This window comes from Pan paniscus, chromosome 17 (genome assembly GCF_029289425.2).
Source record: "Pan paniscus chromosome 17, NHGRI_mPanPan1-v2.0_pri, whole genome shotgun sequence".
In the NCBI taxonomy this organism is placed as follows: domain Eukaryota; kingdom Metazoa; phylum Chordata; class Mammalia; order Primates; family Hominidae; genus Pan; species Pan paniscus.
In genome coordinates, this window is record NC_073266.2 from 71,642,026 (window position 1) to 71,786,204 (window position 144,179).

The 144,179-nt window shown below is 40.0% G+C and overlaps 1 protein-coding gene and 1 non-coding gene across 3 annotated transcripts; both read right to left on the minus strand.

Moving 5' to 3' along the window:
• Nucleotides 1-40,945: 40,945 nt before the first annotated feature.
• On the minus strand, nt 40,946-113,788 carry MBD2 (methyl-CpG binding domain protein 2). 2 transcript variants are annotated; one of them, XM_014342362.4, is made up of 7 exons: nt 113,039-113,768; nt 94,317-94,476; nt 78,164-78,301; nt 52,212-52,302; nt 50,659-50,836; nt 45,900-46,038; nt 40,946-41,417 (listed from the first exon to the last, which is right to left on the minus strand). In XM_014342362.4, the coding sequence occupies exons 1-6, from the start codon at nt 113,578-113,580 to the stop codon at nt 45,912-45,914; spliced, it is 1,236 nt and encodes a 411-aa protein (XP_014197848.2). In that variant the 5' UTR covers nt 113,581-113,768; the 3' UTR covers nt 40,946-41,417; nt 45,900-45,911. The 2 variants fall into 2 exon arrangements, with proteins under 2 accessions (XP_014197848.2, XP_034799629.1); XM_034943738.3 differs by lacking the exons at nt 40,946-41,417; nt 45,900-46,038; nt 50,659-50,836; nt 52,212-52,302; nt 78,164-78,301 and adding an exon at nt 78,326-92,423 and having other exon boundaries at nt 113,039-113,788.
• LOC112437805 (small nucleolar RNA SNORA30/SNORA37 family) lies at nt 111,295-111,423 on the minus strand. Its single transcript, XR_003026318.1, has one exon. It is a non-coding gene; the product is annotated as a small nucleolar RNA SNORA30/SNORA37 family (small nucleolar RNA).
• Nucleotides 113,789-144,179: the final 30,391 nt, after the last annotated feature.

The following is a 144,179-nucleotide window of genomic DNA, read 5'->3' on the forward strand; positions in this document are numbered from 1 at the left end:
CTTTGTAGGGACATGGATGAAATTGGAAATCATCATTCTCAGTAAACTATTGCAAGAACAAAAAACCAGACACCGCATATTCTCACTCATAGGTAGGAATTGAACAATGAGATCACATGGACACAGGAAGGGGAATATCACACTCTGGGGACTGTTGTGGGGTGGGGGGATGGGGGAGGGATGGCATCGGGAGATATACCTAATGCTAGATGACGAGTTAGTGGGTGCAGCGCACCAGCATGGCACATGTATACATATGTAACTAACCTGCACAATGTGCACATGTACCCTAAAACTTAAAGTATAATAAAAATATATATATATACCTATAAGAAAAAAAAAAAAAAAAACAACTATGCATTCCTGCCTCAGCTGGGGAGTATGGAAAAGGGAAATTTAACATCCAGTGGGAATACTTGAGTTGCTGAAGTTGAAATTTGTCTCCCCCTCTGCTTTTTCTTGGGTCAAATCTGGCTGTATACTTCCTTCAATATGCTACAGTTTGATTTTTCCTCTTATAAATGTGTCTGAGAAGTACATCATGCACTCCAAACAGATTCTGGGCTGAAAACAATCTGAACATTTAGACCAACAATTATATGCTAATCCAATAATTTTAGATTGGCTGGTAGATGTCAAGGAGCATTATTAGACAGCTTTCTCCTATTACTCTAGCCTATGGAAAGAGGTTCCAATCTTTTTATAATTGGGATTGATGACTCTAAGTTACTGAATAATCCCAAAGACTCTAAATCCTTTAATGTAAAACAAATCATAACAACCAGCATTCTCAGTTAACTGGTGGTAATCCTTTGTAGTATAAAACACAAGCCTGAGAAATCCTTCCGTGCTCACTTTTAGTTGGAACCCTCTGGAGAAAATGCCTGTCTGACCCAGGGAAGAGATGTATTTTTTCCTCCCAACAAACTCCCTGGCGACATGCATCTGTCAATACAACTAAAGCCTACCCCACCCCAAATGGAGCAAAAAGCAATAGCTTTGCTTCCTATCTCCTTCAGGAGAGTGCTTAGAGCATTAAAACAGCACATAAAAGATAAGAGATCAACTGCTTTTATTACTTGTCAACTGCTTGAGCTACATTTCATAACAATTTTGGACACACTTCCAACAGCCACAAAAGAAGGTCCCTAGACGTCCTACATTATGCATGTGTCCAAGAAAACAGGCAGCTTGTAAAGCCCCAGAGAGAAAATGCCAAGGACTGAGGCAACTGTCTCAAAAGCTCCTCCTTCCCTTCCAGGTGTTAAACTAAAGCACACACATTTTCATATACTATCCATGTGTCACCCAGGCACAAAGGAGATTGACATTGCAAGGAATCAGTAAAGTGTATATTTAGTTTCACTTCTGAAATGCTCAATTAAATGTGGCTATAAGTTCATAAATTTTTTTTAAAAGTTGGGCACACATCTGTAACCCCAGCTGCTTGGGAGGCTGAGGCAGGAGGACTACGTAAGCCCAAGAGTTTGAGACCAGCATGAGCAATGTAGCAAAATCCCATCTCTAAAAAAAAAAAAATTTAATTAAAAAAAATTTTTAAAAACTTGAGTAAAGTTAATGTTCCATACAAGTTTCACATCTCCAAGTGTAAGCTATTTCCCAAGGTGGAAGAAGAAGGATTGCTTGTCATGTAATTCCAAGAATCACTAATGAGACAGCCTTAACTTTCTATTCTATCCCCTTCATGAGAAATCGATGCCCCTGGACCATTGCCTATGCCGGCTCAATTATCCTCAAAGATTTAACCTCATGATATTTTATCTTATTCTGAATCTGCCCTTCGAAATTATTCTTGCCACCAACTGTATTTTTGAAACCCCATGAGATATAGGGTGTGGAATTTTTTAAAGAGAAGCACTACTTGACTGTTGCAATGGGGGAGAGATGTATTTACTAGTGGTGCATGTAAAGCACCTGGTGCCCATATGTCTATCTAACAGAGGATCCATTTTTAGTTCTAACACTGATCAGAAAGTGACTTTTGCTGTCAATAGTAATGACAGTTAAGGGTAGATCATGGAAAATACAAGGGAAGATGGCCAAAGCCCTGAAAGCAATTGGATTGAGGATCAAAGAGCTATCAGAACAAACAGCTGGCATCCCATTCTTGGGATAATAATAACAACAGTTTTCAGAGCCTTCTGGAGATAATAAGCTTCATTAGGCAAACAGTATAAGTGAAAGAATATCTTGCTTCTTCTTAAAAACAAAATTTTTTGTTTTTCTACCACTGGGTTTCATGATGGAAGCAAATGAAATCTCTGGATACACGAGTATGGGGGAAAAAAGCATAAGAAATTCTTCAGAGAATAATCACATTTTATATAATGGAAAAAGAGACGCCCAGAGTAGACAAGAACAGGGCCTCTTCTCTTTACATTCTCTCATCATTTTCTTACTGAGAAACTTTCTACCAGAACAGTACTTTTGATTTGTTGTGTATATTTAAGTGTGTAGAAAACTTGTGTGACTTTCATTCCGAAGTATGAGTTCAATCATTACGAACTAATATATCCTCACAAATTTCTGAAGTAACAGCTACCTCCAGATAGCATTGGGGACAGATATCTGAACACAGGGGACCCAAATGACTACAGCATTTAGGATTCTAGCACCAGGAGGGAACTGTTCCAACTGCAAAAAGAATGTTACTCCAGAAAATCACCCACCTCCTAGTACATTACCTTGGCAGGATTTTTAATCTGTCTGGGAGGACTCATTGCATTTAGTTCAGTACTTAGATGACAAAGATGTGATTCTTTCTAAGCAAAGCCTAGAAAAGAAGGCCTATTTTTAAGAACCTTATCTGCCTATGTGAACAAGCAAGGTTTCCAGCAGAGCTGAGTTCTTTGTATTGACTTGAGAAGTGACTCCATGTATAAGCATAGCCAGCCTCTGAGATAAACAAGTCTGAGATGTAACTGGTTAGTAAAGCTTTTCAGTGAAGCAGCCATCGTTTTCTTCTCCCTCTTTAGTGTTTCATAGTTATTAACATTCAAATATAGTCACAATTTCTAAGCCAAATACTAATTTTTATGATCTGATATTTTAGATGAACTGCATTACTCCTGCCTCTGTGGGAAAACATAACAGATCAGTGTTTCACCAGGTTTTTGTAGCTGTTTTGCTCAGAGGTCAAATTCTTGCTCCTCTCTAAAACTATCAGTAATTGTGCAATAGATTGCAAAGACTTTCATCCAACAAGCTTGTGTGAAATACTATTACATGCTAGACACTGGATGCATAACAATGAGAAAAACAAAGTCCTTGACCTCCAAATACCCTAGAAGAAATGGTCAAAAACACAGATTGCACTATAGAAATATACATACCATATTAGAGATATGAACAAGACCCATGCGAATCTACGGGAGCTGGTGATCAGAGTGGCTATTTCAATGTGGTTTACCAGTTATAGATAATATTTTGGGGCCCAAGAAATATTTTTGTGCTGTTGCTCAGTGTTCTGCTGGAATCTATCTGCTTTCCCTAGGCAGGGCTTTACTGCCAGAGAGGACTTTACAAGCTCAAATCAAGTGTTAATACCACTATTACTATTCATCAGGCTGAAGGGTTATTTTTCTTGAATTCATCTTTAGGCGTCTCCTCTGCTAATTCAATCTCAGTGAGGTCTTTGGCTTCATAAGGATGTGAAGCAATAGAGTTACATAGGTTGGTAGATGAATAAAAAGAAGTGATACCAGAATGTAGACTTAGAGAAATTAGGATGAAATGGGAAAAAGAAATGAGAAGACTGGTTAAGAGCTCTTTCAGAAATTTATTAATAATGAATGTGCACAAAACTACTATCTGTACAATCATGTCTCAATTTATGTGTTATGTGCCATCTTAAAAACTGGACTGTGAAGTAATATTTGAGTCAAATTCTATTTCAAATGTACCTCAAGGCAATTTAAAAAAAAATTGGAAAATGTCTCTGTAAAGCAGAGACTCTCTTATAATGTGAATAATCATTTCCCTATTGTATGTCTTGTAAGTTGGAGTTTTGTCAGGTTTGCTTAATGAACGACAAACTGCACCTTCTATTTATGTTAAATAAATAAGTAATATTGAAGAGTATGCTGGAAGACTTCATCTTTCTGTGCAGTCTAGTCATTAGGTGCATGAGATCAGTTGCTCTAGTTCTGAATCACTTGCACCAAATAGACCAGTATCCCAGAAAATAGTCAGAATAGGAGGGGCAGTCTCTGCTCCAGGAAACCTTAGGTAAAAAACAAAACAGAAAGTGTTATCTAAGCCAGCACTTTTCAAAATTTAACTCATACATAAAGCACCTGGATTTTGTTAAAATGCAGATTCTAATTCAGGCGGTCTGGGGTGAAGCACAAGGTTCTGCATTTCTAACAAGTTCCTGGGTGCTGATGCCAATGCAGCTGGTCCATTTACCACACTTTAAGCAGTAAGGATCTAAGCTAAGCTGACGAAATAAATGGCAAGAAGCATGTGTTTTACTCTGCAGTTTATCAGCAACTTGAATATCCAGGCAAAATATATTTGAGGCTTCCAAACCATATCAGTGATGAAACAGGCAGAAAAAAAGGGGGACTCATTAAGACAGTGTTTTCTGTTTCCTCCTGTTTTCTCATGTCGCATTCCCATCCCCATCCTCACTTCTGTAGGAGGGGGCGCTCTGTTTAGTGCAGGGAGTCGGCTACCATAACATTTCCAGCAGAGTCTTCCTATTTCACAACAACAGTGAAAAAGCAGGGTAACTGGGGAACGGTCAAAGGTTTAGCTTTGATCTCGCACAATATCATTCCTCTGAGCCTCCTATGCTCACTCTTTCAAAAAAAAATTAATGCAATGCCTTTTACTCTGGCTTCTTCCTCTCTTGAGATGTCTCTGGAACAATAGAGAGGTGCTGGATATGCTAAGTTTTTCCTTTGAACTAAGGCAAAAGGAGTACCTAAGCCCCAGAATACCTCTGGGCTCTAAGCACTGTATCAACTTTGAAACTAACTATGAGATTATAGTTCTATATTTTTAGAAACACATCTTTAACTGAAAAATTGTGGATAAGCCATTGCACCAACTTTTTAAAAGCCATGGCCCCAAAACAGGCACATAAAGAACGTCACCCTCTCTGGGCCTCAGAATAATTTCTGTACCTTGGTTTTCTCAACAGTCAAAGAGTAATCCATAAGAAGACACACCTCATATTGCCATTGTAAGGCTTCCATTTCTACATGGTTTAGAGAACTCCTTAAAACCACAGATCAATCATGACACTCAAAAGGATTTAACTTCCAATCAGTAGAAGTAAATTGCAGAAAAAATATTCAAAATCAAAATATTGCCACTTAGAAATTGCAGATCGCTATTCTACAAGCTGAAAAAAAATCAGCATATCAGAATTGTTTTTTCAAAGATATATCAGGCAAAAGTAGGATATAAGAGCAAAAATTCTTGCAAATGGCATGCCATGCCAAGTAATTCTACATTTATTTCTTCTTAAAATCTCTTTTTTGTATGATGACTATTTTATGCTTCAAAGGAAAACCAGGGTATACAAAACAATTTCGATTGCTAAATACCCTGTCTGTGTGCACAAAACCACTATAAGAATACACATTCACTTAGGATAGATATCAATATTATATGTACTAATATACTGTAGATGCTCATAAATATTAAAGACATGCAGAGAAGGATACAGGAACATAATTTTTAGGTGACATTTTTTAACTAATGTGGTTTTTACTGTAAAACATAACCTGTGTGTGTTTCAATAGATATGCCATATCTGCCCTCTAGTGGAAAGATGGGATTAGCACTTCAAGCTTGCTGTTCTGGTTTCCACAACAGAAATTTGCCTGCAACTAGAGGAACATCGTTACTGAACTACCAGAGGAGTATGGATTCCGTCTTGACTGTCATGTTATGCTAGGAAAAAGACACATCTGGGTATGTCTTTCGGTTAGTTGGGTAGGCTCTGCAGAAGTATGAGATATGAGAGACCAGAGAAATGGAGAGCCCTTGGGTAAGATCTCAAGCGGAAGCCATTATGCCCATCCACTTGGTCACATGACAATGTTCTAGACGCCAAGGGATCATTTTGGGCACAGCACGTATCCTTCACTCAGACTGTCCTCTGGCCCAAGAAGCTCTGGTCTTCTGCTAGAATTTTAGAAAGCTGAGAGCTGCTCGTAAAAAACGATTTATTTTCAGGGTTATCATGGAAGCAGAAGGTAGCACTGCCCTGGAAACAAGAGGGTGTGACACAAAGCTAGGGGAATGATGTCCCCTCACTTCCTCTGTCAGCACAGCATGGCACCATCACATCAAGGGCACTGGACATGAAATAGCCTCAGCAGTGTCAGTGTTTGAGCACAGGGCAATAACTACAGGACCCTTTAAGGATGGCACAGCACAACTTCAGGGGCCAAGAGCAAATACTGGTAACCAAGAGCTGCTTAGCAAGTAGCAGCACCAGAACCAAAAACAAGGCACCATTCATTGCAGGGATCCACATCACCAATGACCTTGGCAGAACAGGTCAGGATATGTTGTCGAAGAGAAGGAAAATGGAAACGTCTTGTGGTGGCTGACAGGATTATATTCATAAGCAGCATGAGATACTCTCTGAAGATCGCTAGAAATAACTGGCTTTTGGAAGATCCTAAAATTGCAGGACAGGAAAGAGCCAGACAAGTAGTATTTAGACTACTATTGTGAGCAAGCTAATGTGGCTTGATAAAGAAAGTCCCATCAGTCCTGTGCACCATCTGGAACATTGTCATGACTTACCAATATGCAACATAAATTTTCTTGCTGATAAGGCAGCAACAATTCTGATGAATGAACACACATCAAGAACAAAGGAAACAGAAGAAGGCTGGAAGAAACTAAATAGTTTGGTTAAGACTGGAAAAACCCAGGCTCCATAGAGAATAAACCCCAGAGAATCTTCAATCGTCTAAACCTCAAACATACAAGGAACCTGTCAGCATCTTCACTGTGTTAATTATTCCCACCATGGGAGTTCATGTTTTCTATGTTTCAATTGGGCTTTTCATTTGAGTATCGGAACTCCTTATCATCATTCATACCAAACTTGTCCCACAGGTTTTCACCTCTGGATTTTTCCATGCCACTTTAAAAATCTTTTTCCTCCGCAATGTCTGGTACAAAGTAAGGGACCAATACATTTTAAATAAACATATTTTATAAGTTAAATATCTTCCCCAACACAGAAGGCAACCCATTCTTAAAACTTACATGGAAATCAGGCCTCACTTCACTCCACCTGCTTTTTACATCTATTCCTTCAGAATTAGTTAGACATTAGGAATATCCCAGGAATAAGACATATCAAAATCACCAGATGCTAAAATTCTCATCCATAATTTCTGCACTAAGTTTCCTAAAATCAGTGTGTATTACTTTTAACATCAAAGTCAAAAAACAAAATTTAAAAAATCTTTTCAGCTTAAGTATCTTCTCATAAAACATTTTTACCTACATTTTTACTCTCTGTTAATGGTAGGGCCACACCTCCCAATCACACAGTATCAAACCTCAGGTGTTTCTGGATTCTTCCTTTCCCTGTTGCTCACCTCCCAGATGCAAACAGTCTCCAGATTACATTTGGGCTTTTTTCCCACCTTCATAAATTATCTTGCAAACATCTTTTTTTTTTTTTCCATTTCCTCTGCCGCTACCCCGCTGAAGATTCTATGACCTTATGGCTAGATAGCTACAATCTCCTGTTGCACTTCTAGCTTTTCCCTGCTACATCCTGAAAATATTGCAAGGTTAACCTTAACTTAAAAATATATAGGCTGGTTGTTCATGCCTGTAATCCCAGCACTTCAGGAAACTGAAGTGGGAGGATCCCTTGAGCCCGGGAGTTAGAGACCAGCCTGGGCAAAATAGCAAGACCCCATGTATATAAATTTAAAAAAATAGCCTGACTTGCTGGCATGCACCTGTAGTCCCAGCTGCTTGGGAGGCTGAGGTGAGAGGATTGCTGAAGGCGAGGAGGTAGAGGCTGCAGTGAGCCATGATTGCAACACTGCACCTTATCCTGGGCAAGAGAGACCCTGTCTCAAAAAATAAATAAAAGATAAATAAATAAATATACACACACACACGTATAATTTCTTTGGTTTTGAGCAAATCACTACAGTCAAAACTGTCATTGGTCCCTGTATTAGTCTGTTGTCACACTGCTAATAAAGACATACCTGAGACTGGGTAATTTATAGAGAAGAAGAGGTTTGATAGACTCACAGTTCCACGTGGCTGAGGAGGTCTCACAATCATGGTGAAAGGTGAAGAAGGAGCAAAGGCACGTCTTACTCTTACATGGCAGCAGGCAAGAGAGTATGTGCAGGGGAACTGCCCTTTATAAAACCATCAGATCTCATGAGACTTATTCACTGTCATGAGAACAGGATGAGGGAAACCACCGCCACGATTCAATTATCTCCACCTGGTCCCTCCCATGACACACGGGAATTATGGGAACTACAATTCAAGATGAGATTTGGGTGGGGACCAAAAGCCTAACCATGTCAGTCCCTCATTGCCTTGAATAAAAAATCCAAATGTTCTAGTTTGACAAAGTTCTCTCCAGCTCCCGCTTGGCATTCAGCTACCCTCCTAACTTCTACAGTCCCTCTTCTACCCACCTCATCACAACCTTCTATGAATTCTCTGCTCCAAATAAATGGGCCTGCTCTCTGTTATTCATACAGACCATCTTATTTCCCCCAGTGAATTTATGTCACTCACTTTTCCATATTTTAACATTTTCTCCCACCTCCTCTCACTAAAATAACTTCCTCTTTCTGGCCGGGTGCGGTGGCTCTCACCTGTAATCCTAGCACTTTCAGAGGCTGAGGCAGGCAAATCACCTGAGGTCAGGAGTTCGAGACCAGTTCGACCAACATGGAGAAACCCCATCTCTACTAAAAATATAAAATTAGCCGGGCATGGTGGCACATGCCTGTAATCCCAGCTACTCGGGAGGCTGAGACAGGAGAATCACTTGAACCAGGGAGTTGGAGGTTGCGGTGAGCCAAGATCGTGCCGAGCCGAGATTGCGCCATTGCACTCCAGCCTGGGCAACGAGAGCAAAACTCCATCTCAAAAAAAAAAGAAAGAAAGAAAAAGAAAGAAACTCTTCCTCTTTCTTCAAGGCCTAGGTCAAGGCATCCCTCTTCAGAGATTCTGTGAACTCCCAGTCTTGTAGTGATTGCCTTTTCCTCTGAACCTAGAACATTTATGGTCCACATTACACATCTGATAGTCTTCCTTAATGGGACCAGTTGTCCCCAGTTTGTGTGGAACAATCCTGGTTTGCACCTGTATTGCTGGTGAAGTACTTAATAGCATTTACAAATGCTCAAAAATGTCCCAGTCTGGATGATAAAATGCAACCATCCACCTTATCAAACCTATCTTTGCAAAAATCTAATCTCCCTGGCTGAGCTTCAAAGGACTCAATGATGGAACTGTGTCCCATTCCTCTGTACCCCATCTGCACACACTACTCTGTGCTTTGCCCAAAGGAACGGCTCAAACAGTGCTTGAAAATCAAGTCTTATTATCCTTGACAGTGGAGAATGCTTATTTTGCTTATAAACAGATAATTCCATGGGTAATTACCTACCCCATCATCCTCCCCTACACATACACAGAGAGAGAGAGAGAGAGAGAGAGAGAGAGAGAGAGAGAGAGACCCACCAGAGTACAATGAGTCTAAACTTCCACAGACACCATATTATTCTCTTTCTCATCCCAGCTGAGGGTGGGGAAGGGGTTCCTTTGTGCCTTGCAGAGCACAGAACTACACTTTTAGATTTTAAATGTCCTTACTAGGGATTGGCCTGAAGCAAAATTCTAACATTTTGCCATCAATAACACTCATTTTCTCTTTTAGCACATCCACTGCCTCCTTCATTCACAAAACAATGAAAGAATATCTGCCTTGTGCTAGACATGAAGCAAGATCCCGTGGACTCAAAAACTCAGCAGCAGTCTTTCCCTCTAGGAGCTTAGAATCTGTCGTCTGACAAACAATCAGGACTCTACAGGATACACTCTAGGAGCTTAGAATCTGTCGTCAGAAAAACAATCAGGACTCTACAGGATACACACTATTGAGAAATGGATCCTGTGCTGGGGGAGCATAGTGGAGAAAGCACCTAATTCTTATTGGTCTGCTTGGATGAGTTGAGGAAGATTTCCCAGAAATGACATTAGAGCTCAGTGACCAAATAGAGAATTAGTAGGAAAAGGCACGCCAAACAGAATTGCAAGGAAATTGTCCTGAAAAATGTCAATTAAGTGTGTAAGAAACATGCCAGGCATAGGGGCTGGATGTGGGGAAAGGAATGGGCAGAAAACATGGTTGAACAGGGAGCGTGGAGCCAGATAGAGCCTTGCTAAGAGGTTTAGGATTTATGTTATAAGCAAAGATACACACACACAGAGAGAGAGAGAGAGAAGATTTGTTAATTTGGGAAGTGGTATGACTAGATTTATGCTTTAGATAGCTCTCCCATGGAGAAAGCTCCAAAACTCATACACAAAAGTTTAAGGACAGCTTTCCTCAAATGAGAGGTTGCATGGAGAAGCTGTGTTTGCAGAGAAACAACATCATTATACTTACAATGTATGTTTACATAGGATGGCTGGATGGGAAGGGTGGTTTAATAGAGATTGTGAAAAAGCGTCTGGGTTCGTTGGCTCAGGCCTGTAATCCCAACACTTTGGGAAGCCAAGGCAGGCAGGCCACTTGATGTCAGGAGTTTGAGACTAGCCTGACCAACATGGTGAAACCCCATCTCTACTAAAAATACAAAAATTAGCGAGGTGTGGTGGCACATGCTTATAATCCCAGCTACTTGGGAGACTGAGACAGGAGAATCGCTTGAACCTGGGAGGTGGACGTTGCAGTGAGCAGAGATTGGGCCACTGAACTCTAGCCTGGGTGACAAAGTGAGACTCTGTCTCAAAAAAAAAAAAAAAAAAAAAAGCTAGAGCCCTCTCCACCAAATAATTACCTATTTTACTCATTTGGCACTTCATATATGCCCTTTGTTATGGTTGGATTTTGAGGGAAAGGAAGCAGCCATGGTGGATCAGGAATGTGAGGAATTGAAAGAGAGGAAGAGAGGCACCTGGCTTGGGCCACTGGATAGATAATGATGCCATTAATAAAGGTGGAGAATATAGGCCCCTGAGATTTGGGGGTGTATGATGAGCTTCGTTTTGGACATGCTAAATTGGAAATGTTTGTAGGAGTTCCAGATGAAGTAATTCAATTGGTTATAGAACTATGTTAGAAGAAAAACTTAAGACAAATTAAATTTAACAGAGTTTAATTGAACAAAGAACAATTTGTGAATCAGGCAGCCACACACACCAGAATAGGTTCAGAGTGATTCTGGGCCTGCCATACGGCAGGATAAGATTTATGAACAGAAAAAGGGAGTGAGGTCCAGAAAACGGAAGTGAGGTGCAGAAACAGCTGGAATGATTACGGCTCAGCATTTCCCTTATTTGAACACTTGAATAGTCAGCCTCCTGTAATTGGCAGATGCGCCATGATTGGCACAAGAGTAGATTACAGTCTGTTTACACATCCAGTTGGGTTACAGTTCACTATATAGGAAGAAACCTTTAGGCTGAACTTAAAATATGTAAGGAGGTGACTTTGACTTAACAATTGTCAGTGTTAGAGATCAGGGGAAAGATTTGTTCTCAAGCTAGAGATTGGCATATTTTTTGCACCTGAGTACTAATTGAAATGGCAAGAAGAGATGATGTCATCCACGGAAAGGATGGATATCAAAATGAAATGGAATCAAGGATTGTAGGAGAAGCACAATTAAGGGAGGCTGGAAAGGAGGTTTCATTTACCATGTTGACATTGATCAATTGGTAGTGTCTGCAGGGAGTCCCCAAGGAGGACTCTAGGGCCACATTCAGGGTGCCAGGATGGATTCACAGAGTTGTTAGTCAGCAGGAGAGGTGGAAGTGGTGGCACCTCAGATATAGGAGGCTGACAGAGGAAAAAGGACGCAGCAAGAGGTGACAGTGCAAAAGAATGACAAGAAAACACATCAGAAAGACATGTTTAATGGAGGCAGGTGCATCAGGAGATGATACAGAATTACAGGCTGAAGCAGGGAGGCTGGAAATTAGACATTTGCGATTTCATGGAGAGCTGTCTCATTGATTTTGAGGGGGCAGAACTGAGGAGAGTTGAAGAGCAAAGGGGAGGAGTTTAAATGACCTTAGTGAGGGAAGTCAATGCCCTCAAGAAACTCCCAGTGTCTTACCCACACTGTGAAGCGGCCCAGTTCTACCTAAAGGAGACTTGCCCTTCCAAGACACTATCTTTGGTTTTAAAACTGGCTTTGTTTGCACCTGGCCTAGCTAGATCAGGACTCAGAGCCACCTGATCGCCACTGAGTGGACGATGCTCCCCAGCTGCCCTGGAGAGTTCGCTGGGGTCAATGGGAGAAGCTACATGGTGTCTGGGATCCTCATTGCCAGACTCTCTTTGTCTGGGCATGCAAGAGTTCCAGTGAGAGTCCTAATCAATTTTCCTCTGAGTAATTGCACTCCAGCCTGGGCGACATAGTCTCCAATGTCTGCCCAGGAATCTCAGCAGAATTCTTCATCCCAGCCTACCACTTTGGTATGTCCTGTGTTTTGGGGGGTTTTGTTTTTGTTTTTGTTTTGAGACAGAGTCTCACTCTGTCACCCAGGCTGGAGTGCAGTGGTGTGGTCCTAGCTCACTGCAGCCTCTGCCTCCCAGACTCAAGCAATCTCCCGCCTCAGCCTCCTGAGTAGCTGGGACCACAGGCAACCACCACCACACCCAGCAAATTTTTAGTTATTTGTAGAGACGGAGTCTCACTATGTTGCCCATGTCCTGTGGGTTTTTTTTATCATCTCTCCCACAAAACCCCACACTACCCACAACATGCCCTAAACTTAACTATTCTTTGATAATATAACGAAAGAAGTTAGGAAGTTTCCAATTTAAAAGACAGGCTGGGTATGGTGGCTAACGCCTGTAATCCCAGCACTTTGGGAGGCTGAGGCAGGCAGATCATCTGAGGTCGGGAGGTTGAGACCAGCCTGGCCAACATGGTGAAACCCTGTCTCTACTAAAAACACAAAAATTAGCCAGGTGTGGTGGCACATGCCTGTAATCCCAACTACTCAGGAAGCTGAGGCAGGAGAATCACTTGAACTCAGGAGGTGGAGGTTGCAGTGAGCAGAGACTGCGCCACTGCACTCCAGCCTGGGCGACAGACTGAGACTCTGTCTCAAAAAAAAAAAAAAAAAAGGCAAAGGCCAAAGGGACATATACATACCAAAGGAAAAGGAAACACACACACACACACACACACACACACACACACACACACACAACAAACCAAGGCTCTTTCACTAAAAGAAATGAAGTTGGGGGCAGCTAAAGGGAAGTAAAAGAACAGCAGGCCCTGCCCACCCTGGCAAGAACCCATGAAAGGACAGCGGGAGGGGAGAATCTTCTAGGTTCAAACAGAAAATGTGAAAAGCATCATTTTTGAAAATAGCATTCCCAATCCTAAATTTCAAATTAGAGCTGCCTTTGATTGCAAATGTTTAAACTTATATTAAAGGAAAATGACCATCAAGGGGATTGTTTCTGGAGTCAGGCTCAGCATGAAGTAATGGGACTGTTACCTCATTAGAATGAAATAGGAACAAAGCTATGCTTGAAACCTTAAAGACCCGGCTCCAGGGCCTGAGCTTTGGCCATTTTTTACGCTGCACTGACCCCTAGAGGTTCTTCCTTTTCATTCACAATGTGCTATACACTTGGCCCAGGGGAAAAAAATAAAATAAGAGAAAATGTTGCTTTTCTTTCTTACAATCAAAAGGGGTATGAAAAGCAGGAAAAAGAAGGAAAGCGTGATCTCACTGCCAAGTGCTATCAATTAAAACCGCCTTAATTAGAGGAGCAAATCTCGTCAGTGAATTTCTCGTGCCCCGAGCACCAGCAGTTAAGCTTGCTGCAATATTAGTAAAACAGATTGGGGACAAGCACTTGCATTTTAAATGTGCATCTTTGATTCCCTGCCCCATGTGGCAGCTGAGACCCTAGACCAGCTGCCAACCCCATCCAGTCCCTTCCCAATACAAGGACGGTGGGAAATTGTGGCCCTGTCTGAAGACCCAGTTGCTTGGATTGCCTTATCACTGCCACGTAGCTTAATATCTCACCCAGAGGAGAAGGTTGAGTCCCCAGAGTGCCCACATGCACATTAGGTTGAAACACACCTCCGCTGGGGGAAGCAAGCTGCATCACTGTTATAGGGTAGGGGGAAAAAGAGCGTGGCATGTCAAGTCCTCACAAGAATCTTAATGACACTCTTATGGCAATAGAAAATGTGGTTTTTAACCCACAGGCCATCCAGAGATCTGTCCTCTTATGGAGAAGAAAGGGAGGAAGTCAGAAATATTGAGGGAGCTGGAATTTCCAGTCTGCAAGTGTGACTTGGGGGCAATTTTAAGAGTGCATGTCCCTCAAATTAAGGAATTAATCCCTCTTCAGGGCAGACAGTCCAGAGGAATAAGGGATCCAAGAGGGGCTGGGACATGTGCTCTAAAATTCAAATAATCCACAACTGTGCATCCATCATTATAGTTATATAGATTATATGACATAGTTATATATAATCTACATCATCCATAGTCTCACTAAAAGGGAAGAAGGAAAAATGTAAGGCCCTTTGGAAACAACAGTTTGAAAACAATAGCTTGGTTACTCTCTAAACATCACGTACAGATTTTCTCACATGTGAAGCTGCCCAGTCCTACCTAAAGGAGCCTTGCCCTTCCAAGACAGCATCTCTGGTTTTAAAGTGGCTTCATTTGCAACCAGCCTAGGATCAGGACTCAGGGCCACCTGATCGCCACTGAGTGGACGATGCTCCCCAACTGCCCTGGAGAGTTCACTGGGGTCAGTGGGAGAAGCTGCATGGTGTCTGGGATCCTCATTGCCAGACTGTCTTTGTCTGAGCGTGCAAGAGTTCCTGTGAGAGTCCTAATCGATTTCTCTCTGGGTAATAATGGTCTTACCTGCACGGCAGCTACCCGAAAGCTCCTTTCCTCGGCGGTGGCGATCGTTACCACCTCAAACAAAGCTGGCCTCTCCAGAGCATGCACCTGGGAAGAGGCTGAATGTATTGAAAACTGGTGAGCCTGAAAGAGGTAATCTTAGGTAAATCTCTTTATCTGTACGAACTGTGGAGGAAGCATTTTTAAACCTGTATATATATGGGTGAATCTTATTCTTATAAAAAATGAATATGAGAAAATAACTTTTATCTGAGGAATGCAAGTCTTTTTAACTGATCAGGCCTACAGAGACACAACAATGAGACAGCAATCACGCACAACTCCCCACTTTGATCTATGTATTCATCTCTTGAAACTGCTTGCTAGTGCCACAAATAGCCATAGATTCACCTAAGAATGCTGCACCGGACACGATTACCCACATCCTGTAGCTTAACAATGTATAGCCAATCACTAATCAGTGTCATTTCTATAAACCCATGAGAATTCCTGGATTTATACAAAGCAATTTTGTATCAACCCACTCCCTTTCCCTCTTTTTTGCCTTTAAGAACGTGCTTGTAATAAAGGCCAAAAGAAGCTCATATCCAAGATTACTAGGGGTTGAGTCTTCCAGGCAGCTGTCTTCACTTTGACTCAATTAAACTCTTTACGTTGTATGTTGTGTCTCAGCCTCTTCCTTTTAGGTCTACAAAACTTACAAGAGGAGGGAGTTATTTCTAGTCTAGACATTTGATTTGACACCAAAAATAAAAACATGGAAAGTAATTAAACCTCTTATGTCCTGTGGTTTAACCACTTGCCTTTTTCATGAAATTACACTTGTGCCTTAGACACTGGCCCAAGCATTATGCATCTGGAATTTCAGGCTGTCTTTACTACTGATCACCTAGTAATTGATTGGGCAGTGATCTGATTTAATGGGTGAGCTAGCTGAAATAATTGGATTGACAATTTCCATAGATGAGGTGTTCACTCACCACACCATCTTTCACCCATTAGGATGTTATGCATTTACTCCAATAGATTCAGAGAATCATAATTATTCACAAAATTTTCCAATTTCCCACTGCAGTTGTCACTCAGAAAGTATGCCAAGAAGCTCAGCAGAAAAAATGCCTAAATATGTAAGCCCTTATTAAATGATTCACCTCACTGTTGCCAACCTTCAGTCTAGGAGCTCCCATTTTCATTTACTTAAGGAACCTTGACACAGTCCTAAGGCATATAGGACTACGAATGCCTTAAAAATGTATCCCATTTCCTTACACATATATTGAGTTTCCAGATAGTATCAGAACAAACACCAGTTGCAAAATTACAAGGCTTCACGGTTACAGCTATAATTCTGGAAAACTGGGAGCATACTCACATTTCCCAATTACAGAAAGATGTCACTAATATTTACTTTCCCTGCCAGTTGTGTTTTGTTAATTAAACATCTTTTGCCTGAGGGAATGAGGAACTTCTTGTTCTCCCTGGGTTTGGAAGGTAAAAGTAAGTAGAGATTAGGCAGCCACTGGAATCACAAAAGCAAGTGCTGCCTGGCTAACTCCAGTCCCCACCCCAGCCTGAGGCAAATGATAGAATGTTCTATTTAAAGAAGCCCATTGACAATACTACTGTTCTTTCAAAGCCTAGGAGAATGTAAAAATTGTATTGAGAGTGTCTTTTTTTCCCTGCCTTCAAAATGTTGGGTATACATAAAGTGATTGAGAAAAGAAAAATAACTAAGGGAAGTCTGAGCTATGTGAGCTATGCAAAATGCATCAGCCCCAGAAAGGCAAGAGTATGGGACTTCAGTCATTTATCAGGCCCAGAAAGATATGAGTATGGGACTTCCACTCCTACCAACACCTGCCTGGGGACAATTGTTTAAAGGCATTTTGTTCCTGACTTGCTGTTTCACTCGTAGTCTTTATGTTTCTGGAATTTGTGACACAAAGAACAATGTATAGCCAATCATAGCTTATTATTTTAATGTAGATTTTTGGTTAACAATTTAGGAACTCTCTCTTTTCCTTTAAAAACCTACTTGCGGCTGGGCGCAGTGGCTGACACCTGTAATCCCAGCACTTTGGGAGGCCAAGGCGGGCAGATCACCTGAGGTCAGGAGCTCGAGATCAGCCTGACCAACACAGAGAAACCCCATCTCTACTAAAAATACAAAATTAGCCAGGTGTGGTGGCGCATGCCTGTAATCCCAGCTACTTGGGAGGCCGAGGCAGGAGAATCGCTTGAACCCAGGAGGCCAAGGTTGCAGTGAGCTGAGATCACGCCATTGCACTCCAGCCTAGGCAAAAAGAGTGAAACTCTGTCTCAAAAAAAGAAAAAAAAAAAAAAAAAAACCTGCTTGTAGCACCTGCTAATAGGAGTACATATTCAGGGCAACTTGAATCTATGCTTGCAATCCTCAAGCATGACCCAAATAAACTCTCTACTTTTATTAATTTTGCTTCTGCTTCTTCCTTTTAGGTCAATATACTATGACATTCTAGAAAGCTTGATAAAGTTTTAAAGATTGTTATTTGTATTATTAAAGCGATTTCTGATTATTATAGAGTTTACATGCAATTATCATTGTCCATATATCCCAGGCAAATATAAGAGTTTAATTTAGGAGGTTTGGATGTTGCTTGAATGCATGATTGTAGAAACACAAAATTATTGACTAAGTGGAGGTAGAGAGCTCTAATACTAGCAGTTACCAAAGTGAGATGCATACACAGCAAGGGCTTTCACAGAACTTTCAAATTCCTTCTCATTGTAAGTTTTGGGTAAAAAAATGTAAGTTATGCCAATAGTTATTGATATAGTTTGGATATTTTTCCCCACCCAAATCTCATGTTGAAATGTAATCCCCAGTGTTGGAGGTGGGGCCTGGTGTGAGATGATTGGATCATGGAGGAAGATTTCTCATGAATGGTTTAGCACCATCCTCTTGATGCTGTTCTCAGGATAGTGAATGAGTTCTTGCAAGATCTAGTCGTTTAAAACTGTGGGACACCTCCCCACTCTCTTGCTCCTGCTCTGGCCACATGATCTGCCTACTCCCCCTTCACCTTCCACCATGATTATAAGTTTCCAAAGGCCTCCCCAGAAGCCAAGCAGATGCCAACACCATGCTTCCTGTGCAGCCTGCAGACCTGTGAGCCAATTAAACCTATTTTCTTTATAAATTACCCAATCTCAGGTATTTCTTTATATTAATAGCAATGCAAGAACAGACTAACACAGTAATGAAGATCATTGATTCTGTGGGTGCAAATAACATGGCTTGGAATTCTCATGTGTATTATGATGAGAAAGGACAAGTAGTCCAAGGTCGTGGTTAACACTCTTAACCCAGGCACCTAGTTTTGAATCCTGGCTCTGCCATTTGCTAATTCTGTGACCTGAGTTTCTTAACCTTTGTGTACCTCAGTTCCCCATCTGTAAATATTACCTTCCTCAAGTGTCCCTGTGAGGATTAAATGAGATCCTATTTGGGAAGCACTTAAAACAGAGTCTGGCACATTGTCAGGGTTATACAATGCTATATATGTGTTTGTTGAATACAATAACAAAACATGGAGTGTTTGTTATTAATTGGAAAGATGTTGCGAGATAAACAAGACAAAATCCCTTTACATCAGTCATTAGATCATTTTTTTTTTTTGCATGACAAACATTTTAAGAGTCTGATAGAAAAATGTTCATATTGTATAACATAATAAATTTTGGCATATGATTTCAGCATGTTTATGGACCCCTACCCCAAGTAGCCCATGGGCTCTAGATAAGAAGCCTTGCATTAAACCAAAATCATGTTTATAGTGAAAATATGCTGGCACAATGAACATTCACATACATTTAACAAATATAAATGGCCAGGCACGGTGGCTCAAGCCTGTAATCTCAGCACTTTGGGAGGCCGAGGCGGGCGGATCACGAGGTCAGGAGATCAAGACCATCCTGGCTAACACGGTGAAACCCCGTCTCTACTAAAAATACAAAAAAAAAAAAAAAAAAAAATTAGCCGGGCATGGTGGCGGGTGCCTGTAGTCCCAGCTACTCGGGAGGCTGAGGCAGGAGAATGGCATGAACCCAGGGGGCAGAGCTTGCAGTGAGCCAAGATCGCGCCACTGCACTCCAGCCTGGGGGAAAGAGCAAGACTCTGTCTCAAAAAAAAAAAAAAAAAAAAAATATATATATATATATATATATATATAAACATCTGAGGTGTTGTATGAGGTATTTAGGGTGTTAAGTGCAGAGCTGTGTTCCCACACCCCCAACCCCTGCCAAATTCATATGTTGAATTTCTAACCCCTAGTAGCTTAGAATGTGACCATATTTGGACCAAACTTAATCCTTTAAAGAGGTGATTAAGGTCAAATGAGGCCATTAGGTTGGGCCCTAACCTAATGTAACTGGTGTCCTTATAAGAAGCAGAAATTTGGATATAGACAGGCACAGAGTGAAAACTCAGGGAAGGGAAGATGGTCACCCACCAGCCAAGGAGAGAGACCTCAGAAGAAACCAATCCTGCTGACATCTTTATCTTGAACTTCTAGCCTTCAAAACTATAGGAAAGTACATTTCTGTTGCTTAAAACAACTCCGTCTGTCATACTTTCTTATGGAAGCCCTAGCAAACCAATAGCCAGGGTAATAGAAAGAGTGGGAGCAATGAAGTACCCTACACCAGAAAGTGGAAAGGTGGCAAAAAAGAGGAAGAACATTTATTCCTTTATACTTTGATGTGTTGATATTGAAAAAAGATGAAGAAAAACAGTGAATTCTATTGGAATTGCTACTATGAATTTTATTGGGACCTTGTTTTGAAATACTACTACATGCTTTGAAATTCCTAAAATATTATAATATGATACTATGTAAGATACAATTTATTACTCCCAATGAGTCAGCAATAAATACAAAGCTTTTCATATCCACATAAATTCAATTACATGGTAAGAGGAAAAGAATTCATAGGCAAGTACTCACAAGCATGAAAGATGTAGATGTAGGTATTTATGTTTGGGGGAAAACTGTGGCTGTCCCTTGTTAAAAACACTCATTGGGTTTGGCCAGAAGGCAAAGATTGCATCTCCCTGTATAGTACCTAGACTATCAGCATACATAATTGAGGGTAATGGTAGGGCTCTATTTCAGGTAGATGGGATGTGAATGTTAACACCAAATGTAGGTTCAAGGGAAATAATTGCTCAATTCTGTCAGCCAACCCTGATTGCTTTTCCTCCCCTGAAGCAGATTCTGAAATGAAGCTATGCACACTGTGGTGCTAATGAGAGAAAAGAAAGAAGAGGAGAGGAGGATGAGTGGGGTGGCTCGTGCCTGTAATCCCAGCACTTTTGGAGGCCAAGATAGGAGGGTCACTTGAGGCCAAGAATTTGAGATCGGCGTGGGCAACATAGCAAGACTCTTTCTCTACAAACAACAAAAAAAAATTAGCTAAGGGATGGTGGCATATTTAAGCCTGTAGTCCCAGCTACTCAGGAGGCTAAGGCAGGAGGATTCCTTGAGCCGAGAATTCAAGGCTGCAGTGAGCTATGATCAGGCCACTGCACTCCAGCCTGGGAGACAGAGTCAGACTGTTTCGAAAAGAAAAAAAAGAAAGAAAGAAAGAAAGAAAGAAAGGAAGAAAGAAGAAAGAAGGAAGGAAGGAAGGAAGGAAAGAAAGAAAGAAGGAAAGAAAGAAAGAAAGAAAGAAGAAAGAAAGAAAGAAAGAAAGAAAGAAAGAAAGAAAGAAAGAAAGAAAGAAAGAAAGAAAGAAAGAAAGAAAGGAAAGAAGAGGAAAGAAATGGTTCCCCATCCTAGAAATGGTTCTCTTTCATGTAGCCTGGGCAATCGTTACATACCGGCTCTGTAAAGAAATCACGACAAAATGTCTGAGTATGGTAAACTTGAATAGGACCTCAGAAGAGTTATTTTAGAAATTTAGCAGTAACTTTTTAACGCCTGCTTCACGGAACACATTTCATTTTAAGTATTTCACTGACATTGATGAATGAGCTTGCAATGCTCATCTTAAATTTTCTTGAATAAAAACAATTCAGAAACTGGTTTGCACATATTTTTTATATTATTTTTAGAAAGAATGTAGCATTCAGGAAAGACATTAAATTGATGACTTATTCCCAAGAGTACAGAAAGTTTCCCATTTACCCTGCCTGGGTCATTAACTCTGCTTGGCCCATCTGAACCTGAGCTATCTGGACAGCTAGGGAAAAAATGAAGGTAATGAGGCTGCCTCCCCAACCAAAGGCTAGAAAAAGTGAAGCATTAAAGAAACACAGCAAAGATGCAAAATGCTAAAGAAGCAATATTTTCTAACATATCTAAATGTGGCTGCTTTCACCATGGGACTAGCAAAGATGCAAAATGCTAAAGAAGCAATATTTTCTAACATCTAAATGTGGCTTCTCTCACCGTGAGACTATTCCTTTATTTTCTTTCAATCTTTGACGCAAGGTTTTGTTTTTGCTTTTTTTTTAATCATCATTTTTCCTTATCATTTCCTGTATATATGAGTATGGTCCCATCTATACATTTTAAAATAGGGCATAAGGAATATATATGTATGTATTTCTATCATAAGCCACATTTTCTCACCATTCTCATTCTTTCCTCATTCCCAATTCCCCTACTGCTCTCAAACTCTCCATTCACCACTTAATAGAGGTTATTTTACTTCTCTCAATTCTGGAGATTTTACAATAATTGTTGCCAAAAAGGTTGTTCTCTCCCTTTAACACAATCCGTCTTGCTCTAGGATCGTGGTGGTTCCCCAGTGCCATTATTTCTGCAAATATACTAACCTGACCCACACAGAGAGAATTGAGAGGTGAAGATGGTGTCCTGTGTGGACCCTGGCACCACACTGCTGGGGTTCAAGCTCTGTCTGCGGCCCACCAGCTGAGTGGCCCTGCTGAAGGTCCTCTAGGACTCAGTTCTCTCATCTGCAAAATTGGGATAGTAATCTCTCTCTTGTAGGGTTACTGTGAGTTTAAATTGAGATCATGTATATCTGGTGTTATTGTTATTACAGTTGACCCTTGAACAACATGGGTTTGAACTTACATGCAGGTTTTCTTCTGCCTCTACCACCCCTGAGATGGCAAGAGCAACCCTTCCTTTTCCCCCTCCTCCTCAGCTTACCCAATGTGAAAACAATGAGGAAGAAGGACTTTATAATGATGCACTTCCACTTACTGAATAGTAAATGTTTTCTCTTCTTTATGATTTTAATAACATTTTCTTTTCTCTAGCTTACTTTATCACAAGAATGCAGTATATAATACATATAACATACATCATATGCATTAATTGACTGTTTATGTTATTGACAAGGGTTCCAGTCAACAGCAGGCTATTAGTAGTTGAGTTTTGGGGAAGCTGAAAGTTATGTGCAGATTTTTGGCTGTGCACATTATTCCAGGGCCAACTATATTTCATGAGCTAGGCTCTGGAAGTTCACCAATTCAGTAAGGACTGATTAACATTTTCTATGGAAGCAAAAATGGATTGTGGTAAGAAACAAGAAAGTAGTATTTATCCTGGATGTATCTTACCTATGTAATTTCCCAGGCAGGAAGGGCAGTCATTGCAGGACATTCTCTCCCTTTTCCAATGTGGCCCCCTAATTGATCACAAGAGTGACTCTGGGTTCTTGCCTCCTGTATCTCTTCCCCTTCTCATCTGTTTCTTCACACAGGGTTCTAAAAGTAGTTGCATCTTTTGATAGCACATCACTGAATCAAACTGAGAGTTATTTCCTATGCTCACTAGTTCAGCCTGCCAATTTTTCATTATTTAGGATTACTACAGATGATGAAATCAGATTTCACCTTTTCTTCTTCAGGAATTAACCAAAAATTGTCCCACAACTATCCAAAAAAACACAGAAATTAGTCTGCCATCAAGAAAGGAAAGAAATTAAAACTGAAATGTATGTAGTAAGGAAGATGCTATTATGACTTATAAGTTCCACATTTGGACTACCATGGCCAAGATCTACCTGGAAAGTCTGCCTTTTCTCAGAGCTTGAGGAGGGTCATATTACCATATTATTTTTATAATATGGTAAAATATACATAATATAGAATTAAGTAGATTCACATTGTTATACAACCATCACCACCATTCATCTCAAGAATGTTTTCATCTTCCCCAACTGAAACTTAGTACTCATTAAACATTAACTTTCTTAATATCCCTTTCCCTAAGCCCCTGGCAATCACCATTCTGTTTTCTCTGATAAACGATAAATGAGAAAGGCAACATACCCTTTTCCGGCCAGATCTGCTGAATCTATCCTGCAGATTTGTGGTATGGTAGATGTTGCAGCCAGATGTGTAGCCTCCTATCCACATTTGTTTAATAGTATGATAGCCAAAGAAATTCTGATCTCTAAGGATGAAAGTCACTAAGATAAGAAAAAGGTCACTCAAAAATACTACAGAAATGTGGAAATAAATATCAGAATTAAGTTATAGTTCCATAAGAATATCATTAGCATTATACTATATTGTTTCCTTTTTCTCTTTAGCCCCACAAAGATTGTGATTACCAGGCAAATCACATCCCCGTATTATCTTGGGTTAGGCCAGAGGATAAAAATGATGTCCAACTCATTATCTAACATAACTATCTTATTTTTATTTTTATAATATGGTAAAATACACATAATATAGAATTCACAGTTTTAACAATTTTTAAGTGTACAGTTCAGTGGCATTAAGTACATTCACATTGTGGTACAACCATCACCACCATTCATCTCGAGAATGTTTTCATCTTCCCCAACTGAAACTTAGTACTCATTAAGTACTAACTTTCTTAATATCCCTTTCCCTAAGCCCCTGGCAATCACCATCCTATTTTCTCTCTCTATGAATGTAACTATTCCAGATACCTCAAGCAAGTAGAATTATACATTATTTGTCTTATTGTGACTGGTAGATATGGTTTGGTTCTGTGTCCCCACTCAAATCTCATGTTGAATTGTAATCCCCAATGTTGGGGGAGGGACCTGGTGGAAGGTGATTGGATCACAAGGGTGGATTTCCCCCTTGCTGTTCTCATGATAGTGAGTTCTCATGAGATCTGGTTGTTTAAAAGTGTGTACCACATCCCTGTTTGCTCACTCTCTTTCCTGCTGCCATGTGAAAATGTGCTTGCTTCCCCTTTGCCCTTCTGAGCCATGATTGTAAGTTTCCTGAGACTTCCCAGCCATGCTTTCTGTACAGCCTGCAGAACAGTGAGTCTATTAAACCTCTTTTCTTTATAAATTACCCAGTCTCAGATAGTTCTTTACAGAAGTGTGAGAATGGACTAATACAAAAAAATGGTACCAGAAAAGTAGGGTGTTGCTATAAAGATACCTGAAAATGTGGAAGCAACTTTGGAACTGGGTAATGGGCAGAGATTGGAACAGTTTGGAGGGCTTATAAGAAGACAGAAAGATAAGGGAAAGTTTGGAACTGTCTAGAGACTTGTTGAATGGTTGTGACCAAAATGCTCATAGTGATAGGGACAGTGAAGTTCAGGTTGAGGTCTCAGATGAAGATGAGAAACTTATTGAGAACTGAAGTAAAAGTCACTCTTGGTATGCTTTAGCAAAGAGACTGGTGACATTGTGCCCCTGCTCTACAGATCTGTGGAACTTTGAACTTGAGAGAGATGATTTAGGATTTCTGGCAGAAGAATATTCTAAGCAGCAAAGCATTCAAGGTGTTACCTGGCTGCTTCTGATAGTCTATGCTTATATGTGTGAACAAAGAGATTATCTGGAACTGGAACTTATGTTTAAAAGGGAAGCAGAGCATAAAGTTTCAGAAAATTTGCTGCCTGACCATATGCAAGAAAAGTAAAACCCATTTTCCAGGGAAAAATTCAAGCCAGCTGGAGAAATTTGCATAAGTAAAGAGAAGCCGAATGTTAATAGCCAAGATAATGAGGAAAATGACTCCAAGGAATTTCAGAGACCTTTGTGGCAGCCCCACCTATCACAGGCCCAGAGGCCTAGGAGCGAATAGTTGTTTCATGGGCCATGCCCAGGGCCCCGCTGATCTGTGGCCTGGACATGGCACCCTGCGTCCCAGCTGCTCCAGCTCCAGCCATGGCTAAAAGAGGCCAAGGTACAGCTTGGGCTGTTGTTTCAGAGGGTGCAAGCCTCAAGCCTCAGTAGCTTCCACGTGGTGTTGGGCATGCAGGTACATAGAAGGCAAGAGTTCAGGTTTGAAAACTTCTGCCTAGATTTCAGAGTATGTATGGAAATGCCTGGATGTCCAGGCAGAAGTCTGCTGTGGGGGCAGAACCCTCATGGAGAACCTCTACTAGAGCAGTGCAGAGGGGAAATATGGTATATGAACCCCCACAAAGAGTCTCCACTGGGACACTGCCTAATGGAGCTGTGAGAAGAGGGCCACTGTCCTCCATACCCTAAAATGGTAGATCCACCAACAACCTGCACCCTGTGCCTGGAAAAGCCACAGGCATTCAATGCCAGCCCATGAAAGCAGCCACAGGGGCTGTACCCTGCAGAGTCACAAGGGCAGAGCTTCCCAGACCTTGGGAGCCCACCCATTGCATCAGTGTGCCCTGGATGTGACACATTGAGTCAAAGGAGATTATTTTAAAGCTTTAAGATTTAGTGACTCCCCTGCTGGGTTTCAGACTTGCACTGGGCCTGTAGCTCCTTTGTTTTGGCCAATTTCTCCATTTTGGAATGGGAGCATTTACCAAATGCCTGTATCCCCATTGTATCTTGGAAGTATCTAACTTGTTTCTTATTTTACAGGCTCATAAGCAAAAGAAATTTGTCTCAAATGAGACTTTGGACCTGAACTTTTGGGTTAGTGCTGGAATGAGTTAAGACTTTGGGATACTATTGGGAAGACATGATTGTGTTTTGAAATGTGAGAAGGACATGAGATTTGGGAAGGGCCAGAGGCAGAATAATAGAATTTGGCTCTGTGTCCCCACACAAACCTCATGTTGAATTGTAATTCCCAATGTTGGGGAAGGGACCTGGCAGGAGGTAATTGGATCATAGGGGTGAATTTTCCCTGGGCTGTTCTCATGATAGTGAGTGATTTCTCATGAGATATTGTTGTTTAAAAGAGTTTACCACTTCCCTCTTCATGCTCTCTCTCTCCTGCCACCAGATGAAGATATGCTTGCTTCCTCTTTGCCCTTCCACCATAATTGTAAGTTTCCTGAGGTCTCGCACCCATGCTTCCTGTAGGGCCTGCAGAACCATGAATCAATTAAACCTCTTTTCTCTTACCAGTGTCAGGTGGTTCTTTATAGCAGTGTGAGAACAAATATGCCAGCTTTGTTCCATCTAACAGTTATTAAAGTAAGCAATAAGTGCTTTCTGGTGATGTAGACTGGCCATTCATTCAAAAAATATCTGGTCTCCTCTATGCCAAGAACTGTGGGGAATAAAAAACATTGCTTAGTCACTACAATCTGGTTATGAAGATGAGGCAAAGCAATAGGATTGGTTAGGAATAAGACTGCATAGAATAACAACCCCAGATGACCGTAACCAACTGCCAGAATGTGGGATACAGACAACTGATGTCATGAACAGCAGAGGTGAGAAAAGATCAAAGTTGACTGGAGTAAGGGTGAAGCGATTTATAAAGAAAGGGCCTTAAAGAATTGATTATATTTCTGTAGAACTAAAGGGGAAAGAACTGGGGACAAGAACAAGAGCAAAACCAACAATAGTGGAAAGACAAGGACAGAAGATGAGCCTAACAGGGTGTGCAGGTTACTCAGTGTGGCCCCTTGTCCCAACCCATCTTTCTCTGACTTGCCCTGTGTTCCAGAAAGCTGGGCTCTACACACATGCCCTCTGGCTTCCTGTTCGGTTCTTGGTGTGGCTGGTCTCTGAATGTTTAACAAGCATTTGATTCAAACACTGCCAACACCTATGAAAATAATCCCTTCATTGAGTTCCTTCCTTGAGTAACATTTAGTTAATCTGTTCGAGGGTGGCATCAATTTCCTGCCAGGCTTTGACTATTATGCTGGGATATGTGTTGCATTTGTAGAGTATTTTACATTTTCATGATTGCATCCAGCACAATCTTGAGCATATATTGAGGTGAATGAATGCAGTTCTCTGAAGCAAAAAACACAATGGTTAAAAACAGAGCAATTGCATCATTTGTGCCTTTGACCTACATTGAATTTGGAACTTCATTATGTACAGAATATAAGGCTTCTCTTGTATTTGATTCTCCCAACAACAAAAAAATTTCAAAATGTGTCAAGGTTATCAGTCTTTGCTATTAGAACAGAATGAAGTATTATCCTTCAACAGGTGAAAGGATAACAATGGATTTTAAAAATCTATGGCAATAAAATAATAAACTCTTGATATGTGAATTATTCTCAATGTATTATGTTAAGTGAAAGAAGCCAGACCCATAAGTCTACATACTGCATAATTCCATTTATACAACATTCTGGAAAAGGCAAAACTATAGAAACAGAGAACAAATCAGTGGCTGACAACAGATCAGGGTAAAGAAGGTGTTGACTATAAAGGAGTATCACTAAGGAATTTGGGGAGGTGAAAAAATAGCTCTGTGTAATTACGGCAGTGGATTCTATTCATTTGTCAACACTCAGAACTGCACATCAAAAAGGCTAAATTTTAATGTATATATATTTTTAAATAAACTCAAGTTTCGTTTTAAACCAGAATGGGGTGGGGCTATTGTCTCTCACTCCAGACAGAGTTCCAGTTCCTGTCTTCACTGCTCTATGTTCTCTGCTCATATATGGCCCTGTGACCTGAAGGTATTGGGAGATCCCTAAGTCAAACACCAGGATCCCTGGAAGCCAGGAAATGAAGCTGTTGACATTATGTGGCCATAGAATTCTCTCTGGAGAAGTGGAAATTCCTCGACCCTGCTCAGCAAAATTTGTATAGGGATGTGATGTTAGAGAACTATGGAAACTTGTTCTCCATTGGCCTCACTGTCTCTAAGCCAGGTTTGATCACCTGCCTAGAGCAAAGAATAGAGCCCTGGAATGTGACGAGACATGAGACAGTAGTCAAACATTCAGCTATGTCTTCTCATTTGACCCAAGATCTTTAGCCAGAGCAATGCACAAAAGATTCATTAAAAAAAAAATACCAATACTGAGAAGGTATGGAAATTGTGGTGGTCATTATAATTTACACTTAAGGCAAGACTCATGATATGGTATGGCTCTGTGTCCCCACCCAGATCTCATCTTGAATTGTAATCTGAATTGCTATCCCCAGGTGTCAAGGGAGGGACCTTGTGGGAGGTGAGTGAATCATGGGGATGGTTTCCCCCATGCTGTTCTTGCGATAGTGAGTTCTCACAAGATCTGTTGGTTGTTTAAGTGTTTGACAGTTCCTCCTTCACACGCTTTCTCACCTGCTGCCATGTAAGACGTGCCTGCTTCTCCTTCTGCCATGATTGGAGGTTTGCTGATGCCTCCTCAGCCATGGGGAACTCTGAGTCAATTAAACCTCTTTTCTTTATAAATTTCCCAGTCTTGGGCAGTTCTTTTATAGCAGTGTGAAAATAGACTAATACAACTGGGAAAGTTTATAATGACTGCACTGATTTACATCCACACCAACAGTGTGCAAGCATTCTCCTTCTCCAAATCTTTGCCAGCATTTGTTATTGTTTGCCTTTTTAATAATAGTCATTCTAAAAGGAGTGAGTTAATATCTCATAGTGGTTTTCATTTGCCTTTCCTGGATAATTATTAATGTTTCACATTTTTAATATATCTATTTGTCATATGTGTGTCTTCCCTTGAGAAATGCCTAAGCTTTTTCCTTATTTTTAATACATATTTGTTTTTGTTATATAGTTGGTTGAGATTCTTAAATATTTTAGATGTTAATTCCTTGTCAGATTCATAATTTGGAAATATTTTTCCCATTCCTAGGTTATCATTCCATTGATTGTATCTAGTGCTGTGCAGAAGTTTTTCAGTTTGAAATAATCTTATTTGTCTGTGTTTACTTCTGTTTCCTGGCATTTTCAGGTTAAATTCAAAAAGTAATTGCCCAAACCAATATCATATTTTCTTTTACCTTATGTTGTCTTCCAGTAGTTTCAGATGTTATATTTGAGTGTTTGATCCATCTTGAGTTGTTTTTTATATGTGGTATGAGATGAGATGAGGGTCTCATTTCTTTGTTCTGCATGTGGATATCCATTTTTTCCCAACACCATTTACTGAAGAGACTGTACTTTAACTATTATGTGTTTTTGTCACCTTTGTCTAAAATCAGTTAGCTGTAAATGCATGGATTTATTTCTGGGCTCTCTATTCTGCTCTATTGTACTATGTGTCTGTTTTTATGCCAATACCATGCAGTTTTGCTTATTATAGCTTTGTAGTATATTTCAAAGTCAAGTACTGTGATGCCTTCAGCTTTACTTTATTTTGCTCAATTATTTGGACTATTCAGTGTTTTTTGTGGTACCATATAAATTGGGTGATTCCTTTTGTATGTGAAGAATGTCATTGTTATTTTGACAGTGATTGTATTAAACCTGTAGATCATTTTAGGTAATATAAACATTTTAACAATATTAATTCTACCAATTTATTAATAAAGAACATCTTTCTTTTTGTCTTTTACTTAATTTTTTTTTTCCAGACAGAGTCTTGCTCTATCACCCAGGCTGGCATTCAGTGACACAACCATGGCTCATGCAGCCTAAACCACCTGGGCTCAAGTAATCCTCCCAACTCAGCCTTCTGAATAGCTGGGACCACAGGTGCATGCCACCATGTCTGCGTAACTTTTAAAATTTTGTAGAGATGAGGTCTCTCTATGTTTCCCAGGTGAGTCTTGAACTTCTGGGCTCAAATGATTCTCCTGCCTTGGTCTCCCAAAATGCTGAGATTACAGGAGTGAGCCACCAGGCCCAATCTTTACTTAATTTCTTACCTTAATATTCTTTGGCTTTTAATGTAGAGCTCTTTCACTTTCTTGGTTAAATTTATTTCTAAATATATATTTTATAGCTATTGCAGTTGTGATTGTTTCTTGATTTCTTTTTCAGAGAATATGTTCTTACTGTATAGAAATGCTACTGACTTTTGTGTTTTAATTTTGTATCCTGAAAGTTTGCAGAATTTATTAGTTCGAAGTTTTTTGGTGGAGTGTTTAGGATTTTTATTATATAAAATTACATCATCTGCAAAGAAGGACTATTTAACTGTTTCCTTTACAATCTTGATGACTTTGATTTTGTTCTCTAAAGGCTCAGATTTGGACATCCAGTACTATGTCGAACAAAAGTGATGAAAGTGGCCTTCCCTGTCTTGTTATAGCTCTTAGAGAAAAAGCCTTACTTGTTTTTGTTTAGTATGATGTTACCTGTGCATTTGTCATGCATGGTCTGTATTGGGTTGAGGTACATTTGTTCTACACTGAATATACTGAGAGTTATTATCATAAAAGAATGGTGAGTTATGTCAAATACTTTTTCTGAATCTATTTAAATGGTATACTAGGTCCTGATGTCAGAATTTGGGGAAATGCATCCATACCTAGAGGGGTCCCTGATAGGGCATCACATTTAACATTCTGTGGACATGACCTGTGAGTGTCTGACTCCCAAAAGAGAACTGAGGCCCAGGATTGTCATCTTTGTTCACTGAATTATGCCTAGTTTTTTAAAAAGCAACTGTACAAATTAAGTGCTTAATATATGTGTTGAATAAATGAACCCCAACCAGAAACACAAAAACAAAAATAAAATGGTATGTAGCTTTTCAGGCATGCGGGAACACTTTAGAATTCTCTACCCTCCCCTCCACCCTCCATTCACTTCTGGAGATTGACAGTTACCTGAAAGGCAAAATGAAATGATCAGACTTCTCCATAGAGCCTTAAAAATAGGTATTTCCTTAAATCGGGTTTTGGCACTATTGATATTTCGGGGTGTGTCCTGTGCATTGCAGGACTTTTAGCAGCATGCCTGGCCTTTATGCACTTGATGTCAGTAACTACTGCACTATTCTCCCTTCATTGTGACAACCAAAAATGGTTTACTGTTGTCATGTATTTCCTAGGCAGCCTAAGGCAAAGCTGTCTTAGACTGAGAATCACTGCTTTAGACTAATTTTAAGAACTACTTTGGCCAGGCCCAGAGGCTTATGCCTATAATCCCAACACTTGGGAGGCCAAGGCAGGAGGATGGCTTGAGCTTGGGCAACATAGTGAGACCTCATTTCTATTTAAAAAAAAAAGAAATTAGCTGGGCATGGTAGCATGTGCTGGTAGTCCCAGCTACTTGGGAGGCTGAGATGGGAGGATCACTTGAGCCTGGGAAGCCAAGGCTGCAGTGAGCCAAGATCTTGCCACTACACTCCAGCCTGATTGACAGAGCAAGACCCTGTCTCAAAAGAAAAAAAAAAAAAGAATTACTTTATAGAATTGAATATGCCAAACTATATATGGTGTACTTTATAGGGGTTTAGAAAGTTTTCTAGGGTAATTTTGACTGGGTGGATAGAAAGAGATATTTTTCACCTTGATATATCGACTTTGGAACCTCAGGACTGCCCAGATAATGATGACTTTATTATAGAAATAATATATGTCAAGACTTTCTCTCTTGTCCTATAGCCTCACTGAGTTGGTTTATCTCTTTTATTAAAGTCATAACATTATAACCAAAATAGTTCTAATATGGTATAGACAAAAAATGTATTTAAAAAGGTTTAAAATATATTAAAGATAGGAAAGACCTATGGCTTTGTAATTGCTATAATAACTAAGTATTATTGCTGAATTTTAATGGAGATCATTGCCTTTGCTTTCCAGGAGGTAAAGTGTTTGCAAGATTACTCGGTCTATGCCCTTGTTGTATATTCTTGAACTATTTATTTGCTCCAGATTAAGGAAAAAGAAAGCAATTATGTCTTAATTATCTTATCTAATTTGTGAAGAAGCACAACAGAGAAATTATCTTGCTTATTTTATGCGATGATTACAAGAAAGTATTCCTACATAGAAACAATAAAGTTGAAAAACAAAGCGTTAGTGGAATGGCATTAAATGCTAATTGCTCTTAAAATATGATAATTCTAGAATACCTAAATATTAATTTAATTATCAAGGGAAATTTTCTCAGGGCCATAGTAATAAGCAAATTAGTGTTTACTACCAAAATACTTATCACAAAGTATGAAATAAAGAATCTGGCCTTGCTCAAATAAAGAACTAGCCTTTCCCCTCAGTGTCTGGGGGATATTCTAGGTCATATCTGATAAAAGGTGTCTTCTTTTTAGGGTGTGACCTGGTCAGACTGGATTTTAGGGTAGGGCCACATGTGTCAGGGTAGGATCTGACCACTCCAGAAAGATCAACCATGTGAGTTAGGGTGGGGATTTTGTGTTATGCATTCAGTTGACCTGGAGACTGAGTAAAATCGTGTGGGCAGTCAATCAATCATGTCTTAAGCACAGTCCTGGTTAAAAACTCTGAACACCAAAGCTTAGGTGAGTTTTCCTGGTTGGCAATACCCCGTATATATCACACATCAATGCTAGGAGGGTAATGTCTCCTCACTCAATGGGAGGAGGACAATGTGGGCTTTAAGTTTGGAACCCTTGCAGACTGTGTATCTCTCTGGCTAATGTTAACATGTATTCTTTCCCTACAACAAATCATAACCATGAACATAATAATTTTTAGCAAGTCCTGTGAGTCCTTCTAGCAAATTATCAAACTTGAGGGTGGTTGTGCAAGTTTAGGAGATTGCAGTGGTGTCAGAAGTGAGGGTGGTCTTGTGGAAGACTGTGTCCTCCAACTTTGATACTTAACTCATTTGGGAATGAGTTGATGAACTCATGCCCAAATCCATTCTTTTAAGAAGTCATATTCATGTCTTAGAGGAACTTATAACTTAGGTAATATGAGAAGCATTTGAGGAACAGGCAATATGTACTCATATACAAGGTGTCAGGCAGAGTCACGCTACTGAGAAGGGACAGATTGGAGGGAGGAATGCATTTGACAAGGCTTTAGGAAAGAAATGTGATGCTTTTTTTTTTTTTGGCTTAAGTAAAAGATGGGATCTGGAAAAAAAAAAAAAGAAAAGAAAATATAGGGTCCGGACTGATTGTGAGAAAAAAAGAAGCTAATTCTACAGAGAAACCAGTAAAAATGAAAGCACAAAGGTAGGGGAAAGCACAAAAGAATAGCAGGCAGTTTGAGACAGAAGATTGAAGCAGGTGTTGTGGTTGACCCCCTAGCAACCCCAACACTCCCATATGATGATTAATCTAAGACATCTGGGGTAATTCCAACCCCCTTTCTCAGCAACTAGTTTAGGAATGGGCGTGTTAACCAATTCTAGCCAATGAGGTACAAGGGAAAGTGTTTGGGGCCTTCTAAAAAGCAGGTATATGGCTGGGTGTGGTGGCTAATACCTGTAATCCCAGCACTTTGGGAAGCTGAGACAGAATTGCTTGAGATCAGGAGTTCAAGACCAACCTGGTCGACATAGCGAGATCCTATCTCTATCATATATTTAAAAGAGTAAATAAATAAATAAATAATAAAAAGCAGGCACAGGAAGACATCTATCTTCTCCTTCTTGCCATTGTCGTGTCTGGACACCTGGAACCATCTTGCTACTGAGCTGAGGCTGAAGTCAATTCACGAAGGAGAGGCCATGATTAGAAGACTACACAGAAGCAAAGCTAGAGCCCTGTGGTTTGCATTAAGAATCTAAAGTAGGCCGGGCGCGGTGGCTCACGCCTGTAATCCCAGCACTTTGGGAGGCCGAGGCGGGCGGATCACGAGGTCAGGAGATCGAGGCCATCCTGGCTAACACAGTGAAACCCCGTCTCTACTAAAAATACAAAAAATTAGCCGGGCGTGGTAGCGGGCGCCTGTAGTCCCAGCTACTCGGGAGGCTGAGGCAGGAGAATGGCGTGAACCCGGGAGGCGGAGCTTGCAGTGAGCCGAGATCGCGCCACTGCACTCCAGCCTGGGCGACAGAGCGAGACTCCGTCTCAAAAAAAAAAAAAAAAAAAAGAATCTAAAGTAGCCTAGAATTGTCTTTTAGATACATTTAATGTACATTTCCTTATTGTTTAAGCCATCTGAGACTGATAATCTGTTACTTGTAGCTAACAGTACGTGGCAGGCAGAAGGCCCTTTTCCAAAAAATTACCCATGCTCTAATGTCTAGAAATTGTAATCATGTTAGGTTACATGGCTAAAGTGATTCTGCAGATACAATAAAGTTTGCAGATCTCAAAATGGAAAGATTATCTTGGATTATCTGGGTGAGCTTAATCTAATTAAACGAGTTTTTGAAGGAAGAGAACTTTCTCTGGCTGGAGTGAAAGACATGAGGCAGAAGGGGAAGTTGGAGCAATAAGACAAATTGACCTGATTTCTGGCTTTAAAGATGAAGGCAGCTGCCTGGGCATGGTGGCTCATGCCTGTAATCCCAGCACTTTGGGAGGCCGAGGTGGGCGGGTCACCTGAGGTCAGTAGTTCAAGACCAGCCTGGCCAACATAGTGAAACCCCATCTCTACTAAAAATATAAAAATTAGCCAGGCATGGTGGTACGCATGCCTGTAATCCCAGCTACCCAGGAGGCTGAGGCAGGAGAATCACTGGAACCCGGGAGGCAGAGGCTGCAGTGAGCCAAGATCAAGCCACTGCACTCCAGCCTCCAACCTGGATGACAGAGCGAGGCTTTCAAAAAACAAAACAAAACAAAACAAAAACAAACAAACAAACAAACAAAAACGATGAAAGGAACCATTAGCCGAGGAATGTGGGCAGCCTCTAGACATTGAGGACAAACCCCGACTAACAGTCAGCAAAAAACCAGGGACCTCAGTCCCACCCTATCACAAAGAAATTTCCCTGAGTAATTTGAATTATCTCCATTCTTTAATTCACACCCATATTTCCTCTTGCCTTTCTACTGATCTTTAATAAAATGGCAATAGAGCCTATGGAATGTCATTTTAAAAAAAGAAGAAGAGGAAGAACAACAACAAAGATTGTGACCATTCCTTGAATGAATACAAAGTTCCAGTAAAGTTGAGTGTGTTTCTGACTCACTGAGTAATAATGCATTCACCCTTCCCCCAGCCCTCCACCCCCAGTGTTAAATGTTTTCAGAGTTAGGTGACTAATTCATCCTCTTCTCACAGCAGCTTCTGTAAAACCAAAATCTTGTTTGTTCCAAAAAGCCACATGAGTTTCTTAAAATGAAAGTCATAGTTGGAAGGTTATAGTTTTCTCATTTGTAAAATTATACTAAGTGACTCGGCTCTTGTAGGAGACAGAGGAGAGGAAGAGAAAGGTTTAAAAGAAGGCATTCATTCCCAGTAGCACATTCTACCATGTTGCTATTTGTATCAGTCCCCTCAAGTTTCCAAATGTTTCCGTTTTCTCACAACTAGCTACTGTTGGGTGTAAGGCCTTCGTATGAATCATGCTGTGTTCAACAAGCATATTCTTGCTTGCTATCAACCTCTCCCAACACACACACAATTAACTCCCTGCTTTGGTTCTCTCTCAGTCCAGGGAATATTTATCCAGTCAGCAAAAATCAAGGTAACTCCCCAAGAAGCATATTCCAATACCTAACAATTTACCAGCGTTTTTTGTTTGTTTGTTTTTGGGGGAAGGAAGCGGTTGCTCCCATTTATGAAATACATTACCATACGGAGGCCACTCTGTTAGGTATTTTGTTAGCATTAATTCATTAAATCAAAATGAAAAGTCATTTGGAGGCTACCAACAAATGCAACAACAACAACAATAACAAATCAAGCTGTAGATGATCTGAATTTGTATGTGACAGCCATTCTGCCTCAAGAGTGGAGTGAAATCACTAGACCAGCCCTCAGTGGTTCATTCTTGGATATACATTACCCACTGAGAATTCTACAGAAGCTACTGATACTACCCCAGGAGAAAGGCACATCGTCATAAAATTGTGTATGTAATGGCAAGAGTCTGGCAGGCTCCTTGACTCCAGGGGAATATGGACCCCCGATGAGGATTCCTGCACTGGAGCAGTGGTCTCAAAACTCCTTTGCTAATAAATCCTTTCTGAGACAAAAACGTATTCCCAAATTTATGGATATTTACTTACAAATAATATACATGTACTGTTCTACTAATATGTATATTAAAAAACACTCAAAAATTAGAATCACAATAACATTAGATAAAAACAAATATTAAAAGGTCCCAGTCCCAGTGAATGGTTTTACACATGCCCTACATCAGGGGCCCCAAGCCCTGGGCGGCAGCAGGCTCGTACTGATCTTCAGCCTGTTAGGAACAGGGCCACACAGCAGGAGGTGAGCAGGTGAGCAGGCATTCCCGCCTGAGCTCCGCCTCCTCTCAGATCAGCTGTGGCATTAGATTCTCATTGGCGCACAAACTCTACTGTGACTCGCACATGCGAGGGATCTAGGTTGCACACTCCTTATGGGAATCTAATGCCTGATGATCTGAGGTGGAATAGTTTCATCTCAGAACCATCACCCCACCCCACCCTGCTCTTTGGAAAAATTGTCTTCCATGAAACCAGTCCCTGGTGCCAAAAAGGTTGGGGACTCTTGCCCCAGGGCCTATGGTCCAGTTGCATCTTGCTGCCAGACTTCTCAAAGGATCAAGTTCATGAGGCAAAAAGCTGAAAGTACTACAAAGAAAAGGCTAACCATCGGATAAAAATAATTCCTAACATTCTGTGATTAAGAAGCTTTACCTATTCTCACCTCTTTTATAAGATAAATAATCCTAGTAAAGATTTCTCAGCAGGGAGGTTTACTGGAAAAGCTTTGACTAGTCACCCACAAAAGGACCAGATCTCCTAGGAAGAATCGCTCTGCTTTCAGGCCACAGTCATACTGTACTTGTTAAACCAAACTGTGTTGCTTTTTGTCAGCTTTAGACCCGAGTGGAGAATAGTATTGGAAGGTTGTGTGGCGTTCTCGAGACAGAAAACCTTTACATTCAAATTTCCCTCTCTGAATCTTATTGGCTAGGATAAGTCATTTAACTTGTCTGGGTCTTAGATTTCTTAACTCATAAATGAGGAAAAGAAGAATATGTACATATTACATGGCTTACATGTAGATTAAAATTCAAAGATAACATTAATGGAGGTGAAAGTGTTCCATAAATTATTAAATGCTATATAAATGTGAGGAAATAAAACACTTTCTGTTTTCCCATCATTAAAAGTCAAATAATTGATAAAAGTAACTATTTTCACATAAAATTTGCATGTGCCCTTATAGAGAAAACCAGCATGCAAATTAAAATTTTAAAGCCTACTCCAGATCCTTCGAGGCATGCATTTTGACAGCCTGCTGCTCCAAGTCCAAATCCCACAGCTACTGCTAGCTAATTGGGTTGTAACTGACTGGTGTTCCCTGCCCTACCTGTGAACTTTGGGACCCCACCCCCCAGTCTGATGTCCCCTGTGCCCGAGAAACATGATCCAGAGATGTCCTTCATGGATTAAGTCATTGAAGATGACTTACACAAACAGTTTTAAAGCTTCAAAATTTATTGCTGTACATTTTCTCATAGCATTTACTATGGAAATACTAGTAGTGCAAATATTTATTTTGGACTTCATAGCATTTGAGAAATCACAAAGCTTGTTTATATCTTTGCAATTATTTATGAAGATCTATATTATTTTAAAAATCCAAACGAGTAATCTTATATTCAAAGAGATTGTATAACACTCTCTAGATCTCCTCTTTAGACCAAAAAAAAAAAAAAACACCCTGGAAGCCACCAAGGGCATTTCTTTCCTTTATAATACATACAGCTTCTAACACTTTTCCAACTGCATGACTCTTGTTCATTCACAGATTCATTCAACAAATATTTAATGACAAGCTATTACGTGCCAGGCACTGGGCTAGGCTCTGGGAACATGAGGATGAAAAAGCACAATCTCTGCTTTTACGGTGCTTACAGTCTAATAGTAGAAACAGACATGCAAAAAAAAATTACAATACAATACAATAAAGTGCTTCCATGGAGGTATTTACAAAGTGCAGTGGGAACAGGGAAGGCGGGAAAGAACATCTGCCTGAAGAAATCAGGGACAGCTTCACAGAGGAGGTAGCCATTGAGCTGAGACTTCATCAATGATTAGGAATTCACCATGTAGACGGGCAGGCAAAGGGTGTTTCAGGCAAAGGGAACAACAGGTACAAAGACACAGAGGCCCAAGGGGCACTTCAAAGAAGCAAGTAAAGAGGTTTTTCTTGAGCTGAAGGTGCAATGAGGAATAGTGGCAGCATGAGGCCAGACAGACAAGCAGGGATCAGATCAAGAAGAGCCTTTTGACCATTCTTCCATTTATTCAGCAAACAGTTACTGAGTGCTTACTAGGTGCCAGTCACTCAGCTAAGTGCTGGGGCTGTAATGGGAAATCAGACAAACACATCCTTGCTCTCATGGAGCTTACATTCTAGTAGAGAAATAGACAAAAAGCCAACAAATAAATAAAATACAGACTTAGAAAATGTCTACAAAGGAAATAGGGTGCTGAGGCAGAAAATAGTGTCACAGGGATAGGCGGTAGTTAGGGTTATTAGCAAATGCCTCTTGGAAAGGATGTAAAACTCACACCTGCAGGGATAGCGACAATAGTGTGCTCCAATGTGAGCACCCACTATGTGCCAGGCACTGTGCTACACACTTTAGAAACAGTCTATCTCACTGAATCCTCACAACAACTCTATGAGGTAGGTATTATTATTCCTATTTCACTGAGGAGGGACAGGCTCAAAGAGATTAAATAACCTGACAAGTCACACAAATGGCAAAAATCAGGATTCAGACACAGGTTCTCCTAATTTCAAAGTGTGTGCTCTTAAAAATCACTCTAAACTGCATACAAAGATAAGTGAGGGAAATAATACAGTCACATTTGCCTGTTTTGATGATCTTTCTGATGACTATGTGGAGGGATGGAGAGAGGGAAGGGGAAGAAAGTGGACAGGTGAGCAAAAAAGGAAGCCACTGAAAGTCCAGAGGACAGGAAAGGCAGTTCATATGAAGGCAGTGATCATGGGGATGGAGGAGAGGTGGGGTGCAGTCAGTAGTTCTAATAGGATTGATGAGAAGTCAGAAGCAAGGGAAAGGGCAGCATTGTGCTCACTCCTGGGCTTCTGCCTTGCGTAACTGGAGAAGATGGCTTGCTTTTACCAGAGTGAGGGAATGGAAGAGGGTGGTAGGTTTGTGGGGACCAGGTGATGAAGTTTTGAACATGTCTTGTGGGTATATTGGGAACACCCTGGACTTATGGGATGGTCCCCAAGGGACACCATATAATGGCTTTCATACCTTGTTCTCCACCTGAGCAAAGTATATAAGCAAAAAAAAAAAAAATCAGTTTTATATGTGTTTACATTGTGTTTTTGCTTTTACAAGCTGTTTAGAAAAGCACATATATCTTGGCTGGATTGGTTTGTAAAAAGAATATATGATCACCAAGGTGAAGTTACCCCAACCCTGATCACAAATGAAGAATCGTGGACTCGGGGGAGGAAGAGAAAAGCCCTTGGACATCCATTCTCACTAGTCATACTAGCTTTTAAAAAGAAATCACTATGATCCTCACCCCCACCCCAGTTGGGACAGTCTGATGGGGCGGGCAGGCACCCTCTACCAATTGGCCTCCCAGGGTCTACAAGTTTCCCTGCTCATCCACCAGCAGGACTGCTTCAAGGAAACTAATGGCCCTAGGGTCCAGGGATCAAAGTTGAGCGTAAATCAGGAATTCCAAGAAGTATTTATGTAGTTTGGCATAAAAGTCCAGGAAAAACAGCAGCCCAAACAGCAGCCCAAACCTAGCTAGTCATATTGCTTTGACTATTCCCCTCTTCTTCCCTGCCTTGGAAACTGGAGGTAGTGGTAATAAAGTGTACAGGTGACACTCATGTGGAATTGGTCATACCCCTGACTGCATCATTTAGGTTCTAATTTTAAAAGAACTCAAGAGTTAAGAAATAAACACACCTTTTCTATAGAATGATTTTACTTTTGCTCTGTCTCTCAAAATTTGTTTTCATTTGCTTATAACCACTCCCTCCCTTCCTTGGTATCAGATTAAGTATGTTTTGATTTTAGAAATCGTTTAATAATGTAATGCTAGTTTTCATAATTAAATATCAATAAATTCAAGTGGTATGAAAGTTACACTCGCGAGTTTCAACAGAAAAAGAATGTTAATATTTTGGAGGCCAGGCCAGGTACAGGTAATGGTTTGTAAAGTATTACAAACCCTTTCATTAAGCAACTCTACCTAGAAGCTGCCTCTAACTGTAGCCAAGAGTCTGACCTGCACCTGATAACTCAGTAAGCTAGTGGACGTTAGAGAGTGCCAAACATTCTTTAAAAAACAATAAACATGGACGCCTTCTAGTAACACCTGAAGGGTCCTTGTGTATCTGACTCATGTCCAAGGGAAGAAAAAGCCTTATTCTTATAGAACTATCAAAAGTCCAAGTCACAGGCAAGGAAAAAAAATTACACATGCTAGGTGATATTTAGCAGAAATTCTTAGAAATTCTGGTGAAAGCACAATTCTCACAATGTCCAGAGGCAATAGTTCATACTGCAAATATATGCGCTATCTTCCTCCACCTCCATGTCAAACCTAAGGCCCAGGGATCAGAGTTGAATGTAAATCAGAGGAAGGCTAACGAGGGGTTTTTTATTGTGTGTGCTCTTCAACAGAAAGAATTCCAATCAGTCTGTGAATATAATCATTTATTTGTCTTTACAGTGATGATGGAAGAATGTACAGGTGTCCCCTTTCAATAAAGTATAAAAATATGTTTATATACAGTGAAGTCACAATAATCTTTAACTGGGAAATTTATTTAGAATTCCTGATCTGTTCTTATTAAAACTGTGGGGGAAACAAATGTTTTACGTAAGTGCTACATTTCCAGTAGATTGCACCTGGCATCAAAAGCTCAGCTTCATCTTAGGGTCCTGCTTGATATTACAAAAGACTAATTTTAAGTCCTAGGACTCAAAATAAACATGATTTTTTGAATAATAGATATATACATCAAAAATACATCTAAAAAGGCATTGGTTAGTGCTATTAAAAAGCTCTATGTGCTCGGGTACATTGTTTTTCTTACAGGCAAAAGCCAGTGGAAACATTTTTGTTCAATTTCTAGGAATTTTCTCTTGGGGAAAGTCGGTCGAAAGTTACCTGTAAAAAAAAAAAAAAAAAAAGAACAAACTTAAGTAATCCAGTGATTTATCAGGTGAGAGGTCAGCAATACTCAAAAAAGAATTAGAGATTGAATTCCACTTAAGAACCATGTTTTTACAGCCTTGATGAACATGTAGTTACAGCACTTCATAAATAAAAAGTGCTCAACATATCCCCTCATTGTTTCGTTTTATTTTGATGATAACCTTTACTATCCTGTTAATTTTCCAAAGAAATCATATGTATTCTTCTATATGTTTATGAAAATATTTTCTAACTACAATTAACTACATCAGCATAAAAAGAGAGTTCAAAGGGCATACAAATGAAAAAGCAGAACAGATACAGACCAATCCAAATATATTTTGAGAAAATGTAGAAAAATTTCTACTCAAGATACTTTATTTTACTTCACAATTTCTTTCACATGAGAGCATTTACAGATGACACGTATGCATCGAGTCTTCCTATTGTTTAACCTGGGTGAAATGGCACTGTGCAACTGCAAATTGAACTATTTATGTATTTGATATCCTATCTCATGTATAGCTAAATATATTCACACCTTTGTTTTTACAGTCATCTTCTTCTTCTTCTTAAATTTTACTTAAGTAAAATTTAAGTAACACAGTAAATTGCGGCCTGTTATTTAACTAACCAAATAAATAAATGAATAAACATCCACCTTACTAATAAGCAGGATTAGAAAGAGCTGAGGCATGATGAGGCTGGCCGACCTGAAGGGACCTTGGTTATCTCTTATGAGCCCGTGAAGATGGCCACGTCTCACCCTTTGCCCAACTAAGTCCTACCTATACCACAGGTTATTATGGACAGCTGATTGAGTCATGTGGTCATGCTTTAGTTTATTAAAACTTTTAGATATATATGGGGTTATTTGAGTAAGGTAAATGTAATTTTCATAATTAAGAAGTACATCTAAATCTTCCGCAATCTATAAGTCTAATGGCTTGATCTAATAATGCCATTCTCAAGTTGGGAAGATTACATAAATAATTTGAATCTCTCCCTACCTAACATGCCAAAATAATGGCTACTTTTAAAGAACTGATTAAAATTCTAATCATTCAACATTAGTTTGTTATTACTATTATCCACATTTGTGCAAGGCAATGAGCAGTTGCCAAATTCTGTGTAAGTATAGTGCCAGTGCCTACAACACAGCCTCGCTCACATAAACAAGGGTATAGCCTGGATGTCAATCTGCAAAGTAATCTGTAAAGGAAGCAAAAGTCGGCCGGTAGCACATGCTGTAATCCCAGCACTTTGGGAGGCTGAGACGGGTGGATCACCTGAGGTCAGGAGTTCAAGAGTTGAAGACCAGCCTGCCCAACATGGCGAAAACAGTCTCTAGAAAAAATACAAAAAATTAGCTGGGCATGGTGTCAGGCACCTGTAATTCCAGCTACTTGGGAGGCTGAGGCAGGAGAATCGCTTGAACCCGGGAGGCAGAGGTTGCAGTGAGCTGAGATTGCACTCCTGTACTCCAGCCTGGATGACAGGAGCGAAACTCCATCTCAAAAATAATAATAAAAAAAAAGGAAACAGAAGTCTAGTAAAACCTCAATTAGGTGACCCTTGATTATCTGAAATGATTTCATGAGAAAAGTCTAGAAAAAAACCAAAAAGCCCTGACAGAAGAGAAGGGCTTTCTGAGAGTCTATTCCGAAGCAACAGTGCAGAATCTGGATCAGGTGAGATCCAGATCCCTCTGTGCTCCAGAGACGGTGTGGCTGCAGCCATGGACAGTAGAAACACACTTCAGACTTCCCTCTGAAAGACTTCCAGCATATTAAGTATACTCATCAAAGCCCATAAATACATCCTTGCCAGCTTGGAAAACAAAATCCAAGTATCAACACAGCATCTTCATGTCTTCAATAAGGGAAGAGAAAAGAGCTAAAACAGCACTGAACTGGATTGAAATGATTTTTTTTTTTTTTTTGAGACAGAGTCTCACTCTGTCACCGAGGCTGTAGTGCAGTGGCGCGATCTCGGCTCACTGCAACCTCCACCTCCCAGGTTCAAGCGATTCTCCTGCCTCAGCCTCTCAAGTAGTTGGGATTACAGGTGCCCGCCACCATGCCCAGCTAATTTTTGTATTTTTAGTAGAGACAGGGTTTCGTCATGTTGGCCAGGCTGGTCTCAAACTCCTGACCTCAGGACATCCACCCACCTCAGCCTCCCAAAGTGCTGGGATTATAGGCGTGAGCCACCACACCCAGCCTGAAATGATTCTGTATAGTCAGGAAACTGTGACCCAGAAGTGAGTGCTGCCATGGATGGACATGTAAATGTAAGACATTATATGTATTATTGGATTTTGGTCTTGCTGTGGCATGAAAGATAAAGGCACTCACGGACGGGGATAATTGTGTTAACAATTAAACTCACCCTCCCTGCAATCCCTACCCCTAGCCTGTTCCCCTACCAAACAGAGTTCTCTCCCACCCAGCTCAAGTGATGGCTCAAGTGAAAACCCTGAGGCATCCTCGCCACTCTCTCACCCGCACTTCCAGGCAGTCACCTGGTCACGTGATTCTTTCTCCAGATATATCTCAGATCTACCCATCTCTTCTTCTCCCAACCCATTGGCATGTCAACATCCTCCTAAAGCCACCATCATCTCTTGCGAGACTACCGCAGCAACATCCCAACTGGTCTCCTTGCTTCCAAGCTTTCCCTACTCCAATCCTTGTATTCATGCAGCAGCCACAGGGCTCTTGTAAAGAAGCAAATCTGATCATGCTACTGACTCTTCAGTGATTCCTGCTAATTTTCATGATCAATCTCAAGTGGTCATCAATCTCCCTAACAACCCACAGGTCCTACGTGACTAGGTTCACCACCCACACATTCCCCCTACCCCTCCCCAGACATACTACATTCCAACCACGTGGATAATTTCTTCATTCCTTAAAGAAACCAAGTTTCTCTTTGCTGTTCCTTCTAATGGGAACACTTTTACCCAAACCTCTCCTGGCTCACTCCTATATATCTTTCAGGCTCAACATAAATGTCACTTTCTCAGAGAGGCTCTGTTGACCCTTGACAGCATATTAGCACCCCATCCCTCCCTCTGTTTTGGCTTCAAAGGAAACTAGTAAATAATTGGTTTTGGGGTGCCAAAAAGGAAGACATGGCCTGCTGAAACAAAGCAGGATGGAAGCCGGGAAGCAAGACGTCACAGAAAGCCTTAAGATCTGCACGTGCTCCTCTGAAGACAAGGTATGCCCATGGCACAGAGCCATGAGCCTGGAATGTGAGTTTGAGATAAGATCAAAATGTGCATTTTTGTTGCTGTTTTTTGAGTCAGAGTCTTACTCCATCCCAGGCTGGAGTGTAGTGGCACAATCTCGGCTCACTGCAACCTCTGCCTCCCGGGTTCAAGCAATTCTCGTGTCTCAGCCTCCCGAGTAGCTAGAATTACAAAATTCCAGCTATTCTACCACGCCCAGCTAATTTTTATATTTTTAGTAGAGACAAGGTTTCACCATGTTGGCCAAGCTAGTCTCAAACTCCTGACCTCAAGTGATCCGCCTGCCTTGGCATGCCAAAGTGCTGAGATTACAGGCATGAGCCACCAAACCCAGCCTAAAAATGTGTATTTTTTAAGGTAAAGTATTTATTATACTTTTTAGTGTCCTTCTTGTTCTCCCTGCATCAAATCTGTGCTAGGGAGAATCTAAGAAAAAGAAAGAGATTTTGCCTGCTTTGCCACCATAATTTTAAAGAGGAAACAATATGCCCTGGAGGCTACTGTGATGGAGATGACAGTCACCTTCTTCTTCTGGGGCCGTTCCTCCCTACCTGACAAAGTCCTTTTCTTCTGCTGCTGCTCTTCTCTAGTGAGCAGAGTAAGGTTTTCTAAGGAAAACCTTAGAGGCTTTCCACCTGGTCTTAATAAAGGAGACTAGATCCCTTGCAAGTGACTGCAGGGGTGTGAATGTCCTCCCAGTATGAAAACAAAAGAATGCAATAACTTATATGGTCCTTCAATCCAGAGAGAAGAAACAAACAATAGCACATGGAGAACCCGAGCAGAGGAGTAGCTTTTTCATTCACTGCTGAGGAAGCTAAAGGGAAAATAACAAGAAAATACAGCGACACCTTTTTTTTTTTTTTCTGAGATGGGGTTTCACTCTGTCACCCAGGTTGGAGAACAGTAAGCACAATTTTGGCTCACTGAAATTTCTGCCTCCCAGGCTCGAGTGATCCTCCCACCTCAGCCTCCTGAGTAGCTGGAACCACACACACACAACACCACACCCAGTTAATTTTTTGTATTTTGGGTAGAGATGGGGTTTTGCCATGTTGATCAAGCTGGTCTCTAACTACTGAGCTCAACTGATCGCCCGCCTCAGCCACCCAAGTGCTGGGATTACAGGCAGAAGCCACTATGTCCGGCCAAGAAAACACACCTTAAGTTCCAAGTCACTCTCTCTGGTGTCAGTTTACCTGATCATATTCTTAGGCTTCATCTCCACTGTCCATTTCAATATCCATCTCTTCTGTATCAGCAGCTCGCGACAAGATGTCTGCCATCAGTGCTTCTTCCAATTTCTTGCGTACTTGCTGTACTCGCTCTTCCTGTTTCCTTTTTAAAAACAGAATAAAAAGGCACTGAGAATTTGGCAAGTAATGACAATATGAATCTGCTACAGAAGTTCATCCTTACTTCAAAATAATTAAATTCCTAAGAAGAATAGACTTCCTTTTCAGATTTTTGCAGAGGTTGCTTCTACACACAAATCAAACCTCACCAATGAGCCTTGCCAAAAAGAGGAATGTTCACAGAGGCAGTTATCCCTCATCACACATGAAATTCTAGAAAGAGCAGATTGACGTCAGTGACCTTTTCTTCAACTTTGAAAATGTCAACTGTGTCAAGATTTGGGTTTATTCCTATAAGGACAATTAGAAATAACTTAGAAGCAGGAATAAAAGATGGAGGGAACATAAATAACGAAGGAAAAGTGACTTGTTCATAGAAGCACTGAGAAAGATGGAGGAAGCAGAGGCGTGATAAGCTGGGGTTTGATTGACATTCTGCGGCTAGGTTAGTTAGGAGAGAGCTCTCTCCTGGGTTCCCAGGTCTGCAGGCAACAGGTCAGCACGAAGGAGCCAAGACTACATGATCCTGCACACCGAGGACAGACACTGAAAAGCCTCTCTTCAAATAAGAAAGTGAGTTAGTTAAGAACATGCCATGAGTTTCTCTGTGTCTCGGTGATTACAAAGGAACCTCAAAAGTGAGGGTTAATAACTCCAAGTCATTAAAAAGGCTCTGAACCATTAGAGCACAGGAAGAAAGGCTATCAGTATACACTTACCTTTAAAAAGTAAAAAAAAAAAAAAAGAAAAAAAGAAAAGAAAGTAGATCCCCCAGAGGGTAAGAGATAAATTCCTAATACGTGTCTAGCAAACAAAGCTCGGTAAATAGAAATTGACATCCAGAACCAAGTAGAGAAGCAAAGGTTGAAGAAAGACAAGAGAAGAGAGAAGACTGGTAGGAAAAGATTCCAGTGGGAACAAGAACAGAAGGCAATGGCAGAGGAGGGAGGGTCAGCAGAACAGAAAAGGGGGCAAAGCTCTTGAGACCAGAAGAAAGGAGATAAGGAAAGATGCAGACAGGGAGATGAAGATGCAACAAGGAATATACAAAGGGTTCTACTGAAAAAAAAAAGTAATTTTCTCTACCAATAACCGAGGAAGACAGATTGCAGCAATTCCCAAACCTGGGACAGCAGAGAGGTAGAGGAGCAATGCTATAGAAGATTGCACTAAGGGTCCCTGAGTATTCACTCCATTGGGGCTCAACCAGCTGCCAAGTTATATTCAGTCTACTCAAGATCACACCCCTTTGACCAAATAAGACTATGTCCAAGGTAGTCAAGGTAACATATATGTACTGCTTCCCACAAAAACTTTGGATATCTTTATTAAACTCCAAAACACCACAGAGTTAAAAGGTATAGACTTCCACTTATTAAATGAATTTTCAAAAAGAGGGAAGCTGTCACTGGGTCAGTCTTAGCTCTATAGCCTCTGTCATATTAAAAGAAACTGGAATTTGACAGATTTTCATGTCATGGGGCAGGGTCAAGCAGAACACATTTGTTTATTTCTTATACAGTTAGTCTCACCTCTGGGTCAGTGACTCAAAGTTTATGACAAATGGCATATTGGTTTCACTGGCAGTCTCTCACTAGTAAGAGTACAAGAATCTTCACAGCTGTCCTAGAGTAACCTCATTAGGAAGATGGAGAAAATGGAGCAAATGGCACCATATGCAGTAATTTGGATGGAGAATTTTATCTTAAACTCTAACATTTGCCATTGATTTTCTTCTATCTTGAGCATTACTTTCCACATTTGTGAAAGCTGAAATTTAATCATTTGCCCACTGCTGTAGGCAGAATTGTAAGATGGTCCCCAACAGTCCCTCTTCCCCAAAACCACCCTTACGTGCACTCTTTATATAATTCTCTCCTCTTAAGGGTGAGCAGAACTTGTGAATATGATGGGATATCTCTCCATGATTAGGTTACCAATCAACTGATTTTGAGTCAATCGAGAGAGATTATTGTAGTGGGCCTGACCTAATAGGACCCCTTAGTGGAGCTGGGATCTTCCTGACAGAAGCATAAAGGGGCACATGGAGGAGCCACGAGACAAGGAACTACAGGCAGCTTCCAGGAGCTAAGACAGCCACCATCCCATAGCCAAGAAGAGAACAGGGGCCTTAGCCCTAAAACACAAGGCATGAATTCTGCAACCACCATATGAGCTTGAAAGAGAACCCCAAGCTTCAGAAGGGAACACAGTCCGGTGACACTTTTAAGACCCAAACACAGAAGCCAGTCATACCAGGCCCAGACTTCTGACCCCACAGAACTTTAAGCTGATAAATGGGTATTGTTTTAAGCTGCAAAGTTTGTGAGAATTTGTTACAAAGTATTAAAAAACGAAAGTACTCATCAATGCAAACATTATAAAATACGCTAAAAATACTTGAGATATATCTTGTTGGGGTCTTCAGTTGGAGGTTTAATGTAGACAGACTATTGGATACCCAATTAGGTAAAGAGTAACAGTTCCATTTGCAGTAATTTATTTTGAACATGTACTAATTCAACAAGGAGTATTTTCTTCCTAATTTCTGTCATGACAATTAAATCAAATGAGCAATTTGTTGACAAATTTACCCAAAAAGGAAATCATCCAGAATTGGCTTTGAGATAGTTTCCTCAACTATCAAAAGAACTGGTGTTGAAGCCATCAACATTCCTGTGATATAACTCAGAGAACCTCCGTCAACACATATAAGGACCTGGCAGAATCCCTGCTGATTAATTCAGCATTCATTCCAAGATGGAAAAGAACTTGTCTCTGGAGTAATTTTCTTCCTCAAGGGTAAGAACAATCCAATGAGCAAGTTGATTCCTTTCATTGATTTTACATTTTGTTTTCTTAAAAAATAAGGTTTTTAAGAAACTTCATTCATATTCATATGCAATCAAGGCATATGAATACAACTTTGCACCACTTTTTATCTTTGCAAAATAATTACTTTAAGACCCAAGAAGGGCTTTCCCATTATAAACCTAGCTAGACTTACCCATTTAAAAACACTTTCATGTCAACTTTGTATGGATTTTTTAAAAAAATACAAATATAGGCTGGGCGTGGTGGCTCACACCTGTAACACCTGTATCCCAGCACTTTGGGAGGCCGAGGCAGGCGGATCATGACGTCAGGAGTTCAAGACCAGCCTGGCCAATATGGTGAAACCCTGTCTCTACTAAAAATAAAAAAATTAGCTGGGCATAGTGGCGCTCGCCTGTAGTCCCAGCTACTCGGGCGGCTGAGGCAGGAGAATTGCTTGAACCCGGGAGGCAGAGGTTGCAGTGAGCTGAGATTGTGCCACTCCACTCCAGCCTGGGCAACAGAGCAAAACTGTCTCAAAAAACAAACAAACAAAAGAACAAATATAAAACATTTTAAAATTATATGATTTGAAAGTGTCATCTGCTGATTTTGTCTAGGAATAATACTCAAATTAAACTGATTTACATTCAGGGGACAGAAATAGTGAAGTATACACAAGGTCATATTTTTAATATACTATAATATAATATAAATGCAATATAGTACAGTATCACTATAAAATAATGATATTGAGGTCATAAAACCCACATAAGAATTGCTCTGTGGTCTTACTAACTGGAATACTTTTGCTTTTCCTATGCAATGGTTTGCTTCTACTTTCTGGGTTCTACCAATCTCAGCTGGATGTTTTCCTTTTACCATTTGCTGCTGAAACCCTAACTTGTGAGTCAGCCTTAGAAAGAGTGAAAGATGTCAGTAGACATAGTTTGTGTCTTGTCTCATTCCTGGCTCTGTTTTATTGCTTTACCTGTGGCTTCTTGTTTCTTACTTGCTTCTCTTCTTGCTCTACCGTGTCACAAGTAAGTTTAAGAGCAGCATCACTATCATCTGATTTAAAGAGAGATTGGTTTCCAGACAAACCAGTGAAGGAGGCAATCAGAAAAGGCATAACTGAGTGAAAGGGGTTCTTTATTTTTATTTTTCTAAGACAGGATCTAGCTCTATCACCACGGCTGGAGGGCAGGGATGTGACGACAGCTCACTGGAGCCTCGACCTCCCATGCTCAAGCAGTCCTCCCACCTCAATCTCCCAAGTAGCTGGGACTACAGTTACATACTACCATGCCTCACTAATTGTTAAAAATTTTTTGTGGAGATGGGGTCTCACTGTATTGCCCAGGCTGGTCTCAAACTCCTGGGCTCAAGCAATCCTCACACCTCGGCCTCCCAAAGTGCTGGGATTATAGACATGAGCCACTGTGTCTGGCAGAAAGAGGTTCCTTAGAATAGAAAGTCAGAATCCCAAATTGCAAAAGACACTGTAAAAATGATGCTTAGGGAATATAACTGATCTGGTGCCTGTCCTTTGGACAGGACCATGATGATACCCCTGGCATGCAGCATTTATACCCCTTTCAAGCATGTATTTGTTATAATGGTCTTTTTTCACCTTCTATCAGTTTCTGAAAAACTCTGTTAAAAAAGAAAAGTATAACTTTCTAGGTGATATATCACTTACTAGATATGCCACTGAACCTAATGAACAGTATAAAATTTACCCAAATGTAAAAACCCAAGTTTATGAAGTCATGTTAAACTGCATTACCTGATGTCTTCATCTGTGACAATAAAAGCTTTGCAGAGGGGTTGAGATGTGTTAAGCCAAACAGCGGGGTTCTTTTCCACAGCAGCGGAGACTTGCCCTGTGATTGGCGCAGAGCTTGTGTGCAAAGCACTGGCAACAGCAGATAAAAGGGTCTCATCATTGCTACCTGGACCAACTCCTGCAATGAGAAACAAGTACTAGTTAAAGGAAATGTCTCAATGTGCTGAGCAAACTTTATGTGACATAAAACAACTGATATTTTTGTATTCATTTGGGATCATATATGTAAAACTGACATAAGACAAAGCAGCAGAAGATAATATATCTACTTAATAGATATGACACACTAAAGAATTCACACTAAGGAAATAGTAACAAAATAGCTGAGCATTTTTTCTTACTTTAAAAAACAAATCCTCATGCTTGCTGTAAGCTTATAGCTGAGCATTTTAATAATACTTTACCAGAACTTTAAAATGCATTTTCCAAGGTACTAAACTTTTAAAAAGTTGGCTTTATTTCCTCAAGCAATGTTAATTATTTTAATGAGGTAAGACTTTGTGAAGCGACTATACTCAAGCATCCCTTTTAATGTATTCCTAGAGTACTGATATAGTTTCTCCTTGTAGCTTTTAACATTAATTTCCAGCAATATCTCAACAATTATCTTCTTTGTCTCAGGATTCAAAGAAAAAGCCAATGCAAGCAAACTGTGTCTGTGGCTTTAACAGCTTTTTTCATAAACCTAACAAAATATCCAAAATCAGAGAATTAATAACTGCACACTTTGATTACTTGTAAGATACTGGTACCATGGTCACATTTAAATGCAATGCTTAAAGTCCTAAACCTGTTTAACTAGTTAAGGCCAACATTTCCAAGAACATAAAGGGATAAGGCAATAATCTAACCATGAATTATGAGGATTTTTGAGCAATCCACTATATATCAAGCTTTAGAAGCCAAAGTTTTAATACTTGAAAAATAACTCTTCTCTAGAACTTGGAGTTCTCATACAGCATGAAATGGAGACTAGTGACTGAGTTTTCCACCCCAGATCCCACTGGCTGCTGTTGCTGGACCAAAGTGCATCTGTTCCCACTGCTACTTAGAGCACCAGTTTGTGGAGGGAGGGGCAGAAGGAGAGCTGTTGGTTGTTCTTTTGGGAAGAGGATGAGAGACAGAGCAGGTGGTAGGGCCAGATGTTGCTATAAGCAGGAAGCTTTGAGAAATTCTGTTACTCATCCGCATCCAGTGCTAAAAGCAGCACATGGGTTAGCTTCTATGATGAACCTAACCTAAAGCCAAAATGTTTACAAAGAAAAAAATCTAAGATAATATACTACACTGCAGCATCCCTGCAACATACAAGTTTCTCATGTACCTTCTTCCTGGCTTTACTAAAACACAAGAGGTACGTCATCCAGCAAGGCATAGGACCTCCCAAAGCAAAGGCCTCCTGTCAGTCATTGCTGAATCCACAGCATCTAACAGAGTGCCTGGCATGCAGTAGGTACTTGATAAATGTCTGCTCAACTGAACTTAGATAATACCTTGAAGACCTTTGGGTAGTTCCATGGTTTTTATAATTTGTTCTGTTACATCTGATGCACTAAGTCCTTGTAGCCTCTTCTCCCAGAAAAGCTGTAAGGCAAAATATCACTGTTAATAGATACATTCTTGAAACAAGAAAGTAGCACATCGATGCTGTTGAATAATGAAATTTAAATCATTTCAATAGTTTCCTATAATTTCCTCATTTTTTCCTTATAAAAAGCTAAATGATATTCCAAACATGAATTATTTCCACACATCATAATCCTCTCAGATGGCATTGCTCAAAAAAGGTTGTTTTACATAACCTATTCACTTGTTACAATACTATAGATGGTTATATGCTGTATACTATGTATAGTTTCTTATAAGGTATCTTCCAAAGAAAATAATTTGAATTTTTTAAAGATTCACCTGGCATGAAATTTTAATGCTACGACTTATTAAGGAAAAGAAAACAAATTATATGATGTGTTATCCCCCTTTATCCAATATCATTAGAGAAAGAGCTACTCCAATATGGGATTTTTCCAGTACAATGAAGTTTAGCCCTTTAGCACACTTTAAAGGAGAAAAGACCATTTTCAATGAAAAGTTTTCTAAAATGTTTTAGATGCCTCCTTTATTTTTAAACTGGATGTCACATTCATGAGTGACTCTTTCCCTGCTGCACAGGGCCTGGGTCACCATGGTCACTTAGTAGCCCCAGGTCATCATTACGGGCATCAGTGAGTACACTGAGTGGCTCCTCGTGCCCTACGGGCTATGGAGCCTTTTGCTTATTCAAACACTAAATGGTCCAAGGCAATTATGGCTTTTATTTTATATCCTTTTCATATTTGATTCTCTCTCCTAGTTATTACTTTTCACTAATATCACTCATCCATTCAACATATCTTTATTGAGCTCCTACTAGGTGCTGTGCTCACCCTGCAGATGTGACAGTCAGTAAGAGAGACAATGTCACTGTCCTCATGCCTCATCTCTTTTCTAGTCTGTTTCACATTTACTGCAGCCAAAAAAAAAAACAGATAAAGGAATTCTATAGGACTCTGTATAACTGTCTTTCATCCTGGATACCAGGGCCTGTCACATAGTTGGTACTGAAAAAATATTTGTGGGAATGACTGAAAATGGGAGGAACTGGACTCAGCGTGAGGATCTGGGGGACGCACAAACCCATGCTGAAATCTCAGCTGCAACACTCTCCATCTCTAGATAGACGACCTTGGACAAGGTCTATAACCCATGCTGAAATCTCAGCTGCAACACTCTCCATCTCTAGATAGACGACCTTGGACAAGGTCTATAACCCATGCTGAAATCTCAGCTGCAACACTCTCCATCTCTAGATAGACGACCTTGGACAAGGTCTATAACCCATGCTGAAATCTCAGCTGCAACACTCTCCATCTCTAGATAGACGACCTTGGACAAGGTCTATAACCCATGCTGAAATCTCAGCTGCAACACTCTCCATCTCTAGATAGACGACCTTGGACAAGGTCTATAACCCATGCTGAAATCTCAGCTGCAACACTCTCCATCTCTAGATAGACGACCTTGGACAAGGTCTATAACCCATGCTGAAATCTCAGCTGCAACACTCTCCATCTCTAGACAGACGACCTTGGACAAGGTCTATAACCCATGCTGAAATCTCAGCTGCAACACTCTCCATCTCTAGATAGACGACCTTGGACAAGGTCTATAACCCATGCTGAAATCTCAGCTGCAACACTCTCCATCTCTAGATAGACGACCTTGGACAAGGTCTATAACCCATGCTGAAATCTCAGCTGCAACACTCTCCATCTCTAGATAGACGACCTTGGACAAGGTCTATAACCCATGCTGAAATCTCAGCTGCAACACTCTCCATCTCTAGATAGACGACCTTGGACAAGGTCTATAACCCATGCTGAAATCTCAGCTGCAACACTCTCCATCTCTAGATAGACGACCTTGGACAAGGTCTATAACCCATGCTGAAATCTCAGCTGCAACACTCTCCATCTCTAGATAGACGACCTTGGACAAGGTCTATAACCCATGCTGAAATCTCAGCTGCAACACTCTCCATCTCTAGATAGACGACCTTGGACAAGGTCTATAACCCATGCTGAAATCTCAGCTGCAACACTCTCCATCTCTAGATAGACGACCTTGGACAAGGTCTATAACCCATGCTGAAATCTCAGCTGCAACACTCTCCATCTCTAGATAGACGACCTTGGACAAGGTCTATAACCCATGCTGAAATCTCAGCTGCAACACTCTCCATCTCTAGATAGACGACCTTGGACAAGGTCTATAACCCATGCTGAAATCTCAGCTGCAACACTCTCCATCTCTAGATAGACGACCTTGGACAAGGTCTATAACCCATGCTGAAATCTCAGCTGCAACACTCTCCATCTCTAGATAGACGACCTTGGACAAGGTCTATAACCCATGCTGAAATCTCAGCTGCAACACTCTCCATCTCTAGATAGACGACCTTGGACAAGGTCTATAACCCATGCTGAAATCTCAGCTGCAACACTATCTCTAGATAGACGACCTTGGACAAGGTCTATAACCCATACTGAAATCTCAGCTGCAACACTATCTCTAGATAGACGACCTTGGACAAGGTCTATAACCCATGCTGAAATCTCAGCTGCAACACTCTCCATCTCTAGATAGACGACCTTGGACAAGGTCTATAACCCATACTGAAATCTCAGCTGCAACACTATCTCTAGATAGACGACCTTGGACAAGGTCTATAACCCATGCTGAAATCTCAGCTGCAACACTCTCCATCTCTAGATAGACGACCTTGGACAAGGTCTATAACCCATACTGAAATCTCAGCTGCAACACTATCTCTAGATAGACGACCTTGGACAAGGTCTATAACCCATGCTGAAATCTCAGCTGCAACACTATCTCTAGATAGACGACCTTGGACAAGGTCTATAACCCATGCTGAAATCTCAGCTGCAACACTCTCCATCTCTAGATAGACGACCTTGGACAAGGTCTATAACCCATACTGAAATCTCAGCTGCAACACTATCTCTAGATAGACGACCTTGGACAAGGTCTATAACCCATACTGAAATCTCAGCTGCAACACTCTCCATCTCTAGATAGACGACCTTGGACAAGGTCTATAACCCATGCTGAAATCTCAGCTGCAACACTATCTCTAGATAGACGACCTTGGACAAGGTCTATAACCCATACTGAAATCTCAGCTGCAACACTATCTCTAGATAGACGACCTTGGACAAGGTCTATAACCCATGCTGAAATCTCAGCTGCAACACTCTCCATCTCTAGATAGACGACCTTGGACAAGGTCTATAACCCATACTGAAATCTCAGCTGCAACACTCTCCATCTCTAGATAGACGACCTTGGACAAGGTCTATAACCCATGCTGAAATCTCAGCTGCAACACTCTCCATCTCTAGATAGACGACCTTGGACAAGGTCTATAACCCATACTGAAATCTCAGCTGCAACACTATCTCTAGATAGACGACCTTGGACAAGGTCTATAACCCATACTGAAATCTCAGCTGCAACACTATCTCTAGATAGACGACCTTGGACAAGGTCTATAACCCATGCTGAAATCTCAGCTGCAACACTCTCCATCTCTAGATAGACGACCTTGGACAAGGTCTATAACCCATACTGAAATCTCAGCTGCAACACTATCTCTAGATAGACGACCTTGGACAAGGTCTATAACCCATACTGAAATCTCAGCTGCAACACTCTCCATCTCTAGATAGACGACCTTGGACAAGGTCTATAACCCATGCTGAAATCTCAGCTGCAACACTCTCCATCTCTAGATAGACGACCTTGGACAAGGTCTATAACCCATACTGAAATCTCAGCTGCAACACTATCTCTAGATAGACGACCTTGGACAAGGTCTATAACCCATACTGAAATCTCAGCTGCAACACTATCTCTAGATAGACGACCTTGGACAAGGTCTATAACCCATGCTGAAATCTCAGCTGCAACACTCTCCATCTCTAGATAGACGACCTTGTACAAGGTCTATAACCCATACTGAAATCTCAGCTGCAACACTATCTCTAGATAGACGACCTTGGACAAGGTCTATAACCCATACTGAAATCTCAGCTGCAACACTCTCCATCTCTAGATAGACGACCTTGGACAAGGTCTGTAACCCATGCTGAAATCTCAGCTGCAACACTCTCCATCTCTAGATAGACGACCTTGGACAAGGTCTATAACCCATGCTGAAATCTCAGCTGCAACACTCTCCATCTCTAGATAGACGACCTTGGACAAGGTCTATAACCCATGCTGAAATCTCAGCTGCAACACTCTCCATCTCTAGATAGACGACCTTGGACAAGGTCTATAACCTCTTCAGAATCTTCAATTTATTTCCTCTTCTATAAATGTGGCAACAATGGCTATCACAAAAGATTACTGTGGGAGTTAAATAAGGCAATATGTATAAAGTATCCGTTATATACTGGGCACAAGATTTATCGCATTTGCTTTTAGCAAACTGTGGCCACTCTGAGGGCTTTTGGGGCTTACATTCCGACTTCTGGATATATGTGAAGTATCAGATAATTGTCCTCCAGACAAATGAGAAGATAAAGTAGTGTAATTCTATTTATGTCAGAAGAGCAATATGCTGAATTTGTAATAAGCACAACGCTAGCACCAAGGAAGGCCTTTGGTATATGGTAACATTTCCTTACATCTCCCTGCTAATCACATTATCAGTAGAATATGTTGTCAATATAAGCAGGTCAACAATATGAGGATATAAATATATTAATCATCATGGATGAAAAGTAGTAAGGTGAAGGTAATAATTGATGAATGCAATAAATGTCCCAAGAAAACCTGCCCTGCCTGCTTTCTATTTGCTCTCTGGTGGAATAACATCATCTGTGTTTTGAATATCACAGCTATATAAAAAAAAAAAAGGAAAACAAAACCCAGTTAAATTTCTAATGACAAAGCATCTAGGAGAATTAGTGAGGATAAGATTAGTAAGTGCTTTTATAATTAAATATAATTAAACATTTATATATGTGTATATATATATATACAATTATAAAAGCACTTATTAATCTCATAGTCACTGATTTGTAAAAATAAATCAACACTACCACATAAAAGCATGGGAATTATGAACAGATACATTGTTTATATTTTACATCTAAAAGTTCCAATTCCAGATATTAAAAAATAATTTGTTTTATTCTATCATTTTTAATTCTCAACTTTCAAACTTCTATCAGTAACAAGGAAAATACAAAAAATTTATAAAGAAAAAATTAGTAAAAATAAATCCTGGACTGAAATACAAGTATATGGCTCTAGCTTATATCACATCCTGGTACCACCACATGTCATCTGATACCCCGCAACTACAGCTGAAGTTAGAATCTGATATGTGTGGATGCCCTCTTTATAAGAGAGGACATAAGAAACTAAGATTTTGCGTATGCTCTTTCAATAGTAAAAGCACCATTTCCAGAGTCCAGGAGCAAAAATAATAAAATTGTTATGCCATGAAAATGGAGATACATATATATATATATATTTTTTATGTATGCATATTTGTGTGTGTGTATCTTCTCCCATCCACAACCCAGGGGAGAAATGGGGAGTGAAAAAGGTCAGAGAAGGAAAGGAAGCTAGTTTAAAAAAAGAAAACACTTAACTGGTCAAGGTCACTTCCTCTCCAACCTTTCCAACACTCACTCAAAGCTAAGAAGCTCAACTAATTTCACTGAAAACTGAAACAGTCCTCAGGAGGTAAATGTCTGTTTACATCTCAGTATGTTCCTAACTCACCTTTTCTGTACATCCATCTTCTCAGATCCCTGTTTTATTTGTTTGGGTGGGGGACGAGGGCAAGGATTCTTTGCATTTTAAAATGCATTTTAAAGGTACGTACAGTAGGCATTATGCTAAGTGAAAGAAGCCAGTCTTTCCCACTCTGTGTGATTCCACTCCTATGATACCCGGAAAAGGAAAACCTATAGGGAAGGTTGCCCCAGATTGGGATGGAGGGGAGTCTGACAACAAAGGCTCAGCACAAGCAACTTCTTTGGGGTGCTAGGACTGTACTTTCTGGTTTTTAATACACTGAGACTTTATCCAGCTTATATAATGACAATGTTCTTTTCTTTCCAAGCCTGTTCCTCAAGGAATGGCCCAATGTGCACTATCGCCCTTTCCCAAGTCTACTGCAACTTTATTAGCCCACCCCCTTTCTAGCCAACTTGCACTAAACGTACTCCAATAGTCAGTCAGCTCCTCTCACCAAATTCCATGATCTTTTCTCATTATCTTTGGCCATTATGGGCCTCAGTGCTTCAGAGGGAGCAGGGAAGGAAAAGGTCTTCCTTTGCCTAAGTTTAATATTTCCTGATGTACTCACTTAGGTGAGTAGGTTTTTCTTTGGCGATTCTGTTCACTTGGAGGTCTCCCCACTCTATTACTTTCTCAACCATTAGAAGTCCAAAGACAGTAATATTCAAAAGGTGAGTAATATTCAAAATATTCAAAATATATCTAAGGACTCCCCCTCTATGATGGCTACCTAGTCTCTGGCACTACAGTTCATAAGCACTACTGCTGTCATAAATCCTAAACTACTCACCGAAAATCTGATTTCCCCTGCCAAATCCAGTGGTTTTCTCAGCTTAATCTTGCTGCCTGGTGTGAGGCCAAATAACCAATAAATAGAATATGTATAAGGAACAGTGATTTAATATTTGGAGAAACTCCCAAAATGTGCTATCACTCTCAGTTATTACATCTCCCTCTAATCCTCACTAACCAGACGCTCTGAGTACATCTAATATCTTGTTCTCTTTGTTACCTTCCAGTATATTAGAACATTGGCTAGTTCCACATGCCTATCACCTTATAACACTAATGGTCTGGGCAATGTCCTATCCAGGAAACCAGCTGATTGAGGGAGAAACATGGGATGGAATTAAAAGTCACTTAAAGCCACAAAAGTGCCTAAAATTTAAGTGACAGTGCAGAGCATCTTTGGAGAAACCATCTTAGTAGTCACTGCAGTTCATCTCTACACATTTTCTCTGCACAGTTCTCCTAGTAAGGACATCAACGGAAGCACAGCTGCATGTACTTTACCCCACTTAGTGTCCCAAAGAACAAACATGAAGGTGTATTACAAAAACTGCTTCTTTAGTGAGGTCAATGATCAAATCTGTTTACTGAAAGTAAAATGAACCCACGATAGCATTTTCTTTTCATAATTGTTATATATTTAACTTAGACTTTGAGGGATTTGTTCAACTTGCCTCATGAAGAATATCTAAAGAGGATGAGAAAGAAACAGGGATCACAAACAACTCCTCGCCACCATTCACAGACACCGATCCCTATTCTGATGCTCTGGGAACTGAGGCTGATAATGTTGATTATTATTTACCTTCATCACTCCGAGTTTATTAATATTACTCTAAGAGATTTGTACTCTTTAGTGAAGAACAAAAGAGATGGCTTACTAGGAAAAAGGAATTTGAGGATCAACAATATTCAACAAATACTCTTTGAATGCCCATGATATGCAATGTGTTTTTCTCGCACTGGGGATGCTTGGTAGGATAATCGGCAATCGCTGCCCTCCAGGAGGTGTTTGGTGGAAAACATGCAAAACTCTACAAGGCCGACCGCAATAATGAAGATCCAAAACTAACTTCAATTTGGGAAGACCCGGAAAGGCTTCTAGGAAAAGGTAGCCCTTGAAAATTGTGTAAGAATTCTATAGGCATGTAGAAGAGAAAAGACTATTCCAACCCAAGAAATTGTATGGGCAAGGAAGTAACAGAGTGCAGGTCAGTGTTTCTAAAGATCTTATAAAGAACAATAACCAAGGTGGCTTATTTTAAAAATATATTCCAAGGCCTCATCCCCAGAGATTCTATTCAATAGATCTGGGATTAGAAAGCTAGTTTTATTTTTATTTTTTTACAAATACTTAAGGTGATTCTGATGCAGGTTCGAGGTATGAGAAAGACTGGTTTGGTTTGTGTTGAAAGAGTGGTAGTAGCCAGGTGTGGTGGCTCACACCTGTAATCCCAGCACTTTGGGAGGCCGAGGCGGGCAGATCATCTGAGGTCAGGAGTTCGAGACCAGCCTGACCAAGATGGTGAAACCCCATCTCTCCTAAAAATACAAAATTAGCTGGGCGTGGTGGCGCATGCCTGTAATGCTACTCAGGAAGCTGAGGCAGGAGAATCACTTGAACCCAGGAGGTGGAGGTTGCAGTGAGCTGGGATCGCACCATTGCACTCCAGCCTGGGTGACAGAGCAAAACTCCATCTCAAAAAAAAAAGCATGCATGTAGTGGGGGTGTAGTGACCACCAAGATCTCCAAGTATTATTCTTCACTATGCTGAAAGATTTTAAAAAATATTATTCCATCCTCTTCCTTGCAGACAACAAGAGGAAGACATTTGCCTTCCTATTATTTCATTGCAGGAGGAGATATGTTTATTTAAAAGCAGATAAGTTTATTTAAAAGTAGAGCTAATTGTTTAGGTTAAATGAAGAAAGGGCTTACCCAATGTTCTGTTTTACCCAGTGAAACTATGCCCAGTCATACTGTCTTGATGAAATAGGGGGAGGAAGAGGAGGAAAACTACCACTTAGCCATCAACACCTTTCCATAGGCCTGGCACTGTGCTAAGCACCTTCTGTACAGAAATTCAGTTAAACTTTCCTGCAGCATTTTGGAGAAGATATTACTCCCATTTACAGATAAAGAAACGGAAGCATGGGGAACTTAAATAACTTACACAATTAATCAGTGGTGCAGCTGGAATTAAAACTTAGGTCAGTGTGATTAAACAGTCCTTCTCTTAACAAAAGCTCTGAAAGAGCATTTACATGTTTGGCTCTTGTTAGGTTATATAGTACAAGCCTCAGACACTTCTACTCATGCCATCAAAGGCTGATAATAATAGATCAGTAAACTTTAAGAGAACTATCAAATTACTCTTAATCCATTTAACTCCTAAGTAATAGATACTGTATAAGTCTCAATTGTAGGTGATCTGTGCCTGATGCTGCCTCTTCCTTAGGCAGAATTGAGAAGACAGGCTTATAATATATTGAAGCTAAAACCAGCATAGAGTTTTATGGGGATATCAAATTGTCATGAGAAGTAGCTCACATGGTAAAAAATAAAGAATTGGTGTAACATATTTTCTCTGCAAATTAGCGTTCTTAGACCACAATTACAAATATCAATCACATAGAACATGAAATTGTTATTTGGTGGATAGAAATTAAAGAGACCCCACTCCAAGAAAACACTTCCAGATAAGCGACACTAACAATGGTATGGGAGCAAGTATTTCAAAAAATGGAAAAAGAAAGGGAGTGATTTGCATATATAACTGAAGGCTTTTGAATTTTTTCTTAAGAATACTGTTTCAGATTAATTATACTAATAGCTACTTCTCATGACCACACTGAAAAGCATCTACATCATATATCCTAGCACGATTTTCATTAATCATTATATCCAATGAAAAGTACTGATGTGTCTCTGTTGTGTTAAAAAAAAAATTCACTAGACAAAATGAAACTGACTTTCCCTGTATACTCACGACCTCAACTTGACAGTCAACCCTGAGGACGGGAATATCTAACTTATTAGCAGAGTGAATGGGATTGGGTTTTAGAATCTGAACAACCAATGTTCAAACTTGCTTTTTCACTAGCTTTATAAATTGGACAATTGACCTCTCTAAATATCGGTTTCATACTATATGGAATGGGACAATATAAGCAATCTCAAAGGGTTATGGGAACAAAATGAGGAAGCGTTATAAACACTTGAACATGCCCAGTACACAGCAACTATCATTTTACTATTTCGTTTCACCTGTGGCTTGTAGCACATTGCTGATCATACAATAGCACTTAATAAGTAGTTGGTCATTTTATTAAAATTAGTAAGTATAAACAAAGCAAAAATAATCAATTCTGAAAGGTAAGTATTAGCAAATGAAGAGTCTGAGCACATGAATATGAATCTTCCCTTCCCTTCCCTTTCAGTTGGGGATTTCTTGCTACTACAAATATTTTAAAATTATTCCTCTTCCTCCCCTCCTCCAGGCCAGACTGCCTCTCACCTGGACCTAAGGTCGGTTGGGAGTACTTTGGTAAGCAGTACTGGCTATATAATTTACTGGGCCCAGAACAAATTAAAAATGTGAGGCCTCTTGTTAAAAAAAAATATTAAGAATTTCAAGGGTATGGCAGCAGAGCATTAAACCAGGCATGGCCCTTCCTTCTAAGTGAGGGTCTCTTTTAAGCACAAGGCCCTGTGTAACTGCACAGGTCACATGTCCACAAAGCTGGCATTGGTGGCAAGTATGACGCAGCAGTAGAAAGAAGGAGAGAAGAGTAGAGAAAGGAGGTCCCTGTGCTGTGCAGCAGTACGTAAGGAAAGGCTGGGATGTAATCTCATCCTGAAACTTTCTTAAAAGAAGGAGAACAACAGAAAACAGTTCTGGCCAGATCTATGCAATACAATCTATGCAATAAGGAAAGGAACCTTTCCTTAACTCCTCATTAAAATAATGCAAGGATTTTTCATCCCTGTTGTTTCTCATTGGGAGGAACAGAATCACTACTAAGGCTCTCCATGGTGGAGCAGTATTAGTAAGGAAGATTGGAAGACCAGGGAATGAGGAAACCAGTATTACGGGGAGGAAAGGACTGAAGCCTAGAAAAGGATCAGAATTTTGCTCTATTTAAAGTCCAGTGGAGAGCATGGATAGCTTTTAATTAAGATTTCCTAAAACTGTAATCTTCTTGTTATTTTTAGTCCATCTAGTTTCATGTTATGATGATGGTAAAGCCCTTAGAAAAACCTCAAAAGAGCTGTGAGCTTGTTTCAAGAATAGAAGGTGGGAGAGAATCAGGGAACACAGACTATATTTCTATGCTGCAATGAATCAAAAAAGGCAAAAACAACCTTAACCAGTAGCAACTGTCTGGAGCAGAATTTCTCAGTCTTGGCATTCTTGACATTTGGGGGTAGATGATTATCAGCTTGCTTGGTTTATACACCCACAAGATGTCAGTAGAAACACCCTAGTTGTGACAACCGAAAAATATCTCTGGATATACCAAATGTACCCAGGTAGGTGGGAAGTGGGGCAGTAAGAGGAAATGGAGGAAGCAAAATCATGTCTAGTTGAGAACCACTGGTCCAGAGAAAGAGAAAAAGGATAGGGAAATAGGAGGTTTATAAAGGCAGGTGCCCAGATCTCACAGCAGAAACAGAAAGAAGGGCCCCTGCCAGCATGCACCATCACTGCAAGCTCCTCTCTCAGTTCTCAGTAGTGTCTCTCCCAGCTCCTCATTCATGGGGCTTAGAAGAACCAATCTAAATGGCTTGGAGGTGGGTGCCTCTTTTTTTTTTACTGCCAGACAACTAGGAGTGGTGGAGAATCCAGTCATTCTGGAAAGTAAGATAAAGCACAACTGGGAGAAACATTTCTTACCTCAGAAAGTTGATAGTCAATGTATTTGCTGCTAGAAATGTGGTTGTAATTATTTTTAATAATTCAGATATACTTTAGATTAAATGGTATTTTATGGGTCGGTCTGGGACACTAGAGCCATTTATAATATCATTTCTATTGGAAGATGTAGAGTTCCAAATAAATGAAACATGAAATTTTATATCACAACCTATAAACTAGAAAGTGTCTGTACAGAGAGATTTTAGATTTTAGAAGGGGCTCTCTTATTTACCACAGGATCGGGGTTCCCACACATGTGTGAATCTGTCACTGACTACTGAGAAGGGCACGGCTCCATTTAGAATGACTTTAAGTGTTCAAATGTAGGTACAGTAGCAAAATAGAACAGACAGGTTTATTTGGAACACGTTAATTTCCATAAATTAGCAGGTAGCTATCAGTAGGTCTGGCTTATTCTTACATGAAAACTGGAGAAAATTCACCAAACGGAGTCACACGAAAACCTAAAACTTATTTTAGCTCTCATGTATTGTCTTAAAAAGCATCTTCCCTTTTGAAATTATAATCTCTATTAGAACAAAGTGAACTGACCAGAGGAACATGCTGAACTTCAATAATGAAACTAAGGGAAGTTCATCTAAAATTCCTACATATCCAAACTCCTGTTTTTTATTGTTTATTTTAGACACCATAGCTGAATATTAACCCCCAAGCCAAGAAGCCTACAGAGTAACTTCAGACTGACTAGAAAAGCCAGGCGTGAAGCCTGAAGGTCTAGAGCCTCTATGAACATCATCCTTTCCACCTCAGATCTCCTCCTATTTTAGAGAAAAAAGAATCCTGCTGCCCTTCTAAGATTATCCCACCACCTGCGCTCCTGATCACATCTTCTACCTCCTCCTCATCTTGCCCCATCAATTTGCCCAACTTCTCTTCTCACATTTTCCATTTTTCCCCTCCTCGCCTGGACTTCTTCTTTTAAGTGACAGATGCACTTAAACACTGACAACTTAAAACATGTCCTTATTCACACTGCTTCCCCCTCAAGCCATCTTTATCTTCCCCTCCCACTAGTAGAGAGAACTTGTGTCTTATTTCCTCACATTCTATTCATTCTTTTCCTTCTAACCCAGGCTCTGCCCCTCTTATTTATATGAACACTGACCTTGCCCAAGGTCACAGTCACCTAATTACCAAATCCAATTCCTAGCTCGAGCCTCCCCTGTCCTACTTCACTGATACATTCGCCTGCCGTCAGGGGACTGAGGACCTTTTGTGATGGTTCTCTGTATGTTTCTGTATTCTTTACAACTATTAAGCAACAAATTAAAATGTCTAACATTAATTGTCAAAGATTTAGACTACAAGCATTTCTTTTCTTTTTTCTAATGAAAAAAATTTAAATGCGTAAGATATGTGATATACTTTTTAAAGTATATGAAGACAACAGTGTTAATGCCTTATAAAACAGAAGAAGCAAAAGTTACTTTAAAAATCTCACCATTTTTAGAGTTTTATCTGCAATCTACATCTGTCAAGAGCATGATGCTAGACACGAAATTCGCACTCAGATGTTTGTGGGATGAATATTTGGCTAAGTAGAGGGAGGACAGGGTGATAGAAAGTGCTGGTTTGGCAGCTAAATGCTTTAATCCTGGCTCAAACACTAAATAGATTTGCTTGGGCAAAGTACTTAATCTCTTTGCATATATTTTCACTAGTAAACTAGAAGTCTTAGTAACTGTCAGATCTATCTCAGGTTATCAAAACACTAATAAAATATGAGAAAGTTCTTTGAGAATACAAATCTTTTATCAAATTGCTCAGAATTTTTTTCTAATGTTAGGATTCCATCAATTGAATGAATATCTTACTTTCATAAGACAGTTACTAAATCTAATCACATAATAGAGACTCTTGTCACATAATTGTCGATTAAAGCAAAATCCAGAAAGTGTGTACTTTCTAGTCACTCTCAAAAGGCTAAATATACAAGACACTGGGTTAGGGCTACGTGGATGAATGGTGTTTCCTGCCAAGAAGAAATTCACTGTCCAGTTTATAAACTGCTTTATTTCCAATCAGCCCCATATAGTATCTGAATTGTCTAGTTATGGTCAGCAAAAACAACTTAAATACCATGGCCTGCAAACATCAAAGATCAAGTATGAGCTACCCTCTTATTTTGTCAGGGTGGCCTAAGAAGAAAGAGCTAGATAATGACAAGAAAATTATTGCATAAACCAAGGAAAAGGTTATTTTGTGTGGCTGTGCAAACTACAATGTGATCTCTCGTTAAGGCAAAAGATAATTTGGGCTAAACAGGATAGATGAATAAAGCAAAGGGCAAATTTTAGGGCTGATGAAGACAGAGGTGCAGTAAGCATTTGCTGTAGTTGTTTGACTAAATTTTGCCATGAATACTCTCTAACTTACACACAGTGGGTATACAATACTTGTCAAGTGCCTGAAAAGGTACAATTATCCCAAGATGACCATGGAATAAGAGTATCATTCGTGGTGCCTAGATTTTTCATGTGCTCCTCCCACAGAAAAAGCTACAATCATTTTCTTATTGATACGCAAGTTCATATAGGAACTTAGATGTGCTCCTTCACTACTTTTCACATATTTGTCACATGTCAGTATACTTGGAATTATTTGCTCAGTGTTGATTTTCAGATTCAAAGTTTTATGAAGATGGGGGCATGTTCGACTTTTTTGTTTATATAGCACCTGTTAATCAGCAATATCTGCTGTGAAATGAATAAACTGATGATTTCAAAACCCACTCGACTGCAGGAACTTTGATCTCTAATAGATAAGGATCTATCATTAGTTCTTTATAAGAAGATGTGCGCTTAAGAAAAGCTTTCTTGAAACTAATCTCGGTAGTGTAAATTAATTCCTTTTTTTTTTTTTTTTTTTTTTTTTCTCGAGACGGAGTCTCGCTCTGTCGCCCTGGCTGGAGTGCAGTGGCGCGATCTCGGCTCACTGCAAGCTCCGCCTCCCGCGTTCACGCCATTCTCCTGCCTCGGCCTCCGGAGTAGCTGGGACTACAGGAGCCCGCCACCACGCCCGGCTAATTTTTTGTAATTTTAGTAGGGACGGGGGGTTTCACTGTGTTAGCCAGGATGATCTCAATCTCCTGACTCGTTATCCGCCCGCCTCAGCCTCCCAAGATGCTGGGATTACAGGCGTGAGACACTGCGCCCGGCCAAATTAATTCTTATTCTTTCTGTAGGACACTAACAGGCACTATTTTTTTTTCCCTCTCTCTCTCTTTTTTTTTTTTTTTTTTTTTTTTTTGAGACAGAGTATCACTCTGTTGCCCAAGCAGGAGTCAGGGATGCAGTGGGTATGATCATAGCTCGCTGCAACCTGCAACTCCTGGGCTCAAGGAATCCTCCTGCCTCAGCCACCCGAGTAACTGGAACTACTGGCCCATACCACTGCGCCAGCTAGTTTCTTAAAAAATTTCCTGTAGAGATGGAGTCTCACTTTCTTGGCAGGCTGCTCTCAAACTCATGGCCTCAAGCAATCCTCCCATCTCAGCCTCCCAAAGTGCTTGGATTACAGGCATAAGCCACCATGCCCAGCCGTTCTTCCTTTTTAATACCAATACATCGAGAAATAGAAGTACATATGCACTATTTAGAATATGACATTAATCAACCACTAGAATTAAAATCAGGTTATAAATCCTCAAAATTACCAGAAGTATAAATTTAAATGAAAAACCCAGACCACAGAACAAAAACAGAAATACCAAAAAATAATCACAAAATATTAAAAACAGTATATAAACACAGTGACAGAATTAGGACTAAACATATCTGTAAAACAATAAATGTAAGGGTAAACTCACCAATTATGAAAAAGACCTTCAGATCATATTTTAAAACAAATTTAAAAACTCAACTGTATGTTTTATGCAAGAGACAGATTTAAAAATAAAGAGACTCAGAAAGCTGGAAATAAAAAGAAAGGGCAAAGAAATAGCAAACAAATACAGGCATAAAAAAAAACAAAGATCCCAATAGTACTATAAGATTACTTCAAGTCAACAGTGTCAAATAAGACAAGGCATAATCCATTATAAAGAAATAACTTCTATAAAAGAAATGTTTTCTTATAAAAAGAAATTTGACAGAATTGGATTTGAATTTCAATGAGGAAAAGCTCATATACAGACTGAGTTCAAAACTTGTTAGGAAAGGTCTCCCCAATACCTCATTCCACTTTTCATTTGGATACTACCAATATCAGAGAAAAGAATATCACAATAGATACTGTAAACATTAAAAATATTACTAGAAATATATAAACAATCTTTTGCCACTAACTTTGAAAATTATAAAATGCACAAATTCCTAGAAAATCACATGAAAAAAACTAGAAAGAAAAAATGAATATTCTTCCATGTATCTATTTTAAAAATTGAAGCCTGAGCAACATAGTGAGACCCCATCCCTACAAAAAGTAACAAAATTTTTAAAAACTAGCCAGGCGTGGTGGTGTGCACCTGTAGTCCCAGCTACTCTAGAGGCTGAGGTGTGAGGCTCACTTGAGCCCAGGAGGGCAAGGCTGCAGTGAGCTGTGATCACACCATTACACTCCAGCCTGAGCGATACAGCGAGACCTTGTCTCAAAAACAAAGAAAAAAAACGAATCTGTAAGTTAAAACTTTTCCATAAAAAAAACAGGCTGAGATGACCTCCCAATTAATTATTCCAAAAAGAAAATTTTGTTTTTTAAAAATGCCAATTTTATAGAAACTCTTCCAGAGAATATAAGAAGGATCACCTCCAAGCTCATTTTACAAAGCCAGAAAACCTTGATACTAAAGCTTGAGAAGAAAATTACAAGAAAAGAAAAGTACAAGTCAATTTCAATCATGAATATAAAGGCAAAACATCCTAAACCTAATAACAGCAACTCTAAACAGTGATAAAAATGATAATACATTACAACCACATTGGGCTTACTCCAGGAATTCTAGATCTGTTTAACATTCAAAAACATCAAACAGTGAAATTAATCACATAAACCAATCAATATGATACACTTTATTAACAGAATAAATAAACATTATTTGATCACTTAACTAGGTAGAGGAAAATAATTGATAGAATTTAATATCCATTCATAAGAAATATTCTTAGTAAAATAGAAATAAAAGCAAATTTCCTTAATCTGACAAAGAATATTTACAAAAAAGCCTAGAGCAAGTATCACATTTAATGGAGAAACATTAAAAATGTTCCCTGACATCACGAATGAGACTTGAATATCTGTTACCATCAATTCTATTCAACATTGTATTGGAAGTTCTAACTAATAAAATAGAAAAAGGACAAAAAATCAAAGGTTTAAATATTGTTAAGAAAGAAAGAAGGAAAGAAAGAAAAAGAAAGAAAGAAAAACTCTCATTGACAGATGACATGTTTATTCACATGTAAAGTCCAAAAGAATCATAGATGACTTAATAATTTAGAAGGATAACTGAAATCAGAGTCAATACACAAAATCAATTCATTTCTAATATTAGCAAAAGATAATTAGAAAATAAAAATTTTATAAATGACACCATTTACGGTAACATCAAATATCTAAGAATCAATTAAAGATATATAAGATCACTAGACTGAAAACTATAAAAGCTTACTGGAGGAATACCTAAGATTCGTGGACTGTAACACTTAATATTATAAAAATATTAATTCTCCCCACAGATTTACATCCTAGCAGCATAAAGAAAATATTTTTGATGAGCATGTGGCAGAAATTTTAAAATCAGAAAAGGTTAACTATAATTATATTAGAAAACCTAACATAGAGTTATTGAGATTAAAAACAACAAAGAATTATGACAGAAAGGAGTGGCAGGGCATTACTTACCCTACCCAGAAAAATTTTCATTCATAATAACGTAAACCCTGACTATTTAACCTATTTACCTAAAATCGTGATACATCTAGGTTGGGAGCATGACGGCAGAGAGAGACAACTATGTAGTCACCTATCCTTGGGGAAAGTAAAGAAATAATGGCTAAAATTAACAAAGACAGCCTAACAAGTATATTAATTAGAAATATGAGATAATTATAAAGAGATATGATAAGAATTAAGAATAAATGTTTCTGGCAGAGACTAGAAGACTTAACTGGAGTAGTAAACTACTGTTTTGAGAAGTAGTTTTTAAAAACACTATTCGATTTTTTCATCTGTATTCCTATGTTACTTAGAGAAATAAAAAAAAAGTTCACAGATCCTCCCTCATGACAGTTGTCATGTTTTTAAAATGAACTAGAAAAATACACAATTATTGGTAACTATGAACCAACAGCCTATGTATTCCGTAATTTTTTCTTTTCTTTTTTTTCTTTTTTTTTTTTTTTTTTTTGAGACAGGGTCTCATTCTGGAGTGCAGTGGCCTGATCTCGGCTCACTGCAATCACTGCCTCCTGGGTTCAAGCAATTCTCATGCCTCAGCTTCCCAAGCTGGGACTACAGGCATGCGCCACCATGCTCGGCTAATTTTTGGCATTTTTAGTAGAGATGCGTTTTCACCATGTTGGCCAGGTTGGTTTTGAACTCCTGGCCTCAAGAAATGTGCCTGCCTCAGCCTCCCAAAGTGCTGGGATTACAGATGTTGAGCCACTGCATCTAGCCTCATTCCTTAATTTTTAAAAATTCACATGTAATGTCTCAATTGCAATTCTTCCCTGCATAAAGACTGACCGTATCTCCAGACTCTCTTGGGCTCTAGCCCATCATCTTTTACTAGCTCAACATGCAACAATTACTTTAAGAGTATAAATTTTCTACCACTCAAATTCATATTTTATTATTTTTAAAACATATTGAGCTACCCTTTATTATGTCCATATTTCTGTCAAAGATATCATTCTCCCACTTTATTCTAAGATTCTTCATATAGGCAGAGCTGATAAGTCAATAAATTTTGTCAATTATTTATTTTATTCTTTTTTTTAAGACGGATTCTTGCTCTGTCGCCCAGGCTGGAGTGCAGCGGTGTGATCTCAGCTCACTACAACCTCCACCTCCCAGGTTCAGGCAATTCTCTGCCTCAGCCTCCCAAGTAGCTGGGATTACAGGCACCTGCCACCACACCCAGCTAATTTTTTTTGTATTTTTAGTAGAGACAGGGTTTCGCATCTTGGCCAGGCTGGTCTTGAACTCCTGACCACGTGATCCACCCGCCTCGGCCTCCCAAAGTGCTGGGATTACAGGTGTGGGCCACTGTGCCCGGCCATCAGTTATTTTATGACCAGCATAAAACACACCTTATTGCTTATGCCCTAACTTCCTGTAAGAGTTTCTTCAGTGATCTCCTAACCCTGTCAGTCCTCATACTATATACAGTTGACAGACTTCTGTCTAGAATGTTCCCTCCATATTTCTCTGCTTTTGAAGACCACATGCTCTCTCACTCTTCTGGTGTTTTTTTCATTGCACTTAACACAACATGATACATTATCTATACATGTATTTGTCTGACTCACTTCCTATTCTCACACTAGATGGAAAGTTCCATGACAGCAGGGACTTTGTCTTGTTCACTGCAGTATCCCATTGTTTAGAAAAGTACAAGGTGAAGGCTCAATAAATAATTTTTGAATCAATGAATAATTTAATTCACTAATTCAACTAATTTACATATTAAGCACTTACATAATAGAGAAATTGGGGATAAAGCAATGAATAACCTAATATAGTTGTGATCAGAAAAGAAGAAAGAAGAAACACTAAGGAATGTCTCTAAATCCAAACTTGGTAAATCAGGGGTTTTCTGAACAGAAGTGACATCTAAGTTCTTGATGTCACTTGAGAGATGAGTAAGAAACAGCCGCTGAAGGAGGGAAAGGAAACAGCACAAAATCTGATCAAGGTATGTAAGGGTCAGGGGTAGGGGATGAATAGCATATACAAAAACCTGAAAAATGTTCCATATGATTTGAATGTAGAACAAGAGAAGAAGGTGAGGCCAGAGAGGTAAGCAAAAGGGCTTGGCAGTCATGTTAAAGTGTTCTGAATTTACCCTAAAAGCTACCAGAAAGCACTGCAGGGTTTTCAGCAGTATAACACTATTAACACTATCAGACCATCATGCCAGAGGAACACCTGGCTGCAATATGAAGAGTGAAGTAAGGGAACAAGACAGGAAGCACTTGCACCCAGGAGTTCAAGACCACCCTGGGCAACATAGTGAAATCCCATCTCTATGAAAAACACAAAATTAGCCAGGCATGGTGGTGTGCACCTGTGGTCCCGGCTACTCAGGAAGCTGAGGTGGGAGCATCACTTGAGCCCAAGAGGTTGAAGCTGCAATGAGCCGTGATTGCACTCCTGCACTCCAGCCTGGGTAGCTAAGCAAGACCCTGTCTCCAGAAAAAAAACAAAAAACAAAAAACACACAAAAAGCAGAGAGATTAGATGAAATGAATAATAATAAAATGAATAATAATTAGAACAAATGAATAATAATAATAGTCTCAGAACGGAGCAAGAGAACATTCAGGAGGTAGGATCAATAGGACTTGCTGGCTAAATAGACGCTTGGGGTGAAAGATAGGAAGAATCAAGGATGATGCTCAGGTTTCCAGCTTAGGCAGCCAAGTGGACAGTGGTCCTTTCACTGAGATAAAGCACATCTAATAAAAGGCAGATTTGATTGGATGACAAAGGAGTTCATAGAGATAAAGCAATAGATTACAGGTGCTGGCGAGACTTCCAAGTGAACAATGTTAGTAGGAGAATTGACACAAACGACTGAAGCTCAGGATGAAGATATAAATTTGGAAATCATTAACATATGGATGATAACTGAAGCCATGAGAATGAGTGAAATTACCCATGGAGGGTTTACATACAAAAAAGAATGCATAGTATTCCCCGGGAAACCTCAACATTTTAAAAGACAGATAGAGAAAGAAGAACCTAAGAAGGGGATTCAGAAAAAAAAGTATGGAGGAAAACAAAGAAAGTGTAGAGTCAAAGAATGAAAGCAAATGTTTCAGAAAGAGAGGTAGTCATATTGTTTAACGTTAAAGCAGGGCAAGAAATTTAAAGACCGAAACTTGTCCATTCAGTTTAACAAGGAACATCAGCAATTCTGAAAAGAACAGTTTCAGTGAGAACAAAAGCTATTATTTCAGAGACATAAACATACTGAGTAAGAGGTAAAGCAGATAGTAAACACACACAATGCCAAGAAGTTTGACTTTAACAAGAAAAGAAAGGGAACAAACGCTAAAAGGGGAGCAGTGAAGTGGATAATTTTTTTTAAGATGGGGTGGATTTGAATATATTTAAATGCTTTGGGAAGAAGCCAGTTTAGAGACAGTTGGAAAATAAAAGGTAAGTGACATATTCCACTGGATGGGTTCTCTGAGAAGGAAAGAGGAAGTGTATCTGCAGAGTACAGGTGTTGGAATTAGCTTTAGGCCACCAGGATATTCCTTTAAGTTCAGTTCAGACGGGTAATATAAAAGCTACTCCCTAGTTAAAAAAGCTCTAAATGTTTCTCATTTTTAAAATTTAACACAAATGCCTCAGTCTATTTAACTTTATACTATTGAAATAAATATAAATTTAAAATAAAATGCCCTTTTAAACTACTGAATTACTTCCCCCCACCCAAAAAAAAAGTACTAGTAATACTCAAAGCTATAGAAAAAGAGTCCCCAACCCCCAGGCCACAGACCGGTAGCGGTCTGTGGCCTGTTGGGAGCTGGGCGGCACAGCAGGAGGTAAGCATTACCGCCTGGGCTCCACCTCCTGTCCAATCAGAGGCAGCATTAAATTCTCACAGAGGCGCGAACCCCATTGTGCTCTGCGCATGTGAGGGATCTAGGTTGCATGCTCCTTATAAAAATCTAATGCCTAATGATCTGAGGTGGAATGGTTTCATCCCAAAACCATCCCCCTCGCCCTCACCTGGTCCATGGAAAAATTGTCTGCCACCAAACCAGTCCCTGATGCCAAAAAGGTTGGGGACTGCTGCTATAGAAGGTAAGCTGAAACTGGAAAGTATCTAACTTATTGATAGTCTTTTAATTTGGTACAACCCTTTGGAATCAATTTGCTAGTATGTACCAAAAATGTAACTATTCACACTAATTATATTTCTGGGAATCTAGCCCAAGGAAACATTATAAAATATTGTTAGAAAATATTTTTTACATTTTAAAAATATGTCCAGCATATGTTTCATGCCTGTTCTAAAGATTTCCTCAAGCCTCCTAGCAACAGTAACCTCACTTTTCTTAAACACCTATAGCACTTGCCTGTACTACTCTACTATTCATTTGGCACTTTGTATATGGCATCTTCCCAACAGTACCCAGAGTAATATTTTTAAGTGTTATAGGACACATCCTCTATTTTCTCTGCCCAGTCAATTTTTCTGTCCAGAGCAAAGGAATATATCCACCATGAGACTCTGCTTTAGCTTATCTATTTGTCAGTCATTAAGAACATTATAATGAGACTATACTAGAAATAACTGTTAGAGATTAGAAACAAGAAAATGCTGCTAGAATGCCTGAAATAGTAACCCTCTGGGTTTTAGCAACTGAAAGCTGATCTATTTTACACACTTTTCATACACAGTGACTTTAAACTGCACATTTACACAATTTATCTTTTATCAGGAAAGTTTCTTCTAATACAATTTAAAACATTCCTTCTAAAAGAAAAGGCTGGCTTCTGGAAGTAGGTAAAGGAAAGTTTCATATCGTTGAAAGGGGAATTGGCAAAATGAAATAAAAGGAAAAAAATCTAAGATCAAGTGGAAGATTCAAATCTGCTTCTTTACTGTTAAACAATTACCCCTACAAAAAAGTGAATATTCTATAAGAAATGTAATTACTATTCAAAGACTGTCAAAAACACAAAAGCCTTTTAGCCCTCTATAATCTAATAATTAAAAGGAAGAAGTAATAGTTCAAAGATGAAGCTTCTTTGGTTTGAGGCTAAAAGAGAAAAAGAAGCAATCAAGAGACCAGATAGTATCAAAGATGACAGCAGCAAAGAAATAAGAAATAGAAATGGTAGTTCTTCACATTATGAAGGGGGTAAACTAGGAAAGGCATTGTTACCAGCAAAAATTACAACTCAATTACACTAAAAAGATCTTGAGATGTGTTTTATGCATCTAGCTGAATAAGGATATTTCAGTGATTACTGTTTGGGATAATAGTCTGATAACTGGCAGAGTTCCCTCCTCCCCACTACAGGGGTCTTTTTAATCTAAAGAAAAGACAAGCAATCATCAAATACACTGATGCTATATACAAGAATGGCTGGCTACTACCCTATTATAACTAGGTTTTACAAATTCCATCACTACCTTAAAATTTTAATTATAAGTAGAAATCACTACTGAATTCTGTTTAATGCTTTTCTTTTCATACCCTAATTTGCACTTTTAAAGCTAAGGCATTTTCAAGGAGTCAATACATTAAAAATTCATAATTTATATATTTTATAGAATTCAAATTAGGCTGCCATATAAATGACCTGGGCATAGGATGTTGGTTATAAAAGACAGAATTATTATTTTTAATGATTGCTTCTCATCTAAATTAAACATTTCAGATCTTCTCACAGTAAAGCCTAGTTAATATTCAGAAGCCTAATCCTAGTTATAGGCCTCAAAATTCAACACTTTAAAAGGAATTACAATATCACTATCTTGAACATCTTATTAAAAGAATGTGATACAAAGAATAAAAACATTTATATCTATGGGAACCTCAAAAATAGAAACCTCATTGTCTAATTCATTTACTCTCTAATAAAAATAACTTCTCCAATTGGAATATTTGGCAATTTATATTATCAACTGAATTCAATGAATCTAAGATTGGATAGCAAAATTGGAAGAATCATTTCTGCCTATGTGTATTTTGCCAACTATCTCCTCAATTACAAATAGCTGATTAGCAGTCATCTACCATATGTATATCAAAATAGAATTAAAACCAACATCTTTCCTTTACTAACGAACTGAATCTAAACTGGAATACTTGGGATAACAGATCATGATTTTTAAAACATTAACATGAAAATTGTCTTTTTACTATTTTCCAATATTCTGCCCAATACACAGTCCTATTGGTGAGACGGTGGTCAAATATTACCTCAATTCTTACATTGATGATAAAGAAAGAGGAAAGACAACTAATATCTTAGCACAATCAAAAGCATCCAGCAAAAATTGTCAGGTACCATAAGGATAAAGTAAAAAACAGCCAAAGCTTTTGGAGAAGTGGCCTGCTAAATAATTTTAAACACTTCCTATCTATGCAAGCTAAAAGGAAGATTAAACCCTCAAAAGATCTGGGTTGAAATGACGTAAGTTTTTTGGGGAGAGATGGAGGAGATAGAACTTTGCTCTTTGGACACATACCTTTCATTTGAGAATAATCTCATACACCATAATAAAAGAAGGAAAACTTAAAACTATTCAACATACCAAAGAACAAGGAGCAACTAGTCTGGTTATTTCAACTTTAAAACTCTAAGTTACCAATATCTCTATAGCCAGGTAAACACCCAGTAAATAATTACTAGAGGTTTTTAAAACTGTGACTGAATTTAGGTGCAGAAAATAATTAAGTTACTGTTAAAACGGCCAGAATTTGCTAATCAATTGATCTTTAAATAAAACGTTTGGGTTTATAGACTACATTGAGAATGATTTGGCAAAGAAAAGATGAGGATAAAATCTATTAAATACTATCTGATCTCATAAGGAAACTCAAATTTCCAACGTGGAATGATATTATTAATTAAAGATTACATTCCACCTTCTTTATCTTTCAGAATTTTTGAAGCAAATCTGTTTTACCCAATCATATACTTTCAAAAATTTCAATTAATAAATATATTTGTGGGGAAATGATTTTTAAATCACCAAAAAGTCAAAGGACAAGATGTTCAAGACTTTAGACAGTATCTGAGAAAGAATACAACCAGGGAACGGCTTTATCAAGGTGGGCAAAGTTCAGAATGCCAGAATTCCTTCCCTGTTGTAATGAATATACTGCAACCTCCTGTGGTTTCATGACTATCACTGGGTGTGGTAGTAAAACAGAAGGGAAAAGCCTCACACAGAAAGCTGAATGGCCCAAAGAAAACCTAAGTGGTGACAAGAGCCTAAAGGCACATGCAGGTACGCATCTTTTATGTTGGATGTGATACACTTACATGGCCCCTGTTGAATCTCTTGGGGACCAACAGTAAAGCAAGTTTAGAACTTCAAATCTTGAGACATCTATAGCAAGATGCTGATCCAATGTGGCTCCAAATATCTTCTGTTTTCCTGGCTCACCTGAAGAGGAAAAAACACTACAGAGGATGTGGGAACTGAATTTCTTTATGTAGTTTCTTCTAGAGCAACTGTCTGAAAGTTTTGGCCCAATCCTTTATGAAGTCTGGAGATGAGACACTTGAAGGACTAGTGAAAAACAAAATTCAAATGAAAAGGTGGAGTGAGACATCTAAAAGGGGAATACGAGAGCAAAAGATAACCGTCGTAGGTAAATCAGTGTTTCTAATCCTTAGGTGGACTCAGGTGGGAGGAGGCAGAGAAAGGAGAGAAAAAAAAACGCACAGATGTTTCTCCCTCCACTCCCTCACCCCAATTGCTACTAAAAATTCATGAACTACCTAGGCTTTTTGACCACAATTAGGGAGTGAATAAGCAAGGTTACGTGGAAGGTTTAAGCATTTTGTCCAGTCTCCCTCCCCAGGCTATATGGCATTAATAGGCAGCAGGGAGGCCTTTCAGGTAATGCTTTTTTTCTAAGAAAAGATTCTGGTGGAATACAGCTTGAAGCAATAAAGAAAGAGAAAAATAAATTGAATTGGTACAAAAATGGAAGTCACAGGACAATATACCATATTGACAAAGTTTATCTAATTCTGTTTTTCAAAAGGGGTGGGACAGATTTCACAAAACAAGAAATCAGAATAAAAAGTAGTTTTAGCTTCCAAATAATAGAAAATATTTTTAAACTAAGCAACACAAACTACATGCTTCATTCTTCTATGAAATATTATCCTTGGAAAGATAATCTTTAAAAAACTAAGATTAGCAGAACCAAGTCTGATGTATATTACCACACGAAAAGCATAAAAATGTAGTCCATATTATGAATTAGATTCATTATTGACTTCTTAAATTTTTTCTTAAAAATATTTTACCTAAATTTTGCATACTTCAGCATTCATGTAATAGCCTAGGACATAAAATAATTTTCTTTCCAAATATACTCCATTTTAACCAGAATTTATTTGAATTATTTCTGGTAAAAATACCAGCATTTTTCTGAAAAATAAGATTGGAGAAAGAATTAGATCCTTACCTGACGTGGCTGTTCATTCATTCGTTGTGGGTCTGATTTCACTTTATTACTAGGATGATTTGTGACTTTGGTTACCGGTTGTTTGAAAATTGATGCTGTTTGTCTAATTGGCAATGTTGTATTCAAGTCTGGTTTACCCTGTGAATATAAATGTATTTTTATTTAAAATATTATATATAAACACAATCAGATGACTTCCTACTAATTCAATATCTATTACTTTAAATCAAATTATTCCAAACTTCTCAGTCTATCGCAGCATTTTAAATGCTCTAGGGTACATTTTAAGCACCTAATAAGTGACACATGTATGAAGTTTCCTCAAAATATATGAAAAACTTTTTGTATACTTTTTTTTTTTTTTTTTTTTTTGAGACGGAGTCTCACTCTGTCGCCCAGGCTGGAGTGCAGTGGCGCGATCTAGGCTCACTACAAGCTCCGCCTCCCGGGTCTGCTTACGCCATCCGCCACAGCCTCCCGAGTAGCTGGGACTACAGGCGCCCGCCACCAAGCCAGCTAATTTTGTGTATTTTCAGTAGAGACGGGGTTTCACCGTGTTAGCCAGGATGGTCTCGATCTCCTGACCTCATGATCCACCCGCCTCGGCCTCCCAAAGTGCTGGGATTACAGGCGTGAGCCACCGCGCCCGGCCAGCTTTTTGTATACTTTTAAGTGTAAGAAAATTCTCTACATAAATTTCGTATCTGATCAGCAAGGCACTAATGACTTTTAAATGAACAAATGTGTTTAAGATTGGTTTATCCAAAAAAAGAACTTGGGGTTTTGCTTGTTTGTTTAGGGACAGGGTCTCACTCTGTTGCCCAGACTGGAGCTCAGTGGCATGATCATGGCTCACGGCAGCCTTGACCTCCTGGGCTCAAGCAATCCTCCGACCTTAGCCTCCAGAGTAGCTAGGACTATAGGCAGTGCCACCAGCAGGCTAAGTTTTTGTATTTTTTTTGTAGAGATGGGGTCTCCCTACATTACCAGGCTGGTCTCAAACTCCTGGACTCCAGCTATCTGCAGGCCTCAGCCTCCCAAAGTGCTGGGATTACAGGTGTGAGCCACCACACCTGGCCAAGAACTTTAAGGATACCAATCAGGATAGCAATCATTTCTACATTCTAAGAATGGAGGAAAATATTGGCATACTTGGGCATTAAAATATAAACAACCTGATCAGCAATTAGGAGGCCAGACTTACATAAAACCACATAAATTAACCTCTTTTATATAAAAACAAATAAGTACAAATGGTAATTCTAATTCCAGCAAACAGAACTCAATTTAGAAAAATGTGATAAGGAAGTGTTCCTTATTTTTAATATACAGTAGGTCTTTGAATAATGTCGTTTTGTTCAATGTCATTTTGTTATAATGATGAGAAAAAAAAATCCATTCCCAGCCTAAGCCCATCTGTGTGAATTTGGCATGTTCTCCCCAGGTCTGTTTGGGTTTTCTCTGTGTACTCCTGTTTCCTCCCACATCCCAATGATAAGTGCACTTTAGGTTCAGTGGTGCATCCACATGGTCCCAGCCTGAGTGAGCGTGAGTGCGACCTGCGATGGGATGGGGTGCTGTCCAGGGTGGGGTCCCGCCTGGCACCCTGAGTTGCTGGGAGAGGCTCTGGCTACCCACAATCCTGAACTGGAATCAGTGGGTGAATAATAATCTTGTTTATATTAATATTTCTTAAATGTGCGGAGAGCTCACGTTAATTTCAGTGTTTATCATTAGAAGTGTTTTGGTCTTTATTTAGAAGTTTGGGATGTTTTGTGACCAGAAATATGCCACAGGAACTTAATTTTTGTTTATATCAATTAGCCTAGAGTAAATATGTTTCATTATACATCATATGGCTAAAAGTCAGTTTCCAAGAACCTATCAACAACATTAAGTGAGGACTTACTGAATATTATATTTAATACTTTTAAAGGAGACTTAACACTGAAGCTTCGTAAAGCCATATAACTTATTTACCTAGTTTTAATCAATCAATCAATAAAATCTAAGATGTGTTCCAGTGAGGTCAAAATGTGGCACAGAATTGCTATTAAGTTCATTTGCAATACTCTTAACAAACAAGAAAGAAAAGGGAGAAAACACAATTATCGTGTTTTCTCAGATTCTGGCAAAAAGGATGAAGTTACATATACCTGAAAACAAAATACGTCTGATATATTTTTGATATTTACAGGATATTTGATGAACTTTTATCTTTACTACTACCCCCACATATAAATTGTAATCTCAACTTCCATGCACCAGAACAGGGGTTCTCAAACCTGAGCATGCATCAGAATCACCCAGAGGGCTTGTTAAAACACAGATGACTGAGTCTCACCCCTGGCACTGGGCATTCAGCAGGTCTGAGATAGGGCCTAGGAATTTGCATTTCTATTAAGGTCTCAGGTGATATTGATGCTGCTAATCCTGGGACCACACCTGGAGAAACACAGCTCTAAAACAAAGATTGCAATTTGATGGCAAGTGGATCAAGCCTAACCCAGAGATGAGTGTTCATTTTTTAGTGCCTTTAATGAATTAAGTCAGCACCTAAAAATCTAGAGTCTTCATATAAAATCCAGAATTCTAGCTTCTCTTAAAAACTGAAAGATCTAGAAATACTGGACTTGGTTTGGCAACAATAGGCTGTGACTGATTAGAAATGGCTGTCCAGTAGTGGCCTCAGGGTCTCCTGTTGCAACATTCCTCAACAACTCACATTTGCATTACCTGTCTGGGCCCTGTAGGCACTGAGTTTGTGACCTCTACTTAAAGAACATTAGCATGCCTAGAAATGTAAGCCTCACAATAATCTGACAATTATTACAATTACAATATTCTTTAGATCCAATATTAAATGTGTCCTCACCTCTACACCTCTCCACACAACACAGCCCTCCTGTTTGTATTGGGCAATCCTGTCATTCCTTTATTTCATTTTTTTCCCCCAATGTCTCTGCTTACCTTTAAAAGATATGCTCATCTCATATGACTAACAGTATTATTTCTCAGGTATTTAGCTTTATCTTTATGGATTTTCAAAAAATATATAAAATGTGCAAATTTGGCTGACAAGCTGCAAAGTAACCACTTAGGTTGCTAACTCTACGAAGTGTGAGGCTCAGGAGTACGCATTTTAAATGCTCTCCTGGTCATTCTGTGATGCAAAGAAAGTTTGAACACCTCTGATTTATGACATCTCGACCATTTGGAGGCCCTAAGTGAAGTCACCCAACCTGTTAACAACAGTAGACAATATTCAACCCTTAAGCAGCTTCACACATAAATGCTTACAGGGAATTTCTTGTCACTAATTAGGTATAATCAGTATGTATCACTAAACGATGCCTTGTTTGGCTTTTAATGTTTTTGTTCTTGAGACGGAGTCTTGCTCTATCACCAGGCTGGAGTGCAGTGGCGCGATCTTGGCTCACTGCAACCTCTGCCTCCTGGGTTCAAGCAATTCTCCTGCCTCAGCCTCCCGAGTAGCTGGGACTACAGGCACGCACCACCACACCCAGCTAATTTTTTTTTTAGTAGAGACAGGGTTTCACCATGTTGGCCAGCATGGTCTCGATCTCTTGACCTCGTGATCCGCCTGCCTCGGCCTCCCAAAGTGCTGGGATTACAGACATGAGCCACTGCACCCGGCCTTTGTTCTTAATAAAGAATGATATACTCTGCTGGTATTAGAACAAAGGTGGCATCACGTGTCTACTTCAGTAGACACACAGAAGTATTTGCAACCGTCTGCATGAGTAAACATATTCAAACCTGTGAGATTCTCATTGTTACCAAGGATGACTGGAGGCAACTACTCTAAACTGTTTCAAACTATGAATCCTGAATCCATGAAGACTGGAAGGAAGCATGGAACACGTCAAACTATTGATGCTACACTGGTAAGATGGACGTTCTTCCATTCACTTATGTTTCTGTGCAATAAAAAAAATTAAAAGAAAAGCCTGGCTAAAATATTTAAGATACACAACTAACTTCCATTGTCTAATGAGACAGTTCATTCCCTACTGGCACAGAATGAGACATTATTCAAAATGTGCTGCATTATTCTTCACTCAATCTTATTTTGGTTTTTAGTATTTTTTCTCCTTTTAACTGGCCTAGAAGCTCTGACGACAGAATGTCTTTAATTTATTATTCTAAAACAGTATCACATGAAGCTGAGCAATCTGTAAAGCTGGACTAACTAGTTTTCCCAGAAACTGTCACAGAAACAGTCAGTTCTATTACCTCTACCCTGAGGACTGCCCTGAGTCACTATTAATTTATGCCCAGCTGTGTGTCTGAGTTTTTCTACAGTTTAGTTTAGAATCTAAAGGACCAATCTACCATCACCTACGGAGTTAAAAGCCAGACACTTTTTTATGGGACAAGATTAAAGCTGTTTATGTATATGCAATCTTCTTATATCTTCAATATAAGAAAAAGTGAAGCAGAAATTCTTTGTTACAAAATTAAACTGGCAAACACATTCTAATATCAGAACTAAGTTTCCAACCTTTGACAAAACTTATGTACAGACTAGCCCTCAAATCAAAATTTAATACATTTTATAATAATGTGTGTATTAGGCTGAAAGTATTTTTCTTGAGGATCTATTTTATCCCCTAGTTGCAGGGAGGAACATAAAAATAAATCTTTCTTATTTTTAAAAATTTTACTTCCTCTCTTTCCAGTAAGTATCTGAGATATATCTTTTGTACACTCCCAAAGGACAAAATACACAAAAATTAATTTTTAAAAACAGAAAATCAAGGACAAGGAAAAAAACAGATATCCTTTGGAAAAGATCAATAGTGATACTAGAGCTAAGCATCAAATGTGGATCTGAATTTTCAAGGGGCCTGGGCAAAGAGAGAAACATTCAATTACACAGATGCCATGGTCAGAAAGGAGGACGCATACCAAGTAATGAGGAAAACAAATAATGTCCAGGTATTAAATCTAGAAGAAAATCGATAAAGACACTAAACTTCACAACAAATATTAAGCAGATTTCAAATGCTCTTTCTTTTTTCAGTGACTTTCCATGAAAACCAAGAACATAAGACTTAAAGGACAACTCAGTAAAGGTGAGTCTGAAAGGGCCTAATTATTGCGTAACCTTCCAATGATCTCACGTGATTAAGGATACAAGAGAATAACTAAAGAGGCAGATGAAGAACATGTATCATAAGCCAGTGGCTGTCAAATATTTTTGTATTTCTACCCCTTATGAGAAATTTGAAAATATATATACCCCACCTGCATTTTAAAGTCAGCAAGAATATTTCATATTTTAATGTAATCAGTTGCAAAGGATGCACTTACCAGAAGTAATTTAAATGCTAATACTTTAATAATAAACTGTTAAATCTAACAGAATCTAAATGCACCCACCATTACCTACATTACCTATTTATATACAAACAAACTCTTCAATGGTTATAAATTTTCATTCCCTTTACTCTTTGAATAATTCCATTTCCAAACTTATTTCTTATTTTAAACTTGATAATCTTTCACTGATCATTTATGTATCATGAAATTATTTCACTTTCTGTGACCATAAAGCTCTTAGTGATAAAACAACAAATTTCTTCTGGTTTATTATAATTATTAGTATATATGTGACCAAAATAAAGTATTACAATTTTTAGTACATAAATTACATATATAGAAGTTGTGTGTGCGTGTATATATATATATGTAGCTTAATGAAAAAAATTTTTTAAATAATTTTATGTTCTCAAGTGTGTATTACTAATTGCTAGAATGGGACAAGGTATAGCATCAATTCTATTCCTAGTCTTCCTTTTTCATAGATGTAGCACTGAGAAATGTTGTTCACATTAATGAGTAGATAGAATGAATTTTATTCCACGTCATTCAAATTCTCTGAACTCCTTTTGAGTTATATGATAGAATGTAACAGTGAACCATCAAAAAAATTTAAAAATCAGTCAACGTCTACATAAAGTCCTCTAAATTTTGTTGAAAGCAAGTAATTGTACTTGTGGAAAGAACTGACTGTGCCTGAGTCATTCGTGTTCTCAATCCAGTATCTCATAGTGTCCCTTTAGGATATCAAACATTTTGTACCATGGTAATATTGCATACAAGTGAGAAGTATGCTGTTCTGTAAAATGGGAGGTTGACTATAAAGGAGAATTACAGAAAAAATAATGTGTACTTCTATCACAGGTTACATTCTCAGATCAGTTGAAGGAAAGAGTGTATATGGAATTTAAAGATATCGAAATGGATTCCTTTAAAACCATCCATGTCTATGAATATCATGTAAAGCCTCCACACAGCATAGTTTGAGCACCAGGGACTTACGCTATACTATATTGTAAATACCACTTTTTTTCAGTATGGCTTTGAAATAAAGTGGTATGACAGTTCAAATTGTACACATTCTAGGGTCCAAGCCTAGTAGACTCATTTTATCTTTAAAATTCACACAAATTTTGCACGTTACCTTAAACATTAGTCATGTTTAAGGTAAAAATGTTGCTCTACCTACCCAAAATGTTCAAATAAAACTGACACTTCCAAGTATTATTCAAGCGTCATTTTAATTCTGTGGTTTTTGCATACACCGCACACTCCCCAAAAGATACTCCAATTTGAGAAGCAGAGACTATATCTCTAAGGTCAGTTTCCTCATCTGTCAATGAGAATAATAATAGCTATTGGATAAAATTCTTATAAAAATCAAACAAGATAATGCATGTTATGCTGCTGCTGCTGCTACAAATGCAGCTTTCATTCAGTTGATCATTGAACAAAACTGAGTGCCTACTACGTGGCAGGCACTAACTGGACCATCCATATATAGTCATAAAAAAAAAAGAAAAAAAATCAGCCCTTAGTAAAACAAGTTTAGAGTTTATAGTCATGTTGGTACAAATTCTAAATAAATAGCAGTTATTTATTTAACCTAAACAGGTTATTGAACATGCTATTAAAATTTAGAAATTTAACCTGTTAAGTTTTCCCAGAAATAAAGCTATCCCCTGGTTCAAACAAAGGTGTGCCTGAGTGATACCTTTAGGTCAAATCAAGGCTATTCTCAAAAAGTAATTGGAGATTTGCTCCAGAATATATACGGTAGTCCATAGTGAATGTCCTTCCACAAAATCAAATGCCAACGATGGAAAGTGCCTTACAATTCTTCGTAAGTTTTTAATTAATATAATTCACATACCACAAAACTCATCATTTTAAAATATACAATTCGGTGGTTTCTAGTATATTCACTAATTTGTGCAACTTCATAGGTTTTTACAAAAAGTAAAGAAAAAATTATCTGGTACCCATGATGTCTATGCAGAAAATCCACTTAGTCTAATATTCTATATGGGGAACAAGATTTTTTAAAGGAGATTAATGGCATATTAAAATATTAATAGGATGGATGGAGTACACTTTGAGCTCATTAAAAAGGACTACACCTGTTCACAGAAGAATGATTACAATTCATCAATGAAAACACGTTTTGAAGAGTTCTGCTTGAAAAATAACTTACTGGAGCTTTAGTTAATGTAACGGACATCACCAAAGATGCCAGAGTTTCAGCCAGATATCCTAGAACAGTCCTACTCAAACTCAGACAGTTATTCTATGGCGTTAATCATCTCCTTTACTTCTCAGTTGGCATTAGCTATGTACACATCCTTGGGAGAACTATGGAAATAGTGACACAAATAGTTTTCTGTAGGGCTTAATTCTATTGCTGACCTGGAGTCTACAAGTTAGGTTAACTCTTCAGGACCTATAAAAGTTCTGTTAACACCTGGGCATACCAAACAAATCTTGTTAAAGCCATATCATGGACAACTCTGTCTCCGAATCTCCCTTCATGATTATCACTATAGCCAAGTCCAGACCCTCTCAGAAAGTTCTATCACGCTTAGACACATTTGAAGCACTAGTTTATAATATAATACAACTAGTATCATACTGAACAAATCATTCTCATCAGCAAGCCTATTTGCTAACATGGCTAACATTCTTCTGTCACTCTGCTTCCTAGCAATCGCTATCCAATCAATAGCTACATGACTCAAATTAGCCAAAAGGATGGAACAGTACTATTATTAATAGCTAATAACCTGATTATCTTCATTAGCTAAAGAATATCAGCTAAATATCCTTTATGTATTCACTTATTAAAAATATTTTTGTATATGAGAAAATTAGCTCTTTGAACAAGAGAACATGAACTTGTTCTACTGTCTTTTGCTACATCTTTCCCTTTCTTCCTTTATTCATTCATTAAACCAGCACTGTCCAAGTCACCATCATCCCCACCTGGACAAATACAACAGCTTCCTAACTGGCGTCCGACTTCCACTTCTGTGTCTCTACATTTTCCACACACAGTCAAAGCAGTCGTATTTCCCCCTATGTAAAACCCTCAGACAGCATTCTATACTATTCCTTATGCTGGCTGGCACAGCCCTATTACCAGGCTTGCCTACTTAAACCTCACCTAGTACTACTCCTCCACTCCCTAAGCTCCAGCCAACCTGGCCTTTTTGTCTTCACATGATGAGTGCATACTTCCTTAGGGAATTTACACTGGCTACTCCCTCTACAAGGAAAGCTTCTCCTTCTGGTTTTGTATAGCACCTCAAATGTTGAATATTTAAAATTGATTTTATTTACTCACATAAATTATTTCCCTAAAGTGACCTCAGTAAATGGCACCTCTATCTACCTACTTAATCTAAAAACCAAGAACTCACCCTTTAGTACTCTTTTTCTGTTATGCTCTACACACAACTCATCAGCAAAACCAGTCAATCCTATTTTCAAGAGATTTAGAATCTGTCCACTTCTATCTCCACGGGCACGCGTCTAGATCATCATCATTATCATCATCAAAATCATCATCATCATACTACAACAGCTACTTGCTCCTCACTTCTACTTTTGATTTCAGTATCAAATTAATAGAAACCTGTACTCAACAGTGGCCCACACTTATCCCTTGGAGGGACTTTAGGGCCTAGAAATGCTAGACTTATCACCTACAACCTATTCGTTCCCCTTCCCTGTCCCCAACTTTATCTACAGAGACCAGACAACACTCAGTTGAGCAAGACTTTAATAACTGACAAAAAGGGTATCAGTATCTTTGGCAACAATTTTACTTTCTCCATAGGTCAGGAATGTTGGTGGAATAAATGAAGTCTTTGTTTTCAGTTTGGATGGAGGAATCCTAGGAAGGTAGAAGCCAAGAGGCAGTTCTTACCACACTATGCCCTACCAGGAGCTGGTCATCAGAATGGTCCTACCACAGGGCTCTGATGGTGGTGAACTGACCATGAAGTACCTCAGGCAGAAATAAGTCAACCCAGTAAGGCATTACTTCATTAACTGAAAAATCCATAGTCAAACAAATGCCTAATCTGAGCTGCAGCAAGTGACCTGGCTCTTCACCTACTCCCTCACATCTTCTGCCAAGCTCCTTCTCCTGCTTTTAAAAAAGTGGTTATTTTTCAGTTATAGATTCCATTGAGAATTTGAGGAAAATAAGCTCTTGGAGAAATGTACACAAGGCTGGATGCTGTGGCTCACGCCTGTAATCCTAGCACTTTGGAAGCCAAGGCAGGTGGATCGCTTGAACCCAGGAGTTTGAGACCAGCCTAGGTAACATGGCAAAACCCTGTCACTACAAAAAATACAAAACGTTAGCCAGGAGTGGTGGCCTGCACCTGTAGTCCCAGCTACTCAGGAGGCTGAGATGGGAGGATCACCTGAGCCCAGGTCAAGGCTGCGTGAGCTGTGATTGCACCACTGCACTTCCCCCTGGGTGAGAAAGTGAGACCCTGTCTCAACAATAAAATGTACACACACAAAAATTGCACACAATTCAAAGGTTCCTGGAGGTCTTTCTGAGGCATGGTCGCCCAGATTAGAAACCTCCCTGCCTACTGGTTCCTTCCAAGCTGACCTCTTTAAATCTTTAAAGGAAAAATAACCATAATGTTCTTTGATCATGCATTCTCTTCTGAATATTGTCTTCTCTCTTCTTCTCATTCAAGCTTCTTAAGAGTAGGCCAACCATTTTTGTGGAAAGGGGTAAAAATGCATGTATGTGTACATGTTCGTAAATGCATATAAGCTCTAGACAGACATACAAAAAGCCTCATTAACAAGTTTCCTCTAAAGAGGATTGGGACTAAGAGACAGGAGAGAGGGAGACATTTTTCACTGAATATCCTTTTCATTATGGGCCCAAATTACTTAACCAAATAATAATAAAATTTTAAAACATCTGAAAGAACAGGCACATTGTGTTTCTAGTCTCTCATTTCCCAGAAACTTTCTGGAATTCTTATTCAGGACTTATCCTTTCTATCCATTGAAACTGGTAAAGTCACCAGTTGCTTCATAATTTAGAAATCCAATGGCTAGACAAAGTCTTTATCCTCCCTGATCTCTAACAAAAATCTTGTTTTCCAGGTTGTTGTAACACCACATTCTCTTGATTCTCCTATTTATTTTCTGGAAGGTCCTCTTACTCTCCACAAGATTCATTTATTCATTTAATTCATGGACCTACAGAGTGACAAGATACACTTCATTTGTCCTTATTTTGGGCATTATCAATGACAAAAACACTATGAAAGGAGTTCTCAAAGTGTGACCTGAGAATTCCTGGGGGTCCCCAAGATCATTTTGGAAGTCCAAGAAACAAAACTATTTTAACTCGATCTTCCTCACTCCACCCCCAAAACTTGCCCTTATCCCCCTATTCCCTGACTCCCCTGCCCCAAGTGACCAAAGCCAGGGTTATTGCAGCATCCATTCTCTTTGTGTAACCATCAGGTACTTACATCTAATTTCTCGAGTCTCACCTTTCCATACTTCCTGCACAGGATTCATTCAGGCCATCTTTATTTTTCTAGACTACAAGAGCCCAACTAGTCTCCCTACTTCTAGTTTCATCCCTTCCCAAATCCAGTCTCCATACTGTGCCACACTCTATATACCCAAATCTGATTCTTATCATCACCACTAAGTTTCTCAAACTACACAGAAATTGCCACCAAGATAGGTAAGCTCTTCACAAAATTTTTTATTATTATTGAGGATAATTAAAACAAGTACTTTCTAGATCATGTGACTGAGAACCTAGCATACAGCCATATACCAATCCAAGTGTGTATTTATACTCACAAAAACATACTACCACCTTAAACCAAGATCATTCATGAGAAATAAATAATGGCAGACTTAACACACAACTGATTCCATTCAAGAAAATATGATGTTCTTTATTTTCAAACGTATCCAATTTGGGTGAATAGAGAAATGTGACGAAAGAATTGAGCCTTTCCAAGATACCAGTAGTATTGTCAAGCAAAACTAAAAAATAATTTGTTCCATACCATATTCATATTGTAAGCAATTTGTAGAATATGTCATATGTCACATTAAATTAATGTTAGGGAACTTGAATTTTATTAGTTTTGTAGATTTAATTTATAAAACATTTGATGTTAAGACCTAGAAACACAAATTCAGTATGTTTATACATCTAAAACACTAAAATAAACTTCTAGTGACAAACCAAGCTGCATGAAGTCCCCTAAACATATCTTGCACTTAGAATCACTGTACTCTTCTTTATCCAATCCTAGAGTGTCTCCAATTAAATTTTAGTATCATCTTGCCTCTCCTCCCAGTTCCCTGCTAAAAATGTTGAGTCATATCTGTGAAACCCTGCAACACCACCTCTTTGAAAAATCAAACATAAATCCCTAAACAATATTTAGCTTTTGAAGCAAAGGTTTGGTTTTTATTTGCATATTGAGAGGCAAAGCTTATTTGCATATTGAGAGGCAAAGCTCCGTGCTGTTCAATAGGATAGTGACTAGGTACATCTGGCTATTTAATTTTAAAGTAAAACTAAAAATTGAGGCCGGGCGCAGTGGCTCACGCCTGTAATCCCAGCACTTTGGGAGGCCAAGGCGGGTGGATCACGAGGTCAGGAGATTGAGACCATCCTGGCTAACACGGTGAAACCCGTCTCTACCAAAAATACAAAAAATTAGCTGGGCGTGGTGGTGGGGGCCTGTAGTCCCAGCTACTTGGGAGGCTGAGGCAGGAGAATGGCGTGAACCCAGGAGGCAGAGCTTGCAGTGAGCCGAGATCACGCCACTGCACTCCAGCCTGGGTGACAGAGCGAGACCCTGTCTCAAAAAAAAAAAAAAAAATTGAGTTATTCAGTCAGACTAGCCACATGTCAAGCACTCAACAGCCACCTGTGGCTGAAAAGAGTCCCGTCATCACAGAATGTTCCCCTGGATGTGCTGCTCTGTAACTTTTTCCCTTTAAGGTCTGAGAAACCTGCTCATGACTTCAAATATAAACTGTGCTGATGAATTCCAAATCTTTCTCTAGTCTTTTTCCATTAACCTAATGGAATATCTTCAGTAACCTTCTTGATATTTCAACGTCAGTTGAAGAGATGGAGGTGGTGGTTGGAAATAATTATGGCAGTCAAGAAAATCAATAAGGTATAATGTAATCAAGAATGGAATCGATTTTCAGGGTAAGGTTAAGATTGAGTTTGAGATATCTGAAATAGGTACTGCAAAAATAGTAGTACAGATTAAAAATGATGCCCACTTCACCCTACCCACCCATCCTAAAATAATTAAAAACCACTCTGCAGAGTTCTTAAAAAGATATCTTTCTGGCCGGGCACGGTGGCTCACGCCTGTAATCCCAGCACTTTGGGAGGCCGAGGAGGGCAGATCACGAGGTCAGGAGATCGAGACCATCCTGGCTAACACGGTGAAACTCCGTCTCTACTAAAAATACAAAGAAATTAGCCAGGCCTGGTGGCGGGTGCCTGTAGTCCCAGCTACTCGGGAGGCTGAGGCAGGAGAATGGCGTGAACCTGGGAGACAAAGCTTGCAGTAAGCCGAGATGGCGCCACTGCACTCCAGCCTGGGCGACAGAGCGAGACTCCATCTCAAAAAAAAAAAAGACGTCTTTCCAATCACACCTAAAGATATTATTCATCACCAGTAATTCACCTCTGATATGGAAAACATGTTAAAATCATAGCTTATAATTACTTAATGTAAATTATAATGTAGCCTGTTTCAAAGTTCATTTTGTCAATTAAAGCTCTAATTCTTTCAAGATAAGAGTTTAAAAACAAAACATGTTGGGCGTGGTGTCTCACGCCTGTAATCCCAGCACTTTGGGAGGCCGAGGTGGGTGGATCACCTGAGGTCAGGAGTTCGAGACCAACCTGGCCAACATGACGAAACCCCATCTCTACTAAAAATACAAAAATTAGCTAGGCGTGGTGGTGGGTGCCTGTAATCCCAGCTACTCGGGAGGCTGAGGAAGAGACAATCGCTTGAACTTGGGAGGCGGAGGTTGCAGTGAGCCGAAATACCCCACTGCACTCCAGGCTGGGCGACAGAGCAAGACTCTGTCTCAAAACAAAACAAAACAAACACAATAATGTACTGAAGCCAGATTCACAACCACAAAGCAAAACATTACCTCAGATTTCTATTAATTACTTTAAAGCTCTTAGCTTTCTTTACACTGTACTATCATAAAAAAGACATAATATAGTTATTACTTAACTAGCCACAAATATATTTTCTGCTTTATAGAACTATCTAATATGTTGTTGGTGTTACTTTCGAAGAGAACTTATTTTTTAAAATGCAAAACTCCACTTTCTGACCATTTAAATAAAATCAGATGCCAAAAAAAGACCATGCCTCCAAAAATTAAGGCAGAAAGCTTCAGAAAACAATGAAAATGAAAGGTATTTCCAAAATAATGTACGGTATAATTTATTTATTTAATAAACATTTATTACCACTATACACTTCTAGAATGAGGTGGATGGTAAATCAAATAAACATAAAGCAATATTAAGTACCTACCGTGTGCAAAAGCAAAAAAAGACATGGTCCCTGCCCTCATGGAGCTCACAGGCTAGCTGAAGCAGACAAACAAGTCACAAATACAATGGCAAAGCACCAGGGAAGCATTATGGAGGAAAGGATTGGTTCTGCCTGGAGTATGCAGGGCAGGCTTCCCAGAGATGGAGACAATGAAGCTGGGTCTTGGATGAGTAGGAGTTCGCCAGATGAAGGGGAAGGGGGTAAGCACATTCCAAGCACAGCAAACAGCGTATGAGCAAGCAGAGTCTTGAAAGCGCATGCCATGGTGCAGGACGATGAGTGTTCCAGCGCAGCTAGAGCAGAAAGGTGCACACAAACTGAAGAGATGAATTAGTGTTTGGTTTTTGATGAAACATAAGTGTCAGAAAATAAATCTGCACATTACACTTAACGTAACTAAACTGTGGTTCTGGTAACAGTACAGTAATCTAAAAGTACTCTTCATTTCATAAATACTGAAGCCCCTTTAATAGGTACCCAGCACTGTGTTTTAAGATGGCAATTTTAGAAAAATACACCTGAATTTTCCTCTGTGCATTTAAGAAGCAAAGTAACCCCAGAATAAAGGTTTCCTGAAGCTGAAATCACAGTGATTTACACACACACAAGGTCCTAACTTTTGCTAACTTGGGCTCCCTCTACTGCTATTCTTACCTTTCTTAACATCTTCATAGTGACCAACTCAAATCCACCCCATAGTTAAGCAATACAGAGGCAATTTAGCCTTCTCTTTCATTCTGCCTCTCTAAACAAAGGACCTGCCAATGTCCCTATGAAAACCAATGCAAGGTATGATATGAAGAAACAATGCATTTTGACCTCTGTATCAATTATCAGGAATTACACTACTGTAAACTGCACAAATTGAGGGAAGCCAAGTATGAAGCAGAGACCCCATGCCCCTCAGAAAATGTAAAATGACAAGAGGCAAGAGAGCTCGGGTCAGAAAGTTTCCAACGCAGGCCACCAGGCAACACTATTCACCAAGGTGGCTTGGTGCTCAGGAAGGGGGTGGCTTAGGGAAAGAGCAGTGTGGAAAGCAAAGGAATTAACATGGTCAAATTTACTTTGCTAGATGTTCTATATAAATTCCCATTTACTCCTTACAACAATGCTAAGGGAAAATTTTCTTACTTTAATTTTACCAATGAGAAACTGAAGGCCCTTGGAGCCTAAGAAAGTTTCTCATGACTGCATCAGCTAATAAGTAGCAGAGCCAGTTCACCAAGCCATGCCTTCCTGGGTCCAAAGCCCTTCTTACTCCACTACACTGCCAATGGGTTCCTAAAATGAACACACACTCCCAAGGGACTTATGGGGTTACATCAGTCACATCTTAAGAAAGAGAGCCCCTACTTCTCCCTCCACTATTTTCACTGTCAGTGTGAAGACAATGGTGGTGGCAATATCCATACACACAGATCCTTGAAGTTTAGAGGAAGAAAAACTAAGAAAAAATAGTCACATATGTTTAGTTGTCCCCAGGGAAAAAGGAGCTTTCTTTGTAAAGATATTGGGTCCTTTAACACAATTAAATTAGTACAGGCTTAAGTATCTCTCATCTGAAATGCCTGGGACCAGAAGAGTTTCAGATTTCAGATATTTTTCAGATTTGGAATGTTCAAACTGTATCATAATTCAAATGAGATTTGCTTAAATTGCTATACAATAAACTATCAACCGAACAGCTCGATAAAACTAAGCGCTAACGGAAAAATATCCAAACATAGAATTAGGATATTATTCAAAAAGTCATTATCCTCAACATCATCAAAGGTCAAAAAAACACTGCCCTTTCTCAAAATCTGAACCTGAAAATCAAGACGTAATTATAAACTATGGGGTGAAGATACCTGACACATTAAAATTTTGCCACTTTTTGCACAACAGGAACTATTTTGAGGGAAAAAGAAAAAAGCAGACAATTAACACCAAAGAAACCTTCTGTAAACAGCCCCAGTGGGTCAGAAAGTATGATGTTCACTGACCTAGAGAGATACTGAACTGCTGTTTTCTACTGTGCACAATTTACTTATGCTCTCTCTTGCTGGGACAGGGTGGGCAGGGTATGGGGCCATGCACGGGACATTTGGACAACCAAAATTCCAGTCACTTAATTATGATGTGAGATACTTTTTGGAGAGCTTTCGAAGTAGCATATACATACGATAAGTAAATTAACCAACCTTATTTTGATTGAGAGGATCGTTTCGCAGTCTCTGTTTGTTCTTCTGTAATTTACTAGGCATCATCTTTCCAGTTCTGAAGTCAAAACTGCTGAGATCAACAGTATTTCCCAGGTACCTTGCCAACTGAGGCTTGCTTCTGAACTTCTTACCACTTGGACTAAAAGAAAGGTAAGGTTAATTGAACAAAAGGCAACAATATTTACTCTAGGTCTCCACATAAGCCTTTTCTTCGTGTCTTCCCCTACCCTCAATTGATACCCCATTCTAATTTTACATATTTTTAAAGAAATGTTAAAGTTTTGCTAGGCGCGATGGCTCACGCCTATAATCCCAGCACTCTGGGAAGCAGAGGCAGGTGGATCACCTGAGGTCAGGAGTTCAAGACCAGTCCGGCCAACATGGTGAAACCCCGTCTCTGCTAAAAAACATAAAAAAATACAAAATACAAAAAATTAGCCGGGCGTGATTGTGGGCGCCTGTAATCCCAGCTATTCAGGAAGCTGAGGCAGGAGAATCTCTTGAACCCAGGAGGTGGAGGTTGCAGTGAGCCAAGATCGCGCCACACTCCAGCCTGGGCAACAAGAGCAAAACTCTATCTCCAAAAAAAAAAAAAAAAAAGTTAAAGTTTTACAGGGAACTCCGTAACTTCCCTGTAAGAAAAAATCAAGTGTCACCTAATATAATGCTCCCCTAGGTAGTCCACTGGAATACATAACATGTTGCCACAGCCTATCCCACTGGTCACTCAGCAACTACTGCGAGAACCTAAATCCAAACTTCATGCACAGTGTAACAGGCATACTAAAAATGTCTTCAATCTCACAAACTTCCTTTCCTAATTGATTTTGAAATGCTTTCTTTTCCCTGCAAGTATTACATATACAACTATGCCAGCAATAATCAGAAAAAACTTGAGAACAAATTCTTCTCAAGTCAGCAACCCTTGTTTAAAACACACACATACACACACACACACACACACACACACACAAATATGTGGAATCTATGTGATATCTGAGCTACCAATTTGGGCTCGTAACACTCACAATAAAAAAATTCTTACATTTTGACAATATTTAAGTGCTCTCTAATACTACTGAAATGAGAAAACTAGAGCAAATATTTGTGAATGTGCTTGTACAATGCTGACATGAGTTTTGTTAGCCAAACTCCTCCCTTAGGGAAGCATATGAAGGATAATTTACTTCTTGTAAGTAATATTGCCAAAGCTGGAAAGTTACAAAAGTGCCAGAATTATACGGAGGACTAGTCTTTCCTAAAAAATTTTTTTCCTGTGTGGCATTAATCTGTAAGAAATTTTTTATAGGAATAATGCCCCAAAGTGTTACCTAATAAATTTTCTGAACTAAATAAATGTGCTAGAACAAAGTCAGTGTGATATGTCACAAGAAAATTGTGAGAATTCTAGAATACTTCTCAAAGAAGCCAATGTGTCACATTTAGAACTTAACCTTGCACCAAGTGACCACAATAAAAGAAAAATAACTCATAGGAAGATAAAAGGAAAAAGGCTGAAAAACCAAGCAATAAATATTCTCTTGGAACAAGAAAACTTCTATCTGGGTCAAATACACAGCAATACACCCCGGACTTGTCACAAACTCTTTGGTATTCTGTCCCACCACACTTCAAGACAACTGAAGATGCTACCAACATTCTTTTTCCACAACCACATGACTTAAGTATTCGTGAAACACAATTCAAGGTATAGAGTTCAGCAGGCAGATGAAAATAACAACCAGTAACAACAAGAACAATACAAGAAAGCACCAGAGGAAAGAGTACAGGATTCTACACAAGCAAAGCTCAACTCCAACTCTAACCTAGACTTCCAGAATACTCGGTATCACAAAATAAAATAGCAAGTCACTCGCAATATTGTCCGAAACTTGAACCATCTCTGCCCACCACAAAGTTCCACCCCAAAACCTGATCTTCTATATTCCGCACCTGTGTCAGTGGCGCTGCTGTCCACTTAGTGCTTTATTCTCCAAGCTAGAAGGCCACATCACAATCTTTCAGCGCCCCCATGTCTCAGCCACACATCCAGTACCAAGTTCTAAATGTTCAAGCTCCTCAATGTTGACAAAAAAGCTTCACCTCCTTAATAAGTCATCGAAAGCTTTATATCTGTTATATAATTTTTCCCAGACTCTTTTCCCACCAGCTTTGGTAGCCTACATTCCAAACTCTAAATCACCAAAATATGCCATATACCTTTGAATCTTCCAGTCATGTCTTTCCAGATGGAAGGAGGAGCACAGCAACATCCTGCCTATCAAAAAGCTATTAAATCCTCCAAGCCCAGCTAAAATATCCTCCACCTCAACTAGGAAGTCTTCTGGGATTCTTCAATTCAAGTCAGAAATAATCTACTACCACTCGAAATTCTATTTTCATTACAATATTTCCTATATATTTCCTTGCTGAGTCAAACAACAATGCCACTCTTAAACTTCAAACACCATTATAGGCTAGCACTGAACAAGGTAACTTTCTGAGAGCAAAAAACGTTATCAGTTCAATACTAAAGGATATAGTTTTCATTTGCAGACACAATGGGATAAACATTATTGTTTATTTAAAAGTTATATGGCAAAGAATTTTTAAAACTAAGCTAGAAAATATTTTCATGATTAATGTGTTTTACCACATAAGAAATAAAGTATTACTAATGACCTAAATTAATATGAAAAATTAGTAACATTACTCTGCTATTATGTCACTTATAAAATGCTGCAATAGCCAGGCGCGGTGGCTCATGCCTGTAATCCCAGCACTTTGGGAGGCCGAGGCGGGCAGATCACGAGGTCAGGAGATCGAGACCACCCTGGCTAACACGGTGAAACCCCGTCTCTACTAAAAATACAAAAAAATTAGCCGGGCGTAGTGGCGGGCGCCTGTAGTCCCAGCTACTCAGGAGGCTGAGGCAGGAGAATAACATGAACCCAGGAGGCAGAGCTTGCAGTGAGCTGAGATCGCACCACTGCACTCCAGCCTGGGCGACAGATCGAGAGTCTGTCTCAAAAAACAACAACAAAAAACAACAACAACAAAAAAAAGCTGCAATAGCCATATGGTCCTTATTATCAGATATCAGATACTCAAGTTATTGGTAAACGACATTCTGATAAACTACTTAACATACCACAAAAAAATGAAAACACAAAATCCACAAAATAAAAATGACAATTCTGTGGCCAGGCACGGTGGCTCATGCCTGTAATCCCAGCACTTTGGGAGGCCAAGGCAGGCAGATCACCTGAGTTCGGGAGTTTGCGACCAGCCTGACCAACATGGAGAAAACCCATCTCTACTAAAAATACAGAATTAGCCAGGCGTTGTGGCGCATGCCTCTAACCCCAGCTACTCGGGAGGCTGAGGCAGGAGAATCGCTTGAACCCAGGAGACAGACGTTGCGGCAAGCCGAGATGGCGCCACTACACTCCAGCCTGGGCAACGAGGAAAACTCTGTCTCAATAAAATAAAATAAAATGACAATTCTCAATCAGCTGTCCCTCAAATAGATCTCTTTTGTGCAATAAAAAACAGCTCTAGAGTAGACACCTTATTTCAACAGATTCATTTTACAGAAGATGAAATACTCAGGCAGTAACTCTTACCAAAAAGATAAGCACACTGTTCTTAGCTTATGGCTTAGAGACAAATAGGAAGCTATTTATGAGGGAATCAATTGACAAACTTCACAAATTAAACCTGCAATAAGTAGTTCCTTATCTTAAAGTTGAAATGTCAGTTATCCACTGCAGCTGAAAACATAATAGAGCCTCACCACAATGTTCCTCTACAGAACAAAACTCATTAGAGACCAGTTCATTTTAGATCTCTCCCCCAAATCAAGATAATTTGAACTCAATTAAAAGGCTATACTCACGAAATGTGATCACTTATGTTTATCATCTAGATTAGCAGTTCATTAGCAGTTTAACACGGCTTCATATTATTTCTATTGTTTATTGATTTTAAAAATGAAATGGGGGGCCAGGCACGGTGGCTCACACCTGTAATCCCAGCACTTTGGGAGGCCAAGGAGGGCGGATTGCCCGAGCTCAGGAGTTTGAGACCAGCCTGGGCAACACAGTGAAACCCCATCTCTAATAAAATACAAAAAAATTAGCCCAGCGTGGCGGCGTGCGCTCGTAATCCCTGCTACTTGGGGAGGCTGAGGCAGTAGAATTGCTTGTACCTGGGAGGCGGAGGTTGCAGTGAGCTGAGATTGTGCCACTGCACTCCAGCCTGGGCAACAGAGTGAGACTCCATCTCCAAAAAAAAAAAAAAAAAAAGGAAGGTATTTATTATAAACAAAAAGGCTAGACATCCTTTACTAATAAACTAAGTTGGCAATGAAGGAAAAAAGGTAGAAGTTTTAACTATTAGCATATCCAAAAGAAAGCTGGAATATTCACTAGTAACCAGTAAATTCTTATTCATAATGAATAACCATTTCCTGTTTTACAGATGGAATTCTATGAAACATCTGTATTGGATAGCTACAAGTATCTATCATATATACTGCTGCCTTCAGAAAACAGTAGTACAAGCCATTTTCTTCTCCATAACTGCTACAGTCTGTCTGTGGTGCTTTAAGGAAAGTCAACCTGGCTGCCCCAGGGGATTTTAGGCCAGAGACTTTACTCTTCAGGAGGTGAAAGCAAACATGGAGGAGGGCAAGGCCCAAGGGAATGATTAAGTAGGAATTCTGCCCATGAGATGAGATACAGACCATCTGTACAGTAGCAAACTGACCCTGGGAGAGGCAAACTGAGGAAATAAATGCTAGATGAACAAAAAGACTGTCACCTAAGTTCTAGTCTTACCCAAAGTGATTAAGTTTAATCACCTGTCTACCCTCGATAATGGCTGCTGTAGGTCCTGGTCTCAGAAACACCAAGACTTAAAGTGACTAAGCTTTTATTTTAAAAGCATCAATTTGTAACTTAGGGAAGTTCAAAACCTGTTTAACTCTAGAAGACTGAGTGAAGGATATTAGTCATTTTCAGTTCTCTCTGCCCATTATGATTACTTCTAATCCCAGTAATGAAATACTATTTCACTTTCAACCACAAAAAAAAATTCCCTACCAACTGCCCCCTAGATATGCCATTCCTGAACCAACTGTGATCACACCTTTAACTTCTTCTACCCACTATTTAAATAAACTCTGAAAAAAAGCCCTGAAGAAACATACTAATTAAATGAAAATCAAAACATGAATTGTATTTTTCCAGTTCACATAGGAACATTTCATCACTTAAAAATAAAAATAACAAAAAAAAAGTAATTGAAACCAGAAATACTCAGATTACGCTCACTTTAATTTAGTGGTACTCATATTTTGTCGCACTGTGAACTTACTTGTAATTACCATTACCTGAGCTAGACAACTATAACATGCCCTGCCAGTCTATGACATAAAATTACATCTCCAGAAGACCTGCTGCCTGCATGTGAAACTGTACTCTGAAACCACCGCTCTAATATAGCAGAAGATACCTTTTCTTGTTTCTTTGATAACATGGATAATCATAATGTTCAGTCAAACCATTATGAGGCCAGGGCTCTAAATAAACACAAGTCTATTTTCAAATCAATTTCTAACATGATGGGGGTAGCAGTCACCAGACTGGAGTAAGATGAAATGGCCTGTGAGTGACAAGGGGTGTCACAGATGGCAGATGGCTAGCTAGATAGCTAAACAGCATGTTCAGAGGCACATCACTTCCCATCAGTATCAGGAAATACTTTATGGGGAATAATAAAAATCTCCACACTAAAAATTCTGTAAGCTATAGCACTGGAAATGTTGAGACTAAAAGAAACATCAACTTTCTATTTTTTTAAATCTCTTTAAATGTTAACACTTACTTCTCACTTACAACAGTAAGTATTCAACGAAACATTTCCCTAACTTTAAATAACAATTTTCTTCAGAAATCAAACTTCATCTGAGACTAAAAACATGAAATTAGAATTATTGTTTTGTACTTAGATACAAAACAATCAGAAACCCGCCAAATTAAAAGAATGTATATTATTGCTATACACACACACACACACACACACACACACACACACACACACACGAGAAAAATCTACCTAAGTCAGCTCCCTGTACCTCCTTAACTCCTTTCCCCTTAATCTTTAAATGTAGGCCTTTCCTACAATGCACCATCCTCAGCACTCCTCTACAGCTTGTCCCTGATAGATTTTATCTGCTCTTATTTTATTCATATCTCCCATGTCTGATCACTTCCTAAGTGATCACCTTTAAACACAGCCTTCCTTTCCATTGCCACTGCCCAAATCAAGTCTGCATCACCTCAGGTCTAAATCACCATGATAAGCTAACTTTGCTCATCTCTTTGCATTCTACACTATCCACATAGCCCTTCCTAAAACACCACTTTGACAACAGCTCTGGCTTAACAGCCTTCAGTGGACTTTTACCCCATAAGCAAAAAAGCCAAACATCTTAGGCTTGCATTTTAGATCCTTTTTCCTATGGCCTCCTTTTTTTTTTTTCTTTGAGACGGAGTCTCGCACTGTAGCCCAGGCTGGAGTGCAATGGCACAATCTCAGCTCACTGCAACCTCCGTCTCCTGCCTTCAAGCGATTCTCCTGCCTCAGCCTCCCAAGTAGCTGGGATTACAGGCGCCTGCCACTAAACCCAGCTAATTTTTTGTATTTTTAGTAGAGACGGGGTTTCACTATGTTGGTCCTATGGCCTCCTCTTAACCTTTCAACCCTACTTTCCACTCTTACCTAGTGACCTTTGCTCCAGCCATATTGGTTTAATCACTCTATTCTGAATAGTCTAAATGGCTTCTACAGTTCTTTGCAAGCACCATGTCTTCTACTTGGTCCATAATGCATGATGCTACCCCTAGTCTCCAAGAGCCCAGAAATACCAATCCACCTTATATACTACCTCTTCCACAAAGCCTTCACAGAACCCAGTAATAGGAATTTTCTTTCCTCTGAACCCATATAGTAATTATTGCCTATGTTAGGCAAATAATCATGAACTGCCTATTGGCCTCATTCTAGCTTTGAAACACTGAGTTCTGCACTGGTAGAAATTTTCACAAGTTACATCTTCTCAAATAGCATATTGAATACTTATTTATGAATGAACTTACTTGACGTCAGATTTCCTTCAAATAATGAAGGTTGGGTCAGGAGTAGTAAATTGGGATAGGGATGAAATAAGATTGACTATGTGTTGACAAATTGTTTAAGCTGGGTAGTTCCCACTACTTTTGTATGTATGAATGAAAATTTCTCTATTTTGTTTAAACATTAAGTATGCTAGCTGAAGATTTCCCCCCAAAATAAGAAAGCTTTAAAAAAAAAATATCAAGACTCTGGGCAAGTCAATTTGAGCATTAAAGAATTTGCTGGTTGGGCAAAGTGGCTCACACCTGTAATTCCAGTACTTTGGGAAGCCGAGGCGGACAGATCACTTAAGCCATGAGTTCAAGACAAGCCTGGGCAAAAAAGGCGAAACTCAGTCTCTACAAAAAAACACAAAAATTAACCGAGCATGGTGGCACGTGCCTGTAGTCCCAGCTATTCAGGAGGCTGAGGTGAGAGGATTGCTTGAGCCTGGGAGGTTGAAGCTGCAGTGAGCCACGACCACATCACTGCACTCCAGCCTGGGCAACAGAGCAAGACCCTGTCTCAAAAAAAAAAAATTCCTTGGCAGTGGGGATGGGTGGGGAAGGATTATGGGGGCGGGGGGGGGATTATTTTTAAAGTATAAGGAAAAAATTTATTAGAGTAAATTACTATAGCTGATAGTATTATCTCTATTTCACGGATCCCTAAGCCCTAGCCCTGGCCACTGACCGTGGCCCGTTAAGAACCGGGAGGTACAGCAGGAGACGAGCATTACAGCCTGAGCTCTGCCTCGTGTCAGATCAGTGGCAGCTTTAGATTCTCATAGGAGCATGAACCCTACTGTGAACTGTACATGCGAGGGATCTAGGATGCATGCTCCTTATGAGAATCTAACTAATGCCTGATGATCAGAGGTGGATCAGTTTCATCTCAAAACCATTCGGGATCCATGGAAAAACCGTCTTCCATGAAACCGGTCCCTGGTGCTGAAAAAGTTGGGGACCACTGCTCTGTATCATTTGTTTAAAAAATTAAAAACCAGGGTATGCCACTAAAATGCGAAAAAATGAATTTATGTAGAATTCTACCTAGTCTCATCCTTAAGGCATTTGCTTTCTGAGAAAGGAAAAAAGAAAAATACTGGTTATTTTGGTTGAATTGGGGACTAGACACTGCTACGACACTGTCAGAAATTAAGTATGTTTGGGAATTATTTCAAAATATAACTAGGGGGAACGGGGTGAATACAGATAAAGCAAGACTGGCCAGGAACTGGTAACTGTTGAAACTGGATGACTATATAGGGATTCATTATACTTTTCCATCTAGTTTTGCCTATGTCTGAACTTTTCCATAATTACAAGTGTGTGTATGTAGGTATATGTGTGTGTGTATACACATATATATCCTTACACATATATCTTACATATATACATACACACACATATTAATATTTACTTGGACAAATATGCCCAAAAACCAGACTGGAAGCTACTATGTCAAAATTAGCAATGGTTCTCTTTTCTTTCTTTCTTTTTTTTTTTTTTTAACAACAAACATTGCCTGATAAGACAGTAGTTCTCTTTGGGACTATAATAATGACTGTCATTACTTCACTATACTCTTCTATATTTTCCCAACTTTCCCACTGAGAAGGGGTTACTTTTATAACCCATACATACTATACATATATATATATTTTGTTTGTTTCTTTCTTTCTTTGTTTTGTTTTTTTTTTAGAGACAGGGTCTCACTCTGTTGCCCAGGTTGGAGTGGCGTGGAGCAATTGTGGCTCACTACAGCCTTGAACTCCTCGACTGAAGGAATCCTCCCACCTCAGCCTCCAATATTAGCTGGGAGTACAGGCTCAGGCCAACATGCCCAGCTAATATTTTAAAAATTTTTTGTAGGGACAGGAGTCTCACTATGTTAGCCAGGCTGGTCTCAAACTCCTGTCTTCAAGTGATCCTCCTGCTTCAGCCTCCCAAAGTGCTGGGATTACAGGTATGTGCCAGCATACCTGACCTATGCATAATATTTTTTTAAAACTCTGAGGAACCTTTATAACCTAAGGTCTGCCCTAATCACATTTCAGAATACAACAAAATACAGTAAACCTTCACATAATTACCAAGCATGCGCTTCTATTTCTGTTGGCTAATTAAACGAAGAGAAAGGAGCTAACATTTTACTGATGTACTAACCACCTACACATGGCAAGCACATTTAATCTCAAAAAATTTCCACGAGGTAGAATTCTTTTTTTTTTTTTTTTAGACGGAGTCTCGCTCTGTCGCCGAGGCTGGAGTGCAGTGGTGTGATCTTGGCTCACTGCAAGCTCCACCTCCCGGGTTCACGCCATTCTCCTGCCTCAGCCTCCCTAGTAGCTGGGACGACAGGCACCCGCCAACACGCCCAGCTAATTTTTTGTATTTCTTAGTAGAGATGGGGTTTCACGGCATTAGCCAGGATGTTTTCGATCTCCTGACCTCGTGATCCACCCGCCTCAGCCTACCAAACTGCTGGGATTACAGGGGTGAGCCACCGCGCCCGGCCTCCACAAGGTAGAATTCTTACACTAGATTTATAGTTGAGGAAACAAAAGCTTACAAAAACTTATCCATCCAAGATTAACACAGTAAAGCAAGATACAAGCCCCATCTTCTGACTCAAAAGTCTCCATTGTTTATTCTAAACCAGGACAACCAAAGTGTGGTCTGTGTGCAAACTTACTGGTCCTCAAGTAAGTCCGCAAGTGTAGAGAAAGCATTTGGAAACTGTCATGGTAACTTGACAGGGTAAGTTTATGTGACTCAGGAATCTGGTACTAAGAAGTTGCAACATGTTTTTTGTATGTTCACTTTTACTTCATTTTTCTCTTCTTTTTTAATACAGACCACTCGAACAAACGCTTCACATTTACAGCAAAACAAAAAATAAATTAGTTAAAACTAGATAGAAACATAGCCTCCCAAGATGATAAAAAGCAATTTCTGAGGATAGATTTTTTTTTTTTTTTTTTTTTTTTTTGAGATGGATCTCCCTCTGCTGCCAGGCTGGAGTGCAGTGGCGCGATCTCAGCTAGCTGCAATCTGCAGTCTCCAACTCCCTGGTTCAAGCGATTCTCCTGCCTCAGCCTCCCGAGTAGCTGGGATTACAGACACACATCACCACGCCCAGCTAATTTTTGTATTTTTAGTAAAGAAGGGGTTTCACCATGTTGGTCAGGCTGGTCTCGACCTCCTGACCTCGTGATCCGCCTGCCTTGGCCTCCCAAAGTGCTGGGATTAAAGGTGTGAGCCACCAAGCCCGGCCTTTTTTTTTTTTTTTTTTTTTGGAGACAGAGTTTCGCTCTTGTTGCCCAGGATGGAGTGCAATGGTGCAATCTCGGCTCACTGCAACCTCCACCTCCGAGGTTCAAGCGATTCTCCTGCCTCAGCCTCCTGAATACCTGGGATTACAGGCACCTGCCACCATGCCCGGCTAATTTTTTCTTGTATTTCTTAGTAGAGATGGAGTTTCACCATGTTGGTCAGGCTGGTCTTGAACTCCTGACCTCAGGTGATCCACCCACCTCGGCCTCCCAAAGTGCTGGGATTACAGGCGTGAGCCACCGCATCCAGCCCTTGAAGATAGATTTTTTTCAAGCAAAATATAAAAGAATTTTAATATTAAAAATGAAATCAAAAGTCCTATAAATCATTTTAGACCTAAAAGCCTAGGTAATATATATACATCAACACTACACACACACAAGTTTGAGGAAAAAAATTACATTTACTTCAGCTATTCAATATTTGTATACCTGATTTAGTGCAAGGCAGGATGCTGGTAACTGCAGCCCCTATAAGGGCAGTCAGGCCTATGTATACAGCCAGATTAACCATAACTTTTTGGATTAATAGAGAAATGTATTTACTGTTTGCTTCACTTAGTGAAGATTTATGAAAAATGTTCCATATTATACCAGGGACTATGCTGGATACTGAAGATTCAAAAATGAATCAGACACAGCTCCTGACACTGAGGAGGTTCAGAATCTCATGGGTAACAAAGACTTGCCAACTATTTCTTAAAGCAAATGTGATAAGAGTTAACAGAGTAATACTCAAATGCCATAGGAGTTTCCCATTTCTGCTAGGGGACTCTAGGAAAGGCTTTTTAAAAGAGATGAATGCCTGTTAAAAAGAATTTTAAGGACATGCATCCTTGCTTATCCATGCATTCTTCCAGTGTAAAAATAACAAAGAAACGAATACCAAGACACAGCATTCAAAAAAAAAAATCTTCAAAAGGGGATGATGGGCCAGGCGCGGTGGCTCATGCCTGTAATCTCAGCATTCACATGCCTGTAATCTTAGCATTATGGGAGGCCAAAGCAGGTGGATCACCTGAGTTCAGGAGTTCGAGACCAGCCTGGCCAACATGGTGAAATCTCGTCTACTAAAAATATAAAATTAGCCGGGCATGGTTGACGCATGCCTGTAATCCCGGCTACTTGGGAAGCTGAGGCAGGATAATCACTTGAATCCAGAAGGCAGAGGGTGCAGTGAGTGGAGATCACGCCACTGCACTCCAGCCTGGGCAACAAGAGCGAAACTCCGTCTCAAAACAAAACAAAACAAAATAAAAAATAAAAGGGGACGATGTTCTTCTTCCTCACATCTGTAAAACACTCGATTACTCCTGAGAAATGCTAAGTGTTCAATTTTAAAATCTAATTTTAAATTTTATTATTTACATTCACATAGAGTTTATGTACATCAAGTTCCCAAAATGAGTTTGAATTTGTATTATACTGAGAACGAAGACAGGATGAAATCATGAAATCTGCAGATATTATTCAAACTTCATTCTATTCCATATTTTTATTCTCCTTCCTTGGGAAGTTTTAATTTTTAGAAGTTCTGATAAAATTAAGTAAAACACCATATTACAAAATTTTCCTAATCGTTTCTCACTGGAAATGGCAAAGAACAATGAAAGATCAATACATAAGAGCTGTAAGAGGCATTAAGATTCCCAGCCAAACACTAAATCCAGGAAGAGTTTATGGTTTAGTTCTAATTCATCATCCATGTCTTGAGAAGATTTTAAACATGAGTAAAAAAGTTATGAATTTCTATGAGCCCCACTATAGAATCTAAAAAACAAAATCAAAAAAAGCATCACTTCCTTTAAAATTCCATTAAAACTAAATTATGAAAAAAATGACGATATCTCATTAACAAAATTTTTAAAAGCAATGTGAAAAAATCTACCAATTTCTGTTGGAGATTATTTTTAGAACGTATATGCATCAGTTCCTTTGAGCTATGTATTTCCTCTAATACAAGTATTGTGGGTGTTGCGGCAGGTGAGACTTTGCATGTCAGATTCTAAAAATCAGATGTAGGACAGACAGCAATGCTGCACCCTAACAAAAATTCCTTTGGTATCTCACAAAAAGATGTGCTAGTACAGCTAAGGAAGATGTATCAGAGCACAATCTCCACCACACCTATGTCTTTCATTTCTGGGTGCAGGCTTCAATCACACAACATCAAGAGAAAAGACTTAAAGCAAGCCAAACTTTCTATTATGCAATTAAGCTCTTAATAAATATTGGATTTCTTTCCTTTCTCTAACTAGAGATTTTTTAAAAATTGATCTGTACGGTATATTTCAACTGTATCTCAAACCTCAATATCTGAGAAATAACAGGGTTAATCCTAGGTTGAACATTTATCAAAGAGATAATATTTCTGAACAAACTGATCACTTTTATTACTCAGAACAATACTGCTTTAATTATGTGGATTTATTACATTTTTTTCCCCTCCAGGATTATTTAAAGCTGGAGGGTTATCCTTTGGTACAATAGCTTCACTACCAAATAGGATTTAAAATTTACCCTTTGACATCTTCAGGATACAAGTGTAATAGTAAATAATCACATTATCTCAATGGCACACTAAGCCCAATAAAGTAGATTAGACATGGGGTGTTGCAATATTTGAGAATACAAGTAGGGATCTCTATGCCATGCAACAGAGCATGGTGGTTAGAAGTTCTGAGGTTAAACCACCAGCTTCAGGTTGTACCTTTGCACTTACTAGCTGTACAACCCCAAGCACGCTACTTCCCTTTGCTAACTCCCAATCTGTAAAATGGAGATAATTGTACCTATGTTTCATACGGTCATAAGAATCCAGTATGATAGGCTGGGTGCGGTGGCTCACGCCTGTAATCCTAGCATTTTGGGAGGCTGAGGCAGGTGGATCTCAAGGTCAGGAGTTCAAGACCAGCCTGACCAACATGGTGAAACTCCGTCTCTAACTAAAAATACCAAAATTAGCCAGGCGTGGTGGTGTGCACCTGTAATCCCAGCTACTCAGGAGGCTGAGGTAGGACAATCACTTGAACCCAGGAGGCAGAGGTTGCAGTGAGCTGAGATTGCACCACTGCACTCCAGCCTAGGTGACAAAGTAAGACTCCGTCTCAAAAAAAAAAAAAAAATCCAGTATGATAGCTCATGTAAAGCATTTAGCAAAATACTACTAATAGCTGCCAAAATTCTGAGAGCTGTAACACAAATACACATAGAATTAAGGCACAGAAGACCCTACACTACTATACCCGACGTTACACAGTCGATGAAATTCAAATGCCGATTTCTCACTTGTGTCTGTGCACTATGAGCAACCTATTTACCATTTTCACTGTATCTCTAATATTCAAAATTCCAGAAAAAGGCTTTCCACAGTACCTTCACATTGATGATGAAAATTAGAAACTACAAAATGCATAGCCTTATTAATAAAATACCTCAACCAATTTTATCCCAACACACCACCACAAGAACAGAAATAAAGCAAAAACTACAAAGTCATTTTAAGGCTTGTTTTACAAAACGTTAGGTGGAATATCAATTGGTAAACCCTTATTTAGCATCTGAGTGTTTGGCATTGTGTCGAGGGGAAAGACAGCTATGTGAGAAAGCCACGAGTTCTAAGTAAATGAATATGAGAGTTATACAAGGGACACCAAGTTTAACTACATAGGAATTATGAGAAAGAAGACAATATCAGAAAAGGCTTTTTATTGGAATCCAAGAAGACTTTAACACAAATATGTAAGAACTATGACAATAGTCACATTGCTTACCTGGGTCCACTCAGTCAGTTTTCTAGATACTACATGGAGGGTCCATTTATTTTTTGTTTGTTTCTTTGTTTGTTTTTAAAGGCAAACCAAGGTGAGGGGAGGAGCATGGTTGAACCTCAGTGATTCAGAATTCATTCTCTTGAAGCATCATACTAGTCTTTAGCAACAAATGGCACACACACACACACACACATATATATATTTGAGACTGTGTCTCGCTCTGTCGCCCAGGCTGGAGTGCAGTGGCATGATCTCAGCTCACTGCAAGCTCCGCCTCCCGGGTTCACGCCATTCTCCTGCCTCAGCCTCCCGAGTAGCTGGGACTACAGGCATCTGCCACCATGCCTGGCTAATTTTTTTGTATTTTTAGTAGAAACAGGGTTTCACCGTGTTAGCCAGAATGGTCTCGATCTCCTGACCTCGTGATCCACCCGCCTCAGCCTCCCAAAGTGCTGGGATTACAGGCGTGAGCCACAGCGACCGGCCTAGACTTGATTTTTTTAAAAAAGGCAAGGGGGGCTACTAAAAGACTATGTGAGGAAGAAAATATTTCAAAAATATCAATCAGCAAGTGTTATGCAAGCAACTAGAAATGACAGGAGTCAAGTAGACAAGTTAGAAAGTTATTGTTCAAATGATGGCAACAAACTTTTTCAGAAAATATACCAATGGATCCAATCAAACCACACCCTTTTAAACAAACACGCTAGATGATAATATATGAACCACCACAACACTATCAGTAATCCTGACAGAAGGCATAATTATATTGCGTTAACTGGCAACTAGGGGCACGCCTTCCTATTAGAACTTGGCAGTTTCAAAACAGCACCCAAAAAACATACTACCAAAATTTGAGGCTTTCTCAATGAGCTTAATTTCAGTCCAATTAATAAGTGCCTGCCACACCCTACATTAACAGGCACAGATTTGTTTAAATTAATCTCCCCAGGGGCAGGCTAATTCAAGGGTCAGTATTATTAGAATCTGTGTGAACAATTGGGTGCAGGTGTTCACATTACCAACAGGAGAATTAACTCTTAACCCACTTTTAACAGATAGTGGGTGTTTGGTGAACTAATGGAATTTTTAAATATGGGGACACTAATATGTAAAGCAGTGACACTGTAAGCTGAAAAATAATTTGTCTTCCTTTACAATAAGTGACTGCCATCATTCATCACAGAAAGCTACCGTCACAAGTCAAATTAACTACTGTATCACAATTATCATATTACGCTACATACACCTTACTGACTCAGAATGTAACGTTTCAGAAGAAAAACAAGACTGGTTGTTAACAATCCTGCAAAGTAACGGAACCTCTGTAGACAGTTAATAAACAGCAGACAATGCTCCTTTTGGCCCTGAACGAAACAGGTTTGGCACAAATCTGTTCAATGTGTCCTTTCCATTTTACATAAACAAGTAAAAGGCAAATCATGCTGCAATGTCCCAGAAAAAGACTTTCGTTTTAGAGAGCAATTACCACTATAGTGGCTTACGACTTGCCTTAAGATGAATTTGTTTAGAAAGTTTGTTTTAAATTGATCATATCGGGGCCGGGAGCGATGGCTCACACCTGTAATCCCAGCACTTTGGGAGGCCAAGGCGGGTGGATCACGAGGTCAGGAGACTGAGACCATCCTGGCTAACACGGTAAAACCCCGTCTCTACTAAAAGATACAAAAAATTAGCTGGGCGTGGTGGTGGGCACCTGTAGTCCCAGCTACTCGGGAGGCTGAGGCAGGAGAATGGCGTGAACCCAGGAGGCAGGGCTTGTAGTGAGCCGAGAACACACCACTGCACTCCAGCCTGGGCAACAGAGCAAGACTCCGTCTCAAAAAAAAAAAAAATTATTAAGTTTGTATTTAAAAATTTAATGGCCAGGCCTGGTGGCTCACACCTGTAATCCCAGCACTGGCCGAGGCAGGTGGATCACAAGGTCAGGAGTTCGACACCAGCCTTGCCAATATGGTGAAACCCCATCTCTACTAAAAATACAAAAATTAGCCGCGCATGGTGGCAGGCACCTGTAGTCCCAGCTACTTGGGAGGCTGAAGAATCACTTGAACCCCAGAGGCGGAGGATGCAGTCAGCCGAGATCGCACCACTGCACTCCAGCCTGGGCGACAGAGCGAGACTCCATCTCAAAAAAAATAAAATAAATTTAACATCAGAAAATTTACACAACATCCAAGAAAATGTTAAGTGGCCACAAATCCAAATGAGCACTACAACAATCTGACTTCTTGAAATAACTTTTCCAACTACAAGGAAAACCAACAAACAAAAAGCTTTGCAATACCCAAAGTTAGTCTGAACAAAAACATCATCCCAAAACCAAACAAACCATATCCCAGGAGAACTGCCACAGAGAGGAAAATTCAAAGTTTAAGATGTTCTACTGAGAATAGCCTAGTCATCTATTCCTCAAGGAGTTCAATCACAGATACAGAATAATCTTGTCAAATATAATTGCCTACAAGACATCAGCACATAGTTCACAGAAGGTTATGCAGACTGCCTGCTTAGAAAGAAAACAGAATGCTCTGTTAATGAAATACTAGAAAACGAACAATTGTGAACGGCACTAAATGAAACTAATGAACTTGAGAAGACTAATCTTTTTTTAACCACAATAACCTTTTTTTTTTTAATCAGAAGAAATTGTCCCATTGAATGACAGCTGCCACTGGCACAGTCCCAGGGCAAGGATGCCAACAAAGGTTTTCTCTCAGCACCAGCTACCAAATCCTGGCCCCACAGCCTGAGGGAGGACCTGTGAAAGTGCTCACAATAACTTTCTTACCATTAAATCAAATATTTAACGATGAGGAAATACAAACCAAGACTATCACACTTTTTCTTTTTTTTCTTTAAAGAGATGGGGTTTCACTCTATTGCCCAGGCACAATCATAGGTCACTGCAGCCTCGAACTCCTGGACTCAAGAGATTCTCTCGCCCCAGCCCCGTAACTGGGACCACAGGTGATTACTACCTTCTCATGTTTAAAATAAGTTCTCCATTTTATCATATGAGGTTTCAAGATGAGGGTCCAGATCAAGTGGAAGACTAAGTTCTACGAAACATCACTTTTATTTTTTAGTTGAGGTGAAGTGAACTTACTACAACTACTCATCCATATATAGCAACCATCAGGAATGTGTTTGTATTTACATGCTGCACCAGCAGTGATCACATTCTTGTGTGTGCATATGTATGTATATATGTGTATGTACATTTCTTTAACCTTTTCAATCTAGTTAAAAGTATTTTTAGTTCATAAGCATGGTATGTGTACAGACACATTTTCCCAGAACTACTTGAAGAGGACAGGAAATCCTTTATAACATTATTACAATAGCTAAATGACAATTGTCTCCAATACCCATATACATTCCCTGAAAAATGCTTCAGTCAGTCCACAAACACGTACCTCCAAACTACTGAATACAAGTTTATATTATCTTCTATCAATAGCATGGCTTATTACAAAATTTAGTAAATGTGTATTAAGTCCACGGATGTCAATTGCCATAGGCACTTTCTTGAGCTTACTGGGTCACACAAACTGAAGACATCAGCAGCATGACCACGGGATTGCAAGATCACACTAAGGTGAAAAACCTTGAATCATTTTAAAACAGGATGTCTCAACCTCAGCACAGGTGACATTTTGGGCCAGATCATTCTTTGTTGTGGGAGCTTTCCTTTGTATTATCGAATATGTAGCAGCATCTCTGGCCTCTACCCACTAGATGCCAGTATCACACCCTCCCCAGGTGTGAGAACCGAAAATGTCTCCAGACATTGACAAATGTTCCCTGGGGAGCAAATTTTGGTCTAGGAGTCTAAAAACTTAGTACAGTGTGTCAGTTTCAAAAGAGTATATTCTGCAATACCAAGAAGTTCCAAAAAAACTTCAGGCATTCCAAATAGTTGCTTTACACAAAACTTTCTTGGATGAAGTAAATGAAACCTTGTTACTGTAGATAGCTCATTCTTCCACATGTGCATGCTTAACACTTGTGATGATGAATCTGGGACAGGCTGGGACAGGAGCCAACAGTGACTGGGTTTTATAGTTTCGATGAATTACACCTCCTTTTAACCCTTCAGTGGACTAACCATCCCTGCCAGGCTAACCCTTTCTTCGCAGACCATCTTCCCCGACGCCTTCCACATAAGATGCCCTCCTGCGGGCCCTCACCTTTTGACACTGCCTCCCACCGCACTGGGGTCAACTCTCACCCAAGGGTTCCGCCACCTTCCACCACCAAACCATCCTGTCCCTGCCACATGCCCCCCGGGCCCCAGCGCTCATCCTGGCATCCCCTGCCCAGGCCCGCTCTTGACCCCTGACCCCGGCCTGACCCCGCCACCCCCCTCCCCGCCCCCAGGGAGGTACCTGAAGTAGTAGACATCGCTCTTGCCAGCACTTAGCCCAGATTTTCGGATCACTTCCTCCTTCTTCCATCCGGGGGGGAGGGCCGGGCAGTCCATCCTCTTCCCGCTCTCCGTGGCCCGGGGTCCCCTGGGCCCCGGCCCCGCGCTCCCCGACGGGAAAGGGACCGGCTCCCGCCGGGGGGCGCCGCCGCCACCGCTGCCGCCGCCGCCGCAGCCGCCGCCGTCGCCGCCAAGGCCGCTGCCGCCACTCGGGGGACGGCCGCGGCCCCGGCCCCGGCCCCGTCCCCGTCCCCGGCCACGGCCCCGGCCCCGGCCACGGCCACAGACGCCGCCGCCCCGGCCCGCCTGCTTCCACCGCCCCCGGCCACGGCCGCCGCCCCGAGCGCCTTCCCTGCGCACGCCGCTCACCGGGGACGGGGCGAGCGCGCTGCCCTGGCCCCCCTGCTCTATGGCGGAGTCGCCGCCAGCGCCGCTGCCGCCCGCCGCGCTCTCCCCCTCCTCCTGCTCCGGGCAGCAGCGGCCTCCCCCCGGGTGCGCGCGCATCCAGCCCCCTCCCCAGCCGGCGCTGCGCTTCTTCCGTAACCGAGCCCTTGGAATCCCGGAGACCCGCCCCGCCCGCAGCGCGGCGCGCGGGGGACGCGCGCAAGCATCATAGAGCGGGCGCGCACAGAGCGGCCCTCCTGCCCGGGGCGTGGCCCCGGCCACCGCCTCTTAGGTCCTCCAAGCGCTCTGGGCGGCCATCTTGTCTCCGCCTTCTCGGGGCCACGCCCCCTCCCGCGCTTTTCCGGCCCGGGCCCCCACTGGGCGCGCGGAGCTGGGAAGGTTGGTCGGGCTAGCCACCAGTTGGGGGTGTCATAGTGACTGTGGTTAGTTTGTTTCAAACGGGGTAACCTCCACCATTATGTGATTTTACCTATGTTTGCTTCCCAATTAATGAATAACAAGCAAAATAGATCTTACATTACATACTCACCAACTCGGCTATTCATTTAAGGGGGTGATAGCCCCTTTTCCCGCCCCTCTGCACAAAGCTTGCAGGGGAGCTTATAATGAAGGAATGAAGCAAAGTGTCCCATTCGCTGAATACCAGTTCCCTTCTGAGCCTGGCTTCAGAGCCATTGACAGATTCTCCTGGAACCTTGTAAGGATGTAGGAAAAGAAATGATAACTTGGAATATGCCCATGAGTCAGATGGGGCTTACCTCTAGATTCTCCTTAGAATGACCAGAATCCCTAAATCCATCTAGAAATTTCCAGATGTCTTTGTCTAATACAAAAATCAGTGGCCTTTTATTTGGTAAATATTCCATTATGTTGAAAGTCCAGCCTAACTTACTGTCACAAGCCTTTAGGAAACTGTGTGGTATTCTTTTCGGTCTGCCAACTTGAATTTTAGAAATGCATATTTTCTATAAGTTGTTGAACATTTATAGAAGTGTGCTATTGATATTCAAGATAATATATTATGAAATATTTGGAAGATTGAAAAATGTAAAGCACATGTTATCAGCCTGATGATAAGCTATCTTGGGTTTCTATACTCATATGCCCTAAAAACTGAGGACCAAGTTTAACGTATAGAAAAAGTTGATTAATGTAAAGCAACAAAAATCTAAAATTAATTTGGTTTATCTTTGCAGTATATGCAAACATTAACTCATACACGCAAACTTGTCTGTCTCTAAACCTGACCTTAGTCTTCTTTTAATGTCCTTTAGTTGAAAGACACTAATTTGTGGTTTCCTACAAGAAATTTAGAAATGTGAATCTAAAAAATCATCAAGAAATGAGTTCTGAGGAGATCAGTACTGGAGACATTCATTTAGAAGTCATCTGTGGGCCGGGCGCGGTGGCTCACGCCTGTAATCCCAACACTTTGGGAGGCAGAGGCGGGCAGATCACCTGAGGTCAGGAGTTCAAGACCAGCCTGGCTAACACGATGAAACCCCGTCTCTACTAAAAATGCAGAAAATTGGCTGGGCGTGGTGGCGGGCGCCCGTAGTCCCAGCTGCTCCGGAGGCTGAGGCAGGAGAATGGCGTGAACCCGGGAGGCGGAGCTTGCAGTGAACTGGATCACGCCACTGCACTCCAGCCTGGCCGACAGAGCGAGACTCTGTCTCAAAAAAAAAAAAAAAAAGAAGTCATTTGTGGCCGGGCGCGGTGGCTCACTTCTGTAATCCCAGCACTTTGGGAGGCCGAGGCCGGCGGATCACGAGGTCTAGAGATAGAGACCATTCTGGCCAACAGGGTCAAACCCCGTCTCTATTAAAATACAAAAATTAGCTGGGCGTGCTGGCGTGCGCCTGTAATCCCAGCTACTCGGGAGGCTGAGGCAAGAGAATCGCTTGAACACGGGAGGCGGAGATTGCAGTGAATCAAGATCGCGCCACTGCACTCCAGCCTGGCAACCGAGCGAGACTCCGTCTCAAAAAAAAAAGTCATTTGTGAAAGTGACAGTTGAAGGAGGCCCTGCAAGTAAGTAAGCTCTCCAAGGAAGGGCTTGCGTGGTTAATAATAAAAGGAAAGAGGATCAAGAACTGAATCTTGAGGAATGCCAATACTTAAGGTTCCACTGAAGGAATAAAGGAAAAAAATGATATTAAAGTTTGTATGACATAAGAGAGTACTCTGATTTTCACACATAATGGAAAGTAAAGGGTAAACATGAGCAAAAATCTCAGTAGAAACGGTAATTGAGACAGGTAGTTGAGACAACAGATGGGAACGGGTATACTTTTGGAAAATTCTACCTTTTCATGCTGTGCTAATAAGGCTGTAGATCAAATGATACATTGGATATAAAAGCATGCTTAAAGAAATAAATCACAGGATTTTCGGGTCATTATTTTGACTTCTACTACCAGATTCCATTTGCTAAATCCCAGAAGATGTAGCTTAATGTTCCCTCTGTTAAGAAAAATCTCATTTAGACATGTCAAAAGCTTTTAGGTTACACTTGAACTTTTCTGCTGTGATACCATAGAGCAAAGTAAAAAAAAAAAAAAAAAAAAAAAATTAAATAAAAATAAATGCTCTTATTTATTCTCCCACTAAAAGAAAAAAAAATACTCCAATTAAGGCAACAATAAATTCCAAAGGGGACTAGATTGAGAGCTAAAAGAGTTAAGAATAGATGCTAAATACCTGAGAGACAGACCCCTTTGTTTCTCTTAAAATACTGGACAAATAATAAACCTTTTATAATTCTAGGAAAATGCATTTTCTATCACTCCTCCAGGAAGCATAGCAACGTTATTTTTCTCGGGTAGTAAAGTTGTGACCAAATTTTCAATTTGGTCTCTCTTACAATGGAGAAGGCTTGCTAGCTTATCTCTTGGAGAAAGTGAAAGACAAAAGCAAGATAGGATTATGTATGAAATCTGGTCCACTAAATGAACAACAGAGATGTAAGCACCTGTGATCTCTGCCTCCCAGGTATAAAGGCAGGTGCTAAAACACCAACTGTCACCCCTAGAAGACTATTCTTTCTTTGATTTTTCCCTTTATTGTTTAGTAGGTAAAGCTGAATGAAGTTAAGCCATTAAAGAAAAAGTTGTGGCCGGGCGCGGTGGCTCACGCCTGTAATCCCAGCACTTTGGGAGGCCAAGGCAGGCAGATCACAAGGTCAGGAGATCGAGATCATCATGGCTAACACAGTGAAACCCTGTCTCTACTAAAAATATAAAAAATTAGCCAGGCGAGGTGGCGGGCGCCTGTAGTCCCAGCTTCTCGGGAGGCTGAGGCAGGAGAATGGCATGAACCCAGGAGGCGGTGCTTGCAGTGAGCTGAGATCACGCCACTGCACTCCAGCCTGGGCAACAGTCTCAAAAAAGAAAAGAAAAGAAAAGAAAAAGTTGTTTTAAAGAAAGGTGTTAATTTGGATTTTTATTTTGAAAATTAGAAAAAATTCAGGTAATGAAACTTCAAAGAATATTAGGAGGTGAGACTGATTTTGAGAACTATATATTTTGTCAAATATATAACCTGCATTTAAATCTTTGAGTGTGATAAAATACCCAATAAAAGCAGGTGTTTTTTTGTTTGTTTGTTTGTTTGGTTGGTTTGGTTTGGTTTTTGTTTTTTGGTTTTTTGTTTGGTTGGTTGATTGGTTTATTGGTTTGTTGTTGTTGTTTTGGCCTCCTGTGTAACTGGTACCACAGGTACGTGCCATCACACTCAGCTAATTAAGACAATTTTTTTTTTTTTTGTAGAGATGGGAGTCTCCCCGTATTGCCCAGGCTGGTCTCAAACTCCTGGGCTCAAGCAATCTTCCCGCCCCACTTCCCGAAGCCCTAGGATTACGGGAGTGAGCCACCGCACCCAGCCAGAAAAACGTTTCAAATATTGGAAAACCTTACTTTTTTCAATGAGCATTTTTGCATCAAGGGGTAACAGGGACATTAGAGTTTTTTTCTCTTAGACTCCAAACAGTAAGGTCAGAATTTATCAAGACATTACATAGGAGTAAGGGCACAGCCGGGGGTGGTTGGGGGAGGACATTTTCCAGCACTAATTAACAGGTTTTATGATTCACTAGGTTGGCCCAGCTACTGTTCTCACCTAATTCCCAGGCACAGCATGTCAGGAGGCCAAATGACACTTTCCAGTGCAAATGCTTGTAGTATGAAGAGGGCAGAGATCACCTAGTGACCATCAAGCAGGCCATCCAGAGGCAAAACTCCTTATGTGAGGAATTTAGAAGTAATTAGACTCCCCTGTTATTTAAAGCTGGCATCTGGGTCCAGGCTTCTTTCCCAAAAACTTGTAAGTAACTAGAATTTCTACATGTCTCCCATGCATGCATGTCAAAACTTATCGTGCAACCCTTGCTGACATTAAGACACCAAAATGTCCAAAAATGTAATCATTTATCATGACCTAAGTGGTTAATATGGCCCAAATTCCCTTTAAGCTCCTGCTTTAAGGTTCATAAATATCCCTAAGGAAAATCCACTCAGTCCTCTCTTGCTGAGGCGCCCTGCTGTACTCTTCTGCACTGTTCTTTCTTTCTAATAAAACTTTCTTTTTCGAACCTATACTGTCTTCTGTAAATTCTTCTTACTACCCTATGACCCGTGAGCCAACCACTTTCCGATGCCAGGGCTCTGACACCTCACCTGGCATAATATAAAGTTTTTTTTTTTTTATACCCTTCCACTTGGAAAGACTACAGAGGAATCTTGCACTGCATAGTTCAAACTAAAAAGAGAAGAGTTAATTACCTGAAAAGCAAGAGAAAACAAGAAGGGGTAAATTTTGAACCAAGGGAAATCATTTAAGAAGTGTCTGGTATTTTTTAAATTCCTGTCAGTTGTTATATTTGTCATAAGTAAATGTTTAGGAATAAAGGATGGAGACATGCTTATTTTATTTAACTCCCCCAAAATAAAAAAAACAAAACAGTGCAACCAGTGGAAAGAAAATGGTCTTTAGGTTTTAGAGCCCTCAGATACCAATTAATATGCTGAACAGTGGTTTCTGGCTGCAAAACACCAGAATGCTAGGACATGTGATCCATTAGAAATGAGGGCTGACTATGCTATGATTGCGGCTCACAAGTGAGGGAGGAGTAGTCACTGAGTAAATCAGAAAATACATCTCACCAAGAGACTTTGTACCTAAAATGGCTTTCCCAAGTCCTCACGCATACCTCACAAGAGGCAAGGCAAAGACTAGAACTCCAGTTTCCTGACTCCAAGTTTAGAGCTTTATCTGCTTTCACTGCCTGTCCCACCTTCAATGGCCTCTTCACTCTCACGCTTGCTGCTACTTCAAATTGGAAAAAGATTGTCTGTTTCCACCCACACTCTCACCCCAACCTTCCGTTTGGCTATTTTCTACTTATCTCTTAGGTTTCACCTTAGACATCACTTCATCCAAGTTGCCTTTTCTAACCTCCCCAGAAACCCCACTGCTGATTCAGTGCCCCCCAGGTTGTATACTCTGCGCCAAACTAGTATCATTTGGTACTTCCTCATCCATTTATTGTACTTTATTGAATTAGTTTTTTAATTGTCTTTTGTCCCCCACCAGCCCACAAGGCACTTTTCATATTCACCACTGCATTCTCCGTGCCTATTACTGGACTTGCCGGGCACATGGGAAGGGTTCATTAGATACCTGATGAATACATTGAATTAATACTTTTTTTTTTTTTTTTGAGACGGAGTTTCGCTCTTGTCACCCAGGCTGGAGTGCAGTGGCACGATCTCAGCTCACAGCAACCTCCACCTCCTGGGTTCAAGAGATTCTCCTGCCTCAGGCTCCTGAGGAGCTGGGATTACAGGCACCTGCCATCATGCTCAGCTAATTTTTGTATTTTTCGTACAGACAGGGTTTCACTATGTTGGCCAGGCTGGTCTCAAATTCCTGACCTTAGATGACCCTTTTGTAAAAATTGTATAGTCTTAAAATAATGAGCAGCATGTTTGCTTCTCAATGAAAGTATAATCACATGGATTATATAAAAAAGAAATTCACAGCTCATCCAATCTTTGAAAATTTGAAAAGGTTTCCATGCCTAAGAGATATTTAACAATAAATTTGACTTTTTTTGTATAAATGTGGGGTACAAGCGCAATTTTGTTACATGCATCTATTGTGTAGTGATAGTCAGGGCTTTTAAGGTATCCATCAACCATATAATATACATTGTACCCATTAAGTAATTTCTCAGCAACCACCCTCCCCCACCCATCACTCTTCCAAATCCCCACTGTCTATTATTCCACACTCTATGTCCATATATACACAATAGTTAGCTCCCACTTATAAGTGAGAACAGTGATATTTGACTTTGTGTGTCTGGCTTGTTTCACTTAAGGTAATGACCTCCAGTTCCATCCGCATTGCTGCAAAAGACATGATTTCATTCTTATTTATGGCTGAATAGTATTCCATTGTATATATATATGCCACATTTTCTTCATCCAATTATCTATTGATGAACACTTACATTGATTCCATATCTTTGCTATCGTGAATAGTGCTGCAATAAACATATGAGTATGGATATATTTTGGATATAATGATTTCGAATAATTTCTTTAACTTTGGGTTGATAAGCAGAATTTAACTTTATTTTAATTAAAAATGAGGCTTAAATTCATTTTACAAATATGCTTGTTTATAACAGTTATAATGTTTTATTTAGTCTCTTCTACATCAACTTTAACTTGAACTGTTCATTAGCTCCTCAAAAATATTGTAGACTATATATCATAAAAGATAATCACAAAATGACTACTTCTGAAAAACTATTTCTGAATTGAAATATTTATCTGCATTCATGTTTCCGCTCATTTGACTTCAAATAATTTGACTCCTCCTAATAGTCCAAGTTATATATACTCACATGTGTCTCATGTCTTTTTATTTTGGAACCATCTACAAAGTTGTCAGGGTATTTTCTTTATGGCTTTGCTCATTTCTAATGGGCCCCTAATCTGTAGTACTTTTGAGCATAGTTTAAAAACCTAATAGAGGGCCCATGATTTGCCCCAGTGACCTTGTTCTGAAACGCTTTCAGACTTTGTATCCCAAATCGTTACCTACCTCAAGACTCCCCAACAAGTTAATCACAGTTATATACCATTGTACACAATTGCTTCTCTCCAAGCAGCTGTTATTATTGCCACGTAACCTTCTACATATCTTGGAAGTCTGTCCTCTGGGGTGGGGGATTAGAGCAATGGTGACCCAGCAACTTTCTCTGTCACCATCTGTGGCAGACACACTGGTTGGCAAAATCAAACACCCATTAGCAATTTGAGTTTCCCTTGCCCACCTTCTCTATAGAAACTAGAAAGTATAAATACTCACTCTCCCAATCTCACTTAGGCAAGAATAGGAGAGAAGCAAGAGTGACTGTGGGAAACTGTTTACTTCTTTATCTAAAAAAAAAAAAAAAAGAGACTGGGCATAGTGGCTCAGGCCTGTAATCCCAGCATTTTGGGAGGCCGAAGTGGGTGGATCACCTGAGGTCAGGAGTTCAAGACCAGCCTGGCCCACATGGTGAAACCCTGTATCTACTAAAAATACAAAAAATTAGCCAAGCATGGTGATGGGCGCCTATAGTCCCAGCTACTCAAGAGGCTGAAGCAGGAGAATTGCTTGAACTTGGGAGGTGGAGGTCGCAGTGAGCCGAGATCATGCCATTGCACTCCAGCCTAGGCAACAAGAGCGAAACTCCATCTCAAAAAATAAAGAAAGAAAGAAAGAAAAGAAATAAAAAGATATGATCGGCACCCCCCTTTTGCCCTTGTTCCTGCTGGAACTTGGGCGTGATTTCTGAAGCTGTGACAGCCGTCTGGCAACTATGAAGCAAAGAACACTAAGATAAAAGGCCAGCATCCTAAGAATAGCAGAGCCAGAAAATGGAGAACTGAATGATATTATTGAGTGGCTGAACTGTCTTGCAACTGTTTATCTCCAGACTTTTGGTTATATGAGAAAGACCATGTTTGATTAAACCACTGTTTAGTTTTTGGATACGTGCAGCAGAAAGCATTTTTTGCTCAAATAAAATTTCTTCCTTTAATGGATTGTTTAAATCTTGCTAAAATTCAGGCAGCTCCTAAACTTGAGACCTCGGTGTAAGAGATTGCAAAGAGTAAAGGAAGAAGCCAGAGAGAAATATAAAGAGAGAGAGAGCAGGGGAAAGTGGTTAGTAGGCTTTCCCCTAGTAGCAGCAGTCCAGGAGAGGTCTCCCTTTCACACTCTGGTGGAAAGAAAGTCATTCCAAGGGGCCACCTCTACTTGGGCTCTAATTCCCTTGCTAGGCACAATGGAAGCTCCAGCTCCAGAAGGTATGGCCCAGTAAATTATCTTTGAACTTGATCATTTCATAGCAACTGTCCTCTTTTCTGAATACAGTAACAGGTATGGGGAAGGAGACCCTTGATCAGCGTTTCTCCAACTGAGATCCACAGATGGACTCAGTTTGCCAATTCCCTACCACAAAATTTTGGCATAAAATTTTCATTTCCATAATAATGTTTTTATTTTCTTTTAAGCCCCAACATAAGCATACAATGGACTGTCTGCATAACCATCTGGTATCTGAGTCATGTTTCCTTATTTCACTGCCCCAGCTTGATCTAGTTGGTAATAAGGAGTGCTACTTTGAATGACATTGACTAATGATAAAGGAACAGATGCCAACATAATATGCAAATAACGAGTTTGTGCATATGAAGACTTCAGGGCACATTGAATGAAAGTTTTGTAATCATTCCATCAGAGAAAAGTGGTGGGAAAACTTAGTCACCTGAAGAACACAGTGGCATCTATAGGCCAAAACCCAAACTATCTGACTAGTGTCAATTTGCATCATCACTTTGGGATCAATAATTTGGTTTCTAGGAAAATAATAATCTATAATAGCAATTTGACTTGACTACTGTTTAATAATTTGACTTGTATTTAACTTATAAATTTATTCAATTTTTATAATTACATAAGAGCCGTAAGGTTAAAATGAGTTAAATGAGGTTAAAATGAGTTTTATGTTTTCACATATTTATGTAACATCAGAACAAGAATATAACACAGGTTGGGTGTGGTGGTTCATGCCTGTAATTACAGTACTTTGGGAGGCCGAGGCGGGAGGATTGCTTCAGTTCGAGAATTCAAGACTCAAGACCAGCATGGGCAAAATAGTGTGACATAGTCACTACTAAAAATAAAACAAAAAAATTAGCCAGGCATGGTGGTGCCTGCCTGTTGTCCCAGCTACTCAGGAGGCTGAGGCTGGAGACTTGCTTGAGCCCAGGAGGTCAAGGCTGCAGTGACCTAAGATGGTGCCACTGAACTCCAGCCTGAGCAACAGAGTGAGACCCTGTCTCAAAATAATAGTAATTCTTATTATTATTTAACTCAACACTGTGGAACAGAGTCCTCAGTAACTTTTTCCTTGAAAAAGAAATATATATCCTTTTTCAATTTTGAGAAACAGTTCTCTAATTTTCAGGCTCACCATCAAATTCTTTCTTCCTATGTGATGAGATTTCTGAGAAATTAATAAGTGTCTCTCATGACCCATCTTGAAATTCTTTCTCTCCTTGGCTTATGAGATGTTATACCCTTCTGATTGTCCTTCTATTACTTTCCAGTTCTGTTTGGTATACCTTTTTTCTTGGATAGTTCCTCAAATGCTCTGTTCTCCCAGGTTCCATCTTTACATGCCTTTTCTGCTCGTGCTACCTGCTCCGCCTTGTCAATGTCACCTACTTACCAGCTTTAGCTACAGGAACTCACCCTTGCCCTCCAATGACAACATGGCTTGTGCGACATTGGCAAGATCATCCTATATATGCTGTAGATAACCCTATAGCAGTTTTCCAGATGAAAGATCACACTCATTGGCTACTTTTGAGGTCTTGAGGAGGTCCTAAAACTAGTACCCCTGTCCCTCCTGATTAGTGAAACTAATTAAGAAACAAGAAAAGGAATGAGAAAAATGACATCCAGAATAACTCCATCATGAGAAAGTATCGCTTAGAGGATGTGTGAAAGCTGAATGGGCTTGTCACTGAATTCCAAAATTTAATGGCCTAACCTACCTTGCTGTAACGAGGCTGTCGACAGTCTCTCTCCATCCACTTCTTGAGGTCTGGCCTTTACTCTTACATTTTGTAACATGACCAAGAATAACCAAGAACAAATGTGCTAAGCAGGCAGGAAAATGCCAAACAAAGAAGAAAAGAGAGGAAGGAGCTGAGCTACCAAGATCCTGTTCTTTCCAAATTCACCATTCACTCTATCTCTTCAGGGGATTGGGGAAAAAGACCACAAGTGTGAAGAGAAGAAGGAAAACAACAACAACAACAACAACAAAACACTGTTGAAAAACAGGAGTAGAAAGGTGACATTCCCCTTTAATAGTAATATCATTTGTGAGTGCTAAAAACTGTTTCCTTAAGTGTTGTTTCAAAATCATGTTACCCCATAAATATATATCTACTACATACCCAGGACAATTTTAAAAGAAATTTTAAAAAATTTTAAGTTAAAGTGTTGGTATTTTTTCTGAGAAGTTTGGAAAATATTCAGATGAATTAATACTAAATTTAGAATACCAGATTATAAAATCTAAATTGTCCAAAAAGATAGAAGGACAAGATATTGCCATAATATTTCAGTAAAGTAAAGCAAGTTTAGAGATTTCACTGGGACATATATTGTAAAGGTAGGGGTAGCACAAGAAAAAGTCAGTAATGTGATTTAAAAGAAATATAATTTTATTCAGGTCTAGTTTTTGCCTAACCTTGTTTTATCATGAAACAGTTAAGATAAGGAGATAATCTCTGAACATACTTCTTTTAAATGAGCCTTTTGTGACCATTGTGAGAATATATATATTTTCTTTGCCAAAGAACTATGACTTTAGAATATGTGTTATTTACTCTTCCAAGATACAGCTGAATTGGAGGGGGATTGGGTTATGCAGATGGCACTTTTTGCATGTCCCTTGCTCAGATAATTGGATTGTAGAAATAAAAGAAATAATCAGGATGTCAAATTTTAACATTCCTTTTACTCATGGATACTTTGGTGTTGCTCTTATTTCCATAGGCAGAGGGCAGATGATTTTCAGCCCCATAGAAATAGCAGAATGTGCAGGCTACTAACTTCGCTTCCTTGAACTAACATTATGATATCATCACCGGATTCCTCAGCACAACAGCCTGTTCTTAACTCACTTCCGAATGTTTTCTCTCACTATCATCTCGAGCACTTCCAAATGTTTTCTCTCACTATCTTCTTGATCAGGCCATCCCATTCTTAGGTTCTTACTGTGCCTTCTCACTATGTCTTAAACAGATAAAGTCCTTCAGCTGATTACATTTCAAATGCGTCACTAGGTTGGCCAGAAAGCGTTGGTTTCTTCCTATCTTGTTTCTTCCACTTTTTTAAATAAAATAGATTTTTCTAGGAGGACACTATTTAACTTTTCAGCACATATCTCCAAGTTTTTTTTCTAGGTACATAGAAGCCCTGCTTTCTGTATATTGTACCATTTTCTTATTCTTTCAAGACATTTTAAGGGTCTTTCCTGCCCGTATACACAGAGATTCCAAACAGCTTTCCTATGTTTTACTCATTAATATGGGTAGCCAGGATCTCCAGGCATTTGAAGAAAGCCTTTAACATGGAAAAACAGCGCAAGAAAAAAAAAAAAAACAGCGGAAAAAATAACTTGGCAGAAACAGAGGAAATAAAGGGAACTGAAGAAGCTTTTAAAAAATCTGATGATATAATATTATTCAGAGATTAACATACTCGGAAGATCCTTTAGGATGAACCAGACAATGTTAGAAAAGAACAATTGGCCGGGCGCGGTGGCTCACTCCTGTAATCCCGGCACTTTGGGAGGCCGAGGCGGGCTGATCACGAGGTCAGGAGATTGAGACCATCCTGGCTAACACGGCGAAACCCTGTCTCTACTAAAAATACAAAAAGTTAGCCGGGCGTGGTGGTGGGCGCCTGTAGTCCCAGTTACTAGGGAGGCAATGGCATGAACCCGGGAGGCGGAGCTTGCAGTGAGCCCAGATCATGCCATTGCACTCCAGCCTGGGCAACAGAGTGAGACTCGGTCTCAAAAAAAAAAAAAAAAAAAAAAAAAAATTGGAGGATAAGGAAGAGCTCTTAGAAATGTAACTATAATAGCATAATTTAAAAAAAACACAATAGAAATATTAGAAAATCGTTAAGAAAATCTCCCAGAAAAGGATGTTAAAAAAAAAAGGAGATCAAACAACGAGGTCCAGAAACAAATAACAGACATTCCAGAAACAAATAACAGACATAACATAGAGAAATGATTTTTTTCTAATTAAGGAATTTTTCTTGACATGAGTCCTCTAGATTGAAAGGCCCACTGAGAACCCAGCATAATGAAGAAAATGCCATCCCACGCCTACATGCAATGTCATGAAACTTCAGAACATCACAAATAAAGGCCATAAAAGCTTCAGAGATAAGAAAATGCGCATGTTAAAGATTGCCAATAAGAATATCGTTGAATTTCTCAACAACACTGAAAGCTACAAGGCAAAGAAACAATCCATTTAAAAATTTGCTTTTAAATTATTTTCAAACTAGGATTCTATACCCAGTCAACAATCATCCTCAGAACTACAAGGTAGATCTCAAAAAATATGTTTCTCAAGCACCCTTCCCTAGAAAGCTGCTGGAGGATGTGTTCTACCAAAACAAAGGAGTAAACTAGATTTATGAAGGTGAGAGATCCAGGCAAGAGGGATTCCAGCACAAGAGAGAGGGAAAGGAACCCCAGGATGATGAGGAATGAAGCTCTTAGCTGCACAACAGGCCTGAAGAGCAATATTCCAGGTTAAAGGAAGAGGACAGAGGTTACGGAAGGCACATCTCTAGTGGGGAAAAAAAGAGGATTGGTTATCTGTGCTGATGGCTATGTAGAAAATTATATTAAAAAGCTCTTGGAGTGTGTGGGGAAAAGATCGGTGATAGTTACATAGAATACTAAGAAAATTTTAAAAAGAGGTCATCATTGAACTTTGATGAAATTCTTTGATGAACTTCCTTGATGAAGGGAAAAAAGAAAAGAAATATAATCATGGTCATAATATAGTGATATTTTGTAGTATGTAACAGTGGTTAAGTGATTGAATCAAAAATTAGAAAGGTGAACCTACAATAGAGGAAGCAGCTAAAAAAGCAGAAATGTGTTACCTCGGGGGAGTGGGACTAAGAAATAAAGAGATGCAACAAGGTACTGCATATTTCCTTTATATACTTCCATTCTTTAACTTTTTGAACCATGTGCCTGTATTATTTTGAATAAAATTTGACAATTTTAAAAAATTGTAATGTGATTTTCTTTTGGTACCTTCACTAACAACCTAATGATATTAAGGTTAATTATCTCTTTTTCCTGAGTGGCTATTACATGCCAGCCCCTGTGTTAGACACTATGCATGCATTATGTTTAATCATCACAACACCATGCAAAGTAGATATTATTATCTTCAGTGTACAGATGAGAAAACTAAGGCGTTGAAAGATTAAATTACCCATCGCTGTTTACCCAAATGACAAATAATAAATTTGAAGTTGAGCCTAGGTCCATCTAGTTTTAAAACCTAGGGTCTTTCCATTACACATCGTGGGTAAGTACAACTATACATTTCTTTATATGAAATTTTAATTTTTGTACGGTAACTAATTATTCCCTGTGTGCACTTTATGTACATTTGAGTCACTGTTGTTTGTGATGGCGTTATTCCTTAAATTGACATTTTCAGCATGTAACTTAATATCTTCTTCAGGCTCCTAGTATATAGTACTGGAGTACTCTTCCTGTTTTTCCTTTAGCTGACCTGAGGTTCAGAGATTGCTCTCGGCTGTAATTCTGAGCCAAAATAAATTTTTAGCACCAAGTGATAGCTCTGAACTGTTCATGGTGTTTACTGGCAAGTCTGATTGCTTGGTGAAGGCAGAATAAAAATACCTGTTAAAGAAGGAGAGTTGTGTCTAGAAAATCAGAGTCCCTGTAGGCTCAATGACTACAAAGCTGAATATTAGAGCAGCAGTCTTACCAGAGACAGAGAGGAAAGCTTGCTCTTTGAGTGAGAATTATGCCCTCATTCCTTCCCCTTACTCATCTCCTTCATCTATTAATCAGGGAGTTCTAATATAGGAGTTTCATGAAGATAAAAGTAAATAAAAAGATTAAAGCAATATCAAAACATTTAATGAGAAATATTTTTTCTTTAAAAGACATATAAACAGAAATGTTTGCAAATGTTTCTAAACATGCCATTTGTCTAGAGTAAATACATAAGAAGATAACACTTCTTGGAATCTAGTAGCAATGTTTTAAAATTGCTCAAGCAATCCCCTAGCTTCAGCCTCCTGAGTAGCTGGGACCAGAGGCATGTGCCACCATGCCTGGCTAATTTCTATATTTTAAATTTTTCTGTAGAGACAAGAGTTTTTCTGTGTTGCCATAGCAAACTTCTGGCTTAAGCGATCCTGTTGCCCCAGACTCCAAAAGTGCTGGGATTACAGACATGATCCACTATGCCTGGCATCAAACTAATTATAGAGAGAAATGGAGAATTAATAGATGTATGAAAATATGAAAAGATAAATTTGTTCTTATTTTAGCATATATCTTCTGCAAACTTTTCAAAGCCAAATCATGATCTATCACAAAGGAAACAAGTAATTAGTGAAACCACAAATTAAAAAATGATGAATTTTACAGTTTTAAAAATGAATAAAAAATTATATGGTTGCCATATAGATAAGAAATAGTTTCATTAAACATTGTTATTTTTCTGAAGAATAGGCAAAACAGCGACTTTTAAAACAGTGCTTCAGGGGAATTTTTTGAGGCGTTTCCCAAATGCATAATTTTTTTAAAGTCCAAGTTTTAGCTTTCTGTATACTTTTCATTTTAAAGCAATCTCAAACTTCCGGAAAGATTGCAAGAACATCTGTTTCCTCACCATTTTAAAACAAAATTGCTAACACGACCTTCTATAACCCCAAATATTTTAATTTGTAATTCTTACAAATAAAGACATTCTCCTCCTTAATAATGGAAATGTAACCACCAAAATAAAGAAATTAAAATTGATACATTACTATGATCCTCAGACGACATTCAAGTTCTGACAATTGTCTCAATGATATATTTTGTTTTTGTTTTTGTTCTTTTGAGACGGAGTCTTGCTCTGTCACCCAGGCTGGAGTGCAGTGGCACGATCTCGGCTCACTGCAACCTCCGCCTCCCAGGTTTAAGCGATTCTCCTGCCTCAGCCTCCTGAGTAGCTGGGACTACAGTGGCATGTCACTACGCCTGGCTAATTGTTTTGTATTTTTAGTAGAGATGGGGTTTCACTGTGTTAACCAGGATGGTCTCGATCTTCTGACCTCGTGATCCGCTTGCCTCTGCCTCCCAAAATGCTGGGATTATAGGCGTGAGCCACTGCATCCAGCCATCCATCAACTTTTAACTTATTGGAGGTCATTTTATGCTGCTGGCTTAACTCATTTTTGCATAGAGCTTAGCAAGCAGTTTATTGTTTTCCTCAGGTTCTTAGTATAATATTGAAGGACTCTTCGTATTGTATTTTTCTCTAACTGAGCTGCATTTCAGAGATTATGCTCAGCTATAATTCTGAGCTTAAAGAAATTTTAACACTGAATGAGAACACTGAACTGTTCTCAGTATTTATTTGCCTGGGAATAAAGCATCTGTGTTAGTTTTCTTTTGCTAGATAACAACTTACCACAAATTTAGCCGCTTAAAGCAACACACATTTGTTATTACACAATTTACATGGGTCAGGAGTGTGGAAATGGCTTCACTGGGTCCTCTACTAATGGTCTTGTCATGGGACCCTTGGGGCGTTTCTTTGCCAGCTGGAAACCTCTGTGGTTAGTGGCGCCTTTGCCCGAGTTTTGCTCTGGCCCGCTGGGCTTGTTCCGCCCACTCGGCCTGGCAGGCTGCGCTCAGCTTCCACTACCAGCCTGGATCCCATGTCTGCCAAGGGTGAGCCAGGCAAGGAGCAGTGAGGGGTTTGTGAGCAAGCATGGGGTCTGGTCACTGCGCATAGCCAGGCATGCTGGCTGCAGTGGGGCGGGCAGCTCCAGGCCCAGCACAGGCACCGGCTCCCTGTGATGCTGCAGCTAGACCAGGTGTACCATAAGCAGCTTCCACAGCTGACACCGGGGAATGCAGTGGTGCCCAAAAGCTTGGAAACACCAGGAACCATAGATCCCTAAAGAGGGTGTCACAGCCCCGGCTTGGGGAGCTTCTAGGTCTGGGATCCCTGAAGGGTTGCAGCTGTTCTCTGCTTCTCTCTTCTAGTCACCCTCAATGTGGCGAACAAGGGACATGTTTCAGCCCTGCTTGTGTTACAGCTCTTTTTAGCCCTGCCATTCAGCGGGTCCTGAGTTCTTGTCCTGCATCCAGGAAGAATGAGGTATGCAGACAAGTGGAGGATAAGCAAGACAAAGAGGAGCTTTATTGAGTGATGGAACAGCTCAGAGGAGACCCACAGTGGGTAGCTCCTCTCCATAGCCAGGGTGTCCTGATGAGTGTTCAGCTCTCAGCAGAGAGGGTAGCTCCTCTCTGCTAGGCAGATTTTCCCTGTGAGTGCTCAGCTCTCAGCAGAGAGGGTACCTCTTCTCTACAGGCAGGTTATACCAATGAGTGTTCAGCTCTCAGCAGAGAGGGTAGCCCCTCTTGGAAGCTGGTTGTCCCGTGTCTCTCCATCCTCACCTCAAGTCTGGCTGAATGAGGTGGGGGTATGGGCCTCAGGGGGAGGAAGTGTGGGCTGATTGGTCTATGGGTGGCCATGGGCGGGCCCAGGTCAAAGCACCGCAAGTTCCCACTCTGGCCCCAGGGATGGGCAGCCTGGCCCCCAGGCTTCAGGCCCAAAGGGCTTGAAGGTGGCACTTCACCAGGGACCCACCCCCTTCCATCCAGGAGCCTGTCTGCCTCCTGCCATTGTTCATGATGCCCAGGCTGTTCATGCCAAGGGCCGCCTGCAGGCCAGTGCTGGGCTGTCCTCAGTACCCCCCTGGCCTCTCTCTCATGTTTGTCGGCACCCAAAGTCTGGAGGGGTCTGAGATGGCAGGTGCTGCTGTGTCAGCACTGTCCCAAGCCTGTGCACACCCTGCCAGGCTGCAACAGCACTCGGGTTCAGCCCCAACTTTGCTTCAAGATTGGATTGGGCAACCGGAGTGGGAGCCAACAGTGGGGAGAAACCAGACAGTGGGAGCAGGCACTTCCAAGCCTGCAAGGGAAGCGGCGGCTTCCTGGGTCCCCAAGAGTGCAGAGATCCCTGGGCCCATAGCCACAGCTTTTGTGGCTGCAGCTGTGCCTGGGAGGGTAGAGCTCCTGCCTGCTCCTGGCTCCCAAGAGCACAGGGGTACCTGGGTGGCAGCCGTGGCTTGGGCAGCTGCCGTTGGGCCTGGGGAACTCCTGACTCCCAAGAGAACAGGGGTGCTCAGGTCACAGAAGGCTTGAGCGGCTGCAGGCGCACCTGGGGAGCTCCTGCCCCACCAACTCAGAAGCGGCGCAGCTTCCACTTGTCCCCGGCTCCAGCAGGCTCAGTGGAACCCCGCGCAGCCCTGGCGGTGCCTTCTCTTCACGTTTTCCCCGCAGTGCGTTGGCCCTGGCCATCCCCACACAAATGAACCCAGTGCTTCCAGGGCTGGCCCTGTGAGTCCCGGCTGCGCCCTCAGCTGGGTGCTCGTGGGCTCCTGGGATGCAGCGGGCAGTGAGGTTGAGGTCACGGTGGAGGCTCCAGACCTGGGAGCAGGTCCTGCCCAGCTGTGCGAGGTAGGGGTGGCACATTTGGCTGCGTCGGAAATGCGGGGCACAGAGCACCCACCGCCACTACTGCTGCTCCCACAGCCACCCCTGCTGCCACTGCTCGTGCCTCCCTGCTGCAACCAGCATGATGGTAGCAGCCGCTCCGGACGGCCTGCCATTGCCATAAGTCTCATTTCTGAATATTATGCTCTTGGGTGTATTGAAGGTATTGACAAGGGCTACAGTCTCATCTGAGGCTCAGACTCCTCTTCCAAGCACATGTGGTGGTTAGCACAGTTCATTCCTTGCAGCTACCGAACCCCCTTTTTTGAGCCAGGATCTCACTCTGTTACTGGGGCTGGAGTACAATAGCACTATCACAGCATACTGCAGCCACAACCTCCCCGGCACAGGAGATCCTTCTGCCTCAGCCTCCCGAGGAGCTGGGACTACAGGCACAGCCACCACATCCAGCTAATTTCTGTATTTTTTGTAGAGACAGAGTCTCACTATGTTGCCCAGGCTGGTCTCAAATTCCTGCACTCAAGCAATCCTCCTGCCTCAGCCTCCAAATGTTCTGGGATTACAGATGCGAGCCGCTACATCCGGCCAGCTAGCTATAGAATTCTTGATGGTTTGTTTCTTCAAGACCCTCAGGAGAGCCTCTGACTTCCATCTAGATACCCTTTGTTGAAAGGGGTCATCTGGTTAAATCAGGCCCACTAAGGATAATTTCCCTTTGATTAACATAAAGCCAACTAACTGGGGACCTTAATTACATCTGCAAAATTTCTTTACCTTTGCCAGCTGACATAATGTAATCACAGGAGTGATAGCCCATCACTTTTGCCATATTCTATTCGTTGAAAGTTATTTAAAGGTTCTGCTCACACTCAAAGGGGAGGGGAGTATACAAAATCTATAGCTTTTCAGGGTCACATGTAAGATTCTGACCACCACAACTTTTCTACCATCTGGATTAATATATTTAAAGTGTTTGGTTTTTTTTTGTTTTGTTTTGTTTTGTTTTTTTGAGACGGAGTTTCATTCTTGTTGCCCAGGCTGGAGTGCAATGGCGCGATCTCGGCTCACCGCAACCTCCGCCTCCCTGGTTCAAGCAATTCTCCTGCCTCAGCCTCCTGAGTAGCTGGGATTACAGGCGCCCGCCACCAGGCCCAGCTAATTTTTGTATTTTTAGTAGAAACAGGGTCTTGCCATGTTGGCCAGGCTGGTCTTGAACTCCTGACCTCGGGTGATTCACCCGCCTCAGCCTCCCAAAGCGCTGGGGATTACAGGTGTGAGCCACCGAGCCTGGCCAAAGTTTTTGTATTGCTTTAATGGTTATTGACTGTTCTGACTTAGCTTTTTGTTTTTTCTCGTCAATTTTAATTTAGGTTTTTGCATGTCTGAACACAAAAAATTGTACAACTAAAAACACTCTTAGAACATGTGGGTACCACTGTGAATTATCAGTAACAAGTAAATGTACAGCATATTGAATTGTGATGTTTTCACATTAGATCAGTTTGACATTTATTTTAAATTTTTGCGTTTCTTGCCCGAATTTTTTTATAAGGAATGAAATAAATTGTTAGATATCCTTAGTAATTCAATTTAGAGGCAAATATTTGTTGTCATCCTCTCAAGCTTCTGAATCAGTTTAATTGAAGAGTATACTCAGTTTTCAACTGGCACTGGTGAAGAAAAAGAAAAAAAAAGAGAAACAACCACCACCATTTGGAACTTCTTGTTTGTGTGAATCTGGAATTTCACACAGACAAGATATAGAAATGAATGCTGATGCTGATACATCACCAACGGTCATCCACAAACTCTCCTTGGGAAATCGTGTGGCCATTATTCTCTAGTTACATTATTTTTATTAAGGATTACAAAGTAAATACATAGTCATAAAATTATTCTGTTATGCACAGCGGGGTGGTGATTGAGGTGTGTGTGTTTTTTTTTTGTTTTTGTTTTTGTTTTTAGATGGAGTCTTGCTCTGTCGCCCAAGCTGGAGTGCAGTGGCGCGATCTTGGCTCACTGCCACCTCTGCCTTCCGGGTTCACGCCATTCTCCCGCCTCAGCCTCCCGAGTAGCTGGGACTACAGGCACCCATTACCACACCCAGCTAATTTTTTTTTTTTTTTTGTATTTTTAGTAGAGATGGGGTTTCACTGTGTTAGCCAGGATGGCCTCGATCTCCTGACCTCATGATCAGCCCACCTCGGACTCCCAAAGTGCTGGGATTACAGGTGTGAGCCACCGCGCCCGGCCCGAGGTGGGTGTTTTGAGTGAGATTTTGGAAATTTTGCTTGACTAAAGGGTCTGTTGCTTGAAAAACATTTGAAAGCCACAAAACAATTTGAGCAATGATAGTAGTGTATTGGGAAGCCTGGACCTGTAGCTGGTAAATGAATCTAAGAAATTCAGGAGCCTCATCAAGTAATAATTACATTCAATTCCTCCTTCGATTACAGCGCTATTTTATAATTTGACCATATCTACCTAGTCTGATAACAGGACTACTGACGTCACCTCTTTAACCTACGGGTTTATTGAACCCACTTAGGATCACATTCATGTTCTCCTACAGTGACACATGATAACCCATCTTGTGTGGCTGATTAAGCCATACATCTGAATAAATAACTCTCCTACCACCAAGAGCTGACTATATGCATTTTATCAGACAAGGTCTAGTCTTGACTGTCAGCCATTGTTTTAGTCAACTGTAGGCTTCAAGATGTTCATGATACAATTTTCCAAACAGCGAAAACAAAGTAGATTCCTTGGTATATGCTTTTAAGTGACAAAGATTCCTCCTCTGCAATGGGGCCAGGAAAGGACCTAAATTGAAAGATCCTGAAGTGCTAGCTTTTTCAATGTATTTTGTTGTTGTTGTTTTCAATTTTATTGAGGTATAATTGAAGTACACCAAACCAAACACATTTAAAGAGTACAGTTTGATCAGTCTTAACATATATACATACCATAGTCAAGGTAACAAACGTTTTCATAAGCCTCAAGTTTCCTTTGCCCCTTGGCAATCCTTCCCTGCCTCCAACCCCTTCTCCAGAGAGCCACTGAGCCTTCTGTAACCATCGATTAATTAGCATGTTCCAGACTTCTACATAAATGGCATTATACAGTACGTACTTTTTTTTTTTTTTTGGCCTGACTTTTTTCATTCAGCTACTTTTTTTCTTTCTTTCTTTCTTTTTTTTTTTTTTTGAGATAGGGTCTTGCTCTTTCACCCGGGCTGGAGTGCAGTGGTGCAATCACAACTCACTGAAGCCTTGACCTCCCGGGATCAAGTGATCCTCCCACCTCAGCCGCCTGAGTAGTAGCTGGGACTGCAGGTGAGTACCACCATGACTGGCTAATTTTTTCTGTACAGATAGAGTCTCACTATGTTGCCGAGGCTGGTCTCCAACTCTAAATCCTGGACTCAAGCAATCCTCCCACTTCAGCCTCCCAAAGTACTGGGATTACAGGCATAAGCCACAATGCCAGCCTTCATTCAGCAACTTATTTTAAGATTTATCCATGTTGTGGTAAACAGTGAACATCAATACTCTGTTCCTTTTTATTGTTGAGTAGTATTTAACTACATGGTTGTACCACAATATATCTATTCATATATTGATGGACATTTGGATTGTTTTTGACTATTGCTAAAAAGCCTGCAATGAATATTTGCAATCTTTATACAAGCATATGTTTTCATTTCTTTTGGATAAATACCTAGAAGAGGAATGACACATAATAGATGTATATTGAACTTTTAAAGAAACTACCAACAACTTTCCACAGTCACTGCACCATTTTGCATTCCCACCAACAGTGTCTAAGTGTTCTAGTTGCCCCATATCCTCATCTTCATGTGGTAGAGTCAGTTTTTTTTGTTTTTTTTTTAAAAAAAGAGTTGAGACTTTCCTGAGGCAGGAGAATCACCCGAACCCAGGAGGCAGAGGTTGCAGTGAGCCAAGATCATGCCACTGCACTCCAGCCTCCAGCCTGGGCGACAGAGGGAGACTCTGTCTCAAAAAAAAAAAAAAAAAAAAAAAGTTGAGCCTTTCAGTGGGTGTGTGTATTGGCATCTCATTGTGATTTTAAGTTACATTTCCCTGATGACTAGTAATGTTAAGCGTCTTTTCAGGGCCAGGTGTGGAATCCCAGCACCTTGGGAGGCCCCGAGGTGGGCAGATCTCTTGAGCCCAGGAGTTCAAGACCAGCCTGGCCCACAGGGCAAAACCCTGTCTCTACAAAAAATCGACCTAAAGAGGGGATAGTTTTTAAACCCTTTTGGTCTTTACCATTTGAATAATGAAGAGTTATGTTCTCCTCTTTCAGAGACGCTGTATTTACACACACACACACACACACACTCTCTCTCTCTCTCTCTCTTTCTGTCTCTCCACAGCCCCACCCCCCATCTTTGTTCTTCCCCAAGCCAAGAACAGATGTTTATTTAATTAGTGAAAGGAGGAGAGTCTGACAATCGTAAGGCTATTGTGGGGTTAATGGTGCTGTGGCCCAGCCTTTAGAATCCTTTCTGGGTTTCCTCCCCCGAGGCATTGTGGGCTGACTCTGCTTCAGGTTCTCATCAGTAAGCTGGCAGGTGTGTTCGGCCTCCTGCAGGCCCCGACAGGCCTTTGTTCTCTCAGAAGCAGCTTCTCACCCTGCCACTAAGTGGAAGAATCAGGTTTGCTGTTCACATGGGGCTCTTCATTTCCAATTCACCATGGGTAGAGCTATGAGAGATGTAGGAAGGGGACCTCAGGATAAAACTTCTTTTTCCCCTCCATAACCACTTTTACTGCTAATAAAGTTGAGAATCAAAACATTTTTTACCTTCTTGGGTCTATTTCTGAGTTAGTAGAATCTGGAGGGGATTTTAACTATGGCTTTGGGGTTAAAAAACAACAACAAAAATAAAACGCTGTGATTGACTTATGTAAACACATGGCTGTTCTGTTCCCTTTGTGGCCGACTTGCTCAGCTCAGCGGAAACGCAGTTAACGAAGAACTCTGTTTGTTGTCCCACCTTCTTTGCAGATGCCTTCAAGATCAGACTCCCTCCTGTCTTGTTCAATACTTAAGTATTTAGATACCTTGTAAAAAGCCTAGGTGTTACACAGGCATTTGCTGAGACAGGAAACAGAGGAAAGCATAAGTCAAAGAAACAGTAAATTTCAAGGCAGAAAGGGCTGATTCAAAAGCATTAAATAGAGCTATAGTCTGATAACATGATGCTAACCTGAGAAGCTCAGAAATTTTTCCTTGAAGAATTGATAAAGGTGACTCAGGGAAAATACCAGAGCAGGTATGGATGCCAGCAAATCTGGTTTGTTTCAAAAGCAGACGACGTCTCCTTTAATTTACTGAGTTAAAAATGCATATAATATTTTTATGGCATACATTTTCCCCTTAAAACTGTATATTCTTTGTGATCATGATCTTAGCAATAATAGTTTTGCCAACCACAGTCCCGTTCAGGAACATAACCTCTATAATTGATGAACATGTTCCTTTTAGATTTGTGGGGGGGTGGGGGTAAGGGAATCATTAAATATAAAAATAAAATAATTTAAATGTTCTGATTGAAAATCATAAGCTGGAGGCGCATCCAAAATACCCATGGGTGTTGGAAGAATACCCTCTTTGACATTATACAATTATAAATTATATCAACATTATAAATTATATTGATTCGTTCCTGAAATTTTCTCCAGATATTTAAAAACAGATCAGTAAAAACCTCAAAACTGACTTTGTCCTTCTAAAGTTTAAAATTTCATGACTGGCCGGGTGCAGTGGCTCACACCTGTAATCCCAGCATTTTGAGAGGCCAAGGTGGGTGGATCACCTGAGGTCAGGAGTTGGAGCCCAGCCTGGCCAACATGGCAAAACCCTGTCTCTATTAAAAAATACAAAAATTTGCCAGGCATGGTGGCACCCACCTGTAGTCCCAGCTACTTGGGAGGCTGAGGCAGGAGAATGGCTTGAATCCAGGAGGTGGAGATTGCAGTGAGCCAAAGTCACATCACTGCACTCTAGCCTGGGTGGCAGAGTTAGATTCTGTCAACGGAAAAAAAAAAAAAAAATTTATGATTAGTTAGCCAGCTAGAGGTACAAACTCACATGAGGCCATCTGAGAATTCAATAATTTTTAGTGTTATCATAAATTTATTACCTATAAAAGTATCTATAAAATCCTGGATCTGGCCATTCAAACCTTCTCCGACAGTGGGGTTAATCTGGTGTTTGAGATTATGAAGGTTCTATATCTGACAGACATTTTGGAGGCCTTTTCAATTCTATCATCTTAAGACAACTGCCTTGAACTTTGTAAACTGCAGTCTTTTCTCTGAAATCTACTAATATCTCCTTATATAATTCATGTGAATAAAAGGCTTGAATTAAATAGGGCATACAGTAAAAGACTTTTGCTATCAGAACAGTTCAAAAACCTTTTCAGATTTGTGGACTTCAAGTCTTGCCAATCTTTTAACCTACTTATATTCTATCAATGAGATCTGTTTGAATGGACTAAAGAGTAGATTCAACCCAATGTCAAAGAGAATATTCTTCCAACACCTAACACTATAGATAAATTAATTTGTTGCCTATTTCATCTACTAGTTATGACAGCATCCTCTTCAATAATTGCAAGTCTAAATTTTCAGATCAATACTGAAATGAGTTTCAGGCATGACTATTCTGCTATTAACCTGTTATACTATTTTAACATCTTATAATGAAGTCAATTGAAAAAAGATAAAATTATTGGCAGCTTTTATTGGCCACTTATTGACCTTGAACTAAAGGCTAATCTGTACAAGCTCAATATAGATCCTGGTTGTTGACACTTTTATAAAACCTGCACTTCAGTGGACAAGAATAATGTCCTGGCATATTTCAAATAATGTCCTGGCATATTTCAAATAATGTTAAATATAATTCGAAGCCACCTACAATTCTTGTGTATTTTCTTTAAATAATCTAGCTTTTTCTAAATTTTATATTTATTTAAACTCTCTACAGTGGGTGCTTAAAAAAATAGTTGGCTCTTGTGTTTGTGTTCTTTACAATATCAAACCATGATATGGAGAGGATAAACTTGAGCCACCAAGAAGTGAATGCTGCCTAGGAAGACAGTTTGCTGAAGTTAGAAAGTACTGGTCTAGGAACCAGAAAACCTGATTCTGCCCAAGAGTTAGAATTGTGAGTGAGTTCTTTCTGGTTTTTAGTTTCCTTATCTGTAAAATAATAACCCAGTTCAATTGGATAATCTCTATGATCCCTTCCACATTCTGCATACTTGGATATCTACTGTTTCTAAATATTTTGGCATTTCTTATAAAGCCCTTTCACATTTACTTTATTATTTTTTCCTCACAAGAATTCCTGAAATAGATAAGGCAGAAGTTTAGAGGATAGATAGGTTGGGTATCATTTTAGATGTGGTAACTAAGGTTATGGGAGATTAGGTGTGATATGGTTTGGCTGTGTCCCCACCCAAATCTCATCTTGAATTCCCACGTGTTGCAGGAGGGACCTGGTGGGAGGTAATTGAATCATGCGGCAGGTCTTTTGCGTACTGTTCTTGTGATAGTGAATAAGTCTCATGAGATCTGATGGTTTTAAAATGGGGAGTTTCCCTGCACAAGCTCTCTTCTCTTGTCTGCTGCCGTGTGAGACATTCTTTTCACCTTCTGCCATGATTATGAGGCCCCCCCAGCCACATGGAACTATAAGTCCCTTAAATCTCCCTTTCTTTTGTAAGTTGTCCAGTCTCAGATATGTCTTTATCAGCAGTGTGAAAATGGACTAATTCAAGGTGATTGGTAAAAATTACCTATCTGGGGACTGGAGCAGTGGCTCACGCCTGTAATCCCAGCCCTTTGGGAGGCCAAGGTGGGCAGATCATGAGGTCAGGCGATTGAGACCATCCTGGCTAACACGGTGAAACCCCGTCTCTACTAAAAATACAAAATTAGCTGGGCATGGTGGCACACACCTGTAGTCCCAGCTACTCAGGAGGCTAAGGCAGGACAATCCCTTGAATCCGGGAGCCGGAGGTTGCAGTGAGCAGAGATCGCTCCACTGCACTCCAGCCTGGGTGACAGAGCAAGACTCCACCTCAAAAAAAAAACAAAAATTACCTATCTGGTAAATAGCAGGACTGGAACATAAACTCAGATCCTCTGATTCCAGCAAATTTCTACACAGGCCACAAAAACACACACAACAGGAAGTATAACTGCTTGGAATCATTCGTTTTATGCATGAATTACTTCTAAAGGAAGTGATACTTCCTTTAACTACTGAAACTACACTACACTTAAACTCAAAGTTAATAATAGAAATAAAAGTAATAAAATAACCAGTGCTTTATTGTAATATGAATAGGAGGGTAATTACAATGGTTTGGAAAATAACAGCTGAGCTCTGAGGGTTAGGTTTGAGGCTACAGTGTGGAGCACAGTTATGATTCAGTTATGGCTCCCCCCTTACCGGAAATGTACCGAAAATGTACAGAGGTGTTTGGAGAAGCAAAGCTATGAGGAAAGAGGAAAAACTGGGAAACCCTCATTACATAGCTAGGTGAAAATTAATGAGAAAACTAATGGCATAAAAACACTTGAAAAGCAATAGCATATGAGAAACATATCATGTACCATGTTGGATAAAAGTAAGACTAGGAGAGGATATAAACTTGATGGTTAGATCGCAGTAAAAACAAAGTTTGTGCCTACAGAATTACAGCTTTAAAAAGTGATAGGACACAAGAAGCACACACTGAAATACGAAGGAATAAAGGACATGATGTGCAAAATGTATTCTGAAATAGTTAAGAAAAAATAATTGTGTTTGTGTGTGCGCGCGTGTGTGTGTGTCTCAAAATGTTAAAGAGTGATAAATCTGGGTAAAGGATACATGATAGTTCTTTCCATTATTCTTAAAATTTTTCTGTAGGTCTGAATCATTTCAAAATCAAATGTAAAAGAAAAAAGCAGTGATAGGAGCACAGCCATTAAGCCATTCAGCAATGTTACAAGACTTTTAATAGAGCTGAGAAGAATTTCATGTAGTATTTCATACACAGATCAGTGGACTTGAATTCTGGTTCACATTTGTCCTCTAAGTAGCTATGCAGTCTTGGACTATTCTTGGAAAAATTGGTTTTGGACTAGATCAGTGATTTAAAAACTCTTCTGTGGATTCTGGAAAAGTATTTTGGGCCCAAAACAGCAAAGCAGGAAGTATGCCAGGCGTGCCTTCCATCCCTGTCCCCGTTTAACTGGAGAAGCATTCCTTTTTTTTTTTTTTAACTTACTTTTTTTTTTGAAGTTCCCATTGTTTCAAAACATTTTTTTTTCCTCCCAAAGCCAGTGAACTAGATGACCTTTAAGGCTGATTTCAAGCATGAGTTCACAGGCTTCAGTTGTTTGGGGGGAAACTGTGGTATATCAAACCCAAGGGCCAAATCCCCCAGCCATTGGCTCCTGTAGAAACTCTGAGCTAAGAGTGGTTTTTAAATTGTGTAAATGGTTAGAAAAAAAAGAATACCTTGATGAAACACACCCATTTGTTTACATTTTGTCTCTATGGCTGCTTTCACTTACAACAGCAGAGTAGAATAGTTGTGATAAACATCAGAGACCTTATACCCAGAAGGCCTAGACATTTATTATCTGGCCCTTATAGAAAATGGTTGCCAATCTCTATGGTAGAAGTAATAGCCATTAAAACCAATAACCATTATAAATTATAAATTTTAGGACACTCAGTGATTTCTGTGCCAGATATTTAGACCAAAAAGAAAATTGTCCTTTTTTCTTTTTGAGACAGCGTCTTACTGTCTCCCAGGCTGGCGTGCAGTGGCATGATCATGGCTCACTGCAGCCTTGACCCCTAGGCTCAAGTGATCCTCCCACCTCAGCCTCCCCAGTAGCTGGGATCACTTGCGTGTGCCATCACACTCAGTTAATTTTTATATTTTTTGTAGAGACAGATTTTTGCCATGTTGCCCAGGCTGGTCTTGAACTCCTGGGCTTAAGGGATCCTCCCGCCTTGGCCTCCCAAAGTGCGGGAATTACAAATGTAAGCCACTGCACTTGGCCATGATAATCCATTAATTTTAGTGAAAGAAACTTCTTCTTTCTTTATTTCCTCAATTTCAAGGCATGTCTCATTAATCCTGCTGAATCTATGTTATTGAAACAAAGGAGTATATAAGCTTACCCTGCATAGTATTGCAAATGGTGGACAGTGAATTCAAAGACCTACCATGTGGAATTCTAACATACCCAGCTTGGTGTGTCAGTCTTTCAATATACAGATTTTTCTCCAAGAACTTAGGAACAGTAAGCGAAAACACACCTTAAAACTTTCTATAGGACCCGTGGAAAATGAGGGAGGTATGTTATGGTTGAAGTCAAGCTGTGGGCTTAGCTACAGACTATAGTGTAACGAGAAGCCTCTGAGGATGGGTGTTCACTGGTGTTAAAGGGAAAATAAAAAATAATATATATATATTATTTTCTGAGTCGGAGTTTCGCTCTTGTTGCCCAGGCTGGAGTGCAATGGCACGATCTCTGCTCACAGCAACCTCTGCCTCCTGGTTTCAAGTGATTCTCCTGCCTCAGCCTCCCGAATAGCTGGGATTACAGGCATGCGCCACCACACCTGGCTAATTTTGTATTTTTAGTAAAGACGGGGTTTCTCCATGTTGGTCAGGCTGGCCTTGAACTCCTGACCTCAGGTGAAGAATATTCTTCTAGGGAATATATCAGTGATAGAACACTTACAAATACCAGATCTCAAAAAATTCTGTTGGACAACAAACTCTTTAAGGAACACAAGGGCTGGGGCGTGGTGGCTCACGCCTGTAATCCCAACACTTTGGGAGGCTGAGGCGGGCACTGAGGCTAGGGGTTTGAGACCAGCCTGGCCAACACGGTGAAATCCCCATCTCTACTAAAAATACAAAAATTAGCCAGGCTTGGTGACATGCACCTGTAATTCCAGCTGCTCAGGAGGCTGAGGCAGGGCAGGAGAATAGTTTGAGTCTGGGAGGCGGAGGTTGCAGTAAGCCAAGATTACACCACTGCATTCCAGCCTATGCGACACAGCAAGACCCTGTCTCAAAACAAAAAACAAAAAACAAAAAAAAAAAAGAAAAAGAAACTCAAGGCATTGGAGAAGCCTTTCTATGGCTAAAATATTTGTAAATCTGAGAGTGAGTCTATTTATTTAAAAGCAATATTAATTTCATGTGCCATTTTCATAAAATTATTCCAGCAAAAACATTAATTGCAACAGCAAGCCTTTCCCATTGTTCCCTCAGTGAACCCCCAAAATTCAAAATATAATCTTCATTTTCATTTGTCTTACACTAACATGTGCCATACATCTTACAGGCAATTACTGAATATGTCTTTGATGCAGTAAGACAGGTTCTGCCTAATTCTCTGACTCCACAGGGTTCAATGATAAACTCTGGAAATGAAAAAAACTCAAAACCTTTTCACGAAGCCTTCCCCCAATTTTTATTTAAGCAGTAACAGGTTTAGTTATTAGCTGTAGGTCTCCCCTGCTAACAACAATTCCTATGGTAGTAAAAGCTGCGTAGGAAACTATCAGTAAAGCCCATATAAGAAGCCGTGAAACCAGGCTTAGAAAAGACTGAAAAATGAGTGTTGTCAGCTTCACGCCTGCAGCAGCGTGCGAGGGCAAAGGTCTGAGAGAGAAATCCTCAGTTACCTTTTGCAGTAGCCTGATTTCCAGCCCATGCATTTGTTTATTTATGAATGCCTTTCCCTCTTGCAAGAGCTCAAAGTGTACCCGATGGACTTAAACCAACAGTAAGAAGCGGCGATGACAGACGCTGAGTCCCAGCTGAGTTGAAATACTGGTACAAGAAACATAATGAGAAGGAAAGAATCTAGCATTTTCTGAACACTTAGTGATTAGGTCAGTGCCTCCCTCCGACTTCGATGTGCATGTGAATCATCCGAGGATTGTTTTAACAAGCATATTCTGATCCAGCAGGTCTGGGAAGAGACCTGAGATTCTGCAGTTTTTTTTTTTTACAAGGTTTTAGCGACTGCTACCTGCTGTTTCCAAGACCATACTTTATCACAAATCCAGATCCTTCATATTTAATACTTAAAATAAATTTAAGAGATAGATATTATCATCTTTTAAAACAGACCTTAAAAGAGAGGTTAAAAATTCATAAATGGGGAAACATGAGGGTTATCTAATAACAAAGTTCATATTCTTTCCAGTACGCTAATAACACCCCACAGGAGTAACTGATGCTTTATTGTATGTTACTGTTTTGAAATTTGAGACCGATGCCTCAAATATGCCTGATCACCGTGACATTTGTCTAAAATTCAGATCTTCAAGCCCCTGCACAATCTATTTCACCATAATTTATTGATGAGGTGCCTAAAAGAAGGTACTTTTAATGATAACTGATTGGTGATTCTTGGGACCAGGAATGTTTGGGAAACTGATCATCTAGGTCACACTTTAGTTTTGAAAACTCCAGTAGGGAACATTGGTGTTCTGTGTTTATTAGAGAGCTTTGAGGGAACATTGTCTGCTCAGGCAAAGAGGATATCAGAACCACTTTAATGCTCATCAGCTCCACTGAGAAGGGCTGCTGGGTCAGATGTAGTGAAACTTGTTGGTTTCATGATGTAAGGGATAGGTTTAAACCTGTATCTTATAACAGGGTGCTAAAGTATAGGACCTAATTATGTCACTTTTAATTGTAAGGTGAAAGCAAAAATAGCCACAAAGTTTA

Excerpts from the sequence above, each read along its gene's own strand:
- MBD2 (XM_014342362.4), bottom strand. The coding sequence starts at position 113,580 with ATGCGCGCGCACCCGGGGGGAGGCCGCTGCTGCCCGGAGCAGGAGGAG. Across the intron at positions 78,302-94,316 it reads ATCCTCTCAATCAAAATAAG|GGTAAACCAGACTTGAATAC; the intron begins GTTGGTTAATTT and ends TTATATTCACAG. Across the intron at positions 52,303-78,163 it reads TGAATGAACAGCCACGTCAG|CTTTTCTGGGAGAAGAGGCT; the intron begins GTAAGGATCTAA and ends TTTGCCTTACAG.